Raw genomic sequence first — 144,179 nt, 5'->3', positions numbered from 1 at the left:
TTATCTGATTGTGGAGGTTTTAGGAGGCTTGGATTCCCTGGTAACTCAGATGGTAAAGAATCCGCCTGCAATGCTGGAAACCTATGTTCATTCAACCCCTGGGTCGGAAGATCCCCTGGGTGAGGAAATGGCAACCCACTCCAGTATTCTTGCCAGAATTCCAGAATTCCACGGACAGAGGAGCCTGGCAGGCTGCAGTCCATGGGGTTGAAAAAAGTCGGTACATGACTGAGTGACTATGATTCACTCACTTAGGAGGCTTAGGTGAGGTCATAAAGGTGGGATCCTCATGATGGGATTAGTACCTTTATGTAAATGGGCTGCCGTCTGTGGGGTCGCACAGAGTTGGACATGACTGAAGTGACTTAGCAGCAGCAAGGCCACCAGAAAGCTTGAGCTCTCTCTCCACACCATGTGCAGACACAGCCAGAAGGTGGCAGTCTGCAAGCCAGAAAGAAAGCTCTCACCAGATACTGAACCTGCTGGCATCCCGGATCTTGGACTTCTCAGGCTCCAGAATTGTGAGAAATAACTGTCTGCCATTTAAACTACCCAGTCTATGATATTGGATTATAGAGGCTGGTTTAAGAAAACGAAAAGACTAAATATAGGCTTCGGAGAAAATATTTGCAAAGCATATTTCTGCTAAAGGAGTGGAACAAGAATATGTAAGGAATGCTCAAAACCCAACAATAAAGGAAACAAGCCAATAAGTAAATAGTCAAAAGAATTGAAAATATTTGAAAAGAATTGAAAATATTTCACCAGAAAGAAATATGGGTAGCACATAAGCACATAAAAAGATGCTCAAGTCATTAAAAACTAAACTACACTGAAGTACCTGTACATATCTGTTACAATGAATAAGATTTTTAATAAAATGCAAAAAAACCCTGGTATTACCAAGTACTTGTAAGCATACAGACTAATTAGACCTCTCATACATTGTTGGTAGGAATGCAAAATGGTACGAACAGTATGGCAGACAACTTATTATTTCATATAATGTTGAGCATATGCTTATCACACAACCCAGAAGTTCCATTCTTGGATGTGTACCCAAGAGAAATGAAAACTTAAGTTCATTCAAAAACTTGTATGCAAATGTTACAGAAGCTTTATTCATAATCATCAAAACCTGGAAATAACTCAAATGTTCTTCAACTGTGAATGGATAAATCTACTATAGTATGTTCATACAATGGAAAATGACTCAGCAATACAAGGAGCAAACAGCATGGATGGGTCTCAGGTGAAAAAAATCATATATAAAAAGCTGCCTGCTGTTTGGATCCATTTATATGACACTCTGAAAGAGGCAAAGCTATAGACACAATACAGGGCACTCTTGGCCTGGGGCTGAGGGTGTAAAGAGGTTGAGCACAACGGGACCTGAGGGATGTTGGGGAGTCAAGCAACTGTCCTTTGTCCTAATTGTGGTGGTGGTGGTAACATGGCTATCTGTTTGTCAAAGCTCAGAACTATACACTAAAGTAGATGAATTTTATTTTATGTACATTAAATCTCATTAAGTCTGACTTAAAACAAAAAAGCATAGTGCACTTTGGACTTGAAAAAAGGAAAGTGAAGTGAAGTCGCTCAGTTATGTCCGACTTTTTGTGACCCCGTGGACTGTAGCCTACCAGGCTCCCCTGTCCATTGGATTTTCCAGGCAATAGTACTGGAGTGGATTGCCATTTCCTTCTTCAGGGGATCTTCCCAACCCAGGGCTTGAACCCGAGTCTCCTGCATTGTAGACAGATGCTTTACTGTCTGAGCCACCAGGGAAGTCAGAGAAAGGAAAAGTCAAGATGCAATTTAGCAATGGTAAGAGTCAAGATCTTACAGAGCTTGGGACTTCCCTGGTGGTTAACTCTGCACTTTCAATGCAAGGGGCATGGGTTCAATCCCTGGTCGGGGAACTAAGATCCCAGATGCTGGCGGCTTAGCAAAAAAAAAAAAAAAAAAAAAGACATTTCAGACCTAAACTGCTCTATTAACAATACCTGAAGTTGTCATCCTTGTGGATGGAGTTGTGGAAGTGATGACATCTCCTGGAAAGCTAGCGTTACACTGGAGATAAGGGGAGGCAGTTTCCTGCTCACTGGGCCTTAGAAGATTCAGGGAGCCTGAGCTCTGGTGGGTGATGTTCATGGTTCTTGGTAAGGAGGGTAGCCTACTCCTAAAACACAGTAGGAAGTCTGGGGCTAATAGGAGTGGGTAGATACGGAGATTCAGAAGAAGTCACATTTAGTAGCCAGTTTGAAGTATTGCTTTGTTCTGTGCCCAGTTCTGTCGAACTCTTTGCAACCCCATAGACTATAGCCTGCCTGCCTGGCTTCTCTGTCCATGGAACTGCCCAGGCAAGAATGCTGGAGTGGGTTGTCATTTCCTCCTCCAGGGGGTCTTCCTGACCCAGGGATTGAACAGCTCTTGTTTCCTGCATTGGCAGGCGGATTCTTTACTACTGTGCTACCTGGGAAGCCCAAAGTTTTCCCTTACTACGCTGTAATTTCGTTTTACTATCCTGAAGCCTTCAATAAAGTCTGGTTATACATTACAGCCTTGTCTTAACTTGCCTTGAAGAGTTAGGATGGGCCTGAGTTTACCCTCCTATGAAGGAATAAAGAAAAAAGAAGGGCATCAGGCCAGAGAGCTTTGAGAGAGCATCAAATGTCAAAGCCATTTGATCAAAGTCTTTGATCTCACTGCACTATGTACTCAGAGCTATACTTAACACATAAGTGCCCTATACTTGAATACTTGAACAAAAGCTACTGTCCACATTATCATTTAAGGAAACTAGAAAAAAAATTTTCTCAAAATCTTTATGCTGATTGACATGAAATACAAATGGTTATGAAAGGAAAAAGGCACCGACCTGATGTTTAGGGGTCCTACAAGAGAAATATAAATCAGCCCACATGGATGTTACTTACTCTAATTAGACAATCCGCATACCACAATTCCTTTCTGCAGGACCGCCAGCCCATTGAACAGGGCATACCAATAGTTCCTGCAGCATTAGAACCTGACAGATCTTCTTATCACTGCATCTCTTCTTAGTTTACCTAGATTCTCAGCTGAAGGGTACGGCTCTCAGGCACAGGGGACTCCCATGCCCAGTTCCAGGACTTTCCTGGGAGGGCACACTTCTCCTCCCACCCATCCAGGCAAAAGTATTGAATGCCCACCATGGAGGGTGCTGGAAATCCTCCAGACTGACTATTTTGTCCAATTTCAATACATCGTTATTTTAATGAAATCCTGTTTATTTTCTATACATTTTCTATTTATTTATTATAATTGAGTCAGGTTTTTTACCAGAAGTTTATCTGATCTTCCTCAGTGGCTCAGATGGTAAAGAATCTGCCTGCAATGCAGGAGACCCAGGTTCAATCCATGGGTCGAGAAGATCCCCTGGAGAAGGGCATGGCAACCCACTCCAGTATGCTTGCCTGGAGAATTCCACGGACAGAGGAGCCTGGCAGGCTATGGTCCACAGGGTTGCCAAGAGTCAAACACTACTGAAGCAACTTAGCACACATGCATAGACCAAAGGAATAGAACAGAGAACCAAGATATAAACCCTTGTGTGGGTAACCAGCATTGTCCAGCTGTTAAGCTCCTTCAGATCCTCCCACCCTCAGTGTTTCAACTGAGGTCACCTTCTTGTGGTGGTCCTCAGCCAGTGACTGAGATCACGGTTAGAGGCAGAGGTACAAGGCACTTTTATCCCACACAGAATGTATCTGACAGGCCGTTTTTGCTCCAGAGCCCCCTACTGGGCTAGCAGTCTTGTCAGCTTATTGTTTGATGGCTCCCCTGCTCAATCTTTTTCCCTCACTGTTTCTTAAGAAGCATCAATAAAGCTTCAGCACTGCCAGCTCAATCTCCGTACCCACTTCGTGTGTCTGTGGTCAGGCGGTGGTTTGTCTGGTGACTAGATGATGTAGGGGGCCCTCCCTTACTTGTGATTAGTCGGCTGGGGTTGGGACAAGAGGAGCAGTGAGCCACGTGTCGCTCATCATTCAGAAGGGCAGCCTGGACTTGTTCTCATGGTGAGTGATTCAAGAGCAGCAAAAAGGCAAGTCCCCGTGCACAAGCACTTTTCAAGCTCATTACATTTATTAACGTTTCCTGTGCCAAAGCCAGCCACATGGCTGGCCAACCTGATTTAAGAGTGGAGAAAATAGCCTCGGCTCCTCAATGGGAACGTCTGCCAACTGACACTGTGAGGTGTGGATGCCAAGAGAAGACTGTGGCCATTTTCATAATCTGCCGGAGAGACCTTGGTAGAGTTAGCCAACTCCAGTTTCCTCCTAGGTAAAATGAGAATAATGAGTACCTACGACAGCTGAAAGGGTTATTGAAAGACTTACATAGGACACAGTGAGTAGAGGGTCTGCTACAGTATATGCCTCACAGTGGGGCTTCCCTGGTAGCTCAGGGGTAAAGAATTACCCCTGCCAATGCAGGAAACACGAGTTCAATCCCTGGGTCGGCGAGATCCCCTGGAGAAGGAAATGGCAACTCATGCCAGTATTCTTGCCTGGGAAATCCCGTGGACAGAGGAGCTTGGCGGGCTGCAACCTTCGGGGTTGGAAAGAGTCAGGCATGACTTAGCAACTAAACATCAACAACAAATGCCCCACAGCAGGCACTCTTAGGTAGCTCTGCCTTGTGCTCCTAAGGATACAAGAATGTTTGCGTCCTCATGGCATGTGTAAGTGAATACGTTTTGCGAGAGGTTGTATTGTTATTCCCAAATAGCCACAGATCCCTTCCTTGTAAAATGATTATACACTCCTGTCTACGGCACTGCATCCCCTGGACGGAGTATAGGTGCCTGTCACTAGGCTTAGCCACATCAGTTTCTTTAACAACAACAGCATAACAACAAAACTCCACAAAAACCAAAACCAAACCAAAAGGAGATTACAATGTGCTAGTTCTTAGGAGAACCTTTAAGAACCATTGCTGTTTTCTACTAACTCACTTAATATTTTCCTCTGCCATGAGAATGTCAGGTCTGGATAAAGACTATTCCTTTGGCACCAGTCCTAGAATGAGAAGCAAAATGGATGAGAGCCATAGCCAGCCTGCAGCCCTTCGCATGTAATATGAATGAGAAATACACTTGTTGTAAGCCATTGAGATTTGCAGGGCTGTTTGTTACTGCAGCATGATCTGGCGAAATCAAGTACATATTTCTTGTTGTTCGTTGGAATAAAGGATGTATCCTTGTAGATACTTCAAGTAAGAAAAACTTCTGTTTAATTTCAGAATTTCTCATCTAGTTTCAAACTTGTATCACTCAGACTATTTATAATAATAGTTGAGTTATTTTCCCTTGGGTAACGTGTCATTGCCTGAGATTAACTAAAAATGTGTTTTTCTCCCATTATGAGTAGCAAACTTTCTTGTAGCCTTGAATTTTCCTTCTTCTATACTGTAGGTCAATATCAATATTAAGCCACACAGCTGGTGTTTTGCAAGTTGTTTACTTTTCTAACACATTTCATTTTATTAAATGGGTATCTATTGATTCTTCACAATTGCACCACTGCTGAATGACTAGAGATTATTTCTTTTGAAGTCGTATAATCCCTTTAGTTTGCAGCCAGTTTTGCCCTAAGAGTAGATAGTCTGAGCCTGTGAGAAATTTAGAAGAGGCATAATATTTTTCTACAGTTTTTCTAAAAAAAAAAATCAGTCAGGTATATTCAATATAAAAAATGTATCCATGAAGAAATGTACAAAGGGGAAAACCAAATCCACCAGCCAGAGATGACTATGGTTAGCATTTATGCTGTATATCTCCAGTTCCTCTCCTAAGACACCACTGGAAAATTAATAAGCATCTTATCTATCTATTCTCCTTCCTTCATATAAAACAGGGTAAAATCAATTGGGTCTTGAATATACCCTCTTCTAATAGATCCAACTCTCCTTTTCTCTCTACCCTTCCTCCCTCTCCCCAACTTTAACTACTGCTCAGCCTCAACTGCAGTACTTGAAAACTCATCTTGGGTGGAGGTATCCCGGGGTACAGCCCACTTCTGGAACAATGAGTTTGGCCTAGAACAAGGGCACTTGGCAGAGCTTCTCTTGAGGGCAGAGACTTTCCATTTCCTTTGTGGTCTATCAGTTTAGTTCAGTCACTCAGTTGTGTCCGACTCTTTGTGACCCCATGAATCGCAGCACGCCAGGCCTCCCTGTCCATCACCAACTCCCGGAGTTCACTCAGACTCACGTCCATCCAGTCAGTGATGCCATCCAGCCATTATCCTCTGTCGTCTCCTGCTCCTCCTGCCCCGAATCCCTCCCAGCATCAGTCTTTTCCAGTGAGTCAACTCTTCGTATGAGGTGGCCAAAGTACTGGAGTTTCAGCTTTAGCATCATTCCTTCCAAAGAAATCCAGGGCTGATCTCCTTCAGAATGGATTGGTTGGATCTCCTTGCAGTCCAAGGGACTCTGAAGAGTCTTCTCCAACACCACAGTTCAAAAGCATCAATTTTTCGGCGCTCAGCCTTCTTCACAGTCCAACTCTCACATCCATACATAACCACAGGAAAACCATAGCCTGGACTGGACAGACCTTAGCTGGCAAAGTAATGTCTCTGCTTTTGAATATACTATCTGGGTTGGTCATAACTTTTCTTCCAAGGAGGAAGTGTCTTTTAATTTCATGGCTGCAGTCACCATCTGCAGTGATTTTGGAGCCACCAAAAATAAAGTCTGACATTGTTTCCACTGTTTCCCCATCTATTTCCCATTGAGTGATGGGACCGGATGCCATGATCTTTGTTTTCTGAATGTTGAGTTTTAAGCCAACTTTTTCACTTTCCACTTTCACTTTCATCAAGAGGCTTTTTAGTTCCTCTTCACTTTCTGCCATAAGGGTGGTGTCATCTGCATATCTGAGGTTATTGATATTTCTCCCGGCAGTCTTGATTCCAGCTTGTGTTTCTTCCAGTCCAGCATTTCTCACGATGTACTCTGCATATATGTTAAATAAGCAGGGTAACAATATACAGCCTTGACATACTCCTTTTCCTATTTGGAACCAGTCTGTTGTTCCATGTCCAGTTCTAACTGTTGCTTCCTGATCTGCATACAGGTTTCTGAAGAGGCAGGTCAGGTGGCCTGGTATTCCCATCTCTTTCAGAATTTTCCACAGTTGATTGTGATCCACACAGTCAAAGGCTTTGGCATAGTCAATAAAGCAGAAATAGATGTTTTTCTGGAACTCTCTTGCTTTTTCGATGATCCAGCGGATGTTGGCAATTTGATCTCTGGTTCCTCTGCCTTTTCTAAAACCAGCTTGAACATCAGGGAGTTCACGGTTCATGTATTGCTGAAGCCTGGCTTGGAGAATTTTGAGCATTTCTTTACTAGCATGTGAGATGAGTGCAATTGTGTGGTAGTTTGAGCATTCTTTGGCATTTTCTTTCTTTGGGATTGGAATGAAAACTGACCTTTTCCAGTCCTGTGGCCACTGCTGAGTTTTCCAAATTTGCTGGCATATTGAGTGTAGCACTTTCCCAGCATCATCTTTCAGGATTTGAAATAGCTCAATAGGAATTCCATCACCTCCACTAGCTTTGTTTGTAGTGATGCTTCCTAAAGCCCACTTGACTTCACATTCCAGGATGTCTGGCTCTAGATGAGTGATCACACCATCGTGATTTTCTGGGTCATGAAGATCTTTTTTGTACAGTTCTTCCATGTATTCTTGCCACCTCTTCTTAATATCTTCTGCTTCTGTTAGGTCCATACCATTTCTGTCCTTTATCGCGCCCATCTTTGCATGAAATGTTCCCTTGGTATCTCTAATTTTCTTGAAGAGATCTCTAGTCTTTCCCATTCTGTTGTTTTCCTCTATTTCTTTGCACTGATTGCTGAAGAAGGCTTTCTTATCTCTCCTTGCTATTCTTTGGAACTCTGCATCCAGATGCTTATATCTTTCCTTTTCTCCTTTGCTTTTCGCCTCTCTTCTTTTCACAGCTATTTGTAAGGCCTCCGCAGACAACCATTTTGCTTTTTGCATTTCTTTTCCATGGGGATGATCTTGATCCCTGTCTCCTGTACAATGTCACGAATCTCATTCCATAGTTCGTCAGGCACTCTATTTATCAGATCTAGGCCCTTAAATCTATTTCTCACTTCCACTGTATAATCATAAGGGATTTGATTTAGGTCATACCTGAGTGGTGTAGCAGTTTTCCCTACTTTCTTCAATTTAAGTCTGAATTTGGTAATAAGGAGTTCATGATCTGAGCCACAGTCAGCTCCTGGTCTTGTTTTTGTTGACTGTATAGAGCTTCTCCATTTTTGGCTGCAAAGAATATAATCAATGTCCATGTGTAGCGTCTTCTCTTGTGTTGTTGGAAGAGAGTTTTTGCTATGACCAGTGCCTTTTCTTGGCAAAACTCTATTAGTCTTTGCCCTGCTTCATTCCGCATTCCAAGGCCAAATTTGCCTGTTACTCCAGGTGTTTCTTGACTTCCTACTTTTGCATTCCAGTCCCCTGTAATGAAAAGGACACCTTTTTTGGGTGTTAGTTCTAAAAGGTCTTATAGGTCTTCACAGAACCGTTCAACTTCAGCTTCTTCAGCATTACTGGCTGGGGCATAGACTTGGATTACTGTAATATTGAATGGTTTGCCTTGGAAATGAACAGAGATCATCCTGTCGTTTTTGAGACTGCATCCAAGTACTGCATTTCGGATTCTTTTGTTGACCATGATGGCTACTCCATTTCTTCTGAGGGATTCCTGCCCACAGTAGTAGATATAATGGCCATCTGAGTTAAATTCACCCATTCCAGTCCATTTTAGTTCGCTGATTCCTAGAATGTTGACGTTCACTCTTGCCATCTCCTGTTTGACCACTTCCATTTTGCCTTGATTCATGGACCTGACATTCCAGGTTCCTATGCAATACTGCTCTTTACAGCATTGGACCTTGCTTCTATCACCAGTCACATCCACACCTTATTTCTACTGATGGAGGTGTAATGTGTGTATCACTATTTTTGCTCACCCATTTCCCTTCCTTTTTAAAATTTTTATTTGTTCATTTGGCTGTGTTGAGTCTTCATTGTGGCACAAGGGATCTTGACTTGTGGCACATGAACTCTTAGTTGTGGCATGTGGGAGCTAGTTCCCTGACCAGGGATCAAATCCCGGGCCTCCTGCACTGGGAGCTTGGAGTCTTAGCCACTGGACCACCAGGGAAGTCCCCCATTCCCTTCCATACTACAACTGTGGTAACAGGAAATTCATTCCTACTTTTAACAAGCATATTTCAGGAACTTGCTGTCTGCTAGAGATAGTGCTGGGCCCTGTGGTTAACAAGATGCAGCCTGTCCATCCAGGTTTCAATCGAGAGATAAAACCTTAGAGAGAGCTAGTCTTAAGTATTCTCTTAAGTGAGTGAGTGACTATTTATTAGACTGTACCCTGGGCTAAACCCTAATCAGCGTTTCTCTGCCATCCCTTCCATCTCCTTGTCTTAACTGAAATCTGACTCTTCCTTGGGTCAGCACTTTCCCAGCCAAGGTCACAATGAACCTGGAGGGTGCATTTGGCAGACCTGAACGCCATGCCTTTTGGGCTGATACAGTCCACTGGGTCACAGTTTAGGGAATGTTCTTCTCATGTGTGCCTTTGCCTAGATTAAATGTTGGCTGTTCATGCCCTTAGATTCCACTGGCCTCAGGAATCAGCATTCCCAGTGCTAAAGAATCCACCTGCCAATGCAGGAGACACCAGTTCAATCCCTGAGTTATCCCTGGAGAAGGAAATGGCACCCCACTCCAGTACTCTTACCTGGAGAATCCCATGGACAGAGGAGCCTGGTGGGTTACAGTTCGTGGGGTTGCAAAGAGTTGGACCCACTGAGGGACTAAGTTTCTGTCTGCCTTCTGTTCACTGCCTCTTCCAGACCATTACTCCCTCACTCTCCTGCAAAAAAATTCTCCTTTACTAAGGTTCATGCCTTTTGATCTGCTCTCCCATCTGTCTTCAAGTCCCTGTCGTATGCCCACCTTGGGGTTGTACTCTGTCATTCAGTGAAGACTTCGACGCTCAGCTCACGGCCTTCTGTACCACATGTGCCATCTCCCTCCATGGATGACCCTCCAAGACTCTGGCTTCCTCATTTTCAGTGGCCTTTTCTCCACTTCTGTTACAAGCTCCTATAGCCACACCCCAACTCTTACCATCATTTGAAACTATTTCCAAAGTAACAGATTTACTGATAAATGTGTGCATTCTGTGTCACTTCAGTCATGTCCGACACCAGGCTGCTCTGTCCATGGGATTCTCCAGGCAAGAATACTGGAGTGGGTTGCCATGCCCTTCTCCAGGGGATCTTCCTGACCCAGGGATTGAACTTGGGCTTCCTGCAAATCCTGCATTGCAGGCAGATTCTTTACCACTGAGCCACCAGGGAAGCCCCCTGATGAATGTGTAAGGACCTGTAATTGTGTCCTTCCCTCTTCAACAGCCCAGTCAGGCTCAACACTGGGGAGAAGAAACCTGGGAAAGGGTAGTGTGTGGGCTGAGGTCTGGGGCTTATTATGCTCATGGTTGACAGAGAAGCAAAATGGAAGCTAAATAAGTACAACTCTTAAGCACTTGATTGATGGCTTGGTTCTCTGCCTCGTTTTCATGCGGTTTCCTCTAGCATTGTTTCATTATCTCTTCGTATCTATGTTTTGTGGAAGAGGGTCTGTGTTTGGAGGATGTGATCCAGGGTAGCTGCTCCACCCGCCGTCTTCCAGCTCCGCCCCGTCCTTCCTTCCCGCCGTCTGTTTATCCACTCTCGCTGCAGTTGTTCTTCCTCCTTGGGCCTTCTGGTCCACTGACACCCCTCCCACTTTCTAATCCATCAGGCTTCTCTTCTTGGGTTCCATGGTTTCTTAGTTCCATAACATTCTTAACATTATGCTAAACTCCCTTCACCCACTCGCACTTTCTCATCTCCATGTGACAAAAACCCAGCCCGGAGTGAAACCAACGGTGCGCTGTCTCTGTGGTTGCCCCTGAGCCTCCGTGTCTGCTGGAGAAAATGGCATAATAGGCAGGCTGTTGTCAGTATATAGTCAGCATCACCTCCTTCAGATGGGTTCTTCCTAACACAGCCCAGCTGTCCTGAGGCTTCTCACTTGACTTGCTTTCCTACAGTCCACGATGAAAGCTTCAAAGCCTCTCCAGTCTCTTCAGAGCTCTGACTTTCTCACCTTCTGCCTTTTTTTCCCAGTAGACAGCTGCGACTCCTCTCCCTCAGAAAATCCAAGCTTTTGGATCAAACCTCATTCAGTTTTCTGGTACAAAACCTGCCACCCTGCTACTTCCGTATCCACTCTCAATGCTCCCTCTTGTGGCTTCAGAAGAGGCCCGTCCCTCCACGAGGGTTGTAAGATACCCTCTCCAGAAGTGTGATGTTATTTAATTGTCTTCTCTCCTGTATATTATTTAACCTCTTTCACTCAGTTGAATTGTTCCCATCCAATCTAAATATATTCACATCTTTTCCATCTAAAACCATACAAATATGAACAGAACATAATAGTCTAGATCAGGGTCCTTTTTAACTGCTCTCGTTAAACTGTGTTCCTCATCTTCAAAACACACAGTTTAGTTTCAGCTGTTTATTCATTACTGTGGGTATTTAGCTCATGCCTGCTCGTCCAACAGAGTATAAGCCATATGAGAGGTGATGCTGTGTTAATTTTTTGCTTTCCATTGTTTTCCCAGGTGCCCAGATCCACAGCTGCTTGAACAGAGTTGACATTCAATCAATAGATATTTTGTGTTGAATTCCTTCATCCATTCAACAGTTCATTTTTGACCAGCTGCCAGGCACTGAATTAAGCACCAAAGATAAAAATTTGCCTTGCCTCAAAGAACTCAAGTTCAGTGAGGAAAAAAGATCAAACCCTTGAGTGATTTCAGTATAATGTGATATGTACCATGAAAAGTCATACACAGCACAGCAGCTTCAACTTCAGCCTGGTTGGGAGTGGAGTGTGAGAAAAGGTAGGTAGAGGTAGTTGAGAAAGGGTTCCAAGAAGAGGTACGCACTGTGTTAAGTCCTAAGAGCCGATGAGGTGGCAGTTGCCCAGAGAGTGATGAGGAAGACAGGGAATAGCATGTACACTGGCCTCAGGGACATGACCTTTAATTGCAAAAGACCTCTAACTGTAAGGAGTTCAGTGAGTCTCCAGACTGTGTAAGAATGTGGAAGGAGCTGGGAGATGAAGAGATTTGGAATGCCAAGGAACCACTGATGGTCTTTATACGAGGAAACACAACTGCACCTCTAAAAGCTATTGTGATGCTGTATTTGCTATATTTGGGCTTCCCAGGTGGCTCAGTGGTAAGGAATCTGCCTGCCAAGCAGGAGGCGCAGGTTCAATCCCTGGGTTGGGAAGATCCCCTGGAGAGTGAAATGGCAACCCGCTTCAGTATTCTCGCCTGGGAAATCTCATGGACAGAGGAGCTGGTTGGGCTACAGTCCATGGCGTCAAAAAAGAGTCAGACATGACTTAGCAACTAAACAACAACAACAACATCTGTGTTGATTACTCCTGTATGGAGGATGGACTGAAGAGTGACTGGGAGAATCTGGAGACACCTTTTGGGTTCCTATTCTTCTTTTTAAATGTATTTATGTATGTGACTATGGCCGGTCTTAGCTGGTTGTGACATGAGAACTCAGTTGTGGCCTGTTCGATCTCTTAATCATTCCTTGACCAGGGATGGAATGTGGGTCCCCTGCTTTGGGAGCATGGATCTTTAACTGGCAATATCAGACTAGCTTCTTTCAAGGTCACAATTAAACCTTCAGCTTGCTGTCTTTTAAAATTTATTAAATGAGAGATAAATGATGTTCCAGGTCAAGAGATAAAAAGACCTACATTAAGTTCACCTCCTAATCCAGGTTCCAAAGTAAATCCCTGTACTATCCTGGGTATTTGGGTTATCAGTGTATTATTCGCCCCACCTCTCCAATGTCTATTTATTTTTTGCTCTGTTTTGTTTTTATTTCTTAAGTTAAATTGACCTTTGAATTGAGGGCTACATGACACAGCTCCATGGGAGTATTAACACTACACTTACTCTAGTTCAGTTCAGTTCAGTCGCTCAGTCATGTCCGACTCTCTGCGACCCCATGGACTGCAGCACGCCAGGCCTCCCTGTCCATCACCAACTCCCAGAGTTTACTCAGACTCATGTCCATTGAGTTGGTGATTCCATCCAACCATCTCATCCTCTATCGTCCCCTTCTCCTCCTGCCTTCAATCTTTCCCAACATCAGGGTCTTTTCAAATGAGTCAGTTCTTTACATCAAGTGGCCAAAGTATTGGAGTTTCAGCTTCAGCATCAGTCCTTCCAATGAATATTCAGGACTGATTTCATTTACGATGGACTGGTTGGATCTCCTTGTGGTCCAAGGGACTCTCAAGAGTCTTCTCCAACACCACAGTTCAAAAGCATCAATTCTTTGGCACTCAGCTTTCTTTATAGTCCAATTGTCACATCCATACATGACTACTGGAAAAAACATAGCCTTGACTAGACGGACCTTTGTTGGCAAAGTAATGTCTCTGCTTTTTAATATGCTGTCTAGGTTGGTCATAACTTTTCTTCCAAGGAGTAAGTGCCTTTTAATTTCATGACTGCAGGCACCATCTGCAGTGATTTGGGAGCCCCCCCAAATAAAAGTCTGTCACTGTTTCCATTGATTCCCCATCTATTTGCCATGAAGTGATGGGGCCAGATGCCTTGATCTTAGTTTTCTGAATGTTGAGCTTTAGGCCAACTTTTTCACTCTCCTCTTTCACTCTCATCAAGAGGCTTTTTAGTTCCTGTTCACTTTCTGCCATAAGGGTGGTGTCATCTGCATATCCGAGGTTATTGATATTTCTCCCAGCAATCTTGATTCCAGCTTGTGCTTCATCCAGCCCAGCATTTCTCATGATGTACTCTACATGTAAGTTAAATAAGCAGGGCAACAATATACAGCCTTGATATACTTCTTTCCCTATTTGGAACCAGTCTGTTGTTCCATGTCCAGTTCTAACTGTTGCTTCTTGACCTGCATACAGATTTCTCTGGAGGCAGGTCAGGTGGTCTGGTATTCCCATCTCTTGAACAATTTCCCACAGTTTGTTGTGATTCACACAGTCAAAGGCTTTGGCACAGTCAATAAAGCAGAAATAGATGTTTTTCTGGAACTCTTGCTTTTCCTCTGATCCAGAAGATGTTGGCAATTTGATCTTTGGTTCTTCTGCCTTTTCTAAATCCAGCTTGAACATCTGGAAGTTCGCGGTTCACGTACTGTTGAAGCCTAGCTTGAAGAATTTTGAGCATTACTTTACTAGCGTGTGAGATGAGTGCAATGTGTGGTAGTTTGAGCATTTGGGGGCATTGCCTTTCTTTGGGATTGGAATGAAAACTGGCCTTTTCCAGTCCTGTGGACACTGCTGAGTTTTCCAAATTTGCTGGCATATTGAATACAGCACTTTCACAGTGTCATCTTTGAGGATTTGAAATAGCTCAACTGGAATTCCATCACCTCCACTAGCTTTGTTCATGATGATGCTTCCTAAGGCCCACTTGACTTTGCATTCCAGGATGTCTGGCTCTAGGTGAGTGATCACACCATCATGATTATCTAGGTTGTGAAAATCTGTTTTGTATAGTTCTGGTATTCTTGCCGCCTCTTCTTAATATCATCTGGTTCTGTTAGGTTCATACCATTTCTGTCCTTTATTGAGCCCATCTTTGCATGAAATGTTCCCTTGGTATCTCTAATTTTCTTGAAGAGATCTCTAGTCTTTCCCATTCTATTGTTTTCCTCTTATTTCTTTGCATTGATCACTGAGGAAGTCTTTCTTATCTTTCCTTGCTATTCTTTGGAACTCTGCATTCAAATGGGTATATCTTTCCTTTTCTCCTTTGCCTTTCACTTCTCTTCTTTTCACAGCTATTTGTAAGGCCTCCTCAGATAGCCAGTTTGCTTTTTTTACTTACTCTAAGGATAGTGTACATCTTCCCTGGTGGCTCAGAGGTTAAAGCGTCTGCCTCGAATGTGGGAGACCCGGGTTCGATCCCTGGGAAGGTCCCCTGGAGAAGGAAATGGTAACTCACTTCAGTATTCTTGCCTGGAGAATCCCAGGAGAAGCCTGGTAGGCTACAGTCCACAGGGTCACAAAGAGCCGGACATGACTGAACGATATTGTAAAAAATTCATTTCAGAAACAACAGCTTCACACACACATACACACCAAACTCATAGAAAAATAGATCAGTTTTGTGATTTTCAGAGGTGAGCAGTGGGATAGAGCTGGGGTAGGGGGAATTAGAGGAAGGTGGTTGAAAGCTACAAACTTCCAGTTAATGTTAAATAAGTACTAGGGCTATAATATAAAATATGATGACTATAGTTAACCCTGCTGTATGGTGTATAGGAAAGTCATTAAGAGGGTAGATCTTAAGGGTTCTCATTATAGTGACTGTTTTTTCTTTTTATGGTATCTATATGGGATGATGGATGTTAGCTAGACCTTTTGTGATATCATTTCACAATATATGTAAATCAAACCATCATGCTCTACACCTAAACTTATATAGTGATGTATATCTATTTCTCAGTAGAACTGAAAAACATGTTTTCCATTATGTCCCATGTGACCTTACAGTGATCCCGGTAAGAAACTCTTGCCTGATCTTAATATCAAATGTAAAGACCCTGAGCAATAACCTATTTATGTATCTACAGTCAAATTACATAACTCACTAGTTGCCTACAGAAAGGCTTATGGATCTGGTTTGGGTCCTTTCTTAATAGGGATTATTATTGGCAACATACTTTCAGTGCTATTCCTGGCCTAAATGTTGACCTTTCCCCTCCTCTTTTTACATTTCACTTTAAGGTGAGAGAGTGAGTCAGGCAGCTTATGGGTGAAGAGCATTCTCGTTGGAATGAATGACAACTGTCTAAAGGTCAAGGCAGAAGCATGCCTGATGTGTTTCAGGAAGAGCCTGGAGGCTGGCATGCTTGGAGTGGAAAAAGCAAGGGAGAGTAACAGGAGATTCAGTCTTAGTGGTTAGTAGGTCTGGACCATGGCTTTGCAGGCCATTTCGAAGAAGTCTGGCTTTTACCCCAAGATGTGCCAAGTGGCACGATCTAACTTGTATTTTCACAGGACCACTTGGGCTGCCGGGAGCAAGGGTGGAGCTGGGTTATTAGTTAAGAGGCTGTTGCAGTAATGCAGGTAAGAGATGATGGTGACTTGGACAACAGTGGTATTTCTTTTTTTAATTTTAGTTATTTGTCTGTGCTGGGTCTTTGTTGCCACATTGACTTTTCTCTAGTTGCAGCAAGCGGGGGATACTCTCTAGTTGCGGTGTGCAGACTGCTCATTGTGGTGCTTCTTTTGTGGCAAAGCACAGGCTCTAAAGCATTTGGGCTTCAGTAGTTGTGGCACTATGGACTCAGTAGTTGCTGCCCCCTGGGCTCTAGAGTGTTGGCTCAATAGTTGCGGTGCACGGGCTTAGTTGCCCCATGGCATGTGGAATTTTCCCAGACCCGGGTTCGAACCTGTGTCTCCTGCATTGACATGTAGATTCTTTATCACTTGACACCAGAGAAGCCCAACAGTGGTATTAATGGAAGGACTGAGAAGTGGTGGGATTCTAGAGGTATTTCGAACAGGGAGTCAATAGAATTTGCTGATGGATTGGATATGCAAGAAAATGTGGGATGTGAGTAACTAGAAAAGTATACGTGGCATTAACTTTCAGGAGGAGCAGGCTTGGGAAAGAAACCCAGGAGCTAAGTTGTGGATGCGGCAAATGCTACATAACTCAGTGAACCAGTACTTTTTTTCAAATGATCAATTCATGCCTGTACAAAATCATGCATAGGTAAAGATTCATTCAACAGTCGCAACAGATCAATGGACTTCAAAATTACAGTCTGAGAAATTCACTGACATAGTTTCAGATTCTACGTTGCAGCACATCTTTAAGGAACTATCATCTTTTGAGTTTCAGGGTAGTGTCAAAGACAAATATCCATAATTATCTGAAAATAATAAAAATAACAAAATATTCCCCTCTTTTCCCAATTACATATCTGTACATGTTTTCTTCATACCCTTGAACCAAAACACATGCTGCAGTAGATTGAATGCAGAAATACATATGAGAATCTTACTGTTTAACATCTACTGTTAAGCCAGACATTAAAGAGATTTGCAAAAATGTAAGACATTGCCACTCTTCTCATTAATGCTTTTTATTTTGGAAATAATTATTTTTCATAAAAGCATACTATTTATGTTAACATGTGATAGGTTATTTTAGTTATTTTAAAAGTAAATCTAAATTTTCTCAATTCAGATTAAGATGGTACACACATTGAGAGATAAAACCACACAAACAAAAATTCTTTGGGATCCTCAACAAGTCTCAGGGTGTAAAAGCATTTTGAGACCAGAAAGTTTGAGAACTGCTGGTTTTGTCTGCTTTGCATAGCTAGCCTAGATTCTTATAATGATTGTAAACTTATCTCCTTTGGAATTCTTAGTCCTTATCAGGACCAGAGCCAAAGAGTTAGGGCTCACACCAGCTGGCTGTTACTATTCATAGGCGACAGAGTGGACATTAGAGACTTTGCCTTCGCTTCTGTATCCTTCACTTAGGGTGCAATGGACCGAAGAATACAACAGCGCTTATCATGACCAGGAGCCAAAGGGAAGCCATTCTTCATGTTTATGAGATGGATTTCAAATCTTAAAACCATTTGGAATTGTCTTATGAAGTAATTTTAGATAAAGTTTCCTAAACAGAGAGTTAATTTAAAGGCTCATTTAGAATAGGATATATGTACAATTTTGATATCCTATACTCCATTGAGAATTAAGTAAATCTCTTTTGTCCATTTTTCAACTGAGTTATCTTTTTCTTTTAGTGCATTAATTACCTATAATATTGGTAATTGTCACATAAGTACCTTTATAGTTTGTAATATAAATGTGTTATGTTTCTACAGGTCAATCTACAATAATTAAATTTAAGGTCTGAATGGATTTATTTTCAAATGCTTGCTGATATCAGCTGTACAGGAGACAAATTAATTCATTTATCAAGTTAGATACAACCTCAGAAAAGTAACACAGGAGATGCAACAATTAATTCAGGCATATACTGTCTTGTATAGATTTGTCATAGAAATGATACTTCTGTTTCATTTGATGCGTAAATTCTATGATCAGTTCTTGAGCAATATATAGGATGGCTGCAAACCATTTCTTAACAGTTTTTCACAATGCTTGGATCCCACTCTGAAATACTTTGGTTATAATGCACTTGCCCAAGGTTTTGCAATTCCATGCTGAAAGTGAAAGTTGCTCAGTCATGTCTGACTCTTTAATCCCATGGACTATATAGTCCATGGAATTCTCCAGGCCAGAATGCCTGTGTGGATAGCCTTTCCCTTCTCCAGGGGATCTTTCCAACCCAGAGATCGAACCCAGGTCTCCCTCATTGCAGGCAGATTCTTTACCAGCTGAGCCACAAGGGAAGCCCAAGAATACTGGAGTGGGTAGCCTATCCCTTCCCCAGCGGATCTTCCTGACCCAGGAATTGAACCAGGATCTCCTGCATTGCAGGCAGATTTTTTACCAACTGAGCTATCAGGTCAACATCCCCATGCTGAAATGTCCTACTACTTATCGGAATAAACTTTATAAAATTCTTGCTCAGATAATAAAAAGACAAGAAAATGACAAATTTCCGTTACCAGTTTCATGATAAAATTCATAAACTCAAAACTGATATTTATGTTCAAATCAACAATCTGAAAATTACCCATGCAACCTGGCTAACCTGCTGTGTAGGTTAATTTCATTAATTAAGTCATTGACTTATTCAGTGAACATTTATTGAGTGTCTAAAATATGTAATTGACTGTTAAAGGTCCTTTGTGCAGGCAGGCATGCTCAGTTGCTCAGTTGTGTCCGACTCTTTGCTACCCCATGGACTGTAGCCTGCCAAGTTCCTCTGTCCATGGGATTTCACAAACAAGAATACTGGAGTGGGTAACCATTTGCTTCCCCAGGGAATCTTCCCAACCCAAGGATCGAACCTGCATCTCCTGCTTGGCAAGCAGTTTCTTTACCACTGCACCACTTGAGAAGCCCCGTTAAAGGTCCCAGCGGAATGAAAAAGACAAAATTCTTACACTTATATTCTATATTCTAAGTATAATCATGTAATTCCTAAGTGGGGTATTTGTTTGGAAACTGAAGAACTATAGATGAGAATAATGACAACAGTAATAAGTAATATGTTTTGAGAGCCAGGTACGAGGCACTGTTCTAAATACTATGTATTTCTGACAAGGAAATTCTTCTAACACATCACTGCACTCTCCTAGTTTCAGCCTCTTTCTAAAGTAACACCCTCGTTATATTAGGGTGGGGAATGGAGGAAAGACACCAACTTCTTGCTGCTATTGTTGTTCAGTTGCTAAGCTGTATCTGAGTCCGACCCTGTGGACTTCTTGCTGTGACTTCTACCATTTACCTTGTATGTATATGTAAGTGTGTGTGTGTGTTTGGCAGGGGTTGGAAAGGAGGGAGACTAGATTCCCTGTTTACTTTCTTCTTGGTAATTTTTGGTATTGTATGTTCTTCACCATGAACTCACATTTCTGGTTTTACTAGTCGCCTGGCTCCTTGGGTTTCTCTATTACAGGAAACCCCAAATTAAATTGCTCTTAGTACTGCCTAGGGGAAGGGCAAAGAGCTCTCAAGACAATGGTAGTAGAGTTGTTTGTAACAGGCAGCTCCACTTAATAACTAAACACAGAGAAACGCAGCATTGTTTAATCTTGTAGTATCCTGGTACCATACCAGTCTTCTGTTTCGGGGGAGGAACTAAAATATAATCCATTTTTCAATGGAAACCATCTTAACGGAAATAAATCTGGATTCCAGAACTATTAACTTCATATTTTCTTTATGTTCCTTCACAATTTGGGCTAACATTTGTCGAGCACTTATTCCAGCCACTGTTTCAAGCACTTTTATACAATTTAACTCACTTTGTACGCATGATGACTTTAGGGCTGGTTTTGATGTACATCTATTTCAAAGGCAGAGAAATTGGAATTCCCTGGCAGTCCAGTGGTTACGACTCCATGCTCCCGTGCAGGACTCACAGGTTTAATTCCTGGTCAGGAAACTAGGATTCTACATGCCACATGGGCAGAATAAATGAATAAACAGTAGAGAAACTGAGGCATGAACAGCTGAAGAAATTTCTCATAGAGCAGGCAAACCGTAGAGCCAGGATTTGGGTCCAGGCAGTCTAGCTCTACATCCCATGCTCTTATCCCCCTGATAGATGAACCGTATGATTGTGTTCTTTTCATTATATCACACGTGTGTAATTCATGCATTGACAAAAGGTGCATGTTCAGAAGACAAACTGAAATTATCCCGGAGTCATCACAGTGCGGGCAGACAGAAATGCAGTGGGGAGGCCGGTTCTTCCAGTTCACAAAGTCTTTGCTCTGCTGTTGAGCCTACCACCGAACTTCCTTATTTCAGTTACTGTATTTTTCACTCCTAAAGTTTCCATTTGGTTCCTCCTTTTATCGCCGATGGCTCGCTGAGGGTTTTGATTTTTTCGTCTGCTTCGAGCATGTCTATAGTTGCTCACTGAAGCATTTTTTTTATCATGGCTGCTTTAAAATCTTTGTCAGGTAATCTAATGTTGGTATCAGCTCTGTGTTGGCATGTATTAATTGTCTTTCATTCATTCAGTTTGAGATTGTGTGGTTCTTTCATATGGAAATCTGGACATTTTGTATGATGTTATGAGATTCTGGATTTTATTAAAACCTTCTGTTCAGCTGTTTGTTTTTTTGACACTGCTCTGTCAAGGAAAAGGGGGTGCTGCCTAGATACTGCCAGGTAAAGGGAGGAGACCAAGTTCTCCTCTTGGCCTTCACTGACCCCCAAGGTGGGGAGCTCCTTATTATTGCTGGGTGGGAATGGGAGTCCTGATTTCCACCAGCACCAGAGAGGAGGTGGTTTTCTTACCACTCTACAAGGGTGAAAGTACTGACTCTCTGTCGGGTCTCTTCTGACACCACCCAGGTCGGGAGGGAGGGAAGAACCTCATTACTTTTGGGTTGGGGCAGAAGACCAGGTTCCCCATATGATCTCCACTGAAACTGAGGGGTGAGGGGGCTCAGTGTCAGTGAAAATACGGTTCTCAGTGTTCTTTTCTGACACCACCCTTAGTGGGGTGCTGGAGCGCCTAGTTATAGTTTGCAAGGATGGAATCCTCCCCCCGCCCCCATATTTCTTTATTTAGTTGGCTGTGCCAGGTCTTAGTTGCAGCATGTGGGATCGAACCCAGGCCCCCTGCATTGGGAGCATGGTAGAGTCTTAGCCACTGGATGGCCAGGAAAGTCCCAAGGATGGAACTCTTGAAGCTGTACTCAGACTTTGTTGGCATTGGTGGACAAGGGGCCACGGTTTTTCTTGTGGTGTTTGGCCAGAGCAGAATCTTGTTGTCTGAAAATTTTCTATCTTGTTAGGCTGTACACTGCCTTTTAGTTAGAGAGAACAGACTTTGGTGGGGGTTCTTTTTTTATTTTTGATCTGTACCCAATGGCATTTCTGGCTTGCTAGCTTCTTTAGCACTCATTTGGGATATACAGGACAGAGAAGAAAATTCAGGGGACTCACCGCCATGTTGTTCCTTGGTTCTAGGGATCCATGGCTGGCTTGTCTTCTTCTCTCCTGCTCTCAGAGTCTTGTTTTGATTGTTTTATATATAAGGCCTACAGTTTTTAGTCGAACTAATTGGGAAGAATAGGAAAAGTACTTGCACTCCATATTCCCCACTGTTATTTATTTTGTTGTTCAAATTGTCTCATAACTGGCTACTGGGGGACCCTTCAAACTGGCTTCTGTATATTTCTGATGCATTTCCATCATTCTTTCAATACACCCTAACTTTCTGGGCTAACAAAATATTCCAGGCTCATCATATACTTTCCCTGCTCAATCCTTAAGCAGCCATTTCTTTAAGAAATCCGACTTCCCTCCAGTGGAGAAGGGTAGTTATACATGGGCACTAGATGTGCTTGCTGTTATTGGTGGTTATTGTTGTATTGATGTTGTTATTACTGCTCCCAGGTCTTCTCCGTGAACAGAGCACACATACATATTTATATCTGTGATGGTCAGTCTTATGTGTCAATTTGGCTGGGCAATGGTACCCAGATACTGGGTATTCTAGACACTATTCTAGATGTGTCTATAAGGGTGTTTTTGTATGAGATTTACATGTAACTCAGTGGGTTTTGAGAAAAGCAGACTGTCCTCCATAGTGTGGGTGGGCCTTACCCCACCATCTAAAGGCGTGACTAGAACAAAAGACTCACCACTTCCAAGAAAAAGGAAATTCTCCAACTTGATGGACTTTGGACTTGAACGAAACTCTCTCTTTCATGTGTCTGCTGATGGCCTTTGAACTCGAACGACCACATCAGCTCTTGCTGGGGTTTCCTGCCTGATGACTCACTCTGTAGATTCTGGTCAAATCCAGAATCTACCTCCATTATTGAATGAGCTAGCTCAAACGGTAAAGAACCTGCCTGCAATGCGGGAGACCTGGGTTCTATCCCTGTGTTGGGAAGATCCCCTGAAGAAGGGAAAGGCTACCCACTCCAATATTCTTGCCTAGAGAATTCCATGGACAGAGGAGACTGGTGGGCTACAGTCCATGGGGTCGCAGAGAGTCAGACACGACTGAGTGACTAACACTTTTAATTTACCAAAATGAATCTCTCTCTCTATTCATATCCTATTGGATCTGTTTCTCTGGAGACTCCTAACAGTATATACTCCTAACACAATATTTATACTTATTTATATATCTGTATATCGAAACCCATGAGTTTATGCTAACAATTAACTCCAATTGAGAGAAAACTCTTTCCTTCTGTATTTTAACTTCCTTCTTTGATACAGAAAAACCTGGATCCCACTATTTTTAATATATTAACTATTTGCTTAATTCCTCTTACAAGTCTTTGAGAGACGGTTGTATGTATTTTGTTAATTTTCCAACAGGCAGAAGCGAAGTGTCCTGAGGATGGGGTCACTTTGCTTTCTAATTCCATAGGAGACTATAGACATGGGGTGATGCTGGTTTGATCTCCAGGGAAGATATCCCAGGAGAGGAGCTGGGAGGTTGCCAGGGGCACAGCACACATCCCTGGAGGTTTTAAAAGCCAAGTCATGGAAACTGGCAATACGATTACAGGTTGTACAATATTTGTCTAACATTTTAAAGGAACTTTCACAGATTTGTTTTAGTTTGCTCCTAACTACCTTTACCTTACATATTTTTTTTTTTTACCTTACACGGCAAAAAGTACTTGGCCAGTATGATTAAACTAGGGTTTTAAGATGAGATCATCTTAGACTATGGTTCGTTCTCAATGTACCTGTATCCTTGTAAGAAAAGAGCAGAAGGAGATTTGACACAGATTGAAGAGAAGGAGGCAGAAGTTGAAGTCACATGGCTACAGGCTACGGAGAGCTAGCATCCACTGGAAGCTGGAAAAGGGTTCAGAAAGCCCAGGCAGACTCTCCCAAATACTGAGAATATGACTCAGCTCCATCTGCAGGGAGGCAGTAGCCTGCCAGAGGTTCCCACCCTCGTGCTATCCCTGGAGTCAAGGATTTTCAGTCTCCCTCTAGTGCTCCTTGTTTGAGATTCCTGAATCTCTATGGGTGTAGAATTAAATTTTGGCCTGGAGATGATGGCCTTGGCGAGTACACAGCAAGGGGACCTTCCTTAAGGAACCACCAGAGACTGTCTTTCTTTCCTTCTATGCTCGTCTCCATTTTCTTGGGGGGCAGGATCCTTCCAATTCCATTTCTGAGGCATAAACTTTCCCTGAGTCCTACTGGACTTTGAGTTAAAGTTCAGTCTCTTGCAGTTCAAAGCTCTTGAACTTGCAGTTCAAAACCTGTTCTCTGCTGGTCTGCACTATCATCCTTTTCTTTAGATGATGAATACTTTTAGCTAAATGGTGTAAGTAGTGAAGGATTAAAGAAAATAGGAGGGTATAAATCCCAGCTGTTCTCTCAAATACTCGTCCTGCCACCAAGAATTGGGTTTGAATATTGTGCTGGAACAGCTGAGTAAAAGCTATGACACTGGGCAAGTTACTTATTGTTTATGAGCCTCAATTTTCACTTCTGCAAAATGCAGGATTTGTTGTGAGGATTAATGTGCAAATGTATGTATCGTGCTCTGTTGGCATTGCCATTCCAGGGTGGTCTAGATTGAGTGTTCCTCCTTCTAATTTCTGAGACTTCAAGAGAACTAAGAGAAACCTCGTGTAAACATCCAACTGTCTCATGTTGTGTTACTGATCTTCCTTCATCCCCAGACTTTAGTTCAAGAGATTGTATATATCTGGTTAGTTTTTTTCTCTTGCAGAGGCTGGATGGGTAAAATGGAGTAAGATGAAAACCAGAGAATTCTGGAAATGTCTCATGGCAAAATGAAGGATAGGAGAAAAAAGAAAAGAGAAAGGAAATATATAAAAGAATCTGGCATTAGGGACTTACCTGGTGATCCCATGGTTAAGACTCTGTGCTAACACTGCAGAGGCCATGGGTTCCATCTCTGGTCAGGGAACAACAACAAACGATCTGGCTTTAAAAATTAAGTGTTTAGTGAAAGTGAACTTGCTCAGTCGTGTCCAACTCCTCTTTGGACTGTAGCCTACCAGGCTTCTCCATCCATGGGATTTTCCAGGCAAGAGTACTGGAGTGGGTTAACATTTCCTTCTCCAAGGGATCTTCCTGACCTAGGGATCGAACCTGGGTCTTCCACATTGCAGGCAGACACTAACATCTGAGCCAAGTGTTCAGTTCAGTTCAGTCGCTCAGTCATGTCCGACTCTTTGCGACCCCATGAATCGCAGCACGCCAGGCCTCCCTGTCCATCACCATCTCCTGGAGTTCACTCAGACTCACAGCCATCGAGTCCGTGATGCCATCCAGCCATCTCATCCTGGGTCGTCCCCTTCTCCTCCTGCCCCTAGTCTCTCCCAGCATCAGAGTCTTTTCCAATGAGTCAACTCTTCGCATGAGGTGTCCAAAGTACTGGAGCTTCAGCTTTAGCATCATTCGTTCCAAAGAAATCCCAGGGTTGGTCTCCTTCAGAATGGACTGGTTGGATCTCCTTGCAGTCCAAGGGACCCTCAAGAGTCTTCTCCAACAGCACAGTTCAAAAGCATCAATTCTTCGGCGCTCAGCCTTCTTCACAGTCCAACTCTCATATCCATACATGACCACAGGAAAAACCATATCCTTGACTAGACGGACCTTAGTCGGCAAAGTAATGTCTCTGCTTTTGAATATACTATCTAGGTTGGTCATAACTTTTCTTCCAAGGAGTAAGCTTCTTTTAATTTCATGGCTGCAGTCACCATCTGCAGTGATTTTGGAACCCCCAAAAATAAAGTTTGACACTGTTTCTACTGTTTCCCCATCTATTTCCCATGAAGTGATGGGACCAGATGCCATGATCTTCATTTTCTGAATGTTGAGCTTTAAGCCAACTTTTTCACTCTCCTCTTTCACTTTCATCAAGAGGCTCTTTAGCACCTCTTTACTTTCTGCCATAAGGGTGGTGCCATCTGCATATCTGAGGTTATTGATCTCTCTCCTGGCAATCTTGATTCCAGCTTGTGTTTCTTCCAGTCCAGCATTTCTCATGATATACTTTGCATAGAAGTTAAATAAGCAGGGTGACAATATACAGCCTTGACGTACTCCTTTTCCTATTTGGAACCAGTCTGTTGTTCCATGTCCAGTTCTAACTGTTGCTTCCTGATCTGCATACAGATTTCTCAAGAGGCAGGTTAGGTGGTCTGGTATTCCCCTCTCTTTCAGAATTTTCCACAGTTTATTGTGATCCACACAGTTAAAGGCTTTGGCATAGTCCATAAAGCAGAAATAGATGTTTCTCTGGAAAGATGGCTTTTATTCATCTCAGCCCTCAGAAGGGTTGAGGTAAGCAGATATATTGCAAGTTGTTTCTATGGCACTTTGTAATTCTATTACTTCTATACTTAACATAGAACAGTTTAGCCAAGGCTTTGCTGTGGGCATCAAGATGTGAAGGGTATATAACTTTAATGTTTTTAAAGCACTGTTAAAAAATTAAAGCCACTCTGTCTCTCAGGAAATTTATTTTCCCTTTTTCCCCCTGCATACCATCCTACCATTAATTTCCTAGTAGAAAAAAGAGACAGACAAAGTGGGAGCCTAAACGTTGAGGATTGTAATTCCACTGTACCTGAAGAACAATTGTTTCTTTCCCCTGTTCCTCAAATATTCTTCCTCCTACCTCCCCCAAGTTAAGAAAAAAGCAAACCAAAACCCCTTAGCATCTATTTTACTTAATCATATTCTGCTATCCTTTACTGCCCACTGTGTGCGTGCTAAGTTGCTTCAATTGTGTCCAACTCTTTCCAATGCTATGGACTGTAGCCCAACAGGCTCCTCTGTCCATAGGATTCTCCAGGCAAGAATACTGGAGTGGATTGCCATGCCCTCCTCTAGGGGATCTTCACCACCCAGGGATCAAACCCGTGTCTACTAGTTTCTAAAATCCTTGCAGATAAGGACTGCAAAAGTTTTTGCTGTGCAAAAAGTAGTTTCTTGATAAAGTGATTTCATTTTTTAAGGCTGGTTGTGTGGTGGTGAAGCACTTAGGTAGGAGGCCCACCATCACATTACCTACTTAGTTCTTTAAGGAGGTATCCAGAGGTAGAGAGCTCTGAGCAGAGCCAAGAAGTGCTATGGGAGGAATCTGCCCCCTCCCCCTGCCTTGTGTAGGCTTCCAAAAGAGCTGGACCCCAGGGGACCTACATGTTCTCTTTCTCACTCCTGCTCCTATTGGTTACTTCTGCTGTTGCTGTTCTTGCTTTTGAGCCAGTATTACAGAGGGCATGACAGTGGAGATGTTTCCTTTAATGAATCAACTATGACCGACTTGAAGCTTGTGAAGCAAAGTTAACCCAGTCAGGATCCTAACAGGGCTATAGCATTACATCTTATTTTAGTATGACTTATTCTGGTTTCCCCCTGGTGCCCTTTAAATAACTGGCCTTGGGCTCAGATGGTGGGTGGTACTTGGTAGCTCAACTTCTGTGTCTACTAACAGTTAAAAAGAGCTGGTTTGACAATGTGTGAAGTCGCTTCAGTCGTGTCCAACTCTTTGCGACCCTATGAACTGTAGCCTGCCAGGTATACTTGAACGGGTTGCCCTGCCCTCCTCCAGGGGATCTTCCAGACCCAGGGATAGAACCTGTGTCTCCTGTGACTCCTGCACTGCAGGCGGATTCTTTACTGCTGAGCCACTGGGGAAGCCCCAATAAGTATGCTGTATACATATCTAATGAGATACATGTTCCTAACAGAAACTGGCAGGTCTCAGTGCCGATTTGGGGGACTGATTATCCAGATTTTATTTGATTGGTTAGATTGGGCAGTAGAAAGGAGGAATAAGAGACATCTGAACCACTACTGTTTCCCGTTTCCCTGTTTTTAATTGCAAAGAATATCAATTAGTGCTGAGCCTTGAGGTCAGTCCCCCATGAGTGTCAATGAAACAATAAAGTCCTTAAGACTGTCCCTGCCTTTAAGAACTTAAGAGCTTTGGGGGATGCAAAAAGCTCCTCTCCATTCTCTAAATCGATAGGCTCCTTGACTTGGATTCACTTTTTCTTTACATAGTGCCATTTACATAGTGCCATTCAGTGGATTGGGTCACTACGCATCAGAGCCTGGTTGATGCCTGTCAGCAGTGCCCACTTGCTCTTAGGTTAAGATCTTGCCCACAGAAATTGCTCTGACATATTTCAAAGCTCGCTGCTCAGAGCAGAATAGACATCCAGTCATTTGTCCAGTGGTCAACTCTCTGGTGGGGCACATGCCATCTCAGGTTTTCCATGCACAGTGTGTACATCCGATTCTAAGAAATACAGATGTCCTGACCCCGCTCCATAGATGGGTTCTGGTGAAGGTGTTTTTCACAAAAGTCCCCAGGGACTTCCTGGTGTCCAGTGTTAGGACTTCACCTTCCAATGCATGAGGTGCAGATTCAAGCCCTGGTCAGAAGCTAAGATCTCACATGCCTGGGGCCAAACAACCAAAACATAAAACAGAAGCAATATTGTAACAAATTCAATACAGACTTTTAAAATGATCCACATTAAAAAAAAAAGAAAAGCTTTCCAGGTAATTCTGGTATGCCCTCTGGGTTGATAATGTGGAATGTCACCCCCTGATTCCACTTCTAAAGGATCAAGCTATCCTAAACCACTGCAGCCTCACACAAGCACACATACCTCCTCTCCTTGGTGTGCCCTGAGGGGAAATCAGGATGGCAAAAACCAAAGCATTCTGTGCTCTGGATACTGGCTCTAGATAGTTAAGGGGCTTCCCTGATAGCTCAGTTGGTAAAGAATCCACCTGCAATGCAGGAGAACCACCCCACCCCCACCTCCGCCCCCATCCCCTTCAGTTCCTGGGTTGGGAAGATCCCCTGGAGAAGGGATAGGCTACCCACTCCAGTATTCTTGGGCTTCCCTTGTGGCTCAGTTGGTAAAGAATCTGCCTGCAATGCGGGAGACCTGGGTTTGATCCCTGGGTCCAGAAGATTCCCCTGGAAAAGGGAAAGGCTACCCACTCCAGTATTCTGGCCTGGAAAATTCCATGGACTGTATGTACAGATAGTTAATATGCATTTCTGAGGAATAATTTCAATAAACCGAGATCCTTATATCTTCCTATACCTAGAAAAGCTCTAAAATCATTAATTTGAGATGTCTGTTCTTTAATTAGCAGTGAAGGCAATGGCACCCCACTCCAGTGTTCTTGCCTGGAGAATCCCAGGGACGGGGGAGCCTGGTGGGCTGCCGTCTCTGGGGTTGCACAGAGTTGGACACGACTGAAGCAACTTGGCAGCAGCAGCAGCAGCAGTTATATGTTTAACTACATGTTCTTTTCCCCCAGCAAAATGTCCTGTACATCCTGGCTTCTCTTTACCTTTCGGGAGCAGTTCCTCAGAGCTATCTGAGAAGTTACCTCCTGGCTAGGGTCCTCAGTAACTAGTGTTTGATCATCTTCCCTTTGAGGACAGAATCATTCTGTTGTACGTATTCAGTCAGTTCAGTCGCTCAGTCCTGTTCCACTCTGTAACTCCATGGACTGCAGCACGGCCAGGCTTCCCTGTCCATCACCAACTCCCGGAGTTTACTCAAACTCATGTTCATCCAGTCGGTGATGCCATCCAACCATCTCATCCTTTGTTGTCCCCTTTTCCTCCCGCCTTCGATCTTTCCCAGCATCAGGGTCTTTTCCAGAGTCAGTTCTCTGCATCAGGTGGCCATACTGGACAAAGTATGGGATATTTTGGGAGAAAGTATTGGATACTGGATTTGGGATACTGCTGTATCCCAAAGGCAGTATTTGGCACAAAAACAGGAATGCAAGTTCTTGTTTTCTGAACGAACCCCGTTTTACAGATGAGGCACCTGAGACTCGGAGATGTTAAGATCACACAGGTGGTGGCGTTGATCATCTCCATTACATTTCGCTAGGAAAGCTTCGGGTTTCTGAGCGCCAACCTCAGGTCTGATGTTCAGGCTCCGGTGTCCAGTTACAAAGGTTAAAGTTTGCTCTCTGTCCGCCTACGCGAGCTTGTCAGCAGTAACGCCTGCTGCACTTGCCCACGGCCACCACCGCAGAGTTAATCCGAGGCCCCGCCCCATGGGCGGGGCTAGGGGCGGGGCTCGCGTAGGGAGCCGCCGCGTCTCCGGCCGTCTCGAGGTTCTGCGCCTGCGCGCGGCGCCTAGGGGACTTGATCGGACTGAGAAATGGCGGCCTCCGTGTTCTACAGCCGGCTCTTGGCTGCCGCCACCCTGAGGAGCCACCGGCCCCGGACGGCGCTGCCGGCCGCCGCCCAGGTATTGAGGCCCTGCCCGCGCTCGCTTTGAGGGTTGGCAGGAGAAAGGGCGAGGTGGAGGGCTGGCTCCGGTGGGCGAGGTGTGAGGGGGCCCGGGCTCCGGGTCACTCCGCAGTCGGTGACATTGGGTGACAGGGGGGTGCCCCGCCGGAGTGGCGGGCGGCTTGCCCGGGAGTGCTGCCCGCCAGGCCTGCGAACGGGCTCATGTTTGCGCCTTTTTGCTGCAGCCTGAAGTCAGCGAGGAGCTCTGGCCATCTGGCCAGGGCTGCTCACCTTGCTACTGAGAGGGCGGCGGCGGCGGGGAGCCAGGGTGGGCTCCAAAAGGAGAGGCGGGGGCTGGGCACCTTCTCCTGCTTGCTCCTGCCTCCCGCGCGGTGGGCCGAGGCTTCCGCGGCTCTTTGAGGAGGAGGGCATGCCCTTCAGATACACTTTTGTGTCTCTTGGATGCTTCGCAGAATCAGCACTGCTTGCTGACTGGCCTTTCCTGAGAGGAGGCCGGGAAGCTTCCCGTTTCCCCCAGGTAGTTGTTTAATAGAATGAGATCATGTTCACCATCTTATCAATTGGGAAAATAATCTTTTGGATCACTTTTTTTTTTCCTGCATACACCATAGCATCATAGCCTCAGAGTGTGTGTGTAAGTGTGTGTGTTTGTGTGTGTGTGTGTAAGTAAAAGTAACGGAGCAAGGGCTTGAGTGTCCATGGCATAGAAAGCCAAATTCTGACAGGGGTTGTTTGCAGTAAAATAAAGGTTTATTTGCAGGGCTCCAGGCAAGAGAGTGGGAGACAATTCACAGATCCACTGCAACTTGATGTTTCAGTTAGGAGTTCGGTTTTTTTTGTTTGTTTTTAAGGAGTTTTTTTTAAAGGGGGAGAACAAAAAAGCTGGGATTAATCATTGGCTTGTGTAATTTCTGTGACATTTCTGATTCTAGTGTCAGGGAGTTGAGTTGTCTATGATTTACGATTCTCTGATCAAATGGTCCAAGGCTTGGGGCCTGTTAGCTCATCTTGCCCTGGAGAAGCAGCCTGAGTTTGTTCTTTAATGATGGTATCTGCAGTAGCAGGTTTAGGACATTAATGATGTTATCCACACAGCAGTTTTAGTCATCAGACTCTGGTTGATTAGTGTTCAGATAGCACAGGATTCAGGTAGGAGGGGACAAGAAAGGGAATAAAGTTTTGGTAAAGAGGTTAATCATAAATTCAGTAAGGGAATTTGGTGGTAGGAGGCCTTGGTTTCCTGTGTGTTGGAGCATTTGCTGTATGCCAGGAACTGTGCCAAGCATTGTACATGTAGTCTTGAATTAGGCTTTTGAGCAACACTGTAAGGAAGTCGTTAATCTCCATATCGGTGATGGAGAAACTCTGGCTAAGAGAAGGAGTAATTTGGTCTAGATCACCAAGCAGGTGAGATTAGAACTGAGCCTTCATTCCGGAAGCGTGTAGCTCCAAAGTCTGTGTTTGAATCTGCTCTACAGTCTTTTTCTAGAGCATAAAAATTAGACAATTCTTCCCAATATATGTTGACACTAATAAACTTGTGGAAGGGTATGATTGGCTTCATAAGTCATTTCTAGAGCTTTTGGTTGTGTTCTGAAGTAGCCTCAGACATGCTGTAAATGAATTTAGACATTTTTTTTTTCTTTTTAAAGCTGTTCATTCTTTCAATCTAGTCAATTCTGTGAGTTTGCGTCCTAATAGGAGAAGTGATTTTTTTTTTAAAGCCTTAAACTTCCTTCTTTTGGGTCTTAAAGGGTGCTGTCTGGTTTTTAGAAAATGAGACTTTGGTGAACAAATCTGTTTCCCTTCTAATCATTGTCTTTATACTTTTGGAAATTCCTTTAAAAGTCTTTATTTCTCCTTATAGAGATGCCTAATATATTGTCTTAAACATCTGTTCCACCCTCACATTAAGAAATACAGCTTTGGAATTTGAATTCACCTTAGTCTACCCTTGCTTTTATTTTTAATTTAATTTTTAATTTGTATTGGAGTACAGTTGATCTTTAATGTTGTGTTTCAGGTATAGCTTAGTGATTCAATTATATATATATATATAAAACACTCGATTTTAGTTATATATATCAATTATATATGGATATATATGTGTATGGTATACATATATATATATATTCATTGTTTTTCAGACTCTTTTCCCATCTAGATTATTATAGAATATTGAGTAGAGTTTCTTGTGCTATAGAGTAGGTCCTTATTGATTATTTGTTTTATATATACTAGTGTGTATGTGTTAATCCCAAACTCCTAATTAAGTGTTCCCCAGCCTTTCTGGCACCAAGGACCAGTTTTGTGGAAGACAGTTTTTCCACGGGCTGGGGGTGGGGATGGTTTTGGGATTATTCAAGTGTATTATATTTATTGTATGCTTTATTTCTATTATTATTACATCAGCTCCACCTTGGATTATCAGGCGTTAGATACCGGAGGTTGGGGACCCTTGTCCTAATTTATCCTTCCTCCCCAAGTTTCCCCTTTGATAACACTGTTTTTGAAGTCTCTGAGTCTGTTTCTGTTTTGTAAATAAGTTTGTTTGTATTTTTTCTATTCTGCATGTAAGTGATACCCTGTATTTATCTTTCTCTGACTTAGGATAGTAACCTTGAGACCCATCCATGTTCATGCGATGGCATATCTCATTCTTTTTATGACTGAGTAGTATTCTGCTGTATAGATGAACCACATCTTCTTTGTCCAGTCCTCTGAAAATGGACATTTAACTTGCTTCCATTATCTTGGCTATTGTAAATAATACGGTCAAGAACATTGGGTCTAACCCCTTGCTTTTGTAGATGGGGACATAGAGGTGCAGAGCTTAAGGAAGCTTGTTCAAGGTCACCCGCTGAGTTTAGCAAATTCGCTTAAACATTTTGTTTAGTGCTCTGACCCTCTTCTTGTTTCTCTGTATCTTTTGCCTAGTGTATATTTGATAAAAATAGTTCAAGTTATGAGCATATTAAACAATTTTAGATATCTTCTTGTTCGTTGTGAATCATACTCCCTAGTAACTACGTTTCCCCACATTTGAGTAAGTAAGTATTACTTAAACTCAGTATGGATTGGAGAGGTGGTGGTGTAGGAGTTTGGTCAGGAGTTGGTGGCCTTTTGGCAGCAGGAATCTTCTAAGTGATATATCAGGAAAGAAAAATGCATCAGTGTGGGGAATCTTTGTGATTATGCAGGGATTTATATTACCATCATGATTCCCAGCTGATGATATTTCAAGTTATAGCTTCTAGTGGCACAAGGAAAGGATTATCAAAATATTTCTGACATTTAAAAAAAACCTTAATGTGGTCTGAAAAGCTATCAGCAACACCTTATGAGTACTACTAATTCTTTTAGACATTTGAAAGAAACCATAAAAATAGAGTTTTGTGTCATGGATTTATCATCAAGCTTTTTTGGAAAAATTTCAAACTGATAGGTATGTTTCAACTATACAGTGAATACCCATATTACCCTCACCTTCATTTAACATTCTGCCACATTTTCTTTATCTTTAAAAATTTATGTTATTCAATTTATATACTATAATTTATATAAATTATATCATTTAAAATATATTAATTTATATATAATATATATAATTTATGTACATATGCGTGTATGTATAAATTACATTCATATATTTTTGTTGAAGTATTTGAGAATAAGTTACAGCTATCATGGCACTTCATCCTTAGATATTGCAATGTATGTCTCTTAAGAATGAGAAATACAAATAACCACAATACAGTTATCATACTTTAGAAGTATAAAATTGCCATAGTACTGATATCTAATGTATAGGGCAGATTCGTATTTCCCCTGTTGTCCCCAAAATGTCCTTTTTAGCTGTTAGTGTTGTTTTTTTTTTAAACTGGAATCAAGCCTCTGTAGTATTTTTTTCTGGTCTGTCTAGATAATTACGTACCACCTGGTGATTATGCTTGCTTTTACATTTGTTGCAGCTGTTTATTTACACGTCTGTGAACTCTGTAGTTGGGACCAAGCTGATCTCATTCTTTTAGTGTTCCTAGTACAGTTAGACTATAAAGAAAGCTGAGCACCGAAGAATTGATGCTTTTGAATTGTGGTGCTGGAGAAGACTCTTGAGAGTCCTTTGGACTGCAAGGAGATCCAACCAGTCCATCCTGAAGGAGATCAGTCCTGGGTGTTCATTGGAAGGACTGATGTTGAAGCTGAAACTCCAATACTTTGGCCACCTGATGCGAAGAGCTGACTCATTTGAAAAGACCCTGATGCTGGGAAAGATTGAGGGCAGGAGGAGAAGGGGATGACAGAGGATGAGATGGCTGGATGGCATCACTGACTCAATGGACATGGGTTTGGGTGAACTCTGGCAGTTGGTGATGGACAGGGAGGCCTGGCATGCTGCGGTTCATGGGGTCACAAAGAGTTGGACACGACTGAGCGACTGAACTGACTGAACTGAGTACAGTGTCTGGTATATAGGCATCCAAAAAATGTTTCAGTGTATGGCTATTTTTACCAAGCTTATGCTAGGTACTCCCCCTTGGCCCTCTTATTTTTATTATTTTGAGGTATAATTTCTGTACAGCAAAGTACATAATTTATGTATAACTTCAGTTTTTGCTGTTCAGTTGCTAAGTTGTATCCTACTCTTTGTGATCCCATGTGAGTAGCTAGATTAATTTGTATGTATGGATCCGTCTGTGTAGCTGCCATTCAAATCGTGGTGTGTGTGTATGTATGTGTGTGTGTATATATATATATTATATATATATTATATATATATTATATATATATTATATATATATTATATATATATTATATATATATTATATATATATTATATTATATATATATTATATATATATATATAGCGTTTATCGCCTTCAGAAGGCACTCTGTTTATCAGTACTCACCAACAGAAGGTAACCAACCACTTATTCTGACTTCCATCACTGTATGTTAATTCTGAGTTTGAACTATATTTTAAAAAATCGTATAAGTTTGTATTATTGTGTCTGGCTTCTTTCCCTTAAAATTGTACTTGTGAGATGAATCCATTGTTGTATGAGCAATACATTTTTCCTTTTTTGCTCTGTACCCTTCTATTGATATAGTACATTTTACCCATTCTTCTATTTTTAAAACAATTTAAATTATTTGTTTTTCTATTTTGGCTGTGCTGGGTCTTCATTTTGGTGCTTCGTTGCCCCAAAGCATGTAGGATCTTATTTTTCCTACCAGAGATTAAACCCATGTTCCTTGCATTGAAGGGTGGATTCTTAACCACTGGACCTCCAAGGAAGTTCCTACCCATTCTTGTGCTGATGAGCAGTTGGGTCGTTTCCATTTTTTTGTCTCTTATGAATAAGCCTGCTATATATGCCTTTTGATAGACTAAGCACTCATTTCTCTTGAGGCTTTACCCAAGAGTGGGATTTCACAAGGTAGATGTACACTGAAGTTTGGGAGATTTTTAGTTTTTAATACTGAAGTGAAACTAAATCAGGGAATTGAGCTACCAAGAGAAATTTTATCCAGGGTTTTAGCTTACCAAATGAATCAGAAATAGCTTACTGTTCTATGTGATTGATTTGTTAGACTATTCGTTCTCAAACTGTAGAGTGCTTAAGAATCAACTGAATAACTTTACAAATGCAGATTTTTTGTGGTACAGTCCAGAGATTCTGCTTTTATAATTAAGAGTTGGGCCTTGGGATCTGCATTTTGGAGGCATTCCTAGGGAATCTTGATGCAGGTGGTTCATGAACCCTCTTTAAGAAGCAGACTACTTTCTATGCAGTTCCTTTAAATTCATTTCTTACGATACTCTGTGTTTCATATGAACAATGTTTCAGCATTGTGTGTGGAGATAATGGAAATGTATGGATGGATGACATTTAAATGTGTGATTCCAGTAGCACTTAATTTGTTCTGCATATTGCCATATAAAGTTGATGGAACTGAGGAGTCTGGAAAAAGGTTGAGAAGTGTTTCTGTGTGGTGTTAAGGATGGTTTAAGACTAGGCTCTAACTTAGGGGGAAGTTTTGGGGCCCATAGATGCTTGAGGTCTTTCTGATTGCATCCTTCTTTCAGGGCTTTTCATTGTTGTGGCCCTGCAACCAGACGCTGACAACTCTCACTCCTTTGTCTTTCAGCAGCGACTTAGTGAGCTTGTAGAGGAATATCTTGTTTCTCTTTCCTATTTATTTCTTTTTGAAAAGATAATTCTTAACTCAGCCCCCCCCACCCCCACCCCGAGGGATATTTTAGTGGAGAAAACTCCTGCAACTGTACAAAATAGCACTTCTTATTTTTTAATTTTCTATCTTTTTACTCTTATTGCTGTTTGGCACATTTTCTTTCTTTATTGTTTTTGCCTGCCCCAACCCCCAACATACAAATACATACTAGTCTGTAAGCTTTAGGTGCAAGGGTTTTGTTGGGTTGACCTCTCTATTTCCAGTGTCTAGGTGCTCAGTGAGTTTTTGAGTGAATGAATGTTTTACGTAGATTGAAAAAGGGAAGTTAGTGGGGCATTTCTTTCTTGGAAGCTTTCACAGTTTGTTTGTGAAGCACATACACCTAAAGGGATTTTTAAAGGGAATTGTTTAGAAGGAATGCATTAAAGATAATATTGCAGATTGTAATTTGCTGAGTATTCGTTGGAGAGTTTCATGGAGGAAGTTTATTGAAAAGTGATCTCAGGATCAATACCTGTGGGAGAGTGAAGGAAGGAGGATTGACTGCAACTCCAGTGCAGTGCAGTGGGACCTCGCTCTTCCTATGAGAGGTCTGCAACTAGGAAGGTCCTGAATTGTCCCAAATTGGGGTGAGGTGCCAGGTATTTGGGCTTCCCTGGTGCCTTAGCAGTAAAGAACCCACCTGCTAATGCAGGAGACATAAGAGACATGGATTCAATCCCTAGGTCAGGAAGATCCCCTGAAGAGGGCATGGCAACCCAATTTTTCCAGTATTCTTGCCAGTAGAGTCCCATGGACAGAGGATCCTGGCAGCCTCAGTTCATAGGGTCACAAGGAGTCGGACCCTACTGACTGAGAGACTGGGCATGCACACGCACACCGGGTTTTTACATCCTTACCTTAATTCTCATTGGCCAGTCATTGGCTACAGGCTGACAGTGGGAAAGGAGTATGACTGGGCAGAAAGGCTCCAATGAGGGGACTCAGCTGAGGCCTGTCCGCTGCCAGCCCTCCCAGCAGCTGGGGCTATGAATGCCTTGGTCCTGAGGGGGCATCTGGGCGGCACACCACGATGTGCAGTGCTGATGAAGTCGGGGTTTGAATTTTGAAAGTATGAAAGATTGATCGTACCACATCGTACGGTTACCTCATATCTCGTGTCAGGCAATTTGTTAGGTGCTGGAGGAATGATGGAGAGAAGAAAGATGGGAAGGATTTTTGATTTGGTTTTAGATCTGCAGAATTTGGCTTTGAGGTAGAAATGCTCTGTAGATCATTAGGGATATGGTAGTAAAGCTCAAGTGAAAGTTAAAGACTAGAGATAATGAGGAAAAAGTTGAAACTATAAGGGTCACTTTTGACGTTTAGCTAGTAGATTAGCTGTTAGTTTTGTGTTGTAATTTACTCTGAATATGATATTTTGATGTTTTACTATGACAATTTTGTTATAGTTTTGAAGAATCAAGTATTCTAAAGTATTTTGAAGTGTTTTTAACCAAGAATTCCTGCTAAATCACTCTTTATATAAATATGTCCCCAAATTCTCTAGGTCCTGGGAAGCTTTGGATTGTTTAACAACCATGGAGTCCAAATACAGCATCAACAGCAAAGGAATCTCTCGCTGCATGAATACCTGAGTATGGAATTGTTGCAGGAAGCTGGCGTCTCTATTCCCAAAGGACATGTGGCTAAGTCACCAGATGAAGCTTATGCAATTGCCAAAAAATTAGGTACTGAATTAAGAAATAGGTTCTCAGATAAGATATGAACTTTACTTCTGGCTTAATAACAACTTTTGGCTTTTCTATTTTTTAAAATAAGTTTTATTAATGTAAAGGAGAAGGTGGAACTTACGATTGGTGACATGCTAAAATTATTGAGATTTTCTGAGTTCCCATAGTGCTCGTATCTTAAGAATCAAAGCTTCAAGAAGCTGAAGTCCTGTTTTTAGTTTTTGAGCTGAAGTCCTTTAGGGAAGGAAATTCTGGCTCTGTTGATTCTTCAGGGAATGGTGAGAGATCTTAGCTGTTTATGTATTTGTAAAGAGAAGTCTGGGGCTTCCCAGGTGGCACAGTGGTAAAGAATCTGCCTGCCAGTGCAGGAGACCCAAGAGACTCTGGGTTGAGAAGATCCCCTGGAGTAGGAAATGGCAACCGGCTCCAGTATTCTTGCTTGGAAAATTCCCCAGACAGAGGAGCCTGGCGGGCTGCAGTCCATGTGGTCACAGAGTCAGATATGACTGACTGACTCAGAACACAAAGAGAGGTACAGTGTTTCCCCATCTTTTTTTTTGACATTAAAAATAGAGAATCAGAAGGAGAAAAAAACAAGTTTAGCATTAGAATGTAAGCTCTATGAGAGCAGGGTTTCTTTGACTTTTATTCACTGATAGACCCCAATCTCTTATAAGAGGGCCTGACACTTAGGTAATCAATATCAACAGAAATGTTAATATTTTTAAACGAATTAAATAGTTGCCCATGTTTATTAGATTCTTTTATTGATAATAGAAACCTTAATAGCTTTGATTAATTTGAATTTATGTTAATCTCAATTAAAAAATAAATTTGGAGTTTGGAAAGTGCTTCACTTTTATTTTTAAGGATCTAATAAGAGAACATGTTAATGAGTAATGTACTAGCTATACACTGCATTTTCTTTTTAGTAGTATTTAAAATCACACCAACTTATGTATTAATAATTATCATAATCTCTCTTGTATGTACATTTGATTAATATGCTTTTAAATGTGTTTTGGTGAAGACTTTGCTTTTATTATTTTTTTTAGGAAAGATGTGAAACATTTTAAACTGTTGAAAATTGTAAAAGTTTTCATCTCTATTTGTACTTACTGGTTTCTAGGATGGGTTTTTGTTTCAAAAGTGAAAGCATGTAGAAGATTAGAAGGTTGTCATATATCATATGATATGTTTTTGAATGGGGCACTCTGGATTTTCTTGTCTTGGAAGTACGATTTTTAATTTACAGTTTTGTTTATTCTTAATCAGAAAAACAATTCTTTTTATTCAGATTACAGGAAAACTTCTTTCTGTTCAGTAAAAGTCTGATGTAAATTCATACTAATTTTGGTGAAATTTTTGTTAATTAATGGTAATGTGCAGTTTGAACTTGTCCATGGTAAAAGATGTACCTCATTTTAACCTTTAAAACATCATGTATATTAGGGGCTTTTAAGGGTCACGGCTTAAAGAAAACTCATGATTATAATTCTGTAGTATTTCTTGCAAAGGCACTTTTTAATATCTATCCTCTTGAGATTCAGTCTTAGATATGTGACCTAAATGTTAATTTCTAAAGAAGACCCAGATAACTAGGAAGCAAAAGTTTTTCTTATTCTACCCTTCTGTACTTAAGGATGAATTTCAGACATTTGACTTTGTTCTTTTAATTTTGTTAATTTTTTGAGTGATTCATTTTTTGTTTACTAGTTCTTTCCTTCATAAAGCTGAAGACATAAAGTGTTTTCCATACACTTTATGTGATAAAAGGGCCAGATTTAATGAAGTCAGTTAAAGTTAGTGTTTCTTTTTTCTGCTTCCAAATTATTATAATTGGTTTTCGTAGTTTTCCGTGTATTTTTTCATTTAGTCAAATTTCACTGTGTTGTCCAAAAAAAAAATTTGTGTACAAACTTTTTCATAAAACAAGCAGGATTTATTCAGATGCCAGTCTCTTGATTTATTTACTCACTGTAAAAATCTTGAATGATTTCTAGCTGTGAAAGAAAGGATAGTTAATATGTAGGATATATTATAGCTGTGAAATTTCTGGCAAGTTCTCTGGATCCAGGACTTGGAAGTAGTACGGAGCAGATAAGCAGCTCTGATTTTGAGGCCCTTGGAACAGAAGGCATCATGTTTATCTAGAAAGTGTGCTTTTGTCAAAGAAGGCTGCAAATGATGATTGTCGTAAGGAGCGGGATTAGTGATAAATAGGATGTTTAAATCTAAAGGATCAGAAACTACATTTTAAAAGATGCAGTTCATAACTACTTTAAGAATGTTGAAACAATTTTGTTTTTTGTGGTGAGTCATTAATATCAGAAGATACCAATTACGGGATATAATTGTACAAGTTGTGTTATGAGGTGTGCTAGAAATGCACCTGATTCTTTCCATCTAGCTAGCAATTTTCAGTGCCGATTTTGGCCAATTTTTGCTTCTCAGTTACTCCAAAATTCATAAAATGTTAATTCCCATTTTTTTTTTAAGTCTTACCTTACCAACTGATAAACTAGGGCAAAAATGTGTTACAGATGTGACAGAGTATTGCTTCCCTTCAGTTCTGTGGGTGGCAAGAGAAGTTTGGTTAGCATGAGGCCTGGGGCCACTGAGCCCTGTAGCTGGTAACTGCTTTCAAAAGAGCTCTGACCTCTTTCCCCAGTATTCCCTACAAATTCTGTCATTTTCTGGCATGTCATGATGTGATAAAAGTTTGAAAATACTGCCCTAGGGGCAAGTTTTACCTATTGTGAATAATTGAAGTTAGGGATAGGAGAATGGTTGGAAAGAAATCTAATTTTAAGACTCATAGGAGTCCACACAATGAAGGATGATAAGCTGGAACATAATGCAGGCATTTCTGGAATGGATTATCAAAGGGTTGTTAAACACAGAGAAATGAAATAGTTATAATTTGGGGTCAGTTCTAAGAGCAGGTTCCCATCTCCTTCTTACAGTTACTGCTTTAAGAAAACATGATTTTACTAAGACATTTGGTAGAATTCTTATGATTTCCCTGTTGATTGTAGAAATATAGTTTGGATTCTAGTATAGTTGAGATAGAATTTCTCTCTGGTTAAATAAACATGCAGAGGGTGCCGATTAGTGAATGTCAGCCTGGAGGCAGATTTCTTTTGGCATACAACAGGACTTTGCCTCCTTTTCTTTTTACTGATGTCTATTAGATGACTGTGTATGAGGAGTGCTTAACAACGTTTGTGAATGACTAGATTCCTTCGTGGCTCAGGTAAAGTGTCTGCCTACAATGCGGGAGACCCAGGTTCGATCCCTGGGTCAGGAAGATCCACTGGAGAAGGAAATGGCAACCCACTCCAGTACTCGCCTGGAAAATCCCATGGACAGAGGAGCCTGGTAGGCTACAGTCCATAGCGCTGCAAAGAGTTGGACACGACTGAGCGACTTGTCAATGTCAGTGTCAAAAGCTAGGAGGGATGGTGAATATACTTTAAAAATAATCTTGAGACCCACAAATTTTGCTCTTGTCTGACTAGAGAAAGGGCCAAATCCAGTAAGACTGAGCTCTCTGCTCATTGTTGTATCAAGAACTCTAGCACAGTATCTCATATACTGTTGATTGAATTAATGGAATTGAATAAAATCTTCTTTCAATCATTTGTCCTCAGATTTATCTTCTAATACTCCCTGTTTTGCTAGCTGATGAGATTGTATGTCATTACTTGTGGTTTTTTTTTTTTTTTTGCTCTTCTTTTGTTGTGAAGGACTTTTTTAGAAGGAACTTTTGAAGAATCTTTTGTGCCCTTAAGGAGTTTATTTTCCTAAGAAAAAGAAAATTGATACTTTGGGGGAAGAGCTTTCTGTTTTGTAAAATGTTTTTGAAGAAATAGAACTTCATTACTCTTACTTAAATAGATCAGTATGTTAAGTTCCCAGCTTGATGAATAGGAATGTTTGAATTTAGCCCAGCAAAGCACCAGTTTAACTGTTGTCCATTTTTATATTACATTTATACTGTTTGGATTACAGATATCCTCTTTGGATTTAAATGAATATTTAAGTACTGGAAAACTGACTCGACAGGTAACCAGAAACAGGTAAAATGACTGGTGGCTGCTGCTTTTATCAATAATTTGGGCATGTACTCTAATTTGCCGTAGTCCCTGAGGCTACCTGTTGTTTCCTCAGTAAGGAAATTATTGTCAGTTTTAAGGAAATTTCTAAACTTTCTCTAATCTTTATCTAAAATTAGTTTGGGAATGGTGGGGACTGTGGCAAATTGAAATAATGTCTTGTGTAAACAAAACACTTTTAGTCATTTCTGGTTGTAGGGCCCAAGATTTCCAATTCAGATTTTTCAAGAGCAGTGGAAAATCTGGATTCATAAGAATTCTCTTGGTTTGTAAATGTTCTTTTATTCATCATTCAGAATATATTGTGTACTAGGAACTCTCCCAGGACCTTGTAAATATCACTGAACAAGATTCTGCCCTTCTGGAGTCTACATTCTAGTTGGGGAGCAAAACAAAAATGATAGACATGAGAAAATTATGTTTGAAGGCAATGAATTCTATAAAAAAAAAGAGCAGGGTAAGGCGGACTGGTCACGGTGGGCAGTTGCAGTGTTAAGTAGAGTGATCAGGGTGAACCTCACGGACAATTTAGACTTAAAGAAAAACTGAAAAGGAATGGGTACCTTTCCTAAATGGATACCTGTATGCAGAGTATTCCAGGGAGAGAGGTTGCTGGGAGCCAGATCCTGAAGGAAGACAGGAACATGCCCAGGACTAGAGAGACTAGAGTAGCTGGGGTGTGAACAGTGAGGAGGAGGTGATAAGGGGCAGGGATTCTGGGGGATTATACGGAGCCTTGAGGCCATTGTAGGGACTCTGCCTGTAACTCGTGGGGAAGTGGGCAATCACTGCAAGGTTTTAGGTAGAGGAGTTTCATGCTCACGTTGGCTGCTGCCAAGAATATCCTCTTGGGGATGAGGGTAATCTAGGTGAGATGTCATGGTGGCTGGGATCAGGGCCGAAACTGGAGGTGATGACAAGTTGTCAAGAGACTGGATATATTTTGAAGGTGGAACTAGTATGGTTTCCTGACTGAATGGATAGTGGAGTGTGAGAAAGGACTTTTTTAAAAAACACTGCCTGGACTGACTCACAGAGTTGTCTTCTGACTTGTGTACATTTCCAGTGTGAACAGATTCATATCATTAGTGAAAGTTGCTCAGTCGTGTCTGACTCTTTGCGATCCCACGGACTATACAGACCATGGAATTCTCCAGGCCAGAATACTGGCGTGGGTAGCTGTTCCCTTCTCCAGGGGATCTTCCCAACCTAGGGATCGAACCTAGGTCTCCCACATTGCAGGCGGATTCTTTACCAACTGAGCCACCAGGGAACCCTGAGAATACTGGAGTGAGTAGCCGTTCCCTTCTCTAGGGGAACTTGCTGACCCAGGAATTGAACTGGGGTCTCCCGCATTGCAGGTGGATTCTTTACCAGCTGAGCTACCAGGGAAGTCTAAACATTTTGTAATAATTGTTCCAGTGTAAACTTTTGATCATTTCTTATTTGATCACAATCTGTATTTGTTACCTCCTTGATCAGGTGAGGGTTCCCTCTCATTTGGCTTGGTATATGCATGTTAGAGACTGGCTTTTCCTGGTGGTAGAATTCCCATCTTTAGCCTGTTTAGATACACATTTATGGAGTGGTCTTTACATCCCGGGGACGTCTTTGTGCTGAGGATACAACAAATAAGATGACAATGTCCTTAATCCTGACCTCAAAGGTTAATTGTTTTTCGTAATGTAATAGTGGTGTTACACTGCTGTAACAGTGTAACTGAGCACGCATCTGTGCTCAGTCATGACTGACTTTGAGACCCTATGGACTGTAGCGCACCGGCTTCCTCTGTCCATGGATTTTTCCAGGCGAGAATACTGTAGTGGTTGCCATTTCCTCCTTCAGGGGCTCTTCCCCATCCAGGGATCAAACCCTTGTCTTCTGCACTGGCAAGTGGATTCTGTGGATTCAGGCGGTAACACGACACCACCTGAGTATGGGCAAATACTATGAGAAGCAAAATGAGGAGGCTCTGAAATTCTGCCTGTCTCGGGAGACAGAATGCACCTCTAAAAAGTGTTGCTCTGGATCATGAAGAGTAGTACCTAAGCTAAACAGCTAGTTTGATAATTTTCTTCATCATGTTAGAAAAGAAAGGAAAAGAGATCAGTTTACCTGTTAAAGAAGAAAAATTCAGATTATTTTCTGAAAAAATGTCTTAAAGACTTGGAAGCATAACATTCTGGAATCTTTGGATTAACATGCCTTAATTCCTATCATCCCCCTCACAACAGTACAGCTGGAGAGTGTCAGTGGGATGGTGTGAGCTGTTATCAGTAGTGGAACTTTCCCTCAAAGTCATGGTACATTTCTACTCAAAGCAGCATTTATACCTCAAATTTTCATAGGATAGCAAGTTTACATATCAGTAGACGGAGCAAACTGTTAGGAAGGTATTTGACTCTCAATTTTGTAAATTTAGTACTTTGTAGAGCCATCTATGGGGTCGCACAGAGTCGGGCACGGCTGAAGTGACTTAGCAGCAGCAGCAGCAGCAGCAGCAGCAGAGTAATTAATATTTAAAGTACCAGATAAAGGTAAACTTGTTCTCAGTATGCTTAAGAAATGGTTTAATATGAGTGGCTGATTTTTTTAAATTTGTGAATCTTTCAGTTCAGTTCAGTCGCTCAGTCGTGTCCGACTCTTTGCTACCCCATGAATCGCAGCACACCAGGCCTCCCTGTCCATCACCATCTCCCGGAGTTCACCCAGACTCACGTCCATCGAGTCTGTGATGCCATCCAGCCATCTCATCCTCGGTCGTCCCCTTCTCCTCCTGCCCCCAGTCTCTCCCAGCATCAGAGTCTTTTCCAATGAGTCAACTCTTCGCATGAGGTGTCCAAAGTACTAGAGTTTCAGCTTTAGCATGATTCCTTCCAAAGAAATCCCAGGGTTGATCTCCTTCAGAATGAATTGGTTGGATCTCCTTGCAGTCCAAGGGACCCTCAAGAGTCTTCTCCAACACCACAGTTCAAACGCATCAATTCTTGGGCGCTCAGCCTTCTTCACAGGTCCAACTCTCACATCCATACATGACCACAGGAAAAACCATAGCCTTGACTAGACGGACCTTAGTTGGCAAAGTAATCTTTAGGTGGTGAATATTTTAGTGTCCTAATCTAGAAAATCTATGTATACGGAGTGCCTCGTTTTTCTACATTGTGAGTGAATGGATCTTAAATTTACCATGTTTAGTAATGTTGCTAAATGTGTATGTTTAATAGCAAAGTATTGCGTGTTGTGTGCTGCTCCATGCTTCGTATCTAACAGAAGTGTTTTTCTTCTAGGTTCAAAAGATGTTGTGATAAAGGCGCAAGTTTTGGCTGGTGGCAGAGGAAAAGGAACATTTGAAAGTGGCCTCAAAGGTGGAGTGAAGATAGTTTTCTCGTAAGTTTTTTTTAAAATCATCGCTATTAAAGAAATAATGAATATTATAAAAGATCCCCTATTGAATTGATAAAAATACTGAGATTTAAGTAGTAGGTGAGATAAGGTTTTGGCTGTCATGTGCTTATATTTACCTCACTTGGAAGAGAAAAGAGTTTGAGTTCTTTTTCTTATTTTAGTCCAGAAGAAGCAAAAGCTGTTTCCTCACAAATGATTGGGAAAAAGTTGTTTACCAAGCAAACAGGAGAAAAGGGCAGGATATGCAATCAAGTATTGGTTTGTGAACGAAGATATCCCAGGAGAGAATACTACTTTGCAATCACAATGGAAAGGTCATTTCAAGTGAGTAATTGTAGACATGATGCATTCAGGATGATCTTATTACATTCAGTATCAAAAGTTGATCATTATTTATATTTGTATGGGAAAGATTAAAAAGGTATGGTCCATAATCTATTTGTATATGTCAGGAGAACAATGTTTTTGTTTAAAAAACCAGCATGATTAATGCCATAAAACTTAATAGAATCTTGTGTAATAAAAATTGTAGGTAAAACCATGCTGAAACAAAACCCACAGAATTTCTAAATTGTTAATTTACTAAGAGCAGCTTAAATCATCTCTAATTCACCTTTAGATTCCGTAAACTGAGAAAGGAACTTCTAGCACAGTAAAATGGTCTAACCAAAGAGAAAGTCTCTGTATCCACTAAGAGAATGTGTACCCCTGGCTTCATCTTTGTCTTTTTCAGCTTTTTGGTATTTTTATACTTTGAGGTTTGTTTCATGATGACCTGCTACTGGGTAAGTTCAAGGAAGACATTCAGTAGCAAACAATATGCTTCTACGAAACATAACCTTATTCTGCCTTGCTTTCTTTATGGAACTTAATATACTAGCAATGAATTTAAGGCATCACGGGGTGAGAAATTTCTTTCGTAGACCTGCTTGGAGAGGGTGTTGAGAGTCATTTTATGGTATAATTATCTGGCTTTCTGAGTGCATTGGTTAAATTTTATGAGCTGAATCCGTGTGCTAACTAGCTTGTCTTTTGAAGCAGACTGTGTTCATAGCCCTGGTCAAGATTTGATGTAGAACATCACTAAATTATATAATTGGTAATATGACAAATTTTAAGAGTCATGAAACTCTTTTCTTACATAAAACATCTTTAAAAAAAATAGCTGTTTTCCATTCTGTTTTTTTTTTAACATTTAATTAAGTCTTCTAATAATTTTTGAGTGATATTATAAAATGTCTTTTGTAACTTTTAATTTTTATAGGAAAGTATTTCTTAAGGTATAACACTAGATGGTAGTAAAAACCCACTCAGGATATAAGATAAAAAGCATTGTTTTGTTTGGAAATGATGTCTTTACCTCTAGGTTTCTTCATGTGATAGAATTTACTTTTGTAAGTTGCTTTAGAAATCCCATGACAGTAATCTTGTATATTACAAACATTTATAAAAATCATGTTTTTACAAATTCATTTATGTTTTTCTACTTTTCCTTTTCAGTGATGTTATATATCAACATCTATCATTCTGTTAGTTATTAATGTTTTTATTTTTTGTTATAGCCAGGAACAGGATACATGTGCCTAAACAGTTTGAGATAATGAGTCCTGTTATATTGCATATTCAGAGTAGCTCATTTTGATGGGAATAAATGTAGCAAACTGAATATGTTTTAAAGATACAGCTATAACACTGTGAATATGTTTTATTAAAGATATTTTAAAGCAATAGAGAAAATGATCAAATTTGAATTCATTTTAAGAACTTGAATTTTTAGAGAACTCAGAGTCTTATTAAGGAAAACTGTTTTTATTTCATTTGTACAAGTAATATATAGTTGTAGTAATTCATGCAAAAATTCAGTAGTACTAGTTGAACTATTCAGCCAAAGACATTATAATGTACTTTGATACTATCATGTTAGACCAATGTGGAGTTGGTTGATGTTACTTTTGCGGGTAAAATGAACTATTTTGGGGATCCCTGTGGACAGTTCCTTATTAAGCAACAAAAAATAAGTCAGCCACTTAAATTAAAAAGAGAAGTACATTTTGATTGAATTAAAGTAAAATGATTCTAAGTTAATAGATCTTTAAAAATTGATTTGGTTGCTTATCTGTTTTCAGGAGATGAACCATAAGCTCTGCTGGTCTTCTTTAGTGTGTATCACATAAGGAAGCCTGAGCAGATATGTACCATAGGGTTGATGTGCCCCCCAAAATTGATTTTAAGTTCCTTTTCAGTATTTTGGCACTTTAAAAACAGATTTCTTAACATTTGCCTAGTGCCAGTTGGGTACTTTTGGGCTGAGACAAATCTAATTTAACAAATCATATTTGCTACTTAATTTTTCTAGTAAAACATTGCAGGCTGCTATAAATGAATGGCACATTTAACTATGTCAGTTTTTTCTTTTTCTTTTTTTTTTTTACTTGCTTAGATATAAAATGTGCTGCAAGAATTCCAAATTTCATTTTCCATACTTTTATTTCTTTAAAACGAGATATATAAAGTGGCTTCTTTGTCATATAATTTTATTTTATTTATTTTTTCTTTTATTTATTTTTATTTTACTTTACAATACTATATTGGTTTTGCCATACATCAACATGAATCTGCCACGGGCGTACATGAGTTCCCAATCCTGAACCCCCCTCCCACCTCCCTCATACCATCTCTCTGGGTCATCCCAGTGCACCAGCCCCAAGCATCCTGTATCCTGCATCAAACCTAGACTGGTGATTCGTTTCTTATATGATATTATACATGTTTCAATGCCATTCTCCCAAATCATCCCACCCTCACCCTCTCCCACAGAGTCCAAAAGACTGTTCTATACATCTGTGTCTCTTGCTGCCTTGCACACAGGGTTATCGTTACCATCTTTCTAAATTCCATATATATGTGTTAGTATACTGTATTGGTGTTTTTCTTTCTTTACTCTGTATAATCGGCTCCAGTTTCATCCACCTCATTAGAACTGATTCAAATGTATTCTTTTTAATGGCTGAGTAATACTCCATTGTGTATATGTACCACAGCTTTCTTATCCATTCATCTGCTGATGGACATCTAGGTTGCTTCCATGTCCTGGCTATTATAAACAGTGCTGTGATGAACATTGGGTACATGTGTCTCTTTCAATTCTGGTTTCCTTGGTGTGTATGCCCAGTAGTGGGATTGCTGGGTCATAAGGCAGTTCTATTTCCAGTTTCCACACTGTTCTCCATAGTGGCTGTACTAGTTTGCATTCCCACCAACAGTGTAAGAGGGTTCCCTTTTCTCCACACTCTCTGCAGCATTTATTGCTTGTAGACTTTTGGATCACAGCCATTCTGACTGGCGTGAAATGGTACCTCATTGTGGTTTTGATTTGCATTTCTCTGATAATGAGTGATGTTAAGCATCTTTTCACGTGTTTGTTAGCCATCTGTATGTCTTCTTTGGAGAAATGTCTGTTTAGTTCTTTGGCCCATTTTTTGATTGGGTCATTTATTTTTCTGGAATTGAGCTGCAGGAGTTGCTTGTATATTTTTGAGATTAGTTGTTTGTCAGTTGCTTCATTTGCTATTTTCTCCCATTCTGAAGGCTGTCTTTTCACCTTGCTTATAGTTTCCTTTGTTGTGCAGAAGCTTTTAATTTTAATTAGATCCCATTTGTTTATTTTTACTTTTATTTCCAGTATTCTGGGAGGTGGGTCACAGAGGATCCTGCTGTGATTTATGTTGGAGTGTTTTGCCTATGTTCTCCTCTAGGAGTTTTATAGTTTCTGGTCTTATGTTTAGATCTTCAATCCATTTTGAGTTTATTTTTGTGAATGGTGTTAGAAAGTGATCTAGTTTCATTCTTTTACAAGTGGTTGACCAGTTTTCCCAGCACCACTTGTTAAAGAGATTGTCTTTAATCCATTGTATATTCTTGCCTCCTTTGTCGAAGATAAGGTGTCCACAGGTGTGTGGATTTATCTCTGGGCTTTCTATTTTGTTCCATTGATCTATATTTCTGTCTTTGTGCCAGTACCATACTGTCTTGATGACTGTGGCTTTGTAGTAGAGCCTGAAGTCAGGCAGGTTGATTCCTCCATTCTTCTTTCTCAAGATTGCTTTGGCTATTCGAGGTTTTTTGTATTTCCATACAAATTGTGAAATTATTTGTTCTAGCTCTGTGAAAAAACCGCTGGTAGCTTGATAGGGATTGCATTGAATCTGTAGATTGCTTTGGGTAGTATACTCATTTTCACTATACTGATTCTTCCGATCCATGAACATGGTATATTTCTCCATCTATTAGTGTCCTCTTTGATTTCTTTCACCAGTGTTTTATAGTTTTCTATATATAGGTCTTTAGTTTCTTTAGGTAGATATATTCCTAAGTATTTTATTCTTTTTGTTGCAATGGTGAATGGAATTGTTTCCTTAATTTCTTTTTCTACTTTCTCATTATTAGTGTATAGGCATGCAAGGGATTTCTGTGTGTTGATTTTATATCCTGCAACTTTACTATATTCATTGATTAGCTCTAGTAATTTTCTGGTGGAGTCTTTAGGGTTTTCTATGTAGAGGATCATGTCATCTGCAAACAGTGAGAGTTTTACTTCTTCTTTTCCAATTTGGATTCCTTTTCTTTTTCTGCTCTGGTTGCTGTGGCCAAAACTTCCAGAACTATGTTGAATAGCAGTGGTGAAAGTGGGCACCCTTGTCTTTTTCCTGGCTTTAGGGGAATTGCTTTCAATTTTCCACCATTCAGGATAATGTTTGCTGTGGTTTGTCATATATACTTTTATTATGTTAAGGTATGTTCCTTGTATTCCTGCTTTCTGGAGAGTTTTTATCATAAACGGATGTTGAATTTTGTCAAAGGCTTTCTCTGCATCTATTGAAATAATCATATGGCTTTTATTTTTCAATTTATTAATGTGGTGAATTACATTGATTGATTTGTGGATACTGAGGAATCCTTGCATCCCTGGGATAAAGGCCACTTGGTCATGGTGTATGATCTTTTTAATGTGTTGTTGGATTCTGATTGCTAGAATTTTGTTAAGGATTTTTGCATGTATCTTCATCAGTGATATTGGCCTGTAGTTTTCTTTTTTTGTGGCATCTTTGTCAGGTTTTGGTATTGGGGTAATGTTGGCCTCATAGAATGAGTTTGGAAGTTTACCTTCCTCTGCAATTTTCTGGAAGAGTTTGAGTAGGATAGGTGTTAGCTCTTCTCTAAATTTTTGGTAGAATTCAGCTGTGAAGCCGTCTGGACCTGGGCTTTTGTTTGCTGGAAGATTTCTGATTACAGTTTCAATTTCCATGCTTGTGATGGGTCTGTTAAGACTTTCTGTTTCTTCCTGGTTCAGTTTTGGAAAGTTATACTTTTCTAAGAATTTGTCCATTTTTTCCCACGTTGTCCATTTTATTGGCATATAATTGCTGATAGTAGTCTCTTATGATGCTTTGTATTTCTGTGTTGTCTGTTGTGATCTCTCCATTTTCTAATTTTATTGATTTGATTTTTCTCCGTGTTTCTTGATGAGTCTGGCTAACGGTTTGTCAATTTTATTTATCCTTTCGAAGAACCAGCTTTTGGCTTTGTTGACTTTTGCTATGGTCTCTTTTGTTTCTTTTCCATTTATTTCTGCCCTAATTTTTAAGATTTCTTTCCTTCTACTAACCCTGGGGTTCTCCATTTCTTCCTTTCCTAGTTGCTTTAGGTGTAGAGTTAGGTTATTTATTTGACTTTTTTCTTGTTTCTTGAGGCATGCCTGTATTGCTATGAACTTTCCCCTTAGCACTGCTTTTATTGTGTCCCACAGGTTTTGGGTTTTTGTGTTTTCATTTTCATTCATTTCTATGCATATCTTGATTTCTTTTTTGATTTCTTCTGTGATTTGTTGGTTATTCAGAAGTGTGTTGTTCAACCTCCATATGTTGGAATTTTTAATAGTTTTTCTCCTGTAATTGAGATCTAATCTTACTGCATTGTGGTCAGAAAAGATGCTTGGAATGATTTCAATTTTTTTGAATTTACCAAGGCTAGATTTATGGCACAGGATGTGATCTATCCTGGAGAAGTTTCCATGAGCACTTGAGGAAAAGGTGAAATTCATTGTATTGGGGTGAAATGTCCTATAGATATCAATTAGGTCTAACTGGTCTATTGTATCATTTAAAGTTTGTGTTTTCTTGTTTAATTTTCTGTTTAGTTGATCTATCCATAGGTGTGAGTGGGATATTACTGTCTCCCAATATTATTGTGTTATTGTTAATTTCCCCTTTCATACTTGTTAGCATTTGTGTTATATGTTGCGGTGCTCCTATGTTGGGTGCATATATGTTTGTAATTGTTATATCTTCTTCTTGAATTGATCCTTTGATCATTATGTAGTGGCCTTTGTCTCTTTTCACAGCCTTTGTTTTAAAGTCTATTTTATCTGATATGAGTATTGCTACTCCTGCTTTCTTTTGGTCTCTATTTGCGTGGAATATCTTTTTCCAGCCCTTCACTTTCAGTCTGTACGTGTCCCTTGGTTTGAGGTGGGTCTCTTGTAGACAGCATATATAGGGGTCTTGTTTTTGTGTCCATTCAGCCAGTCTTTGTCTTTTGGTTGGGGCATTCAACCCATTTACGTTTAAGGTAATTATTGATAAGTATGATCCCGTTGCCATTTACTTTATTGTTTTGGGTTCTGGTTTATACACCCTTTTTGTATTTCCTATCCTGAGAATATCCTTTAGCATTTGTTGGAGAGCTGGTTTGGTGGTGCTGAATTCTCTCAGCTTTTGCTTGTCTGTAAAGCTTTTGATTTCTCCTTCATAGTTGAATGAGATCCTTGCTGGGTACAGTAATATGGGCTGTAGGTTATTTTCTTTCATCACTTTAGGTATGTCCTGCCATTCCCTCCTGGCCTGAAGCGTTTCTATTGAAAGATCAGCTGTTATCCTTGTGGGAATCCCCTTGTGTGTTATTTGTTGTTTTTCCCTCGCTGTTCTTTGTGTTTGATCTTTGTTAATTTGATTAATATGTGTCTTGGGGTGTTTTGCCTTGGATTTATCCTATTTGGGACTCTCTGGGTTTCTTGGACTTGGGTGATTATTTCCTTCCCCATTTTAGGGAAGTTTTCAACTATTATCTCCTCAAGGATTTTCTCATGATCTTTCTTTCTGTCTTCTTCTTCTGGGACTCCTATACTTCGAATGTTGGAGCGTTTCATATTGTCCTGGAGGTCTCTGAGATTGTCCTCATTTATTTTACTTCGTTTTTCTTTTTTCCTCTCTGATTCATTTATTTCTACCATTCTATCTTCTACTTCACTAATCCTATCTTCTGCCTCCATTATTCTACTATTTGTTGCCTCCAGCGTGTTTTTGATCTCATTTATTGCATTATTCATTATATATTGACTCTTTTTTATTTCTTCTAGGTCCTTGTTAAACCTTTCTTGCGTCTTCTCAATCCTTGTCTCCAGGCTATTTATCTGTGATTCCATTTTTATTTCAACATTTTGGATCATTTTCACTATCATTATTTGGAATTCTTTATCAGATAGATTCCCTATCTCTTCCTCTTTTGTTTGGTTTGGTGGGCGTTTATCCTGTTCCTTTACCTGCTGGGTATTCCTCTGTCTCTTCATCTTGGTTATATTGCTGGGTTTGGAGTGGCCTTTCTGTATTCTGGCAGTTTGTGGAGTTCTCTTTATTGTGGAGTTTCCTCACTGTGGGTGGGGTTGTATCAGTGGCTTGTCAAGGTTTCTTGGTTAGGGAAGCTTGTGTTGGTGTTCTGGTGGGTGGAGCTGGATTTCTTCTCTCTGGAGTGCAATGAAGTGTCCAGTAATGAGTTATGAGATGTCAGTGGTTTTGGAGTAACTTGAGCTGCCTGTATATTGAAGCTCAGGGGTGTGTTCCTGTGTTGCTGGAGAATTTGCGTGGTATGTCTTGCTCTGGAACTTGTTGGCCCTTGGGTAGTGCTTGGTTTCAGTGTAGGTATGGAGGCATTTGATGATCTCCTGTCGATTAATGTTCCTTGGAGTCAGGAGTTCTCTGATGTTCTCAGGATTTGGACTTAAGCCTCCTGCTTCTGGCTTTCAGTCTTATTTTTACAGTAGTCTCAAGACTTCTCCTTCTATACAGCACTGTTGATAAAACATCTAGGTTAAAGATGAGAAGTTTCTCCACATTGAGGGACATCCAGAGAGGTTCACAGAGTTACATGGAGAAGAGAAGAGGGACGAGGGAGTTAGAGGTGACCTGACTGAGATAAGGTGGAATCAAAAGAGGACAGAGCAAGCTAGCCAGTAATCACTTCCTTATGTGCTCTCCACAGTCTGGACTGCTCAGAGATGTTCACGGAGAACACATACACAAGAAGAGAAGAGGGAGGAAGGAGACAGAGGTGGCCAGGAGGATAAAAGGGGGGAATGAAAAGGAGGGAGCCAGATCCAGCCAGTAATCAGTTCCCTAAGTGTTCTCCACCGTCTGGAACTCACAGAGATTCACAGAGTTGGGTAGAGGAGAGAAAGGGGAGGGAGGAGACAGAGGCGACCTGGTGGAGAAAAAGGAGAGTCCAAAGGAGAAGAGAGCAATCACGCCAGTAATCTCACTCTCAAGTAAAAATGGGTACTGAAGATTGGCTTTTGAAGGTACAAAATTGATAACAAATACCAAAAAGCAAAGATTAAAAATCTAGAGTAGAGGTTGGATTTTCAAAAATACAATATTAAGGAAAAGAAGAAGAAGAAGAAAACAAAGTCACAAGAATTAATATAAAAAATAAATATATATTAAGTTTGCTTTAAAAATAGGGTCTTTTTTTTTGAAAAGAAATAGTAGGTTATAAAAATGAAAATTAAAAAAGAAAAAAGAATGATCATAAAAATAGTAAAGATATATCTAGGACTTTCTCTGGTGTTGTTGTGGGCAGTGTGGGGTCAGTTCATTTTCAGATAGTTCCTTGGTCCGGCTTATATTTCTCAAGATCTATAGGCCCTTCCTATGTAGTTGGTACTAACGACAGGGTTTTAATCTATTGCACCTGTCACTTCCAAGGCGGTTCCCTTTGTTTTAGCTTCTTCTGTTTGCTGGTCTCTTCAGTGTCTGATTTCCGCTCTGACACAAGGGGTGCAGTGGTGGACACTTTTTTTAGGCTCACTTGTTCAGTCATGATGTGGGGAGGGAGGGACGCTGCAAACAAGTAACACTGGCGTGTGCTTGCAGTGTCTCAGCCACATGGGGCCTGCCCGCGCTCACGGCACACACAGCTCAGGCTTTACGTTGCTCTGCCGGGAACTGTCCGAGTCTGGCCCTGGGCTGCATGCACCCACAGATCTAAGCTGCTCAGGCTTAGGCACTCGGGTAGTCCTCAGAGGCTCAGACTCGGTTGGGCCTGCGTTTTGTGCCCTTCCCAGGTCCGAGTAACTCAGGTGTTTGGCGAGCGCAGTCACTGTGACTTATCACCTCTCCTGTCCCTGCTGCTCAGTTTTCTGGGTGTACAACTGGCGCCCCTTCTTAGGCAGAGGGTGACTGTCCAGAACCCCAAGAAGTCTTAGTTAGCAAAGAAGCTTGCTTGCAGTTTGGAAGTTAATGTTTCTTTGGGGCTGCGATTGCCCCCTTCCGGCCCTTCCGGCTCTGGCTGCCTGTCACCGGAGGGGAATGGTCTGCAGCCGGCTAATTCTGTTCTGTCCTTTGTTCTGTGCGCGGTCCTGGTGGTGTCTTATGTTAGAGCTTTTCGCTTGGTAGCTATCCTGCAGTCTGGTTTGCTAGCCCAGGTTAGTTCACTCTGGTTACCCTTGGGGCATTCAGGCTGATCCTTAAAAAGCAATGCAGCCTGCGCCTCCCTGCCCAGCCCCTGCTTGCTAGTGGCAGATGCAGGCGTCTGCGCTGCTTCTCCGCTGGGGATGTTACCATTGGGCTCGTGATCTGTGGGGTTTAATTATTTATTTATTTTTACTCCCTGTTATGTTGCCCTCTGTGCTTCCAAGGCTCACCACAGACTCTGCAGTGAGAGTGTTTCCTGGTATTTGGAAACTTCTCTCTTTTTAAGACTCTCTTCCCGGGACGGAGCTCCCTCCCTACCTCTTTTGTCTCTTTTTTTGTCTTTTATATTTTTTCCTACCTCTTTTTGAAGACAATGAGCTGCTTTTCTGGGTGCCTGATGTCCTCTGCCGGCATTCAGAAGTTGTTTTGTGGAATTTACTCAGCGTTGAAATGTTCTTTTGATGAATTGGTGGGGGAGAAAGTGGTCTCCCTGTCCTATTCCTCCGCCATCTTAGGACCGCCCTCTGTCATATAATTTTAAATCCCGTTCCATTTTAAGGTAAAACCTTTCATAAGATCAACAAAAAAAGAGAAATTTAGGTTAAAAATGTGAAAATAGCATTATTAATTTATTTGAAATTATAATTCTTTGCCAGAACTTACTGTTCTGAAAGTTTATCAGTAAAATTTCAGAGTTGCAATTTGATTATTTGAACTACCAGTTAATTCAACAGGCATGACCATATGCAAAACTACAGCCATTGTTTTAACAGATCTCTTTCTTATTTTCCTATGTAAGCTTTCTTCTGAATAGTTGGCTACAAATTTGAGGGTTTCTTTCTAATTAGGGAATTAGTACAAAGAGCAGTTCATTTTCTGTTTATATATTTGATTTCTTATGTATTTTTTTAGATTTGTCTCTAACTTACAGCCAACTCTTGGAGATCTAATCATTACTTTAGTGAGAATTTAATATTAACTATTTTCCCCCAGTAGCACTGCATTTTATTTGGCTTTTCACTTCTCTTACTGGTAGCTATGAGAAGAAAAGGATGGTACAACTAAAATAAAATGTTCAAATAAACTCTAAAAGTTTATTCATTCTACCTCTTCTTTTGAATAAAATCATATTTGGGAGTTATCTGAACATTAATTCATCTTTATTATACTTCAGTAGCAGGACAGTAGTAAATAGACTCTTAAATCTGAATTTTTTCTTCTCTCTTTAGATCTCTGTAAAAGCTTATAATTATGAATTGCCTTTCTAGGGAGGAAATGAAGAATGCCTTTTCATTTGAAGTTTGTAGAGTGTTGAGGTCCTTTAATGGACCAGAACCTGGTGGTCTGGAGTTGACTGAAAAGAAAGTAGAGAGAAAGAGGCTGATATTCCTTGGTTTATGCAGAAAGCCAATAAAACCCCTGGCGTGGGGCTTGCTCTGTTCATGGAGGCCTCAGGCGCCCTCTCGATGGGGTGAAGGCACAGAGTGCGTTCTCAAGTGGGTCTTAGAAGCCCAGGCAGGAAAGTGAACTCAGAGAGCCTCTGCGCTCCAAAGAAATCACCTGAGAGAGAAAGAGGGAGAGAGAGAGAGGGAGAGAGAAAGCAAGACATGGGTACCAGAGCTCTGATGGAGCAGAGGTGTTTTAATCAACATGGTGTGGGCATATTACTGTAGTTATTCTCAGCAAAGATAAAGATTAAAATTCTAGACTTACAAAACATAGGCGACCCATATTAAAGAGAGAGAGAGTTGTAAATAATCACTTTTACCATATGGTTCCTGTGTATTCCCCCTTTAAAAATTTTTTTATTTGCAACTTTAGTGTGTGATGTGCTCATTTGACTATGCCTTGTACCTGTGGATTATAAGCAATACCTGTAATATGTTTAATAGAAAAAGATTGTAAAAATTGTTTAAAGTGTCTAGAAATATAGGCAGGGCCATTGTCTGTTTTTGTAGAACTAGGAGTTCCCGTGACATCAAAACAAGCTAATTAAGTGAGTTATAACGTGCTGTGTAGCTTCACCACGAAGAGGTGTGGCCCAAATAAAAGCATTCGTGAGGCTTAATACCTTGTGTGATAGCCTGAGGTCTGTTAGGAGACGCCATTTGTTAGATTTCTTTTTTATGACAAAAATAGGAGAGTTCCAAGGAGAACAAGATTCCACAATATGCTTTAATTCTAGTTGTATATCTATAAGTTCCTTAGCTGCCTGTAATTTCTCTTTCGTGAGGAGCCACTGCTCTGTCCAAATAGGCTGGTCATACTTCAGGTTATGCATATATCTGACTTTTTCTTAGCAACTATGAAGTGTCTTGTATATTAGCATTTTATAGATTGGTGAATATATTTATTATATCATATTATAACATATATTATATATAAATATATATATTATACATTATATATTATTAATAGTTTAAAATCTCTTTAGTTTTTCTATAAGAAAAACTTTTTGTAAGAGGAAGTTAATGTTCAGTAATAATGTTTTAAAATCTTATTTTATTTGTAAATGACCTAGTTATTTAATAAACTTTTATTATTTAGTTTAGTACAACTCCAGAAATTTAAGTTATCCCAATCTTAAGAAATTACTTTTGGGGCTCCAAAATCACTGCAGATGGTGATTGCAGTCATGAAATTAAAAGACGCTTACTCCTTGGAAGGAAAGTTATGACCAACCTAGATAGCATATTCAAAAGCAGAGACATTACTTTGCCAACAAAGGTCCATCTAGTCAAGGCTGTGGTTTTTCCAGTAGTCATGTGTGGATGTGAGAGTTGGACTGTGAAGAAAGCTGAGTGCCGAAGAATTGATGCTTTTGAACTGTGGTGTTGGAGAAGACTCTTGAGAGTCCCTTGGACTGCAAGGAGATCCAACCAGTCCATTCTGGAGGAGATCAGCCCTGGGATTTCTTTGGAAGGAATGATGCTAAAGCTGAAATTCCAGTACTTTGGCCACCTCAAGCGAAGAGTTGATTCATTGGAAAAGACTCTGATGCTGGAAGGGATTGGGGGCAGGAGGAGAAGGGGCCGACAGAGGATGAGATGGCTGGATGGCATCACCAACTCGATGGACGTGAGTTTGAGTGAACTCTGGGAGTTGGTGATGGACAGGGAGGCCTGGTGTGCTACAGTTCACGGGGTCACCAAGAGTCGGACACGACTGAGTGAATGAACTGAAGAGATTATTCTAATAATAGATTATAATAATAGATTATTCTAATAATAGATTATAATAATAGATTATTCTATTAAAAATATAATTATTTTAAATATTGTTTATCTAAAAGTTTTCATCTCATTTATATATTTATATATATATAAAGAGTTACCTTTTTGTTGACAAATTTAGTTTACCTTAAACCTAGGCATAATAAAAGTATTATATAATGTTGATGACTTAAGACATGTCTTAATTAGATTAGCAAACAATTATATTTAAATTATATTTATATTTAAATAAACATTATATTTAATATTTTTCAGTTCACTGAGTTTGCATTTAAATAGAGCTCATTAACTTCATATTATCTAAAAACAAAGCTGGTATATGACGGCAGCACTGCCGGATATTGAAGGTTTGAGAGAAAAGATGGAATTTGCCCCAGGTTTTTGTTGAAGGGGACCTGGGGGCCCCCCTGCTTGGAGTTTCCTGGAATAGATTTTCCTTCAGTGTCAAATTTAGACTTACAGTCTTTGGCCCAATGCATTTCTCTACGGCAGCGAGGGCAGATTTTTGGAGGTTTTTTATTTTTATATATATTTTTTTCTTTTTTTTTTTGTAGCTCTCTTAGGGCAGTCCCTTTTTAAATGGTTCTTATTTCCACATGTAAAGCATCCTTCATTTTCCTTTCTTAAGGCAGCAATATTGTTTCAGCTAGCATTTGCATCTTTTGAGCTTCTAATCCCAGATTGCGACCAGCCTTCAAATAATCAATAATAGTCCCTGTCTCACGAATTGGAGCTATAGCTTTTTGACATTCCTGATTTGCATTTTCATAAGCAAGTAATTTCTCTAGTTGCCTTTTGGCTTCTCCAATTACAGTACAGGAAATAGCAGTTTGTAGTCTAGCTAAAAAATCAGCATACGTTTCATTAAGCCCCTGAACTTTAAATAAGTGATGAAGTAAAGTAGAAAAGTGATGGGGCTTTCCAGCTGTTTTACTCATGTCCTAATACTTCGGCCTCAATAGGCCCTGGGGTCACTCCGTCCGAATCTGCATACGTGTACCAAGCTCCTGTTCTGGGCTCCACTTGTTGAGGTCCTTTAATGCACCAGAACCTGGTGGTCTGGAGTCGACTGATAAGAAAGTAAAGGAGAGAGAAAGAGGCTGATATTCCTTGGTTTACACAGAAAGCCAATAAAACCCCTGGCATGGGGCTTGCTCTGTTCACAGAGGCCTCAGGCACCCTCTCGGTGGGGTGAAGGCGCAAAGTGCCTTCTCGAGTGTGTCTTAGAAGCCCGGGCAGGGAAGTGAACTCAGAGAGCCTCTGTGCTCTGAAGAAATAGCTTGAGAGAGAAAGAGGGAGAGAGAGAGAGAGAAAGCAAGACATGGGTACCAGAGCTCTGATGGAGCAGAGGTGTTTTAATCAACATGGTGTGGGCATATATACTGTAGTTATTCTCAGCAAAGATAAAGATTAAAATTCTAGACTTACAAAACATAGGCGATCCATATTAAAGAGAGAGAGAGTTGTAAATAATCACTTTTACCCTATAGTTCGCAAGAAGGAAGAGGGTATTTATCACCATATAGAAAAACTAATGAAGGAAATGCCTGGATTCCTCAGCCCCCCGGAGAGGCTTGCCTCTCCTCTTAATTCCTGAATATTCAGCACACAGGAAGCCTCCTGTTAAATGCTTCCTGACAGTAGAGAAAGTAAAAATTATACTTTTAATTTCAAACATTTCCCTTTACTTGAGCTTGCTTCTGTTTTCTTTGGTTTCAGAAAGGCACCGTGAATTATTTTGTTAAAGAGTGTGTGTGTGTGTGGTGTGTGGTGTGTGTGTGTGTGTGTGTGTGTGTGTTACGGTGAGTTCTGACACCAGGGTACCCAGAGGCGAGCCAGACTTCACAGGTTAAGGGCACATTCCTCTGCATGACTGCCCTCACTTCAGACATCAGTTGCAAGTTTAGCGTCCGCAGGTCACCCTCACTTCTGACTAACTGGCAACAAAATTTAGGGATTCCTAGTATCTTGCCTGGAAAATCCCATGGATGGAGGAGCCTGGTAGGTTGCAGTCCATGCTAAGGGTCGGACATGACTGAGTGACTTCCCTTTCACTTTTCACTTTCATGCATTGGAGAAGGAAATGGCAACCCACTCCAGTGTTCTTGCCTGGAGAATCCCAGGGACGGAGGAGCCTGGTGGGCTGCCGTCTATGGGGTCGCACAGAGTCGGACACGACTGAAGTGACTTGGCAGCAGCAATATCCCTCAGGTTCATAATTTGCTAGAATGACTCACAGACCTTAGGAAAATACTGTATTTGTGATTACAGTTTTATTATAGCCAAAGGATAAAAGCCAGAACCAGCCAAATGGAGATGCACAGGGCATGGTCTTGGAGAATCCCACACATAAAATTTTCATTTGCTTCAGGATTGTGTCACCTTCCTCACATACTGATATATGACAACACACAGAGTATTGTGCAACCTCAGAAGCTCACTGAGCTTGTGGTCTAGAGCTGTCATTTTTTTAAGTTGTGGTCAGAAACATAGAATATGAAATTTACTGTCTTCAACTGCTTTTATGTGTATCATAACTAAGATCATGGCATCTGGTCCCATCACTTCATGGCAAATAAAAGGGGGAAAAATGGAAACAGTGACAGACTTTATTTTCTTGGGCTGCAAAACACTACGGATGGTGACTGCAGCCGTGAAATTAAGACTCTTGTTCCTTGAAAGAAAAGCAATGACAAACCTAGGCAGCGTATTAAAAAGCAGAGACATCGCTTTTCTGACAAAGGTCTGTATAGTCAAAGCTGTGGTTTTTCCAGTATTCATATGGATGTGAGAGTTGGACTATAAAGAAGGCTGAGCACAGAAGAATTGATGCTTTCGAATTGTGGTGTTGGAGAAGACTCTTGCGAGTCCCTTGCACAGAAAGGAGATCAAACCAGTCAATCCTGAAGGAAATCAACCCTGGATATTCATTGGAAGGACTGATGCTGAAGCCGAAGCTCCAGTACTTTGGACACCTTGATGCAATGAACCGACTTATTGGAAAAGACCTTGATGCTGAATAAGATTGAGGGCATGAGGAGAAGGGGATGGCATGGAATGAGATGGTTGGATGGCATCATTGACTCAGTAGACATGAGCTTGAGTAACCTCCTGGAGATAGTGAAAACAGGGAAGCCTGGCATGCTGCAGTCCATGGGGTTGCAAAGAGTCTGACACAACTTAGCCACTGAACAGTAACAACAATATTGAAATCTAGTCATGTAATATTACATTTAAAAGGTACAAAGATGTACAGGGAAGTATAAATCTTCCACCCACCCTTGTTCCTCTACCACACAGTTTTTTTTCCTTTAAGACTGATACTTTTTAAAAATCTTTTTTTGCCTAGGTATAATAACTCTCTTAAAAAAAATAATAAATATTCCCAGCCTCATCTCTTTGGCTGTTGCTGTATTTTGAGGATTTAAAACACTGTATTGTTCTCCAAACAGTAATGAATATTTTGGTTTGGCCAAGAGGTTCATTCAGTTTTTTCCATTAAGACAGCTGTAGTAGTGCTTCAGAGAAGGCAATGGCACTCCACTCCAGTACTCTTGCCTGGAAAATCCCATGGATGGAGGAGCCTGGTAGGCTGCAGTCTATGGGGTCGCTAAGAGTCAGAAACAACTGAGCAACTTCACTTTCACTTTTTATTTTCATGCATTGGAGAAGGAAATGGCAACCCACTCCAGTGTTCTTGCCTCGAGAATCCCAGGGACGGGGGAGCCTGGTGGGCTGCCATCTATGGGACTCCGTCGCACAGAGTCGGAAAAGACTGAAGCGATTTAGCAGCAGCAGCAGCAGTAGTGCTTCAGTTCAGTTCAGTTCAGTTCAGTCGCTCAGTCGTGTCCGACTCTTTGTGACCCCATGAATTGCAGCACTCCAGGCCTCCCTGTCCATCACCATCTCCCGGAGTTCACTCAGACTTACGTCCATCGAGTCTGTGATGCCATCCAGCCATCTCATCCTTGGTCGTCCCCTTCTCCTTCTGCCTCCAATCCCTCCCAGCATCAGAGTCTTTTCCAATGAGTCAACTTTTCGCATGAAGTGTCCCAAAGTACTGGAGTTTCAGCTTCAGCATCATTCCTTCCAAAGAAATCCCAGGGCCGATCTCCTTCAGAATGGACTGGTTGGATATCCTTGCAGTCCAAGGGACTCTCAAGAGTCTTCTCCAACACCACAGTTCAAAAGCATCAATTCTTCGGCGCTCAGCCTTCTTCACAGTCCAACTCTCACATCCATACATGACCACAGGAAAAACCATAACCTTGACTAGATGGACCTTAGGTGGCAAAGTAATGTCTCTGCTTTTGAATATGCTATCTAGGTTGGTCATAACTTTTCTTCCAAGGAGTAAGTGTCTTTTAATTTCATGGCTGCAGTCACCATCTGCAGTGATTTTGGAGCCCCCCAAAATAAAGTCTGATACTGTTTCCACTGTTTGCCCATCTATTTCCCATGAAGTGATGGGACCAGATGCCATGATGTTCATTTTCTGAATGTTGAGCTTTAAGCCAACTTTTCACTCTCCTCTTTCACTTTCATCAAGAGGCTTTTCAGTTCCTCTTCACTTTCTGCCATAAGGGTGGTGTCATCTGCATATCTGAGGTTATTGATCTCTCTCCTGGCAATCTTGATTCCAGCTTGTGTTTCTTCCAGTCCAGCGTTTCTCATGATGTACTCTGCATATAAGTTAAATAAACAGGGTGACAATATACAGCCTTGACATACTCCTTTTCCTATTTGGAACCAGTCTGTTGTTCATGTCCAGTTCTAACTGTTGCTTCCTGACCTGCATACAGATTTCTCAAGAGGCAGGTTAGGTGGTCTGGTATTCCCATCTCTTTCAGAATTTTCCACAGTTGATTGTGATCCACACAGTCAAAGGCTTTGGCATAATCAATAAAGCAGAAATAGATGTTTTTTTTGAACTCTCTTGCTTTTTCCATGATCTAGCGGATGTTGGCAATTTGATCTCTGGTTCCTCTGCCTTTTCTAAAACCAGCTTGAACATCAGGGAGTTCACGGTTCATGTATTGCTGAAGCCTGGCTTGGAGAATTTTGAGCATTACTTTACTAGCATGTGAGATGAGTGCAATTGTGTGGTAGTTTGAGCATTCTTTGGCATTGCCTTTCTTTGGGATTGGAATGAACACTGACCTTTTCCAGTCCTGTGGCCACTGCTGAGTTTTCCAAACTTGCTGGCATATTGAATGCAGCACTTTAACAGCATCATCTTTCAGGATTTGAAACAGCTCAACTGGAATTCCATCACCTCCACTAGCTTTGTTTGTAGTGATGATTTCTAAGGCCCACTTGACTTCACATTTCAAGATGTCTGGCTCTAGATGAGTGATCACATCATCATGATTATCCGGGTCGTGAAGATCTTTTTTGTACAGTTCTTCCGTGTATTCTTGCCACCTGTTCTTAATATCTTCTGCTTCTGTTAGGTCCATACCATTTCTGTCCTTTATCGAGCCCATCTTTGCATGAAATGTTCCCTTGGTATCTCTAATTTTCTTGAAGAGATCTCTAGTCTTTCCCATTCTGTTCTTTTCCTCTATTTTTTTGCATTGATCACTGAAGAAGGCTTTCTTATCTCTTCTTGGTATTCTTTGGAACTCTGCATTCAGATGCTTATATCTTTCCTTTTCTCCTTTACTTTTCGCTTCTTTTCTTTTCACAGCAATTTGTAAGGCCTCCCCAGACAGCCATTTTGCTTTTTTGCATTTCTTTTGCATGGGGATGGTCTTGATCCCTGTCTCCTGTACAATGTCACGAACCTCATTCTGTAGTTCATCAGGCACTCTATCTGTCAGATCTGGACCCTTAAATCTATTTCTCACTTCCACTGTATAATCATAAGGGATTTGATTTAGGTCATACCTGAATGGTGTAGCGGTTTTCCCTACTTTCTTCAATTTAAGTCTGAATTTGGTAATAAGGAGTTCATGATCTGAGCCACAGTCAGCTCCTGGTCTTGTTTTTGTTGACTGTATAGAGCTTCTCCATCTTTGGCTGCATAGAATATAATCAGTCTGATTTTGGTGTTGACCATCTGGTGATGTCCATGTGTAGAGTTTTCTCTTGTGTTGTTGGAAGAGGGTGTTTGCTATGACCAGTGCATTTTCTTGGCAAAACTCTATTAGTCTTTGCCCTGCTTCATTCCGCATTCCAAGGCCAAATTTGCCTGTTACTCCAGGTGTTTCTTGACTTCCTACTTTTGCATTCCAGTTCCCTATAATGAAAAGGACATCTTTTGGGGTGTTCTAAAAGATCTTGTAGGTCTTCATAAAACCATTCACCTTCAGTTTCTTCAGCGTTACTGGTTGGGGCATAGACTTGGATAACTGTGATATTGAATGGTTTGCCTTGGAGACAAACAGAGATCATTCTGTCGTTTTTGAGATTGCATCCAAGTACTGCATTTCGGACTCTTTTGTTGACCATGATGGCTACTCCATTTCTTCTGAGGGATTCCTGCCCGCAGTAGTAGATGTAATGGTCATCTGAGTTAAATTCACCCATTCTAGTTCATTTTAGTTCGCTGATTCCTAGAATGTCGACGTTTACTCTTGCCATCTCTTGTTTGACCACTTCCAATTTGCCTTGATTCATGGACCTGACATTCCAGGTTCCTATGCTATATTGCTCTTTACAGCATCGGACCTTGCTTCTATCACCAGTCACATGTACAACTGGGTGTTGTTTTTGCTTTGGCTCCATCCCTTCATTCTTTCTGGAGTTATTTCTCCACTGATCTCCAGTAGCATACTGGGCACATAATGACCTGGGGAGTTCCTCCTTTGGTATCCTATCTTTTTGCCTTTTCATGCTCTTCATGGGGTTCTCACGGCAAGAATACTGAAGTGGCTTGCCATCCCCTTCTCCAGTGGCTTAGTTGTTTTTAATTTCATTTGAAACACTTTTGTTAGATGTGTTGTGACAGCTGTCAGATCAGTGAGCTTTTAATAAAATCACAATTGGTGAATTTTTGTATAGCCATTTTAATATTGAAGATGGAAGAAAAAAAGCAATGTTTTTGGCATATTATGGTTTATTGTTTCAAGAAAATAAAAATGCAACTGAAATACACAAAAAAGATTTGTGCAGTGTATGCATAAGGTGCTGTGATGGGGTGAGTTAGTCAAAAATGGTTTGTGAAGTTTTGTGCTGGATATTTTTCACTGGACAGTGCTGCTTGGTCGAGTAGACCAGTTGAAGTTGATAGAGATCAAATGTGCCTTTTATTTTTACTTTAAAAACCGGACAAAGATTTTGGCCAACCCACTAATATTATTTCTTTACTTTATATCTTGAAATGAATTTGTTACTGAGACATTTAGATGCTGGGGTAGAAAAGTGAAATTAGTCTTCAGGTTTATTTTTTTCTTTCCTGAATGAAGAATCGTGTATTCACTGTAGAAATTTTCTTTTTTTGAAAATGTTGTTGTTCAGTCACCAAATAGTGACACAAATAACAAAATAAAATAATAGAAGTCTTACTTAATGTTTTATTTTTTATCTTTTTGTGTGTCTGTGAATGGTGGGAGGGTGCACATTTAAACACACTTTATGTTAAAAAAAAAATTGAGTATAGAATCTAGGGTTTTGTACCTTTTTTCCCCCAGATTATACTACTGAATCATTTTCCTTTCCAGAAGCATTATGTAATCTTCAGTATGTTTTTACCATTTCCTATTTTTGCATATTAAGATTATTTCCAGTTTTGTCCATAGATTGGTAAATCTATTAGATAATTTTGCTTCAAGGTTTTTTCCTTAACTGATCTTAGGAGACTTAAAAGTTAATCGGTTAGTCTTTATGTCTTATTATATTCTTCATGATAATAGCTGGAGCTCTTCTTTGAAGGTAGATAGCTTTCTTTTTCGGAAAAGGCAGTGGGAACCCACTCCAGTACTCTTGTCTGGAAAATCCCACGGATGGAGGAACCTGGTGGGCTGCAGTCCATGGGGTCGCGAAGAATCGGACATGACTGAGCGACTTCATTTTCAGTTTTCACTTTCATGCATTGGAGAAGGAAATGGCAACCCACTCCAGTGTTCTTGGCCTGGAGAATCCCAGGGACGGGGGAGCCTGGTGGGCTGCTGTCTCTGGGTTCGCACAGAGTCGGACATGACTGAAGCAACTTAGTAGCAGTAGCAGCAGCTTTCTTTTTCACTGACCTCCAATAGCCTAGAGATTATAAATCGGAACGTTTGTTCATTAGATTTTCCTTTTTAAGTATCAGTAAACTGTTTCTATTATTTTTTAAATGTTCTTTAAACAATACTTTAATGTCCTTGCAATTCTTGTGAGATATGTAGAGGTTATATTTCACATATACGTGTATATTTATATTGTTTGGTATACATTGTATACATTTTTAATCCTTTTCCCCTCACAGGTAAGACAGTGTCTTCCTCCGCCTTTCCATTATTTCAATTGAATGTTTAGAAGAACACTGTAGGAGATGCAAGGATAAATTCTCAAGGGGGTTTAAAAATAGTGGGAAGTGACAGATGTATAAGTTTGATAGTATGCATAAATAGATTTTAAGATTTTATTGATGGGCCCAAAATAAAATCTAGATGTTTTTTCTGTTTCTCTTCCTGCTAGGGTCCTGTATTAATAGGAAGTTCTCACGGTGGTGTCAACATTGAAGATGTTGCTGCTGAGACTCCTGAGGCCATAGTTAAAGAGCCTATCGATATCGTAGAAGGCATCAAAAAGGAACAAGCTGTCCGGGTATGTTGTGTTTTGAAACATTTCTAGCTTTTAATTGGATAATTGCAACACTTAAAGAGAATTAACTTTACGTAAGTGAAGTGCTTGATAAAACTTCTGAAACATTTTAAAGATAAGGATTCTTTTAAAAGAGCCACTATACGTACCATAGCCATACCTAGTAAACTCAGTATTGTCACTTACCCAGTCATTCCAGTTCCCTAGTTGTCTCGTGTTTTTTTTTTTTTTTTTTTCCTTTTAGAATCTGAGTTGGGATCCACATAAGTTCCTTCATTGCAGTTGGTTAATAGGTGTCATAGGTCTTCTTCTGTTAATAGCTTATAGGTTTCCTTTTCTTCACTTTCTTCATCCATTTTCTTTCATTTGTTGAAGAACCTGGAGTGATACTCCGGATTTTACATCTGCATGGTGGCATTTAATATGCTCCTGTCCCTCCTTTATTTCCTATACACTATATGGAATGGTAGGGACACTGTCTCATATATCCCTGTGATAGATCAGTGATTTTATTTTGGGGGTTTTATGGGTGCTTTTAAGAATCTGATTAAAACTGTGGGCTTTCTCTCAGTGTATTCACATGCACAATAAATTTTGCCTGCAATTTACACTAGTTTTCTATACCATCCTTGTGTGCCTCTGCCTCTCATTACATTCCCCCCTCAAAAAGAGCTCTCCAAGACAAAAACTTAGTATGAAGTTAATTATGGTGTGTGAGAGTTGCTTGGTAATGTTTGTAATATTGCTATTAAATTGTTTATATATAAGAAATAAGTGACCCATCTTAAAAAGAAGTTTGAGTATTAAAGTTTGAATGAAATTAACATCTCTTATCAGGAAACTGTCAAACGAAGCTAATGGTATTGAAGTACAGTAGAGCAGGAATTTTGACTGATACAGAGACCTCCCCGATAAAGCGTGAAGCAAATCATTTAGGCCAAGTGAGTGGTATAAATGTTTAAAGGGGACAGAGATTTGACTCATTAGATAGTTATATGAGAGTGGTAACTAGAGTCTTGAATTTAGATGAGAGAGTAAACATTTGATTTACAACAATATTTGAAGGAATAGTGTACTAAGTTTGTAGCTTTTTGAGTGATGGGTGAACGGAAATTTTACTCAGTATAATGTGAGACAAACTGATGTCATACTAGGCTGATCAGAATTCTTTTGCAGTTTTCAGATGTTTAAATTTAAAACAGTAGATTGTGACCTCTGAAATCTTTCTAAATGAAATGGTACTTTTAATTGTTCTTACTGTTTTTTTTTGAAATGTCTTAACCCCAAATGGCATTTCTCAATTAGAGCATCCACTTTATTTTATTTGTATTTAATTGTTTGCATTTGACTTCTTGCAGAATCACATTCACTTTCAAAGAATTTAATATTTTCTATTATTAAAAGTTAAATGTATTGTAGTTTTAGATAACAATTGGAAAACAGGAGAAAACTCCAGAGGGTTTCTGAGCAGCTGTGGCATTTAGGGTTAAAAAAAGAGGCATGTAACTTCCATACATGTAGCTTCTTCTGTAGGGTCAAAATTGCTTATAAAACTTTAAAAAATTATAGATACTTGATCGCCTGTAGAACTTGTGAACCACAGCCTCTGGGTTGAGACCTTGGTGTATGTATTTTTTAAAAAGCTCTTCAGGTATATTTAGCAAGAAACCTTTGCTCAAGACTGTGAACTCTTCTACTAGATTAGAAACTTGAAGTGAAAGTCGCTCAGTCATGTCTGACTCTTTGTGACCGCATGGACTATATATAGTCCATGAAATTCTCCAGGCCATAATACTGGAGTGGGTAATCTTTCCCTTCTCCAGGGGATCTTCCCAATTCAGGGATCGAACCCAGGTCTCCCTTATTGCAGGCAGATTCTTTACTAGCCGAGGCACCAGGGAAGTTTAGGTTTAAGATATCTTTTGAATCTAGCATTTATTAGGTACTCAGTACTCTTGCCTGGAAAGTCCCATGGATGGAGGAGCCTGGTGGGCTGCAGTCCATGGGGTTGCAAAGAGTCGAACACGACTGAGCGACTTCACTTTCACTTTTCACTTTCATGCATTGGAGAAGGAAATGGCAGCCCACTCCAGTGTTCTTGCCTGGAGAATCCCAGGGACGGGGGAGCCTGGTGGGCTGCTGTCTATGGGGTCGCACAGAGTTGGAAATGACTGAAGTCATTTAGCAGCAGCAGCAGCAGACACTCTTCATAAATTACCTAAAAGGTAAAATAGGGTTAGTATTTTGGCCATTGTTTTTAGACCAGTGAGATTAGTAGTCTACCTTTTATATGTAGTTTTAATAAAATATAAGCCTCTTTTTTCAGTTTAGGTTCGCTGTAAGGCTCAGTAGCAGTATGGAGGCTATGGGATAAACATGAGAACAGGAATTGAGTTGAATGGCAAGTCACTTGACCTCTCAGAATCTCTTTCTTTGTAAAATGGGCATACTACCTGCTTTGTGAGGATTTTGCATAGTTTTGTTTAACCATTTATTGATAATAGTGATTAATATTTGATCATAAATGATTCATGCTTATTTAAATAATAAACTACAAGGTTATTTATTTGTAACAGTTTAATGTTGATTGGATGTTATGCAGCATTCCTATAATAAAGAGACATATTGCTTTCAGCTTGCAGAGAAGATGGGATTTCCAGCCAGTATTGTGGATTCTGCAGCAGAAAACATGATCAAGCTTTATGACCTTTTTCTGAAATACGATGCAACCATGGTAGAAATAAATCCAATGGTAGAGGATTCAGATGGAGCTGGTAAAGTATCTTCTTTCATCAAACATTGATTATCTGTTTAGCCCCTATCATATGCTTCACTGAGGAATTGAACTCATAAGGAAGTGAACTCATTCCTATGTAGAAACTTGTTTTATAATGAAAAGAGTGAATGTGAACGTTTGAAAAGAGTGAACGTGAACAAAGAGACACATTAAACAAACACTTTATATATTTACACACAGAGGGATTAAAGCTGTAGTGTATGCCAGCTAACAGTCACATGTGGCAGTGCCATCCAGCCATCTCATCCTCTGTCGTCCCCTTCTCCTCCTGCCCGCCATCCCTCCCAGCATCAGAGTCTTTTCCAATGAGTCAACTCTTTGCATGAGGTGGCCAAAGTACTGGAGTTTCAGCTTTAGCATCATTCCTCCCAAAGAAATCCCAGGATCCAATCCTTCAGAATGGACTGGTTGGATCTCCTTGCAGTCCAAGGGACTCTCAAGAGTCTTCTCCAACACCACAGTTCAAAAGCATCAATTCTTTGGCGCTCCGCCTTCTTCACAGTCCAACTCTCACATCCATACATGACCACAGGAAAAACCATAGCCTTGACTAGATGGACCTTAGTCGGCAAAGTAATGTCTCTGCTTTTGAATATGCTATCTAGGTTGGTCATAACTTTTCTTCCAAGGAGTAAGTGTCTTTTAATTTCATGACTGCAGTCACCATCTGCAGTGATTTTGGAGCCCCCCAAAAATAAAGTCTGATACTGTTTCCACTGTTTCCCCATCTATTTCCCATGAAGTGGATAGTTACAGTTTGGGGTAATTAGCCATTTTAATCTCCCCAGGTTTCAGACTTTAGAGACATGATTCTTTTTGTACAAAGAGTATATATTGATACTGGAATCCTTTTAATATTAGGGAAAAAAGATTAGCTTACCACTTTGACAGCTTTCCTTTTATATGTGTTTAAAAGGCAAGTCAGATTTTGAATTATCATCCCTTCCCTGTATAGATATTCTAAAAATATAAGCTGCTTTATTGTAGCCTAAGTTTTTCTTGATATTTCATGTTAATTGCTTCTCTTGCTGTGATTTGTTAGATTTTATTTCACATTTCTTTGGATATTTCTAATCCCCTTAAGCATTTGTATAACTCTTTCACTTTTGTACTTCTAATGAGTTCTGTTTATTATTGTAGAAATCAATTTTTAGGTGGTCATTTATAAGGTTATATAAAGACAAAGGAGTAAATTCTCTTTTGATTATAGAGGTAGTTTATAAAACTAAAATAGTTAAACTTTTTAAAGAGTGAGGGCTGATACACATTTTAAAAATGAAATTGTAATAATTTGTGTAGGAGAATCTGTATAAAACTTTTTTTTCCCTTTTTTTTTAGGGAGACAGTTCATAACCTATTCTTTTAGATTGGGATTACTTAACCCATTGTGGGTCAAGGACCAATTTTAAGAAATGCAGTGAAATTGTATGAAAGCGAGTAACACTCACCAAGGAATCGAATCCGTGTTCCCATGGGTGCGTGTGCATATGCACTGTAGAAGTCTAAACTTTCATGTGGTTTAGAGCTTCTCAGATTCCTTAAAGCCTTTAGTCCTGCATTTGGTACTTGGATGTCAGATTACTAATTCCTATTGCTAGGCAACCTTTAGAATCTTTTCTTCATGTTTCAAAACCAATCATGCTGGAATTTTATTGGAATTGTATCATCCCTATAAATTCTTGGGGGAAATTGACATCTTTCTAGAAGTCAGGTTTTCCAACTAGAAATACAGTTTTTTTCCATTTATATTTTTTAAAATAAGGCATCTTTTGGAAGGTATTTCTTTTTAGATTTATTTGTAGAAATATATTTTTTGTTGCTATTTTGAATAGGATTTTTTTCTGCCATTGTATTTTCTTACTGTTTATTGCTGCTATACAGAGGCTTTTGATTTTGTTCTTCATTTGTTGATTTTAATTCTGTCATTTTATTTGTTTTCCTTAGTCTGTGAAAAATATCTGTACTGTGTTTCAGCTTGTCTCCCATGTTTTGGTTTGTTTCCAATTTCTTCTTTCATAGTATATAGTTTTGAATTTTGACTGTACAAAAGAGACATTTTAAGTATAATTTAGTTTCCTACAGTAAAGTTTTTTCTTTTTTTAAAAATATTTTCCCTCTATAAACAAAAACATAGAAATACTTTGTGCCAGGCACTATTGTAAGAGCTTTTCAAATATAGACCCTGTAGTTCATTAGATGTTTATAACAGTTCTGGCAAGGTAGGTACTATTACTATTCTTACTTTATAGGGCAGGAAACTGAGTTATCAAGAGGTTTAAGTGACTTACCCAGGGACACATGGCTAATGGTAGAGCTGGACTGCCAGGGGCCAGCCCCGGTGGATCCAGGGAATTCGAAGCGGGGACGGCGTTGGTGAGGAAAGACTTATTTATTTATTAATATAAGATTAGATTAGGAAGAAATAGTATAGTAGGAAAATTAAGTGGAGAAAAGAGGCTGATTAACTTGGTTTACGTGGAAAACCAATAAAGTTCCAGATGAGGAACTTGCACCATCTATGTTAGGCCGCCGGCGCCCGTTTGAATATCGGAGAGTGCCCTGCCTTGGGCTCTCTTATGGGGGACAAGTAAGTCGACATGGTGAGCCTCCCCGCCCCAGATGGGAATTCAGCCTGAAATTAGAGTAAAGAGGAGACACAGGGGAAACCAGTCCTTCCAATGACTGGCCCCCCCCTCTATTTTCCTTCAAGGCCTTTTATACTTTTGATTATACATAGAGATCAATGGGTAATACAAAATTATGTAGCCTTAGCAGCCCAGACTCTTTCTGTATATCTTTTTGTATACAAAAGGTCTCAGGTGATTTACATTATCTTCTGGCCGAGAGGCTTGCTAACACTTTTTGGCTCTCTTCCTTAATGAATGTTAATTTTGTTTCCCCTGAAGTGTTTTTCTTTAATCTGCATCTCCTTAAAGCACTAAAGTTATGGCTCTGTAGAACAAAGGCGCAGTGGGTTATAACAAAGAAGGTACTTAACTCAAAGATCTAATGTTGCTACTTGTTTTTTCTATATACCAACTATTATCAACAAGTAAAAGATATGAAAATTTGGCAGCAAGTATTGGCTCAACAAATGAAACCTTTAATCAGTCCTATTCTAATGACTTTGACTCCTCGGAAGCCCCTACATTCCTAGGATGTTTTAAGCTTTCCGTGGCTCCTGCAGTCAGGAGGCCTCAAACAATCACACGCGCAGCTGTAGGAGTCCTGCAGGCAGGCTAGAAAGCCGTCAGAGGGGTTTTTGGATTGAAACACCCTTTCAAATGCAGAAGACTAAAGCCTTGAGATGACTTTTTCCAGGCAGGCATATTCTTATTTTTGGGGGTACACGCTCAGGAAATACCAGGGGGAAAACCTGAGATCTGACTTGACCTTGCCCATCAGATCTCTGCCGCATGACCTTGTCACAGGTGGGATTCCTCACGTTGGCTCCTGGCACTGGACTGTGAATCCAAATAGTCCACTGCAGAATTTGTACTCTTAGATATGACAGTTGTATGACAGGGATATTTTGGGTAGAAAGTAGTCTATCAGCAGTATTGGAGTAGTAAGGGATTAGCTGTTGGGGTAATCTTTTAGGCTGGGACTTCCCTGGTGGCTCAGTGGTAAAGAATCTGCCTACCAATGCGGGAGAATATGTGTGCTGTGTGCTCAGTCCAATTCTTTGTGACCCCATGGACTGTAGACCCCCACCAGGCTCTCCTGTCCATGATTTCCCAGGCAAGAATACTGGAGTGGGTTGCCATTTCCTTCTCCAGGGGATCTTCTTGACCAAGGGATTGAACCTGCATCTCCTGAGTCTCCTGCATTGGCAGGCAGATTTTTTACCACTGAGTCGGGAGTCCAGGTTCCATTCCTGGGTGAGAAAGATCCCCTGCAGAAGGAAATGGCAATACACTCCAGTATTCCTGCCTGGGAAATTACATGGACAGAGGGGCCTGACAGGCTAAAATCCATGGGGTTGCACGACCTATCGACTAAACAACAGCAGTCTTTTAGGCTGAGAAGCTTAGTAGTAGTCCAAACAGAAGGTAACAGAGGCAGTGGGAGTGGAGAGAAGGGTTTATTTTACGGACGAGTTCAAGCTCAGGCTCTGTTAACACATCTACATTTCTCACAGTACTTTCTTTTATGTATTTTGAATGGAGGCTTCAGATCAGTGTACTCTGGGTCGTTTTTAAACATCTACAGATTGATATGTTTTATTTATGAGGTACATACTGAGTTTTGAAAGTAATATTTAAAAAAATAGGAAATAAAGATATTTATCTCCTTTTGTACTAAGCTACCATATGACAAGATAGTATATACATTTGGGGAAATTATCATAGTATTCCCTAAAATAGTTGTTTAAGGACATTTTGAATGACTAAATTTGGAATTATTTCCTTGTGCACAGTTCTTTTGGAACATATCTGCTGCATGGAATTGAAGTATACCTGTTAATTTGTACTGGTTTAATTGTTTGAATAATTTTAAGATGCAAGCTTGTAGACTGTAGACTTACTTTCCTAGTAATGCTCTGAAAACATAGGGTAATATAAAAATATACATATGTATTTGAATAGAATTGCTTAAATAGCTTGACATACCATTGCTGTCATTGGGGTTTCTGAGAGATCTTCCAGTGACTACCCATCTTCCCTGCCTGAGTTCTAATTAAAATGGATCTGACAGCTAAATTACAATTAGACAGACTTAATAAATCTATTTACATATGAGGCTTTAACAGGGCAGTCCTTTCAGGGATAGGCTATGCCTTGGAAATAGCAGTTGGAAATGCTTGTTCCCTGTGGGAAGCTTACTCCCAAAAGGAAGAAAGATTGAGCTAAATTATGCATGTCTGGTTTTATAATATCTAGATTAACTAGACAGTTAATTTACTTCCCTTCCCCTGGGAAGAAGTAAGTAAAGAGGCGACAAGACAGATGTCACACTAAGTGAGCCCTTTGGGTGTGAAAGGAAACATCCAGAGCGGGGGATTTGCTCACCTGCTCCCAGACATTCCACAGTATTTTCTTTACCCACTGAGCTCAGCCATCAAGACTGTGATCTATCAGCGTGGATGTGGAAATTTTGAGGGAGAGAGATTAGCTGTCTGTTTGCAGTCTTGTTCTGATTTTGAGGCTGTCATTCCTGTCCCAGACGTTGTTCCTTTGGATGTTATGGGTTCCCCTATAGGTAGTTTGAATTTTTACCCCCAGAAATTTCCAAAATGGGTCAAAAACAGTATACCAGTGTCAGCCGTTTAAGAAGGTGTTAGGCTTAATTCTGGAAATTTACTCTTTTCTGTTTCTGATTCCAGATTATGTCCAGTCATCTATTGGAGTATCAGAAGTTCATGGGTGAGATTAGATTATATAGCATTAAAATTCCCTGAAATACTTTAATAGTAAACTGCATAAAGACACACCTGAGACATAAAGACACAAATGTGATAAAGTCCAGAGGACCTAGAGAACTGAAGTCCCAAGTCAGATCCTTTTATCTGAGTTAGAAATTCAAAGAAATTAATGTTCTTGCTAATTTCTTGACTATTTCATTGAACAAGAGGCTGTGAATTCTAGATACAGTTTAAATTCTTTCAGCCAGGGCAGTTTGGATTTTTTTTTTTTTTTCCCATAGGAATAGGTCGAGTTTCTCTGTAGTCTCAGAAGTTGCATTATTTGAATTTCAGATCTCTTATGGACCTCAATTCTAATGGTGTACAAAAGGTTAATAATACATATAAATTTATCACAGCTTTGACCCTCTGTTACCAAATTTGGAAAAAAAAAAACACCAAACCCAGGCCATTCCCACTGCCAGGAACAGTGATCTCAGGCACAGTTATTTCTCAGAACCATGTACTTCGCTTTATGAAGGGTCATGGCAGAAACTCAGGCTTCCCTGGTGGCTCAGACAGTAAAGAATCTGCCTGTTAATGTGGAGAGACCTGGGTTCAATCCCTGGGTTGGGAAGATTCCCTGAAGGAGGGCATGGCAACCCACTCTGGTATTCATGCCTGGAAAATCCACATGGACCAAGGAACCTGGTGGGCTAGTCCATGGGGTTGTAAAGAGTGGACATGACTAAGTGACTAAGCACAGCACAGCACGTGGCAGGGACTCAGCGAAAGCTGAATAAAGGAGAGTGGATTGATTTTAGTCTTACCAGGATGCCGGGTGATTATTTTACTTGTGGACTTTAAATCAGTTGAGAGAAATCTTTAAGCAGGAAATTAATTTTGGCCTAGTGATTTTGGCAATTAATTTGGTATTTGTGATTTATAGGGGTGAAAAACCGTATGTACATCTCTTAAAAGCTTTCCCTCTTTTGAACACTATGAATTGAGCGTGGGCTCTGTTTGCTGCTATTACACATACCCTTGCTTAGTTAGCAGAGTTGTCAGTGGCTGGTTCTACTGACTGTTACAGAGCTCAGGCCTAGGAAATGTGCTTCCTAGGTATTTCACCCCAGGTTGTGTTTATTGGAGAATCACCCTCAACTTAGTGAACCTGTCTTGATCTTCTTGAGTTTGTATGCCTTGGAGGCCTACTAAGGATTCGTTCCTTAGTAATGTAATCCATGTAATCCTCATTAAAAAAAAATAGATACACAGTTGATCATTGAAAAACATGCGTTTGAACTGTGAGGGTCCACTTATATACAGATTTTTTTTTCCCCAGTAACTATGTACAACAGTACTGCACAGTCTGTAGTTGGCTGCATCTGTGGATGCAAAGCTACAGATATGGAGGGCTGTCTATAAAGTTATATGCAGATTTTTGGGGGGACGTACCTCGAGCACTTTTTGTGTTTACTGAAATATTCTAAAACATTTACTTTAATGTTTGTAATCGTGTCGTATATAGATATGCCACAATGTATAAATTTGTGATTATGAAAATACAAGGGATCTGAAGCATATAAGAAACATATATAGATATGCCACAATTTATAAATTTGTAAGTGATTATGAAAATACAAGGGATCTGAAGCATATGAGAAACATATATATTATCATTCACCAGTGATTTCACATCTTGTACTTTTCAGTTTAGATTTCCAATATGGTTTGTTTCATAGTTTTATTTTCTGATGATATTTCTAATCTAGTGCTTTATTATGAACATATTTTCCTTTAAGTCATTTTAAACATGTTTAAAAAAGCCGTTTCACAGTTCTCTGATAATTTAAAATTTGAGTCATCTTGGGTTTTATTTCTTTTGACTGCTTTTCCTTTTTGCCATTGGTTACCTTTTCCTGTTTCTTAAGAGATGTAGTAATTTTTATACTGGACATTTTGGGAGGCTGAATTCTGTCTTCTTCCTCTGAAAGAATGGTTGGCTTTTGTTGTTGTTAGTTAACTTGGCTGACTCCAAACTTTGTCTCTTGTTTTGGGCAGCAGCTGAAACTGCTTGGTTCTTTTCATCTCTGTCCATTCAGGAGTAAGGACAATGTTGTAGTTAGATTGGTGCAAGGAAGGGATAAAATACTGAAAGATGAAGTCAGAGAATTAGCCCTCGTAAGGACCATTTTGGTAGAGCGCTGCAGGTAAAAGCTTGATTAGAGTGAATTTAAGAGAGAATGGCAGGAGGAAAACTTGGTGCAGTGAGTTAAGCACAGGTATTGGCAGATAATAAGTATTTCAGGCTTTGTGGGCCGTGTATAGTCTCAGTTGCTGCTGTTTTTCTCCTTCCTTTACCCTTTGTTTTTTCTTCTTGATAACTTTATTCATAAAAGTGTAAAATCCTTTGTTAGCTCACAGGCCATTAAAAAACCAGCACAGGCTGATTCTGGCCCATGGGCCATAGTTTGCTGACCCCAGATTTAAGCAGCTAACCTTTTCTGTGAATAATGCTGTATAGGAAGAGGAGAGTAAGCAGGGAGGTAGTGGGTAAAAGAGCTTCTTCTTTCTTTTTATTAGGTGGGGGAAAGGATAGCCTTTTTTGCAAGCCAGTTTAATTTAGCCCATGGAAAAGTGGAGTGAAATTTATGGTACTGGAAAAGCAGAATTGCTGTGACAGTGCCCTTGAGTTGGGACCCAGAACCCAAGCAATGGAATTAGCTGAGAGCATGGACTGTTATTTCTTGGTGATTAAAAAGAACATTAAATGCTTCTGAGGTTTTTCTTTCTTCCTTATCTGTTGCTTAGGACAGATGTAGAAGCAGTAACTTTGATGGGACAGTTTTAAATTCTCATATATTCTTATTCAAGAGATAGTTTGAATCAGTTGTGAACATGAGTTGAAAAACTTTCAGTAAGTAACAAAATGTGTTTTTCCCCTAAAGTGAAAAAACATTTGATTATTGTATAGTTTTTTTTTCTATCTTGAAATTAAAATCACTTTCTTTTTTTCCTTTAAAGTGCTGTGTATGGATGCAAAGATCAATTTTGATGCTAATTCAGCTTACCGACAGAAGAAAATCTTTGACCTGCAGGACTGGACCCAGGAAGATGAAAGGGACAAAGATGCAGCTAAGGCAGATCTCAACTACATTGGCCTTGACGGAAATATAGGCTGTCTCGGTACCACGTGTTCTTATGTTAGAGGTGGATTGGTTAATCTTTTCTTTATGTTTGTCGCTTACACAAATCATTTTCCTCTCTTGATAGTGAACGGTGCTGGTTTGGCTATGGCTACAATGGATATAATAAAACTCCATGGAGGGACTCCAGCTAACTTTCTTGATGTTGGTGGTGGTGCCACAGTCCATCAAGTAACAGAAGCGTTTAAACTTATTACTTCAGATAAAAAGGTAAGGGCAGAACCTGTGTTTTAGATTTGAATGGTAAGAAGTAACTTGATTAATTAGTAGAGTACATAGTTTTACTTGTTGAGCATTCATAGGTCATTAATAAATATTTGTTATTGATGGTGCTGTGTATTTTTTCTTGGTGTTAGATTCTAGAATTGTTTAATAAAATTTTTCATTTTATTGCTCTTTCCCTTTGAGTCTATGGACTCATTTGCCATATTCAACTTTACAAAGAGTATTAAACTAAAATGAGATACAAAATGTGCTTTGTTTCTTTTGTTTTATAATTATTCTTTTTAAAATAAATTTTATTGGAACTATATTCCTATAGCTTCCTTTGGCAAAAACTCTAAAAGCAGAGCATTATTTAATTACCTAACTGTTGACTACTTGTCTGAGCCACCAGGGAATCCCAATAATGTGAACTAGAGTTCTTATTATATTTCTAAGCATGGGTTTTTAGGCCTGTGTACAAGAATGGAGAGAAGCACATGAAGAGTTCCTGTGCTGGGGCATTGGAGTTGGAAGCAGGCCCGGAGCCCAGGTTGACAACGTGGATAGCATGGAAGTAGCTGTATACATATGTCCCTTTGTATTGGACACTGGGCTTGGATTTAGGAACACATGGTTTTTTCCTTCAAGGCCTTCTATAGTGTGTTGAGGCTGATGAATTGAATGTAGTGCTATAGAAGAACAGAAGACAGAGCTGATAAACTGGGAGAATCAGCATGGCCTGACTATGTGATCATGAAAGAATGCTGACCCAAATGAGCCCTGAGGTTTGAATGTGGCCTGTATTCAAGAGTGGCCACATTGTTGACTGCTTTGGGGGATGTGGTGTTTGTGGAAAGTTGGTAGAGTTGATGGGGAAGAATGAAGAGAAATCGTGAGGACTAAGCTGGAGATCTTGCACATAACGTTGTCTTACCACGTGGCCTGGACTAATGGCTTTGCTTAATAGGAAGCAAGTAAACGGAATCGGGAGGTCTTCTTAATATGGAACTGCTGCTGCTGCTGCTAAGTTGCTTCAGTCGTGTCTGACTCTGTGCGACCCCATAGACCAGGCTCCCCCGTCCCTGGGATTCTTTAGGCAAGAACACTGGAGTGCATTGCCATTTCCTTCTCCAATGCATGAAAGTGAAAAGTGAAAGTGAAGTCGCTCAGTCGTGTCCCATTCTTAGCGACCCCATGGACTGCAGCCCACCAGGCTCCTCTGTCCATGGGATTTTCCAGGCAAGAGTACTGGAGTGGGTTGCCATTGCCTTCTCCATAATATGGAACAGGAGAGAAGAAACTGTGAACTAGGTGTTGAAATTACCCAAGGAGGGGAAGGAAATTTTGGTGGGTGGTGGACTGCCAGACTTCAGTGAGGAGAGCTGCACGCCGACAGTATGGCTTGTTCGGTCTGAAAATGTTTCTGTGGGGTTAACTTCTGTAAGGCGCAGATAGGGCTTTCCCAGTGGCTCAGCGGTAAAGAATCTGCCTGTGATGCAGAAGACACAGGAGATGCAGGTTCAGTCTCTGGGTGGGGAAGATGCCCTGGAGGAGGGCACGGCAGCCCACTCCAGTATTCTTGTCTGGAGAATCCCATGGACAGAGGAGCTGGTGGGCTGTAGGCCTAGAGTCGCAGAGAGTCAGACATGACCGAAGTGACTGAGCACACACACAAGGCCCAGATATGAGTGTGTTCCTGAGAAGGAAGGAAAAAGCGTCATTCCTTTAAAATTTTAACCTCCCAAAACGTTTTATTGACAGGTACTGTCTATTTTGGTCAACATTTTTGGAGGAATCATGCGGTGTGACGTTATTGCACAGGGTATAGTCATGGCAGTAAAGGATTTGGAAATTAAAATACCGATCGTGGTACGGTTACAAGGTGAGTGTAAAAGGTATCTCGTAGTTGTTTTACTAACTCTGAAAGTTCATAATTAAACTTTTATTTAAACTTTTAAAAGTTCATTATTAAAAGTTCGTAATTCCAGGGAGTTTAGTTCATTTAAATTTAGTTTTAAATGGCTGTATTTTTACAGTATACTAACACATATATATGGAATTTAGAAAGATGGTAATGATGACCCTGTATGCGAGACAGCAAAAGAGACACAGATGTGTAGAGTGGACTTTTGGACTCTGAGGGAGAGGGAGAGGGTGGGATGATTTGGGAGAATGGCACTGAAACAGGTACACTATCATGTAAGAAACAAATCGCCAGGCTATGTTCGATGCAGGATACAGGATGCTTGGGGCTGGTGCACGGGGATGATCCAGAGAGATGATATGGGGTGGGAGGTGGGAGGGGGGTTCATGTTTGGGAACTCATGTACACCCATGGTGGATTCATGTCAATGTATGGCAAAACCAATACAGTATTGTAAAGTAAAATAAAGTAAAAAAAAAAAAAAAAAGTCAGCCCTACAGTTGAGGCTATTAAAAATAAATAAATAAATAAATAGCTGTATTTTTAAAATAAGAGTGTATAATAGAGACTTTTTAAAATGTGAGTTAAAAAAAATCTAACATTGGGACAAAATTGTTGATAGTTTTGTTTGGTATAAGTTGATACATTATTTGCTATGCTTTGTCTTGAGTTCTGACTTGTCTGAATTACCATTAACGTGATAAGGCAAAGTATTTTACAAGATGGCTCCAGGCTTTTACAGTATTTTCTTTGGTTTAGAAGCATTTGTATTAAATGACAGAAGTTGGTTGAAATTTTATATTTGTAGTATATTGTGAAAAACATTTTAAATGATTTTGTGTATGTATTTAAAGCATCTTTATATTTGCATAAATCATTTCCAGGTACACGAGTTGATGATGCTAAGGCACTGATAGCAGACAGTGGACTTAAAATTCTTGCTTGTGATGATTTGGACGAAGCTGCTAAAATGGTAAACGGGTTATGTTGATCTAAGGAAAAATTTGCAGTGTCTGAAAGGTTTACAGGCACTTCGATTCTCAAGTGAACAGCTAATACTGGTAATAATTAGTGTTTCACTTAAATACTAGGAATATTGAATCCCATAAACCTTTCATATCCCAAGATCCTAAACAGTTACCAACTCATGCCCAACCTTGTCTCATCTAATTTTTACCTACTTCCTTCCATTGCCCATGATTATTTTGAAGCAAATCCCAGACACTATATCATTTCATACATACCATCATGTACCTATAAAAGATAAAAGTATTGATGATATAAAGGAATTATTGTTATTTCAGGTGGGATAGTGGTATTATGTTTATATTTTATAAAAAAGAATCAAGTCAGTGTTGAAACGTCTCTGATTTTCTTAAATATATTTTGCCTACGATCTTTGTTAGATTTAGGATCAAAATAAATCTATGCTTGCAGTTGGTTAATATATCACTAAATTTCTCCTTATAGATTCCCCCTTGCCCACCCCTACCCCCCTTTTTAAGTTTATTTGTTGAAAACAAAACAGGCTGATGGGCTAGTAGTGTCTCCTGTAGTCTGGATTTTAATGATTGTATCTATGGGATGTCATTTAACAATTTATTGACCAGAGTTGTATTAATACATTGTTACCTGAACACTATTCACTGGAATGTTTCAGTATTAACTTACATAATATATTGCTGGCCACAGGCGTTCAGTTCAGTTGTTCAGTCGTGTCCGACTCTTTGTGACCCCACGAATCACATCACTCTAGGCCTCCCTGTCCATCACCAACTCCTGGAATTCACTCAAACTCATGTCCATCAAGTCGGTGATACCATCCAGCCATCTCATCCTCTGTCATCCCCTTCTCCTGCCCCCAATCCCTCCCAGCATCAGAGTCTTTTCCAGTGAGTCAACTCTGCACGATGTGGCCAAAGTACTGGAGTTTCAGCTTTAGCATCATTCCTTCCAAAGAAATCCCAGGGCTGATCTCCTTCAGAATGGACTGGTTGGATCTCCTTGCAGTCCAAGGGACTCTCAAGAGTCTTCTCCAATACCACAGTTCAAAAGCATCAATTCTTTGGCGTTCAGCTTTCTTCACAGTCCAACTCTCACATCCATACATGACCACTGGCGAACCCATAGCCTTGACTAGATGGACCTTGGTTGGCAAAGTAATATCTCTGCTTTTGAATATGCTATCTAGGTTGGTCATAACTTTCCTTCCAAGGAGTAAGCGTCTTTTAATTTCATGGCTGCAATCACCATCTGCAGAGATTTTGAAGCCCCAAAAAATAAAGTCTGACACAGGTGTTAGTTTCTGCAAAAAATCCCCTGGTCAGTAATGCTTTAACATGTTCCTTTGCTCCTATACTTCCTGTAAACTGGTAGTTCAATCTGTAGGCTTGATCGTATATGTATTTGATTTTGGGGAGCGGGAAGCAAGAATATTTTATTGTTGATTTTGTGTAATTACATAAAGAGGTATATAAATGTCAAGTAACTTCTCAGATAATACTAGCAGTCCTTGACACTTATAACTTAGATGCAACATTTTATGCAAAAGTGGTGATTTTTCTAATTCTGTAATTATTTATTATATGGAATACATATAAAAAGTGAAACTTTTCTTGTATCAATTATTTTATTGTCATGGTGCCCATTTTGCCTAGAAGAGGCAGGATACTTACTTGATTCTTTGCTTTTATTGATAAGTAAATTTTAAATGATTTTGTGTAGATATTTAAAGCATCTTTAAATTTGCATAAATCATTTCAGGTACATGAGTTGATGATGCTAAGGCGCTGATGGTATCAGTGCCTCCAGTATGGCCTATGACAGTAACACAGGCTTTTTTGTTTCTTAGTTTTTGTTTTTAGGTGTGTGTTGTGTGTTACATGGCATGCATGTATGCACATCCTATTTTGAACTCACGGATTTCAATACATTTGATGTGGTTCAGTCCATTTTAGTTATTTTTACTGATTCTTAGATTATCCCATCTGTGGTCAGTGAGAACCTCTTCACGTTGACTCCTCACACGTCCTATGATATGCTTTCTGGTGTAATGAGGTGTTTCAGGCTCGTTTTTACATTTCTTGCTGCTGACCTGAAATCAGCCAAATGGTGTTTATATATCACAATTTAAACCTTAAGGGTGCTTATAACTTTTGGGTTGTTCATGGTTTCTAGATTTTAAGTTACAAGTCTAGGAAAATACATATTTTTTAAAGAGAGAAATACATGAGCACGTACTGATATTTCCAAATCCAGGAGTACAGTTTTGTTTTTTTTCTTATCTGATGTGTTTCTCTTTTTTTTCCCATTCCATGCTAACATAAATATTCATTGCTTTGTCCCTCAATACAAACAGAGCAGTTTTAGAATAATGATACCAACAATATGTCTACTGAAAGTAGAGTAGTAGATTTGTATCCACAGTTCTTTTTGTCCTTTGAAGTATTTCCCCAAATTTGCTGGATTCTAAAATTCCTGTGAAATAGTTCTTGTTTTATCCCACTTTGATGCAGTTTCATTTCTTTATTTTAAAGTAATTGCTTAATTTTTTTTGTTGCAAATATTTGCATGGTTCCAAAGTCAAACTATAAAACAAGATATATTCAGAGAAGCTAGCCTTTATACCTATTACTGTTTCTTCCTTCCCCATAGGTAATCAGTTTTTTTTTAATTAGAATTTCTTAGTTTATCTTTTCACTTTCTTTAAAAACACAAATACGGTATGTATGTATGTGTATACATATATCTCTCCACTTTCCCACATTACATCATGGTAACATGTATTTTACCTCATTTCTTTTATTTAATACTATATCTTGGTGAATACTCTGTAGTGGAAACAGAGGTGTTTCTAAATGCGAACTTTTGACTTTTATCTGAAGTTCATAGACAGTTCATTGTGAACTTACACACAATCCTGAGTTTAAGATTTTGAGTAAGAGTATGGTAGGGAGAAAGTGTTTCAGAAAGCCTGCTTTGACACTGAGATGTGGGATCAGTTGCTGAAGGAAAGAGTGAGGGATAGTAGGAGTCTGACTAGTTCAGTAATTAGATGTGAGGTGAGGTGAAGGGAATGAATAGGTTAGAACTTTTCTCTGAAAATCTGCTTGTTTGCAGTGAGAGCCTGAATTAGGAAAAGCTTTTTGGACATGGAGAGAAAGGGTAAGAATCAGTAGGAGCTTGATCAAATAGACCATGGAAGATAAAAGTGAACAGTTGATTTAAGTTGTGTCTGTAGTGTTTTTCTAGTGAGTAGGAGGTTATGGAAGTCATGACAGTGTTAATAATATGATGATAATATTAGCAATTGCTGCCATTTATAATTTATTATGCATGCAGTGCTAAGCCTTTTTTTCCCCTTCCACTATTACCTGACTGAATGTAAGTTTGCTGATATAATATCCACTTTTATAGATGAAGAAACAAAAGCTCGATACATTAATCTTATTCAGGATCACATGTTGTAGACATCAGAGTGGGATCTGAACTCAAGGTGTCTAAAACCTTCTCTTAACTATTCTGCTGGAGAGGAGAGAAGCTAAACTTGTTGTTTGGTTTTAGATATGTTTAATTTGTATATTTTGTATGGTACCAGCTGAATATTCTCAGATAGATTTATAGAGAGAACATTGGAATTCAGGTTGATGATTGTTAACTTACTGACAGGAAGTAAAATAGTAACTTCTAGATTCAAGCTCCTGTCCCAACATTCTAGGATTATATACATACTTTTAAAATCAGCTTTTATTTATTTATTTATTTATTTATGTCCATGCTGTGTGGCTTGCAGGATCTTAGTTCTCTGACCAGGAATTGAACTTGGGCCCTGGAAGTGAAAGCTCTAAGTCCTAACCACTGGACCACCAGGGAATTCCCCAAACTTTTATTTAGATGTGCTTTGCATTGTGTAGTATCCAGCTAAGACAATTACTATTTCTATCGTCAAAGATAGTTAAGGGCTGCTGCTGCTACTGCTCCTAAGTTGCTTCAGTTGTGTCCGATTCTGTGTGACCCCAGAGACGGCAGCCCATCAGGTTCCCCCGTCCCTGGGATTCTCCAGGCAAGAACACAGGAGTGGGTTGCCATTTCCTTCTCCAATGCATAAAAGTGAAAACTGAAAGTGAAGTCGCTCAGTCGTGTCCGACTCTTTGCGACCCCATGGACTGCAGCCTACCAGGCTCCTCCATCCCTGGGATTTTCCAGGCAAGAGTACTGGAGTGGGGTGCCATCGCCTTCTCTGATAGTTAAGAGCAGCAGATGTAAATAGACATTTCTCCAAAGAAGACATTCAGATTGATGGCTAACATGCACATGAAAAAATGCTCAACACTGCTAATTATTAGAGAAATGCAAAACCATCACTAAAAAGTCTATAAATAAATGCTGAAGAAGGTGTGGAGAGAAGGGAAATGTCCTACAGTCTTTTGGTGGGAATGTAAATTGGTGAAATCACTATGGGAAAACAGTATGGAGGTTCCTCAAAAAACTAAAAATAGAACTACCATATGATTCAGCAATCCTATTCTTGGATATATCTGCGGAAAACTGTAATTGGAAAAGATAAATGCACCTCAGTTTTCATAGCAGCAAATTTACAGTAGCCAAGAGATAGAAGCAACCTAAATGTCCATCAACACATGAATGGATAAAGACGATGCAGTGTATATACATACACATATATTCAATTGAGTACTACTCAGCCATAAAAAAGAATGAAATAATGCCACTTCTAGCAACATGGATGGCCCTAGAGGTCATCATACTAAGTGAAGGAAGTCAGAAAGAGAAAGGCAAATACTGTATGATACCATGTACATGTGGTGTTTAAAATATGTCACAAATGAACTTACAAAAGAGAAACAGACACATATATAGAAAGCAAGCGTAGGGTTACCAAAGGTGAAAGGGAGGGGGAGAGGAATAAATTGGGATTAACATATATCCACTATTATATATAAAATAGATAATCAGCAAGGACCTACTGTATAGCACAGGGAACTATATTCAGTATCTATAAGGGAAAAGAATCTGGAAAAGAATCTATATGTGAGTAACTGAATCACTTTGCTGTATACCTGAAACTAACACAACATTGTAAATCAACTAAACTTCAATTTAAAAAGAGGAAAAAAATATATAAATAGGGCAATGAAAAAGTGGTATATACATATATAAGATATGTGTCTATTTAATACCTTCTGATTTTATCTATGTGAATAGAATCTAGTGTGGGTTATAATATGCAGGTTATGAAGTGTTAGATTTGACTGTTGTCCTAGGAGTGGCAAGGGCTTCCCGTGTGGCACTAGTGGTAAAGAACCCTCCTTTCTTTCAGGAGAGGTAAGAGACACGGGATTGATCCCTGGGTTGGGAAGATCCCCTGGAGGAGGGCACAGCAACCCACTCCAGTATTCTTGCATGGAGAATCCCGCAGATGGGGGAGCCTGGCAGACTGCAGTCCATAGGGTCGCAAACTGCTGGACACGACTGAAGCAGCCTAGCATGGATGCATGCCAGAGTGGCAGATGCTTCTGAGACTACGAAGTAGTTTATAACAATATCAGAGTAGCCCAGATGTTTTAAATGAAAAGGATTGAAGATGCAGTTAATTTCGCCTTGACCAATTGTTCTGATTCCGGGTTCTTGTGAAAATAGAGACAAAGATTGTTTTCTTTTCCTTTCAGGTTGTGAAGCTCTCTGAGATAGTGACCTTAGCCAAGCAAGCCCAGGTGGATGTGAAATTTCAGTTGCCAATCTGATCTGAGAATCCAGTGGTCGACTGAGGATGTTAAATGTGTTATAATTGTTAAAAATACTGTGTTCTGTATCACTGTTGTTCCTTTTCTCTTAAGCGTGTGCAGCTTTGTAATTACCACCTAGGCATAAAAACTAAAAGCGTTTGGTCCGTGTTTATTTCTATTCGAAAGGGGCTGTTTGTGTAAACAATGTGTAAGGCAGTTATCTAGTTTGTTCTGTTGCAGCTTTCTTTTTCACTTTTACAGAATATGCCAGTTTATTATTGCAGTATGCCAGTTTATTATTGTTGGGTACAGCATTCTTCATTGATAAGAGTCTTATGAATAAAGTAAATATGAAGATAAAGCTTTATTCTTTAGTGTTAGAAATGTATTATATCTAATAAACTAGTTTCATCAGTAGAGCAATGTATTAAAACAATGTTTTATATAAGAAGTGTTTATCTTCAGCACCAAATACTTAACTAAGTATATCAGTCACTATTTATAAGCAGATCTTTCAAACACTCCCCAGAATATTCTTTTAAGTATTTCGGTGAAGTAACTTATGAATTGTTTGAACATTATTTTAATCATTACAAAACTCTTGATAACTGCTAGTCCTCATGATGATCCTGTGTTATTGAGAACCTGGAAGTTTGTATCAAATAAGGGTCTATTTACTAAGGACTTGGCAGACAAAATTAGCAATATCAATTTAAATTAATAAAGATCTCCCAATGTGATTTGGATTTTTTTTTTTCCTTTTTAAGTAAACACAGTAAAAAGTGATGTGTTTATCATTGCACTAAATACCTCTGAGGAACTGATTCATAGATTGTGTACTAGGAATGATATTTACATATAATAAAGCAATCTAAAGATATTTCACTTGAATTCCACTGTTTATATGTTTGCCATCTGGTACTCTGCTCCAGAAAAGCCTACACTGTCCTTTGTGTCCCAATTCGTATATGTGTGTATATAGATGTCCATCTTCATTGCATAAAACAGTTGATAATTTAACTATTAACAGGTTAAGTACCATGGGAGGAAATATCAGCTAAGGAGTAGACCATGTATGTAAACATACTGGTGAATTTGAGAACTTCTACCTATTTCTTGAAATGTGATCACACGCGCGCACACACACCCACACACACACACCCACACACACACCCCCACACACACACACCCACACACACGAGAGGCAGCATAGCACAATGATCATGAGCACAGAATTTGAAAGTAGATGATCTGGTTTGAATCTTGGTTCCACTACTTACTAGCAGTATAAGCTGGTTAGTATAAGTTTCTAAATTTCAGTGTACCTCAGTTTCCTTAGCCCCCTTCTCATCCTCGGTAGAATTACTTAGTGGGGAGAGGGAGATAAGAGGCAAAGAGGGGGAAGGCAATTATATAGGGAGAACACATGAAATATACATGCATTCAAACCACCTATATCATATGATCTGTCTTCCCAGCCTGTACATTGAAAGACTAAATCAGAGCCATTGAACCGTTTAGAATTGTGATAAAGTTATAATTAAAAGTCCAAAGCCTTTAGCTTTTAATTAAATCATTCCAAAAAATGCCAGCCAGTGACTAGCTCAGAAAATACTGGCATTTGTTTTGGTTGGGTCTAGTCAGGAATTAAAGACAGCTTGGTATTTCAGAGAGGATGTAATACAGGCTCCTGGTAATACTAGTTTTTTCTATTCTTGCATAATGGATTATCCCCAAACTAGTGATTTTCAAATAACAAAATTTTAACCTCACAGTTTGTATGTGTCAGAAATTTGGAAGTAGTTTATCTGGGCGGTGGTCCTGGTGATACACTGACTTGCAGGTTTGAGGACTGCTTCCACGATGGCCCCCACTCACGGCTGTTGGCCTCTGTTTCTCCCCGTGTCGGCCTGTCCTCAGGGCTGCTTGAGTGTCCTTGTGACAGGGCAGCTGGCTGCCTCCAGAGCATGTGATCCAAGGGAACAAGAAGGAAGTCACCCTGCCTTTTGTGTTCTAACCTCAGATATTTGTGTTCTCATCTCATTGTCCCTTCTGTGACACACTACTAGAAACGAATCAGTAAGTCCAGAGATTTCCCTGGTGGTCCAGTGGCTACGACTCCGAGCTTCCAACGCAGGGGTCTCCGGGTTCCATCTGTGGTCAGGGACCTAGATCCCCCGTGTCACAACCAAGTTCTCATGCTGCATGCAACTAAAGATCTCGCATGTTGCAACAAAGATTAAAAGATTCCGGGTGCTGCAACTAAGACCCAGCACAGCTAAATAAATAAATACATATTTTTAAAAAGACCTTAAGAAAAAAAGAACCACTAAGTTCAGTCTACAAGAAGGGAATTCATCTCCATTCTTGAAGAGGGAAATATCAAGGAGTTGGTTGACATATTTTAAATCACAATGTGTGCTGGGGACTGAAAGCAAACTGTGTGTGCTGAGTTCAGAGATCCATAGCTGTTCCGACAGATGTAATGAGCATCTAGGGTCTTTTTTTTTTTGATAGGTAAGAAGTGGATTTATTCAGAGAGAAACATTCCACAGTGTGGGCCATCACAGAAGGTGAGTGCGGCCAGCATCTAGGATCTTGGAAGAGTTCTGAGGCTTGGACCACTGAGAGGAGAGTGTCTTGGCTGCTAATGTTCAAACCCTGCTTGAATGGTGGACCCTGATAGTATCAGTTACAGCTGAGAAGTCAGGTAAAGAAAGTGAAGTCTCTCAGTCGTGTCCAATTCTTTGCGACCCCATGGACTGTAGCCTATCAGGCTCCTCCATCCATGGGATTTTCCAGGCAAGAGTGCTGGAGTGGATTGCCATTTCCTGCTCCAGGGGATCTTCCCGACCCAGGAATCGAACCCGGGTCTCCCGCATTGCAGGCAGACGCTTTACCGTCTGAGCCACCAGGGAAGCCCAACAGGACAAAAACTAGTGGAATTGAAGCAGCAGGCTATAACTAATCTTGATAAGGATGATTATAATGTAATGGTGGGGGAAGAAGTCAGTTCTGTGGACAAGAGAAGAGTGGAGATAACTGGTGTCTACTTACACACCCTCCTTCCTCATCCCCCAAGCACACATACAGGCACACCTTGGAGATAGTGTGGCTTTGGTTCTAGAATACTGCAATAAAGCCAATATCCAATAAAGGGAGTCATACCAATTTTTTGTTTTCCCAAGATATTTTTATACTGTGGTCTGGTACATGTGCAATAACATTATGTCTAAAAACCAATGTACATACCTTCATTTAAAAAACTTTTATTGCAGGGACTTCCCTGGAGGTCCAGCGGTTAAGACTTCACCTCCCATTTCAGGGGGTGTAGGTTTGATCTGAAACTCCAATACTTTGGCCACCTGATGTGAAGAGCTGACTCATTTGAAAAGACCCTGATGCTGGGAAAGATTGAGGGCAGGAGGAGGCGACGACAGAGGATGAGATGGTTGGATGGCATCGCTAACTCAATGGACATGGGTTTGGGTGGACTCTGGGAGTTGGTGATGGACAGGGAGGCCTGGCGTGCTGTGATTCATGGAGTCGCAGAGTTGGACATGACTAAGCGACTGAACTGGGGATGCCTCGTGGCCAAAGAACCAAAACATAAAACAAAAGCAATATTGTAACATATTCAATAAAGACTTTAAAAAGGGTCCACATCAAAAAATTAATGAAAATAAATTTTTATTGCTAAAAAATACAGACCATTATCTGAGCCCTCCTTGAGTCATATTAGTGACTTCAAAGATCACTGATCACAGATCATTAAGACAGATATAATAAAAATGGAAGAGTTTGACATATTGCAAGAATTCCATAATGTGACGCAGAGACGCTAAGGGAGCAAATGCTGTTGGAAAAGGCATGGGTGCCACAAACCTGAAACTTGTAAAAATCATGGAATCTGCGAAACACAATGAAGTCAAGTATAGTTAAGTGCAGTGTGCCTGTGATACTCATGAATGTTCTCAGTCTTGAGGCTTCCTTCCTTACAGCCCTACTTGCTTCATGTGGAAAGAAAACCTACCTTAATATTTGAATTCTCTAAGTTACAATTATATGGATCTACCATATAAACTTCCCCAGTTTCTCCATAGAATATAGCCAATTTTGACTATTATATCAACTTTACAGCTACAGAACCTAGGGCAGTAAGCTTGATAGATACTGGTGCTTTGTAGCAGGTGGGATTTTAAAAACCCACACATGTTAAGGGAGAAAGCAAGCAAAAACCAAAAAGAAGTGACACTCACAACTCCAGCAGGACATTGAAGTTATTCACATTTTAGTGAGCTGTTTAGTGAGTCCTTTGCCTGGCTGAGAATTCTATTTAAAGAAAAGTTAAAAATCATGGGCGTAAATGTTAGCAGGCTGTGGATCAGGTGTGCAGGGCTGTAATTAGAATCATGCTCTTTGGTCATGTTGAAACGTAAAGGGTGAGAAAAGACCTTTGGAAAAATCAATTTTCAGATGTATGTAGTTTATCGTGTGGTGATAACCTGAAATGAGATTTAGAGGTTTGCAATATAAAATGAGGGAAGATGAAAGGTTGGGAAATCAATTTTTGTTTCACGTTTGATTTAAAACGAAGTGGTGAACGTGAAGGGATGAAATAACAATGATGTAAACGTTGGCGTCTAAGTGACAGCCTGGAGAGGAGAGAACTGGGCAATGAAGGCTTGTCTGCAGTGATGCAGGAGAGACGGGATAAAGCCGAGTGTCCTTGAGCACCAGGATTTGACCTACTGTCTGAATGTTCTCGGAATTGAGGTTGTGGCGTTCTTTGTTCTCCTTTTCAAACAGCCAGCTCTGACAGCATCTTTTTCTGCTCTGAAGAATTTGAAGGGCTTTCTTACTCACAACTTTGCCTCATAAGGGGGTAAGATCATGGACAACTCTTTGTTTCTTCACACATAACCAGCTTCTTTCCATTTTTCACTTGTTTCAATCGTGTGTGTACATTGCTGTATTCCTGCGTCTTGCCTCCCCTTCAGGTAGTCAAGGGGAGCCACCCCCATTTGCCTTCCTTCACTTGACGATTCCACTGATGGTGCAGCGGCAGCAAAGTGCTCAGTAAGCAGCCATCTTGGAGACACAAGACAGTTAGGGTCCACCTTGTCAGGATCCGGTCAGGCAGCTTCCTGGAGGAGTTTGATGTGTCCTCCACAGTCACCTGCACTGTTTGTCGTTCCTTCGTTATAGTCTATTCCTGTCATTTTAGCCTTTTGGTTCTCTGCTTGAAGACCAAATATGTGAGTTCTCCTGGACTTCACCTTGCCCTGTCTGCAGTCAGCAGAATAATAGCCCCTCGCAGACGTCCACATCCTAATCCCTCTAACCTGTGCCTATGTTACATTACAAAAGGACTTTGCAGATGAGATTAAGGCTGTGGCTTTCAAAAGAGGAAGATTATCCAGGATTATCCCTGTGGGCCTCTTTTAGTCCATTTAGGCTTCTATAGTAAAATGCCATGGGCTAGGTGGCTTATAAACAACAGAAAAGTGTTTCTCACAGCTCTAGAGGCTGGGAAGTCTAAGATCAAGGCACCAGTAGATTCAGTGTCTGGTGAAAGCCTGTTTCCTTGTTCATAGTTGATACCTTCTCCCCATGTTGGATGGGGTGAGGGAGCTCCATGGGGTTCCTTTTATCAGAGCTCTAATCCTTTAGTTCCTGGCGGCTCTCCACTGATGACCTAAAGACTTCCTAAAGACCTACTTCCTAAGACTATCACATTGGGCATTAAATTTCAGTATATGAATTTTGGGGGGCACAGATACTCGGTCCACAGCAAGGCCCAAGCCCTTAAAAGCAGAGAACGGCCTCCAACTGGAAGCAAGAGAGATGCATTCAAAGGGGAAGCTGAGAATTCCAGACATGAGAAGAATTCAGAGCACAAGGACTGGAGAGGAGCCTTTAACTGAAGATGGCCTTTAGCTGACAGTCAGTGAGGAAAGGGCTCAGTCCACAGCGAAAGGAATTGGATTTTGCTAACAGTTGGATGCATTCCTAATGAAAGTGTATGTAGCTGGCTGACACCGTAATTTTAGTTTTGTGAGGCTGAGCTGAGAAACTAGAAAAGTCCACTGGGACTTTTGACCCATAGAACTGGGAGATAATAAATTTGTGTTGTTTTAAGCTGCTAACATTGGTGGTCATTTGTTATGGCAGCAATGGAAAACTTAATATGCTAATATATTCAGACTGCTGGAAATGAGTTTCACCCCTTAAACTGAGGTGAAGGAGCTTTCTTTAAAAATTAGAAATTTATACCTTTTTAATCTATCATGGACTGATTCTTTTATAACACACTATTGATAATAAAAACTATTACTGAAGAAATAAAATTTTAAAAAGCATGCAAAATATAAGCCCGGATTCTTTTACTTATTTTTGATTCAACAGCATAAAATTGCTCTTTCAAATTGCTATAAAGGTTTCCAAATGCTTACCCTAAAATATCTGCTTCTGCCTTTGAGGTTTGTGAACTGTCCATGGATCAGCATTAGTCCACACAGATCACATTTTCAGTAGGACTGAGAGAAGCTCCATCACATCCAGTTTGTAAGAATGTAAACACACGAATTGGAAGTGGGATGTAAACAAACATCTAGGGTTGAGAGGCTTCACTGAATAGTTTCTAGTGAACATTATGATACTCACAGCTTTGTAAATCTCTGAAACAATTGCAATTCATCAAAAAAGCCACGTGACTTCTTTATGCCCTAGAATCTAGTTGACTTTTATGTAGAAATTGATCTGTTAAGCGAATTAGAGGGGAATGCAATGAAAGAGCCAGGAGTATCCTGAGTTTCATGATGCTAACTGAGCCTGACATTATCAACATCTTTAGGAGGAGTTACCTGACCACCAGTTGAGATCGTGCGTGTTCAGGCAACATGCTCCAGGTTGATGGGGTGGACATTTCATAAGAAGGAAACTGGAGACAAACCTTGAATACTGCATGATTATTTCTCTGATGAACTCCAAAAGCAGAAAGCAACCTTTCATTCTGTTTTTGATATTATATGCTTGATGAAAGTAGCATGTTCTTACAAAAAGAGACCTTTGGTTAAGTGAAAATGATACACACTCATTGTAAAAACAAAAACCCCCAACAATACAGAAAGTACAAGACAAGTAAAAGATTAATGCCAAAGCCAGATCCCAGAGATGACTTGTTAACAGTTTGCTAAACATACCTCTGGTCTTCTCTACATATGAACATTTGTGCACACACACACACACACACACATACTTTTACATGCTGCTAAGTCGCTTCAGTCGTGTCTGACTCTGTGCGACCCCAGAGACGGCAGCCCACGAGGCTCCCCAGTCCCTGGGATTCTCCAGGCAAGAACACTGGAGTGGGTTGCCATTTCCTTCTCCAATGCATGAAAGTGAAAAGTGAAAGTGAATTCACTCAGTTGTATACGACTCTTAGAGACCTCATGGACTGCAGTGTACCAGGCTCCTCTGTCCCTGGGATTTTCCAGGCAAGAGTACTGGAGTGGGGTGCCATTGCCTTCTCTGATACTTTTACATAAATGGGATCAAATTATATATAATGTTCTACAATTTGCTTTTCTTCAGTAAAACACTTGGGCCGCTTTCCCTGGTGTCCGATACAGGTCTGCATCACTTTCAATGGCTACACACACGAAAGAATACACATACTATCATTTTACATAACCTAGTCTTGTATTATTGACATTTACTTTCTACATTTAAAAAATAAATTTATTTATTTATTTATGGCCCTGCTGGGTCTTCATTGCTGCACAAGCTTTTCTCTAGGTGGTACGTGGGCTTCTCTTTGCAGTATCTTCTCTTGTTTCAGAGTATGGACCCTAGGGTGCTCGGGCTTTCAGTAGTTGTGGTTCCCAGGCTCTAGAGTTCTGGCTCAGGAGTTGTGACACACGAGCTTAGTTGCTCCACAGCACATGGGATCTTCCCATAGCAGGAATGGAACCTATGTTTCCTGCATTGGCAGGTGGATTCTTTACCACTGAGCCACCAGGGAAGTCCAGTTTTTGCATTTTTAACATTATAAATAACAGAGGTGAATGCTCTGGTGCATATGCTCATCACATGATTAATTCAGATGAAAGCCTGTAGGTGGAATAGATGTATAAAATCATAACTGGTGGTGGTTTAGTCTCTCAGTCATGTCCAACTCTTGCCACACTTTGGACTGTAGCCCACCAGGCCCCTCTGTCCATGGGACTCTCCAGGCAAGAATACTGGAGTGGGTTGCCATTCCCTTCTCTAGGGATCTTCCCAACCCAGGGATCATACCCGGGTCTACTGCATTGGAGACAGGTTCTTTACTGACTGAGCCACCGAGGAAGCCCCAAAGCATAACTATATGCAATATTTTCATGGCGGTTACTGAGCTGCTTTGCAGAAAATCTGTACTGGTTACTCACCCATTTGCAGTGCATATGGTTTTTCCAAGGTTTTGACAACATGCATCCCTAATTCCAAACGGGCAAAAACCAGATTCTTCCTGTTTCGTATGGACTGGGCTTTCATCTGTTTACTAGTCCTTTGTGGAGAAGCTTGTGTATGTGACTTCCACTTCATGCTCCTTGACTACTTTTCCAATGATTGTTCATTCTTACTGATATTTAAGAACTTTTTACATATTTGAGATTAGCCACATTTGTTATATACTGCATATGTTTCATCACATGTAGTTTTTAAAAATTGTGGTGAGAGCACAATAGGAAATCTACCCTCTCATCAAGATTTTAAGTACATAGATAGGATTCTTAACTATAGGTACCCTGTTGTTCAGCACATCTCTAGAACTTGTTCATCTTGTATAACTGAAACTTGACACCTGTTGAAAAGCAGCTCATTTCCCCTACCCCAACCCCTGGAAAACCACAATTCTACTCTGTTCCTGTGAGTCTATTTTAGATACCTCATATAAGTGGAATCATACAGTATTTTTCTCATATGTACTTTTTAATATACTCAAATGTACATTCTTTGTGGTTTCTGATTTTCATGACATATTTTGAAAGACTTAATTTATAATATAATTTCATTTATTTGCTATAAGGTCTGAACTTGAGTTATGAATGCAGATATTTATTCCCCCTAAATTGTTGGCCAACTTTGCAAACACAGTTTGTTTATTATTTCATCCATTTCACCAAGTTTGGAATGTTACCTTTATTACATACCAACTTCCTATGTGTTCTTGTGTGTATATGAAGTGAGTGAAAGTCGCTCAGTCGTGTCCAACTCTTTGCAACCCCATGGACTGTATAGTCATTGGAATTCTCCAGTCCAGAACACTGGAGTGGCTAGCCTTTCCCTTCTCCAGGGGATCTTCCCAACCCAGGGACTGAACCCAGGTCTCCCGCGTTGCAGGTGGATTCTTTACTGGCTGAGCCACAAAGGGGAAGCCCAAGAATACTGGAGTGGGTAGCCTATCCCTTCTCCAGTGAATCTTCCCAACCCAAGAATCGAACTGGGATCTCCTACACTGCAGGCTGATTCTTTACCAACTGAGCTATAATGGCCTCAGTATATATGTATATGTATATATGTGTATATATGTATGTATACATTATATACATGTATGCACATATGTATATATATGCATACATACATATATGTATGTATGAAACTAGCATTTAAAGACATGCTCTTTATTTAATTTTTATTTAGGGTAGGAAACCATGGCACAGGATGTCACAGGCAAAGGAGTTTCCCTTCAGTCATTTACTGTCAAAGTCATCACTGTTTATTTGTAAAAATTTTAACTTTCCTCTTTCTGATGATTCAGATTCTACTAGAGGAAAAAAACTGTAATATTTAACACCAAATGTATGAGACTGTGTGGGCTGACAAGAAGAAATGGAAATACTGGTTTGAGTGATGAGTTACTTTGTGTTTGGTGGGCCAAGACTCTTGTGAAGTGGGAAAACATAGATCTGAATCTTTTTAATATAGTGCTTTTCTTCCAAGAAGACCACATAAGGAGCCATATCTGACTCTTTCCTCTGACCCAGCATTCCTGACATTCGATGCCTGTTATAGTTCCTTTCCCTCTTCCTTGGTGGCTCAGTGGTAAAGAATCCACCTGCCAATGCAGGAGAGGCAGGTTCAATCCCTGGGTTGGGAAGATCCCCTGGAGAAGGAAATGGCAACCCACTCCAGTATTCTTGCCTGGGAAATCTCATGAACAGAGAACCTGGCAGGCTACAATCCATGGGGTCAAGAGGAGAAGAGGGCGGCAGAGGATATGATGGTCAGATGGGATCACTGACTCAATGGACATGAACTTGGGCAAACTCCAGGAGATAGTGAGGGGCAGGGAGGCCTGGTGTGCTGCAGTCCATGGGGTCACAAAGAGTCAGACACTACTTAGCGACTGAACACCAACAAACCCTTGATATTACTATTGCATCTTTGCACGGTCTTCAAATTCCATGTTTTTCCAAACTATATTTCCACACACTTCCTCTATATGTTGCTGGTTTTAAAGTGAAGGTGATGTTAGGCTGTAGAATATTCTGCCATTTGATAGTAGTTGCTAGAAGAAGTCAATTCGGATTCCCTTTCTGAATAGGAGAATTCTTACAGGGGCCGTTCCTGGTAGGATTCCTCTGCCCCTCACCAGCCTTGTGCTGTTCCAGTTCTTCATTTTCCCCTCCTCCCTTCTGCTTGCCCATCTTTCCTCTCTGTTCTTTTCTTTTTGCTCTTCCCTTCTGCTGATGCCCAGGCTTCAATCTCTCAGACTGGAGTGGTTGAGGTTGTTGCTCTTCTTGAGTCGCTCAGTCATATTCAGCTCTTTGTGACCCCATGGACTATAGCCGGCCAGGCTAGATTCCTCTGTCCGTGGGGTTTCCCAGGCAAGAATACTGGAGTGGATTGCTGTTTGCTCCTCCAGGGCATCTTCCCGACCCAGGGCTCAAACTCAAGTCTCCTGCATTGGCGCGCACCAGAGAAATTCTTGAAAGGTAGATGACCTCACAACTATAGCATTCTATCATTGGCAGGAGCAGGGGTCAGACTCTAAGAACCCCTGAACCTGCACACTCTGGGGTGCAAAGATAAACATACTGCATAATTCATCGAACTGAAATGTATCATTTTTTGGACTAGATTTTATGCCCTAAGTTAGGACACTGAGAAACACTCACCCAAAGGAAAATAGGCTACTTGGTAAACTATAGCAAAGGTAGAGTGGGCATTAGTTAAGAACACAGATAGCAAATGTATAAGGGGGTGGTGCCTTTATAATCACGTTCCAAAAAAGCTGTCAATGCTGTATAGGAATAGAACACCAGACCTCGTGAAAAGGAGTGAGATATGAACTCCTCAGAGGTGACAAAATCAAATGAACATTTCACTCCTTAATTTTCAAGGATAAGAAATCTCTTCTTTGTCCGACTAAAAACAACTCAAATAGCTTGGGCTTTCCAGGTGGCTCAGTGGTAGAGAATCTGCCTTCCAATGCAGGAGACACAGGAGATGAGGATTCAATCCCTGGGTTGGGAAGATCTCATAGAGAAGGAAATGCTACCCACTCCAGTATTCTTGCCTGGAGAATCCCATGGACAGAGAGCCTGGCAGACTACAGGCCATGGGGTTGCAAAGAGTTGGACGTGACTTAGTGACTAAACAACAGCAACAACACAACTCAAGTGGCTCATTACTGCCGTAATGAAACAAAGAACACAAGTTTGGGCAATATATAACTTACAGGGAATGTGGTTTGTTCCTTACATTGAATTTAATGTTCCTACAAGCTGTCACCTTAGGTCAACACAGCTCAATATATTACTTTTCCCATTTCTAGGCAAGACAGTGCTATAATTAAGCAGTGAATAATTAGCTGCTTTTTCTCACATGAAAATCCCAGTCACCCTGAAAGATGGCACTAGAGGTTTATTTTCCACAAGTCAAACCAGCCAGTTCATTATCAGATAAAGCCCCTGCCTTTTTTTCACTACTGTGACACCTGTGATTTACAAAAGGGAATTTCTAAGGAGGCCTGTTCCTTTTCCTGAGAAGTAGAGCTACTTCTTTCTACCCACAAAATTTCACATTTCCTATTTATTCATCCTCTTCATTCCACAAAAGGACTTGGGTGACTTATAACAAAAGACATGCAATTCAGTTGAGTTGAACAAACGTTTGTCAAATGCTAGACTCTTCAGCAGGCAGAGGGAATACAAATTTGACTAAGGTGACTGTGTTTCTTGATGGGTCTCTGGGCTTCCTGGCAACTTGTAAAGTCCAGGGTTCAGAGGATGTTTATTAATGCCTCTCTTTTTAAATTGAAGTGTAGTTGATTTAAGATATTATATTAGTTTCAAGTGTACAGCATAGTGATTCAATATTCTTATACTCCATTTAAGTTATTACAAAATATTGGCTATATTCCCTGTTGCTATACAATATTTCTTTGTTGCTTATCTATTTTATACATTAGTAGTTTGTACCTCTTAATCCCACACCCCTGTCTGCTCCTCTTCCCTTCCCTCTCCCCACTGGTAACCACTTGGACTCATAAATACAAATATAGAAAGTGAACTAGTGGATATGAACAGTTCTTGAATGCCAGCACAATGAAAAGTCCCTTCTACTTTTCACCTATGAAGGCTAACTTATTTAAATTTTTTTTTTTAATACTGCCTTTTATTTATTTATCTGGCCACTCTGGGTTTTCATTGTGTCATGCAGAATCTACTTCCCTGACCAGGGATTGAACTCAGGCCCTCTGCATTAGGAGCACAGAGTCTTAGCCACTGGACCAGCCAGGTAAGTTCCTTAAAAAATGTTTGTAACTTAATGTCTCTTGGAAATTGCTTCAGTTCATAGGGAGATTCCTCTTTCTTCTTTACATGGTACTCCCTTGGTTGTACGTACCATAACGTATGCAACCAATTCCCTTGTTTCGGACATTTAGGAAGTTTCCAATATTTTGCAGGTACAAGTAATGCTGTCATGAATAATCATGTGCATGTATATGTTGGTATTATTGTAGGTGTATCTTTAGGATAAATTCCCACAAATGGGATTACTGGTTTGATGTCATTTTTTAAAGATATTTCCAAATTTCCCTCCTTGGGGACTATTTCACTTTGCTTTTCCTTCAGCAATGTGTGGGAGTGCCCGTTTCCCCCACAGTCTTGTCCAGTGAGGGCACTGCAACATTTTTATTTTATTATTTTTTTCAAACTGATAGGTGATAAATGCTATCTCAGTAAAGTTTTAAAGTTTTGCCTTTCACTTATTGTAAGTGAACATCTTTTCATTTATTCAAAGTCTATTTTAAAATCCTTTTATGAATTGTCTGTTCATGCCTTTTACTTATTTTTGGACATTTCCCCTCAACTTAAAAATTTAAAAAGATAAATTGGGGATATTAGCTTTGATGTATATTATAGATATTTATTCCCAATCTGTCATTTGCCTTTTGACTGCTTACAGTATTTTTGACCACGCAAAAGTTTTTATTCTTTTCTTTATGTAGTCAAATTTATCAATCTTTTCTTTTATTGCCTCTGAATTTTGAGTCATGATTAGAAAATCTTTCTCTGCTCTGAAGTTAGAGAGGATTCACTCATGTTTTTTTTCCCATACTTGTGTAGTTTCACTTTTTTGGGTCTCTGATCCTTTTGAAATTTATTCTTTTCTCTAGTATAAGCATTGAATCTAATTTTTTTCCAAATGGCCATCCAATTGTCCCAATCTCATTTATTAAAAGTGACTATCTTTGCTTTAGTGATTTGAGATCCCGTCTTTATCATATGCTTGATTTTTATATGTAGTTGAATCTGTTTGGGAGCTTTTCATTCCATTTCTTGGATTTGTTTTCTATTTGTGTGCCAATACTACACTGATTTAACTATAGAGGCTTTGTAGTTTGTTTTAATATCTGATCAGGCTAATCCTCCCCAGAACTCTTCCTTGTTAGTGTTTTCTTAGCCTTTATTTTCCCATGTGCCTTTTAGGATCATCTTTTATGAGACATTTAATTCTTGATTTTGTTTATTCCTGAGGTGTTCTGGGACTCTTTTTGAAACTATCTATCCTAGGAATATCCCTCTCTCTGCCCTAAAGTAACTGCAGTCATGAGAATCTTTTACTGATGGCTTACATCACAGCTTGCAGGTAAGTTAAAGCAGTAGCACAATAATTTTTAACCTTGGTTCACATTAGAATCACCCAAAAAGCTTTTAAGAATTACTGGTGTCAGGGCCTTCCATTAAATTAGAATCTCTGAGGTTGAAGCCTTGGTACTTGAATTATAAGAAAGCTTCCCCGGTGATTCTAATGTGCATGTAGGCCTGAAATCCATCGCTTCAGAGATGTAACTGGGAATATCTTGGTTTAACACTTAAGGTACACAAGAGAACAGAAATAGTATGTAATAAGCTGTGATACAGGCATACAACCAGAAGACTAGTCCCATAGCAGGCAGGAGGTGATTTTGAACTAGTGGAAAGTGATCAAATGGTGATATTTGGGAGAGAAAATAATGGGAAAAAGAAGAGTGGTCCAAGAACTCTCAGAGTGGATATAGACCATACGCTTCGTGCTTAATACCTATGTCAAATAGTGTGCTTTATAATTACACTTATTGAAATCAGTCAGGTACAAATGTTCTTCTTAAGCTTCAAATAATCCGTGGAGGCTAAAAAAAGTGGTTTTGGGTACCTGTGGGGAGAGGGAGTTCACATGAAGTTATACTGAACAGAAGCACCTCTGATAATGTAAGAAACTTATCTTTATTTCTGAAGGGTGTGGCTGTGGTTAGAGCACTTACCTCATGGTTCTCTTCTGGAACATTTTCATAGCATACTTGGTTATCATGCCTTAACTCAGACTGCTATGACAAAAATAACATAGACTGGCAACTTAAATAACAAACATTTCTTTCTCACAGTTGGAGGCTGGGAAGCCCAGGATCAAGATGCTGGCAGATTCATTGTCTGGTGAGGACCTTGGTAAGTGTATCTTGTTCTTGGTTCTTTGTGTCTTCCCAAGGACACAGAGCAAACTCTCCAGGGTGTCTAATCCCATTCATGGTGGCTCCACCCTCATGACCTAAGCACTGCCCAAAGGCCCCACCTCCAAATGCCATCATTTTGAGGGTTAGGATTTCAACATACGAATTTTGAGAGGACACAGACATCCAGTCAGGGCTTCACAGGTGACTCAGGGGTAAAGAATCCGCCTGCCAACACAGGAGAGGCAGAAGACTCGGGTTCTACCCCTGAGATGGGAAGATCCTCTGGAGGAGAAAATGGCAATCCACTCCAGTATTCTTGCCTGGAAAATTCCATGAACAGAGGAGCCTAGCAGGCTATATAGTCCATAGGGTCCCAAAGAGTCAGACACTACTGAGTACACACAGAACATCCAGTCAACATCATCGTCAGAAAGTACATAGCTTCTGACCCTTGCTTAACAATAATCATTCTCATTTTAATGCCACGTGCTCATGTTTTGTAAGCTACCCTTCTTTTAAGAGTAATTGTCCTGCTTCAACGTACAGTTTTAACAACTATAGTTGAGATATATTCAAAGAAAGAGAAAAGAGAAATGAGGATGTTTTAAATTAAAAAAAAAAAATTGGAGCCCTCTTCCCAGGAACATGCTTCTCACTATAAATCTTTTGCAGGATTATTGTCAGGCACATTGTCCACTAGTTGACTTAAAAAACCCATCTATCTAACTGCATCTTCCCCTGGAGCAAATCCTCTGGGGTAGCCAGTGATTGAGCTGTCCCTCTGAAATCAGGGGGTTGGCATCAAAAATGGTTTGTTGCTTTTCCTTCTCTTTTATTTTATCCAGTCTTTGCACAGAGTGTCACTTAATTAAAGTGAGTGTAATTTTATATGACTTTCCTGCTTTTCATGGCTTGTTATTTTTCCTCCAGTCTAGGAAGTTGCTGTACACATCATTTCTCATTCTTTCTCTGTCTCATAGAAAACGACCAATTTGAAAGACAGTTTTAGTTTACTTCTATGCAAGACATCTAGTGACCTTTCTGCTTGCCAACAAAAGAACCATTTCCTGTCCAGCATTAGCAATTAACTTCTTACAATTGATTCTGTTTAAGGTCAAAACAGAGACATCACTTTGCCAACAAAAGTCTGTATAGTTCAAGCTATGGTTTTTCCAGCAGTCATGTATGTATATGATGTACTCTGTACAGCATGAGAATGAAAAAGTTGTCTTGAAGCTCAACATTTGGAAAACTAAGATCATGGCATCTGGTCCCGTCACTTCATGGCAAATAGATGGAGAAACAGTGGAAAGAGTGGCTGGCTTTATTTTGGGGGGCTCCAAAATCACTGCAGATGGTGATTGCAGCCATGAAATTAAAAGACGCTTACTTCTTGGAAGGAAAGATATGACCAACCTAGACAGCATATTAAAAAGCAGAGACATTACTTTGCCAACAATGATCCATCTAGTCAAGGCTATGGTTTTTCCAGTGGCCATGTATGGATGTGAGAGATGGACTATAAAGAAAGCTGAGTGCCGAAGAATTGATGCTTTTGAACTGTGGTGTTGGAGAAGACTCTTGAGAGTCCCTTGGACTGCAAGGAGGTCCAACCAGTCCATCCTAAAGGAGATCAGTCCTGGGTGTTCATTGGAAGGACTGATATTGAAAATGAAACTCTAATTCTTTGGCCCACCTGATGTGAAGAGCTGACTCATTTGAAAATACCCTGATGCTGGGAAAGATTGAGGGCAGGGAGAGAAGGTAGTGACAGAGAACGAGATGGTTGGATGGCATTACTGACTCAATGGACATGAGTTTGAGCAAACTCTGGGGGACAGTGAAGGATGGAAGCTGTTGTACTGCAGCCCATAGGGTTGCAAAGAGTTAGTTTAGTTACACATGACTTAGCAACTAAACAACAACAAGGTCAGTGCTAGCCCATAATATAACATTTCAGTAAATGTAGCTTTACAGAAAATGGAGAGCATGTGTGAGACTGTAAGTGAAATCTCACATCTCAAAGTAAGGCAGTTCATTTTCTGACATTTTTAAAGTAGTTGCCGATGGTGTGGTATGATCTCCAAAAAAAGCTCACACCACCTTGGAAGCCACTGGCCACATCCCATGACCACAAAGTTCTTCTGTATCTTGTTCTGGGTTATTCAGTTCGGTTCCTAATGTGAAGAGTCAAGAGAGATGCTCACAGGACTTCCCTGGTGATCCAGTGTTTAAGACTCTACACTCCCAATGCAGGGGGCATGGGTTTGATCCCTGACCAGGGGACCAAGACCCCATATGCCAACTCATCAAAAAAAAAAAAGAGAGAGAGAGAGAGAGAGATGCTGACAAAATAGAAGATGTTCCAGATATTCATGGGGCTGGAAAAAAATCTCTGAGTACTGCAAAAGTTTAGCTGGGTATAGAAAAGATAGGGTGGACATGATGACAACTGTCATGTCTTTGAAAGGGTATTTTGTTATGAGAGGTAGTCATTTTTTTAAAAATTGAAGACCAGTTCCCAGGAATATGCTTTTCTCTATAAATCTTTTGCAGGATTATATCAGCCACATTATCTGTAAGTTGATTACAAAACCAGTCTCTGTAACTGTGTCTTTCCTTGAAACAAATCGTCTGGGTAAGCTGGTAACTGAACTATATTTCTCTTTTAAATCCAAGGGTTAGCATCAGAAATGGTTCTTTTGACTTCAGAAGCATAATAAGTGTCAAGGGGGTATAAGTATAAATATGGCAAACAATCGTAAGGATACCTGTAAATTAGTGAGTAGCTCCCTGTCATTTCAAAGCATTAAGTGAGAAGCTAGATAACCATTTGCAGGATTTTTGTAAAGGGTTTTCCTGTACTGGGTGGGTCTCCGTGATTCTCATGTGAACACACTGTTTTTCATGATGATAACGAATAAATATTGGGCTTCCCTTGTGGCTCAGCAGTAAAGAATCTGTCTTCCAATGCAGGAGATAAAGCCCATGCAGGAGATGCAGGTTTGATCCCTGGATCAGGAGGAACCCCTGGAGAAGAAAATGTCAACCCGCTCTTGTATTCTTGCCTGGAAAATCCCGTGGACATAGGAGCCTGGCGAGCTACAGTCCTTAGGGTCACAAAGAGTTGGACATGACTTAGCAACAAACAACAACAAAAAAGGAAATTCTCGCCTTTTCAGTTTAAAATGGTTAACTTAGAGAAGACTTAAGTCCTTTCACATCATAAAATATGGGCTAGAGTTTTAGGTTGTGGATACATTCCTCATTTGCTCAAGGGAAAACTATTCAATAAAAAATGTTAATATGTGTGGGTTGTATATAAGCTTTTATAAAGGAAATGCTACTCTAAATGGAAACATCACAGATGCACGTGTACCAGTTTCCAGCAAACTCTATAGATGGAGTGGCCTCGGATGGCCTCAGATGACACTCAGTTCAGTCAGTTCAGTCACTCAGTCGTGTCTGACTCTTTGTGACCCCCATGGACTGCAGCATGCCAGGCTTCCCTGTCCATTGCCAATTCCTGGAGTTTACTCAAACTCATGCCCATTGAGTCAGTGATGCCATCCAACCATCTCATCCTCTGACATCCCCTTCTCCTCCTGCCCCCAATCTCTCCTAGCATCAGGGTCTTTTCCAATGAGTCAGCTCTTCACATCAGATGGCCAAAGTATTGGAGTTTCAGCTTCAACATCAGTCCTTCCAATGAACACCCAGGACTGATCTCCTTTAGGATGGATTGGTTGGATCTGCTTGCAGCCCAAAGGACTCACAAGAGTCTTCTCCAGCACCACAGTTCAAAAGCATCAATTCTTCGGTGCTCAGCTTTCTTTATAGTCCAACTCTTACATCCATACATGGCCACTGGAAAAACCATCGCCTTGACTAGACGCAACTTAGTCGACAAAGTAATGTCTCTGCTTTTGAATATGCTGTCTAGGTTGGTCATAACTTTCCTTCCAAGGAGAAAGCATCCTTTAATTTCATGGCTGCAATCACCATCTGCAGTGATTTTGGAACCCCCCAAAATAAAGTCTGTCACTGTTTCCACTGTTTTCCCATCTACTTGCCAGCAAGTGATGGGACCAGATACCATAATCTTACTTTTCTGAATGTTGAGCTTTAAGCCAACTTTTCCCCTCCCCTCTTTCACTTTCATCAAGAGGCTCTTTAGTTCTTCCTCACTTTCTGCCATAAGGGTGGTGTCATCTGCATCTCTGAGGTGATTGATATTTCTCCCAGCAATCTTGATTCCAGCTTGTGCTTCATCCTGTCTAGTGTTTTGCATGATGTACTCTGCATAGAAGTTAAATAAGCAGGGTGACAATATACAGCCTTGACGTACTCCTTTTCCTATTTGGACCCAGCCTGTTGTTCCATGTCCAGTTCTAACTGTTGCTTCCTGACCTGCATACAGATTTCTCAAAAGTCAGGTCAGGTGGTCTGGTATCCCCATCTCTTTAAGAACTTTTCAGAGTTTGTTGTGGCTCTGGCATTGTCAATAAAGCAGAAGTAGATGTTTTTCTGGAACTCTTTTGCTTTTTTGATGATCCAACAGATGTTGGCAAGTTGATCTCTGGTTCCTCTGCCTTTTTCTAACTCAGTGAACATGAGTTTGAGCAAGCTCTGGGAGATGGTGAAGGACAGGGAAGCTGGCATGCTGCAGTGCATGGGGTTGCAAAGAGTCAGACACAACTGAGCAACTGAACAACTGTAGATGGAATGATTTCTCTGACCTTAGAGAATGGGGATTATTGCAGATCCTGATGTGAGCAAGAAGTTGGTTATTGACTGTGCTGGGAATTCTAAGCCATGATATGTCAAACTGATAAACTTTAATAAACTGGCCTTTTCTCTTAACAAGACACTTTCTCAAAGCCCTGACATGTGTTCAATATCAATTATTTGCTGTCTTTGTTTTCTAAAAATACCACCTTGATATTGATAACATGAAGCCAATGCGTTCAAGGTGTTAAATCAGCCCTAGAAGGAAATTGTTCAGGACTTCTAAAGTAAGAAATGGTTCCCTTTGCTCTATGAAAAGAGAGAAAAAGAAAGGAATATTTCCCACCTGCCTCTCCTGACAACCAGAAAGTCTCTACATAGTCTGATAAGCTTTTTGGTCTCTTCAGAACTTTCTTACTTATAGCTTATCACTGATAACTGTCCACACTTATCATTCAACAAATCCAAACAGCCTAAGGATGAAGTTTGCTGCTATCTGCTTTGTAGGGAGGGGTTAGCTTGGGTACCTGCAGCACGTTACACTCTTAGCCTCTTACTTCTTTGCAATAAGCACTGAAGTATCCTACATGTTATTTTTTTGAAAACAAACTTTTGAGAGCATGAGATGCCCCAGTGAAATGCCATTAATTTAGCAGGCTGCATAGCACACGAAAACCTCTACTTCAGCAAAACAACTCAGTGTATGCAAGGTACTCAGTCCTCTTTGATGGCCTTGATTTCAGAATAAGGTTAGACCTATTCTGCTCTTAAGTGTGTTAGGTGGTGTACTAAGTACTTTACATATTGCTTCTTGCTTCATCTTCTCATGTCCCACTCTTTGTGGCCCCATGGACTATAAACTGCCAGGCTCCTCTGTCCATGGGATTTCCCAGGCAAGAATACTGGCATGGGTTGTCATTTCCCTCTCCAGGGGATCTTCCTGACCCAGGGATTGAACCCAGGTCTCCTGTGTCTCCTGCACTGGCAGGCAGATTCTTTAACACTATGCCACCTGGGAAGCCCCAGTACACGAGGTAGGTATTATTATCCACACTTTGCAGATGAGCGAACCGGTTGTGGGAAACTAGAATCACTAGGTTATGCGATTAACTTCTGTTTCGCTTCAGTAGATTCATACAGTTTCCCTGAGGCTCTTTAAAACCTTGGGCTCTCATGTTTGGGAACACATGTAAGAATTAAAGATTTTAAAATTAAAAAAATAAAAAACTTTATACTAAAAAAAAAAAAGAAAAAGAAAAAAAAAAATAAAACCTTGGGCTCTGAGTCTTGGCCTCCTTGAGCTTGAGAACTCTCAACTTCCTCATGATACATCCCAGCCCAGAGCTTGGGGAGGGATGAGGAAGGGAAGTAACTAGGAGTTAAACGGTGGATTAACTGGAAGGTCTGTGGGAATGTGCAGGGGTTCAGAAGGGGTTCAGAACTTGCAGAAGCAACTCAGCCTCAAAGGTCAGGCAGGGTGGGGACTTCCCTGGTAGCTCAGCAGTTAAGGCTCTGTGCTCCCAATGCAGGAGGCCTGGATTCAATCCCTTGTGGGGAAGCTAGATCCCACATGCTGCAGATCCTGAATGCTGCCACAAAAATCCCATTTGCTGTGACTAAGACCAGTACAGCCAAATAAAAAAATAAAATAAAAGGGATAAGCATCAGAGGCTCTTCCCTAAAGAAAGAAAGAATAAGAAAAGCTACCAGGCAGGGTAAAGCAGGGGCCCCTCACTCTGTGAGAAAACCAAGGTCCAGAGAAGGGATGTACCCCATCCAGGCCAGGCCAGGAAGGAGCTCCAGTGGACTTAATTCCATTCTCAGTGTGGGAGGGGATGATGGAGCTTGATATGATTCTGGGTGAACAGACAGGGGAAGTACCTAGTTTCAGCAGTAAATCCTGCAAGAGAGGATTCCTACCTGTTATTTCGTTAGCAATTTGATTTCTTTCAGATCCAACCACCACCTTTGCATTTATACAAATTCCAGACCCTATTTCTGATTCTCTAAGAGGTTTGTCCACAGGGCCTCTCCTGCCCGCTTGCTACTGCCCAGGTTCAGGCAAATGAAGACTTCATGCCTGAGGCTACAGCCCAGTGATGGATGGGTGGCTACCTTGGTTTGGCCTGGGGTTGCTGAGTGCCTGAGACTGCTCATCTGGCTGAAGGTCCTGGCCTGAACTGTGGGGCGAGGCTACGTTCTAGAAGTACAGACCAGGTCTTGGAAGTGACTGTCAGTTTCCCTTGAGAAATGAGAGAGTTCCCCAGAAGGACTGCAGCTGTCTTTCTCTGCTAGGAAAGGATATAAATAAAGACAGAGAGTGTCAAGAGGAACATTTAGAAAAAAATCTTTATTCTATGCTCTTCTGCTAGGACCAAGCTCCTAGAATTGACCTTAGATGTTTGTCACTGCAAAGCAAGAGATGAGAGGTCACCTTCTTGAGATCTTGGAGCCGAGGTTCCTACTGGGTGTGACTTTCAGGGGCATGTGTGGGACTCTGATGTTTAGGATGTTGAGATAGAATGTTTAGCCTCTGTGATTTCATCTTAACATTCTTGACGGCTGAAAATTTTGTAATAATAGAATGGCTTCTGAAGATGCTCATCTCTGGCAGAACATTAATTATAAGAATAAAACAAATCCCAGGTCTTTCTTTCCTTATTGCCATTTTCTAGTCCCCTTTGTCTCCGTTTCATCATATTTTTATCTAAAGAAAGAGGTCTGATGTGAAATTTCTTTCTTCATCACATTCTGGGCATATCTGAGAAAATGATCTAAGGGATTTCGGAACGATTCTTTCCTAGTCAGTGAATTCCCGCCTTAGTGAAGTAAGCCATTCTGATGATAAACACTGGGAAGCTGTCATAGGTGTCTACTCTTCCTGAATTGTCTTCTCACTTTGAGATGGAGAATCGCTCATGGGGAGCAGCCCCAGCTTCCCCTTTGTCCAGATGGCTATTCCGAGTTTATGCATGTCTACACGTTCCTCCTTTTTGTACTTGTGGCTTATCAGCACGTCTGGGAGAAACTGGGGTAGTCCTGAGCGTGGAGAATCCATCAGTTGTTTGCGACTCTGGTCACACATGAAGGAGGGAGGGATTTGAGTGTTTTGGCTAGTGTTAGATTTCTAAAAAATTATCATTTAAAAAATTTTATTGAAATATCATTGATCTACAATGTTGTATTAGTTTCAGGTGTACAGCCAAGTGATTCAGTTAAGTATGTGTATATATGTCTACACGTGTGTGTGTGTTCAGTTGCTCAGTCATGTCTGACTCTTTGCAATCCCCTGGTCTGTAGCCTGCCAGGCTCCTCTGCCCATGGCATTCTCTGGGCAAGAATACTGGAGTGGATTGCCATTTCCTTCTCCAGGGGATCTTCCTGCATCTCCTGCATTGCAGGCAGATTCTTTACTGCTGAGCTACTGGGGAAGCCCTATATATGTATTCTTTTTCGGATTCCTTTTCCATTATAGGTTATTACAAGATATTGAGTATAGGTCCCTGTGCTACACAGTAGCTCCTTTTGGTTATCTATTTATATATACTAGTGTGTATATTTAAATAGACAATGGTGTGTATATTTTGATCCCAATCTCCTAATTATTCCCTCCCCCTTTCCTCTTTAGTCAACAGGTTAGTCTTCTATGTCTGAAAGTCTATTTCTGTTTTGTAAATAAACTCATCTGTGTCATATTTTAGATTCCACATAGAAGTGACATCATATTTGTCTTTGTTTGACCCATAGGTCCATCCATGTTGCCGCCTGGTGGTAGATTTCTGATGGACCTGTCCTTCGTCCCTCCCTGCCCGATCCCCTCCAATGGACCTTGGAGGATTAGATGTGCTGCAGCGCCTCTCACTGTGACTGGTATTCAGTCCACGCTTGTTGTCTTGAGCTGCATCTCATTAGTCATGACACAGAGCCCCAGGTGAACTGGCTGAATGTCAGAAGAACCAGAAGCTGTTTGGCTTGAGGCAGTTCTCTTCTTGGATGATTTAAAGTTTTTAGCGACTGTTCTGTTACCATATGTATTCGTTTGCTAGGGCTGCCAGAACGAAATACACAAACTGGTGGCTTACGCAAGAGGGATTTTCTGTCTCATGTCTGGAGGCCGGAAGTCCAAGATCAAGGTGTTGGCGGGTGTGGTTTCTCCTGAGGCCCCTCCCTGGCTTGCAGATGGCTGCCTTCCTCCCATGTCCTTGCATGGCCTTTTCTCTGTGCATCCCTGGTGTCTCTCTGTGTGTTCAAATTTCCTTTTATAAGAACACCCATCAGACTGGATTAGGGACCATCCATGTGGCTCATCTAACCTTAATTACCTTTTTAAAGCTCTATCTCTAAACACAGTCACATCTGAGGTACCAGGAGTTATCAGTTTAACATATGTATTGGGAGATGATGCGATTTAGTCCATGGCACCATATATTTCTATACCTGTGATGGATACTAAATCTGAGAGTCAGAGCCTATTAGGATTGGAATGGACTTTATATTTTTAGTATTTCTTTAAAATTTATTTTTACTTGGAGAAAAATGTTGTATGGACTGGCATTTAAACACCCAGTTTACAGATGCGGAGCCTGAATTCCAGAAGGGAAACTGGAAAAATCTGGATTGAAAAAATATGGGAATCCCAACTTCTTTTCCCCACAATCCCAGCTACATTTGGCTCCAGTCCAGGCTGGAGTTACAGGCCCTACATGCCTCCACGAGGATGGAGGCCGGTCAGTCAGAAACCTCCTCAGAGTGACACCGTGTCCCACGGACAGGAGGGCAATGACATCCGGCTCCTTTCTTATAACACAGAGTTCCTCTCGACTCCAGGCGAGGCCTCCCCAACCCTCAGCCGTCGCTCACTGCTGGGGTGCTCCCCCTAACAACGAGCCACTCCTCCCAGCCTCCTCTAAGGCTTTTTCCAGCCTCTTTTTCGGCTTCTCCCAGGGGAAACACACAGGGCAAGTTGAGTTTGTCTTTAGCTACCCACCCACAGCCTTGGCATTCATTTTCCCTCCTTCAGCACCTACAGATCGCATCCTAGCTCCCTCCTGCCCAGCTCCCCTTTCCTGTGACGTCCCCTCCAGGCCGCTTGAGGGCCCTTTCCTCCTGCTAGTCCCTGCCCCGTCACAGGTGGGCTGTACCTAATTGAAATATGGGGCTCTTCAGGGGTGGCCACACCCGCTGCTCCCAGGGCGCTGTGCTCACCCCTGCCCTGCAGCATTTCTCATCCTGCAGCTTACAGGAAGTCCCCTACATTTGAACTTTCAAGTCACAAATTTTCAAAGATGTGAATAGGTGTGCCTGCCCCCTGTAAGCCGGCTATTGTGCTGTACTGCAGTACTTTTCAAGGTACTGTACTGAAAGATTAAAAATGTTTTCCATGTTTTTTGTGTTTAAGTAAATATTATTGTGTGAAAGTATTATCAACCCATTATAGTACAGTACTATATAGCTAATTGTCTTAGTTAGATACTTAGGCTAACTTTGTTGGACTTACAAACAAGTCAGACTAACAAACGAGCTCTCAGAACAGAACTCATTCTTATGTAAGGGATTTACATAATTGTAGGCTCCCATTCCGGTCTCTGCTCCTAGATTATCAGCATCCAGTGCTCAGGGGCATTCCATTTCCTTTGTGCTGTTAGGATTGAGCACAGTATCTGGAACAGACTAGGCTTTCAGTAGGTGCTTCTGAGTGAAATCCCTAATTACCCACCATTCAGCAAGGTCACAGCTCGACTTGACCTAATGATCTGCTTGCTGTGGTCTGAGTGTTGAAGGTGAGGCCACCAATGGTTGGCACGCAGACCTATGAGGCAAGGGCTCCAGACCTTCCTTCCTTCAGTCATTCAACATTTCAGACATATTTTAAGCGCCTCCTGTTGTCGGGGATTGAACAGTGAACAAAATATGTTCTGTTGTCAAGTTCAACATAGAACATGGCATAGCTGGAAATTTTTCCTGTTTCCATTTGACACCATAGATGTGGTAGGATAAAGACTTGAAGTTACTTTGCTGGGTATCTACCAGGTTCTTAAAGGTGTGTTGATAAGTTATTTCAGTGTGTGTATTTCCAATATGTTGGATGAAAGCTATAGTATCATGGTGCAAAGTGTCAGGGAAGAAACAGAGGCTGACTAGCTCATTCCTTCATGGTTCATTTAATGCTGCTGGAAACCCATTTTGGTTGTCCGCACTCTCCTGGCCAGTCACAGCTTCAACATCCTCCATTGTTCTCTATTTTAGAAAAAAAAGAGAAAAAAAAGACTGAAAGTCTTTTTTGTGACACTTCTGCAATTATTGCTCACCTTCTCAAATTAATATGCTAAGCATCCAAAATGTAATTTGCATTGTGATTTGGGGGAGTGATGAATCTTGTGCCAAGGACCTTTCTTTGGATGAGAGGTAGCTAGAGTTGTGAAATTCTCGAGGTGTGTGACAGGAAGCTGGGGTTGGGCTGTGAAGAGAGGAGAGAGGGGAGAGTTTGTACTTTGCTCCTGCAGGGAACAGTAGCGATGGATGAATTTATTTACATTGATGAATATATTTACACACAGATGTAGCTTTGGGTTCTTAGGATTTTTTTCTCAATAATTTGCCATTTCTAAGATACAGTGGAACTATACTTTTTCATCGTTGAAAGCATCTCCTGTAAATGTATAAAAGTTAATTCCTTGATTTTAAAAATGTGCTTTAAATAGGTAATGCATGCCTATGATATGAAGGTACGGAAGAATATGCAATAAAAATTGTGTCGTGGGTACTTGCAATTCTTTTTATTATTCTGGTAAAAATACATATTTATCATTTTAACCATTTGTAAGTATATAGTTCAGTGGTTAAGTACATTCATAAGGTTGTATAATCAAAACCACTGTCAATGTGTGCATGGATGCATACTAAGGTGCTTCAGTCGTGTCCAACTCTTTGCGACCCCATGGACTGTAAGCCTGTCCATGGGGATTCTCCAGGCATGATTACTGGAGTGGGTTGCCATGCCCTCCTCCAGAGGATCTTCCCAACCCAGGGATCAAACTGATGTCTCTTATGTCTCCTGCGTTGGCAGGTGGGTTCTTTACCACTAGCACCCCCTGGGAAGCCCCACCACAATCAATATCCACAACTTTTCCATTATATCCCCAATAAAATCTCTGTACCCATTAAACAATAATTTCCCCTTCCTCCCTGCAGTCCTCGGTAACCACTCTTCTACTTTCTGTGTTCAAGAATTTGACTCCTCATAGAAGTGGAGCCATACACTATTTGTCTTTCTGTGACTGACTTGTTTCACTGTGCATGCCTTAAAGGTTCATCCATGTTCTAACATGTATCAAAATTTCATTGCTTCTTAAGGCTAAATAACATTCCGTGGTATGTACATACCACATTTTGTTTACCCATTCTCCTGTTGATGGACATTTGCATTGTCTCAACCTTTTGGCTAGTGTGGTGCTGCTGCCGTGAACACTGGTGTAAATATCTGTTTGAGCTCCTGCTTTTGATTCTTCAGCTATATACCTGTAAGTGTAACTGCTGGGTTGCGATTTGTTTGCTTAGATTCTTAGTCACTCAGCTCTGCTGGAGGAGTCTTCTTTTTGAGGCAAAGCCTGCTTCTCACACAAAAGGTAGAATTGATTTAGGGAACTATTCCTGACTTTTTAGTCCCCTATGCTTGATCCGGAAAGTATCTAAGCCTTCTGATATCCTTCTGAAAGACTCCGTTCCGACTTAAATCAGCCAGAGTTGTTTTTGTTGCTTGAAGTGCAAACAATGACAGACACAGTTTCCAAGTTCCTGTTTCCAGCACAGTAGTTCCATTCTTCTAGGCACCCATTGTCACCAGTTTCCTGTGCCTCCCTCCAGATAATACTTTAGTATTTTTAAATGTAAAAGAGAGTATATTATTGCCTTTTTCACTAGCCCACACCTAACACGAAGGCCTTGAGAGTGTAAACTATGTACTGCTAAGTGTTTTTTGTTTGTTTTTAAAATGTTTATTTGGCTGTGTCATGCCAGTTCGTACTTGAGGCATGCAGGCTGTTGCCCTGCATCATGTGGGATCTTAGTTCCCTGACCCGGGATTGAACCTGTGTCCCCCGCATGGGAAGGCAGATTCTTAACCACTGGAATACCAAGGAAGACCGTATTAAGTGTTAACTTAGCAATCTTCGAATATCTGTGCTTGGGGCAGTCTGGTGTTGATACTGCTATGAGCTTGGACAGCCTTCTGATGAATTAACATGTATGGCAGAGAAAGAAAGTGTTAGTCACGCAGTCATATCTGACTCTTTACAACCCCACGGACTATAGCCTGCCAGGCTCCTCTGTCTGTGGGATTTCCCAGGCAAGAATACTGGAATGGGTTTCCGTTTCCTTCTTAGGAGATCTTCCTGACCCAGAGATCAAACCCAGGTCTCCTGCCTTACAGGCAGATTCTTTACCATCTGAGCCACCAGGGAATATGGCAAAGTGTTAGCCACTCAGTCGTGTCTGACTCTTTGAGATCTCATGGGCTGTAGCCCACCAGGCTCCGCAGTCCATGAGATTCTCCATGGCAAGAATATTGGAATGGATAGCTATTCCCTTCTCCAGGGGATCTTCCCAACCCAGGGATTGAACCCAGTCTCCCACACTGCATATTCTTTACCTTCTGAGCCACCAGGGAAGCCTCTAAAACCAAGTGCCTACATTCTAAGTCATGTCCGACTCTTTGCGACCCTATGGACTGTAGCCTGCCAGGCTCCTCTGTCCATCGGATTTTTCAAGCAAGAATACAAGAGTGGGTTGCTATTTCCTTCTTCAGAGGATCTTCCCAACCCAGGGATCAAACCCATATCCCCTGTGTCTCCTGCATTGGCAGGCAGATTCTTTACCACTGAGCCACCTGGGAAGCCCATATATGGCAAGGCTGTTGGCAAAGGGCTCAGTGGGAAGGGCCAGGAGGGGAACACAGAAGAACACAAGATGGGGACCTATGGATGACATCAGAACCTAGAGGCTGAGAAGCCGATGTTGAACACTTTGCTTAGGCTGGGTTCTTCAGTCTCTTGTCCCACTAGAGTGTGTCAGCAGATTCCATAACTATGGGAATTCTTGATTTTAATCCCCAGTCCCAGGGGTTAAAGAGCTGAGTGGAGCTTGTTTGGGTCCTGTGTAACTGTATTACCATAGGTTGCCTCCTCAGAGTCTCATTTTCAGCAGCTTCTTAGATCTCAAGCTGGGATGCCTGCTTTGATATGTCCCACCTAGCCGCTTTGCTCCTGAACTGTGCAGGAGAGAAAGGTAAAGAAAAAGGGAAAGAATGAAGAGATTTGTCTTTTGCAAAGGGCACCCGTGCTATAATGTGGAAGGACAACTGAAGGGAGCCCAGAGTCCATGGGGTGAGGGGATCCTGTTAGGAGGTGGCCGCTGTCATCAGGTCAGAGATGGTGGCAGCTTGGACAAGGGTGAGGTGGTGGAGGTAGACAGCTGGGGATGCATTCAGGAGAATTCTGAGAGAGGAGGCTAGCAGGACTTGGTGAAGGACTCTCAAGGTGGGTGTCAGAGGGGAGGGGTTAAGGAGACGCCCAGGTTTCTGGCTTGTGCCCGTGGAGCTTGGTGGGCTATTCACAGAGACAGGGAACCCGGAAGAGGATCAGGCTTCATGAGGGAATGATGACCTGTCAAGAGAGCTCCTGGAGAAAGAATAAGACAGCAGAGTGAATGCATTAGAATTCTTTATCCATTCATTCATTAGTTATTATTGATAACCTAGAGACTGAATCTTTCTGAAAATGGGCCTAACTGCAGTCTACTCCATGGTGGTGAGGTCGTGGTGAGGGGTGATGAACTATTTGGAGATGGCTGTAGCTTCCTTGCCTGTAAAAATGAAGCAACCAAATAGATAACTCTAGTTATTGTACTATGAGAAATGAAGGCCTTTTCTTCTCTCTGCTGCTGGCCTAACAATCTCTGGACTGTAAGCTAGAGGAGGTCAGAGCACTATCTGTTTTTGTTCACCAGTCTTTTATATGTTAACTTCTCCTGGAGCGAAGACTGGAGTATTTACCTGTCTCCTTTACCTACCTGCCTCCAAGAGGAATGAACATCATTGCTGAACATTCATTCCAAACCCCCAACATCTTGATTGTTTTGCATTCTGACATTAAATAGGAGAACCTTTTCTGTGGCCTACTCCAAGTCCCAGTCACTTGAATGTATTTTTATCTGTAGCCATTTCCAGCAGTAAACTTGTTTCAGATGCAAGAGAGCAAAAAGTAAAAAGCGAGTTTGTATTATCCTGTCTTTGCCATTTAATAATCAGGAGAACTAGATCCAATTTAACTATTCTAAGCTCCTTACCAAAATTTCCCCTGGGGAAAGCATCTTGTGAAGCAGTCAAAACAAGTCAGGGTGGAAAGAAAGACATTCAGGTGCAGAACCCACTGTGTGGAACGAACAGCAAAATTGAAATCCAACCCTCAAATCTGCCCCAGACGACAAACCACCTCCAAACAAACAAAAACAGGTGCCTTCCAACCCCAACACACACACACGCACACACACACACGCACACACGCACGCACACACAAATATACACACTTTTCTCATTTGGGGCATATGCTGTGTTGGGGGACTGATGTAGCCCAGAGCCAGGGAGGGACTGGAACACCTCCCATGTCAAATTCTCTCCTGCTTGTCAGAATCATCTCCTCGCTGTTCTGCTGTCAGTGATTCTGAAGACTATCTAGCGGTGGATGTAACAGTTAGCAGTTCAGATGCTTTTGTTGGCCCCTCCCGTCTTCTGCATGTCATCATCTCTTGCCGTCATGGGCTCTGAGTCACCACAGCTGTCACCATGGTGACATGAATATCTAGATCTTTGTTTAACAGTCCCTAGAAGCAACACTTTCTTCTCTAAGACAGTTGGACTCTTCCTCTATGTTTCTGAGCTGGTGGAAGGAGAAGAAAGAAGAAAAACTAAGTGGATATTGCTATAGGTGGTAGTTCAAGGGAACTGATTATGTTTCCAGGGTCCTCCAGCAATGAAGCAAAGTCTTGTGCAGCTCCATTTGAGGTTCCTAGGGCATGTTTATTTATTTTTATTTATTTACTTGACTATGTTGGGTCTTAGTTGCATCACATGGGATCTTTTGTTGCAGCTCTTGGGTTTAGTTTCTCCACAGCATGTGGGATCTTAGTTCCCTGACCAGGGATCAAACCCAAGTCCCCCATGTTGCAAGGTGGATTCTCAACTACTGGACCACAAGGGAAGTCCTGCTTGTTGTTGTTGGTTAGTCACTAAGTCGTGTCTGGCTCTTTGGACCCCATGAACTGTAGCCTGTCAGGGTCCTCTATCCATGGAATTTCCCAGGCAAGAATACTGGAGTGGGTTGCCATTTTCTTCTCCAGGGGATCTCCCCGACTGCAGGATCAAACTTACACAGCTCCTGCATTGATGGGCAGGTTCTTTACCAATGAGCCCCCAGGAAAGTTCAAAATCCTGCTAGAGCATCTTTAAAAGTAAAGACTTGCCAAGATAGAATCTTAAAAGTTGTGGTAGAATTCACACATTTACATTTAATAATAAAATACTTTAACACATGTAAGTATAGTTGTTCTAGTCCTAAGATAATACTTATTATAAACTTAGTAAAACATTATAGTTTTTTATAATTTGGTTCTAATCAGTAGAGATAGATGATGCAATGAATAGTATGTTGAGATACACCATTACACCATAAGTCAGTTCACAGTGGAGCAAATATTTAAACCTGACCATTAAAGGTACTCAGAAAAACTACAGAAGAATTGAAAAAATTTTACTAGTGGGAAAGACTTTAAAATGTAACAAAAAACCCAGAAGCAGAAAAGATATTGTTGATAAATTTAAATATATAAAAGCATAAAATTTCTGCAAGGCAAAGTCCTGTATAATCAAAATCAAAGACAATCAAATGAAAATAACTCATATCATAGACTGAGCACTGATTTCCCTAACATATTCAAAGTCCCTATAATTTAACGAGAGAGCAACAAGCCCATAATAAAATGGTCAAAGGATATAAATTGACAGTTTAAGGCAATAGAAATGGTTCAAACATATGCACAAATGCCCAATGCTTTTTTACTCCTAATAAGAAAATGCAAGGTGAATTCTAGGACATCATTTTTCCCCTATTAATTAGAAAATATAAAACTGTTTTGATAATGTCTGTTAAAGAGGGTGTGGGAAATAAACATTTTTACAGATTGATGGTGGGAGTACAAACTCCTTGGATACCAATTTGCTAACATGGATATACATTACAAATGTATGTGCCTTCCGGCCTGCATATGCCACTTCTAGAACTTCATCCTACAGTTACTCTCATGCAAGTATAAAGCGACAGATGTAGGCAATCCTTCATTGCAGCATGGTAGAGAATATTTAAATCATTTAAATATCTTTCAAGAGGGGATAGAGTAAAGCAAATATTACCAATGTGTAATCTTCAGGAAAGAATACTGGAGTGGGTAGCCTTTCCCTTCTCCAGAAGATCTTCCCAACCCAGGGATTGAGCCCAGGTCTCCCATATTGCAGGCAGATTCTTTACCTTCTGGGCCACCAGGGAGGCCTCAGAGAATACTTAGACCATTTAAATGTCTATCAAGAAGGGATGGATTAAAACAAATATTACAAATGTGCACAATGGTATATTATGCAGCCATTAAAAATGAAGCATATCCTTATATGCAGAATCTAAAAAGAAATTATGCAAGTGAACTTGTTTACAAAACAGAAACAGACTCACAGAGAATGAACTTATGGTTGCCAAGGGGGAAGGGTATAGGGAAGTGATAATCAAGGAGTTTGGGATGGACAGGTACACACGGCTGTATTTAAAATGGATAACCAACAAGGTCCTACAGTATAGCACGGGAAACTCTGCACAATGTTATGTGGCAGCCTGGATGGGAGAGAAATTTGGGGGAGAATAGATACATGTATATGTATGGCTGAGTCCCTTTGCTGTCCACATGAAACTGTTAATTGGCTATACTCCAATACAATAAAGAGTTTTTAAAAAGAAAAAATGAAGTATATCTTTATATATTGGTATGGAATTAATTCCAAAATATTTTGTTAAGGAAAAATAAAAATCATTCCGCAATGCATGTAAGTCAAATCATTATGCTGCATACCTCAAACTTATACAGTGCTGTATGTCAGATATATCTCAGTAAAACAGGAAGAAAAATACCAATGTGAAGAACAGTCTGTATAGTACGTTTCCACTCTAAGGGTATATTCCTCAACACACACACATTTGCCTGCGGATGTATAAAATATCCCCGCAGTTTACAAACTCTCTTGGGAAAGCAGTGGGATTACTAGGAGACAGAAATGAGAAGGAGACCTATTGTTTATGACTGCACTTTGTTGTTGTTTAATTGCTCAGTTGCGTCCAGCTCTGTGAACCCATGGACTGCAGCCTTCCAGGCTCCTCTGTCCCTGGGATTCTCCAGGCAAGAATATTGAAGTACGTTGCCATTTTCTTCCCCAGGGGATCTTACCAACCCAGGGATTGAACCCACGTCACCTGCGAGTCTCCTGCATTGCAGGTGGATTCTTTACTGCTTAGCCACTGGGGAGCCTTTACTAGAGCTTTCTAGTAAGCTTCACTAGAGCTTTCTAAATTTTGATATTAGGAGTGTGGATTACAAATTTAATAAATACGTTAACATTTAAAAATATTCCCAGAAGTGTGGTTCTATAATGGAACACAAGCCTAGACTTTTAAATTGACACCTCTCCCTTCCCCACCACACACACACACACACACACACACACACACACACACACGTGCACACACACACACACCCCTGGCTAGACGCTGTTTGGGTTCTGGAGTCACCGTTGCCCTTTCTCCTTATCCCACTGCTCACTCCTGGGTGATACCCGAGGGTCACTCTGTGATTATAACACATGGTACCTTTAAATTGAATAGCTTCCAGATTCAGAAGATGCTGCCTTTTTGACAGAGAGGTACCAGGACCCAGGAGAGAGCTTTTCTGGCTTAAAGGCAAGCTTTTCTTTCTCTTAAGAACCTCTTTGTGCAAGTAAAGGAGATTGCTTTAGTGGTGGCAGGAATAAAAGGAGCTGAACCTTATGACTGATATATATTTTTTTTTTTGAAAAAAGGCTGCTGTTATTCATGCATTATAAATGACTATTTTGACTTTGACTGTCCCGCTTTCCCTCCCTCCCTCTTTCTCTCCCTCCCTTTTCTCCTTTCCTTCCTTCCATTATTCCTTCTCTCTTTGTTCTTCCCATTTTAGATATAGGTAGTGTTGGAAGTTCCGTTTGTGATTTTGCAATCACAGGCCTCATTTGGTAACACAGAGATTCCCTAAAAAAAGACTTTGCAGGTTCAAACTTTAACTGTGTCAGTGCTTTTGTTTGCTAATTCCTTTTTTAAACAATAGAACTCTGTTAATGATCAGGAAAAACAGCACATCAACTGAGAGAGTAACTGAATGTCAATAAAACCTAGACTTCAAATACTGAAGACTGTCAATATTTTATATATATGTATGTATGTATGTATGTATGTATGTATACATTGCTTCTGGAGCTTTATCATAGCCAGAAAACCAAATGTAGCCCCATCACACTTGGGGCACCACCAGCCTAAGGGATGTATGGGAAGAAAAAAATGAAGAATTGGATAACTATAGTTCTCCAATTCTCAGGCTTCAACCAGTCAAAACCATCTCAGGGTTCCCTTGGCTTCATCACATTGATCAACCCTGAGCCTTTGAGTCACTCCCGTAAGACTGGCAGGCTCAGGTGGGTGCATCCGATTAGCTGAGCGGTTGGGGCCAGGTTTCTGAAAGAGTGAATGTCCCTCTATCTTTGAGGAGGATGCAGATCTGTCTTCCATTTGTGTATTGTCCCCCATCCCCATATTAGAAAGGGTCTTGAGAAGCCCAGAAGTGCAAGTGTCCATATAAATTGTTTGGATTTTCTCCTTCAAATATCATCCCTTGTATACTATGTTGATGAGTTAAAAAAAAAAAACAAACTATAATAAAGAGTTTTGAATGACTGAAGGACTTAAATCACTAAAAGTTACTCATGGATAACTTAAGATAGATCTCAAATTTGGAGGGCTATTCTCAACCAAGATTTAGAAGCTCCTGGGTTGGGAAGATCTGCTGGAGAAAGGATAGGCTATCCACTCCAGTATTCTTGAGCTTCCTTTGTGGCTCAGCTGGTAAAGAATCTGCCTGCAATGCGGGAGACCTGAGTTCAATCCCTGGGTTGGGAAGATCCCCTGGAGAAGGGAAAGGCTACCCACTCCAGTATTCTGGCCTGGAGAATTCCATGGACCATGGGGTCTCAAAGAGTCAGATACGACTGAGTGACTTTCACTTTCACTTTCAATATTGAAGGTTAATTTAGAATTCTAGCTTCAGACTGCTTGGTTGCTTAAGTAGTAGTGCTATGGGGGACCAGACTGCCTTAGGCCTTTTGGGTGATGTTATTTCTTCATGCCAGGCTAAAATCTGACATGCTGCTTTGAAGTGAAAAGAACCAATTACAAGAATTCTTGACCAAAAGCAACATAATTTCAAGTTGTAAAAATCACTTGATCTCTTCACTGTTCATCACTTTGCACCAAATAACAAGGACTTATTAATTTACTTCCTTTCTTATTTAATGACCATGTTTGTGGATATCATTAGTTAAAATATTACCTGTGGCTACTTTCATGAAAAGGGGTTTTTCAATAGCCTTCTGAATAATTCTTCTTTTATGTGACTTTAAGGAAGAGATATTTGTGGACTGCGCAACTGAAATTAACATTAGTCAGATTAGTGCGCTCCATAAATGACAGTAAAAATCGTGTAAAGCAATTTCATACAAGGAGAGGCTTACCCCAGGTCTCAAATGCTGAGCATGGGCCCATTTTCACTGTTATTGTTGTTGATTTACAGTGTCTGTCAATCTTCTCTTCAAAGCAGGTCACTTCAGTTCAGTTCAGTCACTCAGTCGTTTCCGACACTTTGCGACCCCATGAATCGCAGCACGCCAGGCCTCCCTGTCCATCACCAACTCCCGGAGTTCACTCAGACTCACGTCCATCCAGTCAGTGATGCCATTCAGCCATCTCATTCCTCTGTCGTCCCCTTCTCCTCCTGCCCTCAATCCCTCCCAGCATCAGAGTCTTTTCCAATGAGTCAACTCTTTACATGAGGTGGCCAAAGTACTGGAGTTTCAGCTTTAGCATCATTCCTTCCAAAGAAATCCCAGGGCTGATCTCCTTCAGAATGGACTGGTTGGATCTCCTTGCAGTCCAAGGGACTCTCAAGAGTCTTCTCCGACACCACAGTTCAAAAGCATCAATTCTTCGGTGCTCAGCCTTCTTCACAGTCCAACTCTCACATCCATACATGACCACAGGAAAAACCATAGCCTTGACTAGACGGACCTTAGTCGGCAAAATAATGTCTCTGCTTTTGAATGTGCCATCTAGGTTGGTCATAACTTTTCTTCCAAGGAGTAAGCGTCTTTGAATTTCATGGCTGCAGTCACCATCCGAAGTGATTTTGGAGCCCCTTAAAATAAAATCTGACACTGTTTCCACTGTTTCCCCATCTATTTCCCATGAAGTGATGGGACTAGATGCCGTGATCTTCGTTTTCTGAATGTTGAGCTTTAAGCCAACTTTTTCACTCTCCTCTTTCACTTTCATCAAGAGGCTTTTTAGTTCCTCTTCACTTTCTGCCATAAGGATGGTGTCATCTGCATATCTGAGGTTATTGATCTTTCCCCTGGCAATCTTGATTCCAGCTTGTGCTTCTTCCAGCCCAGCGTTTCTCATGATGTACTCTGCATAGAAGTTAAAAAAGCAGGGTGACAATATACAGCCTTGACGTACTCCTTTTCCTATTTGGAACCAGTCTGTTGTTCCATGTCCAGTTCTAACTGTTGCTTCCTGACCTGCATATAGGTTACTCAAGGGGCACGTCAGGTGGTCTGGTATTCCCATCTCTCTTAGAATTTTCCACAGTTTATTGTGATCCACACAGTCAAAGGCTTTGGCATAGTCAATAAAGCAGAAATAGGTGTTTTTTTTGAACTCTCTTGCTTTTTCCATGATCCAGTAGATGTCAGCAATTTGATCTCTGGTTCTTCTGCCTTTTCTAAAACCAGCTTGAACATCAGGAAGTTCACAGTCCACGTATTGCTGAAGCCTGGCTTGGAGAATTTTGAGCATTACTTTTCTAGCATGTGAGATGAGTGCAATTGTGCGGTAGTTTGAGTCTTCTTTGGCATTGCCTTTCTTTGGGATTGGAATGAAAACTGACCTTTTCCAGTCCTGTGGCCACTGCTGAGTTTTCCAAATTTGCTGGCATATTGAGTGCAGCACTTTCCCAGCATCATCTTTCAGGATTTGAAATAGCTCAACTGGAATTCCATCACCTCCACTAGCTTTGTTCATAGTGATGCTTTCTAAGGCCCCCTTGACTTTACATTCCAAGATGTCTGTCTCTAGGTGAGTGATCCCACCATTGTGATTATCCAGGTTGTGAAGATCTTTTTTGTACAGTTCTTCTGTGTATTCTTGCCACCTCTTCTTAATATCTTCTGCTTCTGTTAGGTCCAGACCATTTCTGTCCTTTATCGAGCCCATCTTTGCATGAAATGTTCCCTTGGTATCTCTAATTTTCTTGAAGAGATCTCTAGTCTTTCCCATTCTGTTCTTTTCCTCTATTTCTTTGCATTGATCACTGAGGAAGGCTTTCTTATCTCTTCTTGGTATTCTTTGGAACTCTGCATTCAGATGCTTATATCTTTCCTTTTCTCCTTTACTTTTCGCTTCTTTTCTTTTCACAGCTATTTGTAAGGCCTCCCCAGACAGCCATTTTTCTTTTTTGCATTTCTTTTCCATGGGGATGGTCTTGATCCCTGTCTCCTGTACAATGTCACAAACCTCATTCCATAGTTCATCAGGCACTCTATCTATCAGATCTAGGCTCTAAAAAAATCCCCAGGCTCAGGACTTACTTGGTGGTACAGTGGAAAAGAATCCATCTGCCAAAGAAGGTGGCATGGGTTCCATCCCTGGTCTAGGAAAATCCTATATGCCATGAAGCAAATAAGCCTGTGGGCCACAACTACTGAGCCTTTGCTCTAGAAGTTGTGCTCCACAACAAGAGAAGCCACTAGAGAAAGCCTGTGCAAAGCCACAAAGACCCAGCACAGCCAAAAATAAAACATAAATTATATATATTTTAAAAATATCCCTAGGCCCTACCTCCCACTCCTTAAATCAGAATCTTTGGGGGCAAGACCCAAGAGTCAGTATCTTTCAAAGCTTCTCAAATGGTTCTAATGTGCAGGTAAAGTTGAGAACCACCGGATCATCAGACTGACTGTCAGATGGCTGAAGAGCAGATCAGAAACTCATATCCTGATTTCTTCTAGAAACTTTAGCTCCCAAATCTACAGCTTCAACTCTGGGCTCCCTCCTCCTGAGGCAGGGTTCCATATTTTTCACAACGAAGATCACGATCTAGCTTTCACCTGAAAATCCTCTTGCCCTCCTTTGTTTCTATATTAGTTAAAGTTGTGTAAGTCCAAGTGCTGGTCAAGGGACGTCTCTGATAGCTTTTTGTTGAAATGTAGATTCTGACTCAACAGGTCTGGGATGCTTCCACCTTCCAGGAACTGCACTCATTTAGAAAGGATTGAATGTCCCTTGTCCCAGTTATTTTTATTTTCTATCATAATCTCTCATAGTATCTTACTTAGTTTCTTCATCTTATTTAGTTTCTTCATATTATTCTTCAGAGTTATTTTGCTTATTTATTTATTCATTATCTGTCCTCCCACCGCATGAAAGCAATCCTGTTTGTCTTATATCTCAGTTCAGTTCAGTTGCTCAGTCGTGTCCGACTCTTTGTGGCCCCATGAATTGCAGCACGCCAGGCCTCCCTGTCCATCACCAACTCCCAGAGTTCACTCAGACTCACATCCATCGAGTCAGTGATGCCATCCAGCCATCTCATCCTCAGTCGTCCCCTTCTCCTCCTGCCCCCACTCCCTCCCAGCATCAGAGTCTTTTCCAATGAGTCAACTCTTTACATGAGGTGGCCAAAGTACTGGAGTTTCAGCTTTAGCATTATTTCCTCCAAAGAAATCCCAGGGCTGATCTCCTTCAGAATGGACTGGTTGGATCTCCTTGCAGTCCAAGGGACTCTCAAGAGTCTTCTCCAACACCACAGTTCAAAAGCATCAATTCTTCAGTGCTCAGCCTTCTTCACAGTCCAACTCTCACATCCATACATGACCACAGGAAAAACCATAGCCTTGACTAGACAGACCTTAGCAAAGTAATGTCTCTGCTTTTGAATATGCTATCTAGGTTGGTCATAACTTTTCTTCCAAGGAGTAAGCGTCTTTGAATTTCATGGCTGCAGTCACCATCTGCAGTGATTTTGGAGCCCCCCAAAATAAAGTCTGACACTGTTTCCACTGTTTCCCCATCTATTTCTCGTGAAGTGATGGGACCAGATGCCATGATCTTCATTTTCTGAATGTTGAGCTTTAAGCCAACTTTTTCACTCTCCTCTTTCTTTCATCAAGAGGCTTTTTAGTTCCTCTTCACTGTCTGCCATAAGGGTGGTGTCATCTGCATATCTGACGTTATTATCTACTGTATGCCTATTGCACTGCCTGGCATTTAATCATTACTACTTAACTATTGAATGAATATATGAACGAGTGATTATGCTGAAGAGACTTGTGGGAGTTGGGTCAAGCTGGAAGGGCTCTTTTCTAGTAGATTCTTGATGCGGATACTGAACTGTTAAGATCAACTGAGGTGAAAGGTGAAGAGAAATTAAGGGAATGAATGAAGGATGAGCAGAAGTTGGGTAACTGAACAGGTCGAGAGGACATGTTAGGGTTTAAGTGGAGAGTGGATCACAGCAGGTTTTAGGGACCTAATGTTAAAAATTCTCCATCACTGTTGTCCCACACGGGGTTACAATTGCTTGTCATCTATGCCCCAGTGCTGCTCAGTCACTGGATATGGTCTGCCTGGGGGAGGACATGGTCTCGGGGGTGGGGATGGGGTTGTGGGTGGTGACTCTGCAGCTAAAGCAGGTCTGGAGGAACAAACAGCTGGGGTCTCTGTGCTGACAGCACTTCCCTCCTTTCCTCGAAGGAGAGTCTGGGTGACCCATGTCCATGTCTCCCGCAAGGATGGACCCCACTGCATCTCCTCATTCTCTTTCTTTTGGACTCATGTTGTCATAAGGCCTTGCCAGAAGATCTGGAAAATGTTGCCCATCAGTCTGAGTCCCATCCAACGTCCCTTACAGTGCCACGTGCAGCCGAGAGTACAGGATCCATGGTTCTTTTGTGCCGGGATGTGGAGAAACAGTGACTATCACAGGTCCTGGCACAGAGCAGATGTCACAGAGGAGCCCCAGTCTCCTAGCAAATGGCAAGGAGCAAACCTCCTGCCACTCTCTGGGTGCTGAAAGTGGACAAGACTTCAGGGATCAGTGCAATATGGTTTATTACTTATAGTGGGGCAGCAGCAGGGGCATTACCTAGATGGGACCAGTTACCCAGGGCTCTTGTGCCATGTGATGAGGAGGAAGGGTGCTACACACTGCACGTGGGGCCAAAGACCCATCATCTTCTTGAGCAAGCAGTGAATAGTGAAGCAAGAAACAAGCTACTTCCCTTCCCTGGGGGAACAGGTTAGTTACACTTGGTTTACCCCTTCATCATCTTCAGTGTCAGGAGAGGGAAGAGACTTGTGGTCTGGCAAACTCAGCAAGAAAACACAGAATGCTTGGGACTAGGGGTGGATAGCCTTTCCCACAGGAATTATTCGTAAGTGTTCATAGAATGAATAAACAAGGAGAATTATAATGCACTCTGCCTAGTGTAGGAGGCCTCTGTCCCATTTCACTGGGTAACTTGGAGTGGAAAACATGTTCCTGTCATACTGTATAAGTTTAACTATACAGTTTTAACTGTAACTTGTTCTCACTCTACCCGGGACCTTGAGAAGCACTAGAAAGAAATATGGGTGTGTAGGAGGGTAGGATATTGACAGATGATACGCAAATTTTGCTGGGAAAAGAAAGGCATTTGGGGGAGCAGGTTGATGAGCCTTAAAACTATTTGCATAAGTGCTGGAAATTCCCACACAGTGTCTTGCTGTGATTGGTTATTAAGTTGCAGCTGCAACTGTAGAACAAGTTGCTATCCAAGTTTTAAATAATCCTCTGAAATGTGTAATTCTGCCTGGGATGGTAGATTGAAATTCATGCTGTCTGTTTTCTGTACTTCAGGGTATTTTCCTTAAAAAAAAAAATCACTTTTGGGGAGAGTAAAAGAGACTGAAGAGAGTTTGGAAGATAATCAAGATAATCCCAGCCTGAAAGGGGCTGGCCGGGAGAGCTTTTCATCTGCAGCGTTAGGAATTAATGTCATCCTGTTAAGATGCTAAGAACTGCTCCAACTACTTTGAGAGATTATATTGGATCCGGTATCAGGGACCAGGACTAGACTGAGTTATCCACTGATTAAAACCGCAGTTTAGAGACTGCCCTGGTGGTCCGGTGGCTAATGCTCTGCCCTCCCCGTGCAGGGGGCTTTGGTTTGATCTCTGTTCAGGGAACTAGATCCCGTGTGCCTCAGCTAAGGAAAGATCCCACTATACTTGCGTATTGCAACTAAAGATCCCACACGAGGGTAAAGATCCTGTGTGCAGCAACGAGGACCTGTTGCAGTAAAAAAAAAAAAAAGGTTTAAAACCATTTCAAGTGTCTCTAATCAACCCTTACAGCTAAAAATGAGCGATTTGCCTTGTTATGAAAATAAAGCAAGTTTTCCAAGATCCAGGAGAAAACATACGGCAGGGGTTCAATAGCATGTGTACTTTCTGAGTCTCCCTTGCTTTGGGGCCCTTTTCTCTGATTCATTTCCCAAGTCTAACTTAGATCCTAAGTTGTATTCTCTGACCACTTCTGCCCTCACCTTCTTGGAGGGTCGGAGCTCTTTTTATTTATATCAGTGTTTTTCAAACTTTACTGGGAATCAGAATTACCCAGGAAGCTTGCAAAATCAGAATTCTGAGCCCTAACACTCTGAGTACGGAGGAGATCTGGGGTGCTGCTGGTGATTTTGCATTCTAAATTCCAAAAGCTATGCTATTGTTACTGTGCCTAGTACCACAATTTGAGAAACTTCAATCTCAGTACCTTGTACTTTTGTATTTTGTAAATATCTCAAAATTGGAGACTTCTCTTGCTGTACTGCTGTTGAAATGTTCACATGTATATGTCTTGTCTGACACATGTATCTTATTTATTTAATAAATGTTAGTTCCGTTCACCATTCCCCACATTCTTATTTGAGTTATGAATTCTTTGAAGAGTTTTTGATTTATGCAACTGTGTACTTAGGAAGTACTCAATAAATATGTGCTACATAAAATGGATGGATGGAAGTTTCTTGATTTCAATCAAGATTTTCTCCTAAGACTTCTAGATTCTTATTTTGTTTTGTTATAAATACCTTCAGTTTTCCTCCAGTACAGTCCTAGTAATATAGAAATATCTTTTATAGGTTGAGTGTTATGGAAAGGACTGACAAATGAAAATGTCTCACTTCAATGTAGTTGCCAGTTGGCCGATGAAAGATTTTTTTCCATCTTAAGGTCTTTCACACTGCTGAGTTAAACGACAAGGTCATGACTTTTCTGGCTTATGTCTCTGAAGTCTCTTGGAGCTGAGCTCTCACCAGGCTTACATTGAACTGTTGGAGATACAATCTAATGGTCTTTGTCTAAAAGACACTTTTTAACCTCCACCTTGACAGTGGCAGAGCCTCTTCCCTGGTGGCTCAGACGGTAAAGAATCTACCTGCAATGCGGGAGACCCAGGTTTTATCCCTAGGTTGGGAAGGTCCCCTGGAAAAGGGCATGGCAACTCACTCCAGTATTCTTGCCTGGAGAATCTCATGGATGGAGGAGCCTGGTGGCTACAGTCCACAGGGTCCCAAAGAGTCAGACACAACTCAGCACCTAACACTTTTTTCACTTTCACTTTGGCAATGGGGCTGAGGGTGCCTAACATTTGCCTTTTTTTTTTTCTTTGTCCACATTGGGACTTGATTATTGCAACAGTTTCTAGTTTAGGAGGAGAGCTTGGGAAGGAGATCACAGGATGCTTGTTTCCCTCCTGCTGTTACCAAGTGCAGGAGCAGAGTTTCTATTGACCAGGAAGCCAGCAGAGTAGAAGTAAGTCACTGTTTATTTCAGACACACCAGCAGAAAGCAATCCTTTAAAACAATATCACCAAGAGTCAAAGAATTTGAGAAATAGAAAAATTCTCTCTTAACTGGTCCCCTAAAAAATGAATTGCAGGAATTCCCTGGTGGTCCAGTGGTTAAGAATCTGCCTGCAGGGAAGATTGCAGGGGACATTGGTTTGATCCCTGGTCCAGGAAGATTCCACTTATTGCAGGGCAACTAAGCCCTTGCACCCCAACTACTGAGCCCTCGAGCCCTAGGGCCTGTGCTCTGCAACAAGAGATGCCACCACAATGAGAAGCCCATGCACCGAAACTAGAGAGTACCCTCCTCACCATAACTAGAGAAAAGCCTGTGCACAGCAATGAAGACCTGGAGCAGCCAAAAATAAATAAACAAAATAAAAGAAATGAATTTCATACCTAGCTTTTTTTTTTTTTTTTTTTTTCTGTTATGGATAAGCTTGTCCTCTATCTTGACACCTGAGGGAGAGAGTGGGGTCTCATTATCTGTAATTATTTTAGGGTAACCACTTGTTTCTGCCTATGAACAGCAGCTCCTGTGAAAGGGGTGGGAAAAAACATAGACTTGAGGCTATACAGAGCTCAGCTTTTGGCATTTCCCCTGCTTTAGTTCTGCTCTGTTGAGAAGCTGAAGCCAGAACTGGATAGCTGTACGGAGATTTAACGGGGGAGGGAGCAGGGGCCATGGAGTAGAGCAGACCTCATATAGCATGCAAGCTGGACACCTGAGACAGAGAACAGGAAGGAGGGCGGTGTGGGAAGTCTGCAGAGTAAATACAAAGGTTTGGTCAGGTTTCTGGGGAACCTCAAGCCCAGGCGTCCGTTGGAGGAGTGCCACGTCTCGCAGGAAGGAGCCCGAGTTAGTCCTCAACTAGCAGCCCCGCTGCGCTCAGTTGTTGGCTGGGAGAAGTGGTGAAACCTATGGCCTTGTCATAGATCGGGTAGCTCGCACCCTGCAGCTCGCAGCCCGTTACCAGGCAAGGGTTATCGCGAGACTAGGGGCGCACGCTGTTTAGAGCGCGGCTAGTAGTTGTGCTCAGCCACTGGTCGGCGCCGCAGTGAGCCCCTCCCCCAAGACACCAACTGTCAAGGAGGGACCGTTAGTGGGCTTTTCAGTGAACTGTTGGGGAGTGGTGGTCGTCAGGAGCAGAGTGAGGTAAGAGGCGGATCCTGGCCTTCTCCCTGGAGCCAGCCTTCGGCCAGGAGGTGAGTTGGGGACCTTGGGAACAGGCTGGAGGCTGTGACCTGCAGGGCTCCAGCCCTGTCCAAGTCCCTCCACTGGCGAGCCTGGGCCTTGAAGCGGCTGTGACCCTCTCCTCATCCCCACCTCTGTGACCTAATGATAGCGGTCCTCTGCAGGGACACAGTCTGCGCTGGTCCCTGCTGTAGCATGGCCTGAGGAGCCTCAGTGCCATCGGGTCTTGGATGCCTGCCTCCCTCAGCAGTGACAGCTGGGCTGGATCTGGGGCCTTGGCTCTGAAGGAGCCGGCAGCTGAGATCTGCCTCTTCAGCCAGGCCTGTGCACTGCTGGGAAGACCCAGACTGGGTGTTGGGTGAAAGCTTGGGGTCAGGTAACCCACCCCTGCAGGCACCCTCCGTTCCTCCTTCTCAACCAGGCCTGGAACTTGGAGGGTGACAGTTGTGCCTTGGGACCTTGCCCTCTCTTGTCAGAACAGAGAATAACATCTGTTTGGTAAAGATTTATAGGAATATTGTGACCTGATCATGAGCTGATCCCAAGAACATAGGATGACCTCAAGAAGTTTGCAACAACTACCAACGCCCCTCTTTCACCTTTACTAGAAAACGGCTTTGCTGAAAGCTTTCGAGGAGTTCAGAGTTTTTCAGGCAGGAGCCAGCCCTCTCTTTGCGGGGCCGTCAATAAACCGTTCTCTGCTCCAAACTCCAATGTTTTGGTATCCTTTGGCCTTACTGCTTGTCAGGCACATGGACTTAGATTTTGGTTACAGCTTTGGGGGAAAATGATGGTAGGTCCAGAGTGCATCAGCTGGGTGGCTAGATGTCCTTATAGCAGGGCATCTGAGAGCATTATTTCCATGGCAACCACAGACTCTGAGAATACATTCTGTTTTCAAACTGAGTTCCCCTCCCTGAAACTGATTTCCTCTCTTGAGTTTGTGAGTAACTCTGTCTGTCAAAATGTTCTTCCCTTTCTTGTCCAGTGTCTGTTTCCCTCAAGACTGAGGAGTATTGGCTCTTCCCTGATGGTCCAGTGGATAAGACTTCACCTTCCAATGCAGGGGGTGCAGGTTTGAACCCTGGTTGGGGAGCTAAGATCCTACATGCCTCAGAGCCAAAACTCCAAAACATAAAGTAGAAACAATATTGTAACAAATTCAATAAAGACTTTAAAAATGGTCCACATCATTATGCCAAGGAGCAAATAAAAATAAGCCCATGGGCCACAGCTGTTGAGCCTGAGCTCTAGTGCCCATGAGCTGCAACTACTGAACCTGCATGCAGAAACTACTGGAGCCTGAGAGCCTAGAATCTGTGCACCACCACAAGAGAAGTCACTGCTGTGAGGAGCCCACATGCTGCAATGAAAAGTAACCCTTGCAACCAGAGAAAACCTGAGTAGCAATGAAGACCCAGTGCAGCCATAAATACATAAATAATTTTTAAAAGGGTCCAAATCAAAACAAACTTAAAAAAAAGATTGAGTAGTATCAAAGAAAAGGGAGTGCTGTAAGCAAGTAGGACACTAGAGGACCTTCCTGGGAGAGACCCCAGTGTCCTACCTGCCTCTTGCTTGTAGCAGAGCTTGAGTTTCCCAGGCGGTCACTGAGTCTCAAAATTCTGGCTCAAGAGTTAAGCCTTGGGAAATGTAAAGATGTGGAAACAAAGAATACTTGTTGGGCTGGGAAACTGGTAACAATTTTAAACTATAAACTAGCCACCCAGCCCAGTCACCAAACTCTCAGTTCCCTGAAAGATACAGGTGAAAGTCCGACACACATTCCTAAGTTGTTGTTAAGGGACATTCCACAAAAACATCCATTTCTGCTTTATTGACTATGCCAAAGCCTTTGACTGTGTGGATCACAGTAAACTGTGGAAAATTCTGAAAGAGATGGGAATATCAGACCACCTAATCTGCCTCTTGAGAAATCTGTATGCAGGTCAGGAAGCAACAGTTAGAATGGACATGGAACAACAGACTGGTTCCAAATAGGAGAAGGAGTATGTCAAGGCTGTATATTGTCACCCTGCTTATTTAACTTCTATGCAGAGTACATCATGAGAAATGCTGGACTGGAAGAAACATAAGCTGGAATCAAGATTGCCGGGAGAAAGATCAATAACCTCAGATATGCAGATGACACCACCCTTATGGCAGACAGTGAAGAGGAACTCAAAAGCCTCTTGATGAAAGTGAAAGAGAAGAGTGAAAAAGTTGGCTTAAAGCTCAACATTCAGAAAACGAAGATCATGGCATCTGGTCCCATCACTTCATGAGAAATAGATGGGGAAACAGTGGAAACAGTGTCAGACTTTATTTTTTGGGGCTCCAAAATCACTGCAGATGGTGACTGCAGCCATGAAATTCAAAGACGCTTACTCCTTGGAAGAAAAGTTATGACCAACCTAGATAGCATATTCAAAAGCAGGGACATTACTTTGCTGACTAAGATGCGTCTAGTCAAGGCTATGGTTTTTCCTGTGGTCATGTATGGATGTGAGAGTTGGACTGTGAAGAAAGCTGAGCACCGAAGAATTGATGCTTTTGAACTGTGGTGTTGGAGAAGACTCTTGAGAGTCCCTTGGACTGCAAGGAGATCCAACCAGTCCATTCTAAAGGAGATCAGCCCTGGGATTTCTTTGGAAGGAATGATGCTGAAGCTGAAACTCCAGTACTTTGGCCACCTCGTGGGAAGAGTTGACTCATTGGAAAAGACTCTGATGCTGGGAGGGATTGGGGGCAGTAGGAGAAGGGGACGACAGAGGATGAGATGGCTGGATGGCATCACGGACTCGATGGACATGAGTCTGAGTGAACCCTGGGAGAGATGAACAGGGAGGCCTGGCGTGCTGCGATTCATGGGGTCGCAAAGAGTCGGACACGACTGAGCGACTGAACTGAACTGAACTGAACACTCAGATGAAAACTGCTGACTGCAAGCACATAGACCCCAGGCTAGTTGAAACCAGAAGGTTAGTGATGCTCACAACTTCACCTTGTTGCCAACCAATCCGAGAGGTGTGCACAAACTGCTCATGCAGTCTGCAGCCTGTGCCTCACTCTGCCTTTAAAATCTTTGTCTCCTAACTGGCAACTTGGAGGTAGTCCTAGGACATTAGTCTGCCATCTTCCCAGATTGCCGTCTTCCTGAATAAAGCAACTTTTCCTTTTTCAGCAACCCTTGTCTCTCCAGGGTTGGCCTTTTGGGTGTCAAGCAGCCAAACTTGGGTTCGGTACCAGCCTTGTGCTGTTACATTTTACTGCCTCATGGGTACAGAATTATGGGAAAAACATTGAAAGAGAGACTACCTTTCATACCTAGGAATGACTGTGAATGAGGTCTGCCTAGAATTTTTATCTTGGGTAAAATGACCAAGAGATTAAAAACCACAGAGGTGAATTCATCTCAGCAGCTACTGCCTTTCCCCCTGCCATGTCTTCACTGAAATTTCTGAATCTGGTTCCCAAATTTTCCCTTCAAATCTTAATTTACTTCCCATTTTCTGTTTCAGTTGAAAATATTATTTTTATTGCTTTATAAACCAAAGAAGACTAACTTGCCCATGAACATTGATTTTGTGTGTTTTTCTAATCTTTTTGCTTTACTTAATTAAATGTGGGTGTTGCAAAAGTTAAATAAGAGAATATTTGAAACATTTGGTATATGTAAGTTCAGTTCAGTTCAGTCACTCAGTCATGTCCGACTCTTTGTGACCGCATGAACCACAGCACGCCAGGCCTCCTTGTCCATCACCAACGCCTGGAGTTTACTCAAACCCATGTCCATTGAGTCGGTGATGCCGTCCAACCATCTCATCCTCTGTTCTCCCCTTCTCCTCCTGCCCCCAATCTTTCCCAGCATCAGGGTCTTTTCAAATGAGTCAGTTCTTCGCCATCAGGTGGCCAAAGTATTGGAGTTTCAGCTTCAACATCAGTCCTTCCAGTGAACACCCAGGACTGATCTCCTTTAGGATGGACTGGTTGGGAGCAGTGGCTGCCTGGCAGCTGTTGGGAGGAGTGGCCGAGAGGAGGTACTCCATGTCCAAGGTCAGGGGCAGTGGCTGAGAGGAGCCACCCCATGTCCAAGGTAAGGAGCAGCAGCTGTGCCTTGCTGGAACAGCCGTGAAAAGATACCCCATGTCCAAGGTAAGAGAAACCCAAGTAAGATGGTAGGCGCTGAGAAAAGGCATTGGAGGGCAAACAGACTGAAACCACCATCACAACTAGCCAATCTGATCACACGGACCACAGCCTTGTCTAACTCAGTGAAACTAAGCTATGCTGTGTGGGGCCACCCAAGACAGACTGATCATGGTGGAGAGGTCTGATAGAATGTGGTCCACTGGAGAAGGGAATGGCAAACCACTTCATTATTCTTGCCTTGAGAACCCCATGAACAGTATGAAAAGGTATATGTAAGGCACCCAACAGTTTTTCCCCCTTCAAAATTTAATATTTTAACAACGTATATCTCTGAGATTTGAGTTTGTACAAAATCGTATTAGGTGGTAAATGTTTATTTTTTACAAACATCACACTGTTTATTGAACATCAGCTGTGTGAAGTAAAATTCTACAAAAGATACTTCAAGATATGGTTCCCAGTCTCAGAGGGAAACAACCACTTTGTCAAAAATCTTAATTCCCTATTGTCTAAGATAAAATTCAAAATACTTCTTTTTTTTTTGTCATTTAAGTCCACTCAGCATCTCACCCTGTCTTTTCTTCCTAGCCTTATTTCAAACCCCATCACATTCCCAAATTTACCCAGTCAGATAGAACCTGCATTTCCCTTCTTGAGCCAGGGGTCTTATTAAGATGTTCCAGTTACCCCTTTGCTTTTACCCGCTCGTCCTGCACCCCTGCCTTCTGCTTTTAGGCTCCTACCTGTCCTCATGCTGACCTCAAATGTCCTTGACATGAAGCCTTCTACAGTCTGAACTGGCCCCAATATTTCTGATCTCCTTTTCTGTCCTTTGCACATAGTAGCTTTTGTCTCCAGGATAGTTATGTTCGCCCACACTTGAACCTTCCCCACTGGACTGGGCTTGCATCTCACTGCTCTTTATTTCCCCGAGAGTACTCAGCACAGTCTCTGTGACATAAATGCACCCCAAGTGATAACCAGAAGCACGTGGCAGGAGGACAGATGGGAGCAATACTGTGTGATGGTAGGAAGCAGGTGACATTCCTTTGTGCTCTGCATTCCTTTGTCCTCAGAAGTATAGATAAAACTCTTTTTAAATTTTACCTTCAATTTCCAAACTTAGAGAAATGTAACTACAGTATAAAGAACTCCTGCACACCTTTCACCCCGATTTACTGATTGCTAATATTTTGCCACACTTTTTTTCTCATTCTTCGTGTCTATGTATAATTACTTTTTTGAACAATTTGAGAATAAGTTGCCGAAGTCCCGTCACTTTCCCCTTAATATATCAGTGGGTATTTACTAAGAGGATATTCTCTCAGCTAACCACAGTACAATAATGAAAATTAAGAAATTTGTCATCAATTCAGAATTAGTCTATACCCTGGTTAAATTTCTTCAATTGTCCCTAAATATATCAAAAAAAATTTTTTTTTCTGGTTTAGGACCCAACTTAGGATCACATGTTAAATTTGGTTTGCATGGCAGATAAGATTTTATGGGGAAAAAAATGGCATGGGGTGGGGGTTCAGTTTCTACTCAAATTCCAGATGCCTGTTGTTTCTCGTACTGGCAAATTCTGATAGCAAAAAAGAGATTCTGGGTTTCCTGTTGCTTTTTATTTGTGGCCCTATCAGAAGCCCTGCCAGCATTGAGACCTAAGGGTTCTCCTCAACCCCCACCTTGGTGGTGAGAAAAGCTTTCTGGGGGACGAGGTGATGGTTGCTTGCAACTGCTTTTCTTTCTTAGAGATTGGCAAGGAAGTGTACTCCTGTGAGACCCAACTCAGCAGGGAGCACTCATTCAGAAGTGGTTTTGTGAAGCAGTATTACTGGGGTTGATTATTAATCATATTTATTTTAAGATTCTAAATTAACACAATTATCCATATCTGATGATTACAGCAACACAAAATATTAGCCTTTCACTTACAAATGTGTAAATACTAATTTTAGCCTTTAATGAATTGAAAAGCAAATTACACTAACATTCCTGACTGGAGATGCTGAGGGAGAAGAGAGACCATCTCTTTGATCCCTGGTGCTCCTGAAACTTTTTTTTTTTCTTTTTTTTTTTTTACCATTTCCTGGCTGGAGGTTCTTTCTTATTTTAAAGCAGTTCAAGAAGGGAACTCATCTTGCTTGGCCCCCATCTCCCAACCCTTTGCAAAGAGAGAGGAGATCTTCCACCATGATGGATTTCTTACATGCCAGCTGTCCTTCCTGGGTAGTCCATTTCCCCTTTTCTCTTTCACAGTTAAGATGTAATTCAGTGTCCACCTCCTCCATGAAGGCCACTGACCCTTCAGTCACTATTTGTCCTTTCCTCCATGCACCTCAGCATTTGCTCAGTGTTGGAGAAGGAAATGGCTATCCACTCCAGTGTTCTTGCATGGAAAATCCCAGGCAAGACAGAGGAGCCTGGTGGGCTACAGTCCTAGGTAGGGGTTGCAAAGAGTTGGACACAACGACTAAGCATCCAGCATACCAAGTAATATGCTGTATTTTACAAACCCTATTTCCCTTCTTGGGAATCATAATGAATTCTGGAAATGAATTCATCCTGGAGATGAATTTCATCTTTGTCTCCTCCATACTCGACATGATTTTTGGCACATGGATGGTGCCCAAGGCATGAATGAATTTCTGTCATGATCTCACATTGACCTTCTAAGAATCTTTGAATACTCATCACTTTATTTTGGAGGCTTCAAGTTCTAATACTCTGTGCTTTCTGTCTATCTCTCTGATACTCATTGTACTTTACTTTTCACTTGGGTAGAAATGGATACTGCAGCTTTATTGCAGTTGAGAAGGCTTTCAGATTACAGAGCAGATATGATGTTTTGGGGGATAATTCCATTTGAAGACTATTGGAAAGCAGACACCTGGAGGGGCCTGCGAATTTGCCTTGTCACTTCTACTTCTTTTTGACTGATGGGCATTTTTATCATTCTCAAAGACGTCTAGGGACAGCAATTGTGTATAGCCCTGGATAGAAAACTTCACAGTGGCAGAGCTCTGAAGCATGTGTGACAGTTTAGAGTTTATAAAAATGGATTTTCTCAGCTGCCCCTACACAGAACACAGCTTCTCAAGTCTGGAAAGAAGTCTATTCACCTCAGAATGATAACAGTGCAAATTTATCTGGTCTCACAGATAAGCTTCCTGGTCACATTGTCTGTTCCTTCCACCTCATCAATTCAACGGGTCTGGCCTCGTCCAGGCCATTGGCCCTTTTTGTACTCAGCCAGTTTTACTCTTAAGCCAGCTTTCATCCTGTACCGCCTCTTGCTCCACTTCAACTCTATCTCCTAGGCCTTGGAATTCTATCTGTATCTAACCTCAGCCTCCAGCACGAGCACCTCTATATTAGTGCCTCAATGCCTAGCATGTAAGGTAAGGCTCAGAAGAGCCAGGGTTACCCATTTGCCTTTAGAGTGAAGTCTTGGCACCTTATATAATGATGCGTCCTATATTCTAACAAGTAAATTCGATCATGCGTCGCCTATCCATTTTAAAAGCTGATAAAAGAAACGAGTGTGTAGTTTTTATCACAGTAGTGGGAGTTGTAAGATTTAAAAAGAAAAAAAAAAAAAAAGGCCTGATGCCTTTGGCTTTGTTTCTCAGTAACCACTAACACCTTCACTCTATATTTGCATCTCAGTGATGCTCTCTTTTGCTGCTAGGCCAGGTCTATTGTTAGCACAGCACTTGTGGGCTGCACTGGCAATTTGTGTCCTAGGAGGTTTCAGTTTACAAGAATAGACAAAAATTGACTTTCACAGCCACTGCCTCTGTAATTAAAATGGCTTATTTCTTAAGTTAGTAAGGGATGAGTTCATGGTAAGGGGAATAAGAGTATTTCCAAAAAGCCTGAATTTATATTCTTGGACCACTGCCATAAATACTAACAGGTTTGCTATTGCTTGAAAGTCAGTTTGAATGCTGGATATAGCTAGATAGTGCAAATTGGATAAATCATGCTCTACATTCTTTTCTTTTGGAGAACATATTGACTTTTTTGGGGGGGTTGATCTTGGGCAAGTGGAGTAAATGAAAGCATTATGGCAGAAGTTTCTTTTTTCAAGAAAGTGTAGTTAGGAATATACATATCTTCCTATGGGGGGGAAAATCTCTATTTTTTTCAACTTTGTTTTTGATCTCAGATACTATAGGTTTAAAGCGTATATACTTTGGCTTCTTGGGCTTGATGCTTACTCTTTTTAAAATTTTCTAGCTGTGCCTTGGAGCATGCAGGGTCTTAGCTCCCCAACCAGGGATTAAACCTGTTCGCCCTGCTTTGGGAGCGCAGAATGTTAACCACTGGACTGCCAGGGAAGTCCCTTGATACTTGTTTTGTTGTAAATCCTAAGCGGGTTCCTGATTCTATTGTTGAGACCGTGTGGTTCTCTCACCCCTTGTGGTTCTCTCACCCCTCTCACCCCTTGTCACAGGGGACAACTGTCTGTATGAAGTTAATGAAGGCATTAGTGCTCGTTAACTTACTGCTCCTCTGGGATTCGTTTAGGCTGGGGTAGCACCTCACATGGAGAAGGCAATGGCACCCCATTCCAGCACTCTCGCCTGGAAAACCCTGTGAACAGAGGAGCCTGGTGGGCGGCAGTCCATGGGGTCGCCAAGAGTCGGATATGACTGAGCAATTTCACTTTCACTTTTCACTTTCGTGCACTGAAGAAGGAAATGTGCTGGGAGCCAGCGTGAGGAATCCCACCCGTGACAAGGTCATGCGGAAGGAAGCCTGACAAAACGCAAGGATGTGATCAGCTTCAGGGATTCCCCCTGGAAATTCCTGAGCATCCACTCCCCAAGACCAGAATCTGCCTGCTTTACTGTGTTATGCTTTCCACCTACTCTTCTGTCGTTAACAGGGGACTGTCCGCCCCCCACCCCCAACCCCACCTTTTTCTGGAAAAAATTAGAGCTTTTAGATAATAAATCTCCTGGGCATAATACGAGTGTTTCGATCCAAAAACCCCTCTGACGGCTTTCTAGCCTGCCTGCAGGACTCGTACAGCTGCGCGTGTGATTGTTTGAGGCCTCCTGACCGCAGGAGGCACGGGAAGCTTAAAACATCCGAGGAATGTCGAGGCTTCTGAGGAGTCAAAATCATTAGGATAGGACTGAGTAAAGGCTTCATTTGTTGAGCCAATACTTGCTGCCAAATTTTCATATCCTTTATTTTTAGAGATAGTTGGTATATAGAAAAACAGGTAGTAGCCCTGGTATTGGCAACATTAGATCTTTGAGTTCAGTACTTTCTTTGTTATAACCCACTGCACCTTTGCTCTACAGGAATGTAACTTTATTTGGTACTTTGAGGGTGATGCAGAGTAAAGAAAAAACACTTCTAGGGAAAAGGAGTTTTTTGGTTGTTAGACAATTATCTAGGAAGAGAGCCATAAAAATGTTAACAGGCCTCTTGGCCAGAAGATAATGTAAACCACCTGAGACCTTCGGTATACTGGAGGGTATGCAAAAAGAAAGCCTTGTCTCAATGAGGGTCAGGACTGCTGCCCCTGCATAACTCTGCATATTCCATTATGTACAACTTGGGGTATATAAGCTGATTTTGAAAAATAGTTTTTGGAGTCTTGCACCGATGCTGGGCTTCCCCATGTCATTCTTTTCCCCCTTTTTCAGCTGAATTCCCTTGGAACGTGGAGGCTCACCATGTCTACTTACTTGTCCCAGCTTCTAAGATCCGTAAGAAAGACAGCCCAAGGCGGGGCACTCTCCGATATTCAAACAGGCACCGGTGGCCCAAGGTAGATGGTGCAAGTTCCGTTATTGGCTTTCCACGTAACCAAGTTATTCAGCCTCCTTTTCTCCGCCTAAATTTCCTACTATACTATTTCTTCCTGATCTAATCTTCTATTAATAAATAAATAAGTCTTTCCTCGCCAACGCCGTCCCCCGCTTCGAATTCCCTGGATCCACTGGGGCTGGACCCCGGCAGAAATGGCAACCCACTCTAGTGTTCTTGCCTGGAGAATCCCAGGGATGGGGGAGCCTGGTGGGCTGCCATCTATGGGGTCGCACAGAGTTGGCCACGACTGAAGCGACTTAGCAGCAGCAGCAGCAGCAGCAGCACCTCACACCTTCAGTAGAAGGATGTGTGACAGATTGCAGCTGTGTATTGCTCAGAGCCATGGGAGAAATTCGAAATTGACAGAGTGGAAAACTCTTTAGGAGAACGTTGGCTGGGGAAAGAAAAGAAAGAAAGTCTAGTGGGGAAAGAAAAAAATATCATCATAGGCAAAAATTCCTGCATCTTTTGAAGTCATTGAAATGAAAAGCCTTTTTGCTTGAGTTATTCAGCTAACTGCCTTAATTTTCCACCTGGTATGTCAGTTGAGAGCTTTTATGTGAGTAAATACCCGGATTTAATGATGATTGAAGTAACTAAAGTTCAGGAAATCATGAGAGTAATATCCATTTCTTTGGAGTTTATTTACTTAGCCAACAATTGTGGTCTACTCTACTTCGAGCTTTGCACTAGGAAGTGGCCAAACTTGTGTCCTCAGAAAGGAGCAGTTAGGGATTGTGAAATGTGAATATGCCTGTAAGCCTTTCCAGGGCAAAACTGGGTGGTGGTTTTCTTCATGTCTGCAGATTCTTTGATAGTATTCTGTGAAAAAGCTGAAGTCTAATCTCCCCCCTGTGAATGTGATTGTGAGCTGAATTGGTGACTTATTTCTCATTAATAGAATGTGATGGATGTGATGGCCTAGGATAGGTCATTAAAAAAGATACATCTGAGAAATGGAATTCAGCTTTGTTGGGATAAAGTTCTGAATCTCTAACCCAAATTTTATTTTCACTGAACAGGTAAATCTTTTAATCTAATTGAATTTTGTGTGACTGAGGTGAGTCATGCTAGACTATAAAAACTGGTCAGTCCACATTTGGGAACTGGTGAGAATGATTGTTTAGATGAGGCTTGTCTGAGCTTCTTTAGCTAGCAAGTAGTGCAAAGGATACACAAGACTAGGGATGTGTGCTGGTGTAAGTGGATGTGGCTTCTCAGGACCTCCTTTGTCTCACATAGACATGTTCTACCCAAGGTCAGAGGCCTCAGCAATCTTCAGTGAGGGATGAATGTGTCAAGTCAGAGGAGCACACAGATTCATAATTCTTGGCTGAACTACAATGAAATAGCTTAATTCTATAATACATCTTAGCCTGGGTTCTCTAAAGTGGATCCAGAAGCAAAGGCTTATATGCTCTTATGTTATCAAGGAGTATATTTTATACTACAAAGTACAAGTGAGGGACCAGGGAAGAAGGCAGGAATGAGAGAGCTGTTTGAGGTATCATGTGGTAACTGTTTGATCTCCATGGAACCATCTTCTAGAAGGTAGTATAATTGACTACTTCTTGGGATTGTCCACTTGGCGGGGGAGGATGATAAAGAATTTGTCAGTCATTTCCATTTTTTCTGAATCAATGTTTTGCTTTTCAATTTCCCAAGTACTTATGGGTGACATTTATGTGGGTGCCAGTGGGTCCCACAATACCTCATGTCTCTGGGTCAACCATGAAGCCCTGGGGGAGGGAAGAATGGGAGACACAGGCATGGAGATGAAGTCCTGATGAATCGTAAACCCATGAAGCTGGCCAGAGTCCATGCAGAGCAGGTCACCAATTGCTAGGACAAGGGTATTGGTGACAGATGAGGCCTGAGAGGATCTGAAGGGTTGTAGGAGGTGTTGGAAGAGATGTCTGTTACACAGTGCTTAAAATTACACAACCTACCAAATTGCCCATTGTATTCCTTGCCTGGTCATCAAGACTGGTGAGGTTTCAGAGTAGGGGTCAAGTCATAGACTTTGTTGTTTTAAAAGAGCTCTTTGTGAATGACTTGTGTCAGAAACATATAAAAGAAGAGGACACCTGTTAAAAATATAGATATCTAGGTCCCACTGAGACCTACTGATTCAAAATCTCTGAGTGATAGTCTGGACTGTTTGCAGCCCCGTGGATTGTAGCCTACCAGGCTTTTCCATCCATGGGATTTTCCAGGCAAGAATACTGTAGTGGGTTGCCATTTCCTTCTCCAGGAGATCTTCCCAACCCAGGGATTGAACCCGGGTCTCCCGCATTGTAGGCAGATGCTTTACCATCTGAGGCTGGCAACTAAAATGGGCATGTTGAATAAGTAGCTTAGGCAGTCCTGAAGTGTACTAAACCTGAAGAATCACTAAGAAAACATGGGATATCAGTCAATTAAAGTCAACTTTATTGAATATTG

General features: G+C 41.1%; 1 protein-coding gene across 2 annotated transcripts; it reads left to right on the top strand.

Moving 5' to 3' along the window:
* Positions 1-29,993: 29,993 nt before the first annotated feature.
* Positions 29,994-88,397, top strand: SUCLA2 (succinate-CoA ligase ADP-forming subunit beta). Of its 2 annotated transcripts, none has more exons than XM_052649992.1 (11): positions 29,994-30,105; positions 37,855-38,035; positions 45,453-45,543; positions 45,723-45,885; positions 67,160-67,288; positions 69,921-70,059; positions 78,454-78,615; positions 78,703-78,845; positions 80,601-80,721; positions 81,648-81,736; positions 87,450-88,397. In XM_052649992.1, the coding sequence occupies exons 1-11, from the start codon at positions 30,016-30,018 to the stop codon at positions 87,522-87,524; spliced, it is 1,383 nt and encodes a 460-aa protein (XP_052505952.1). In that variant the 5' UTR covers positions 29,994-30,015; the 3' UTR covers positions 87,525-88,397. The 2 variants fall into 2 exon arrangements, with proteins under 2 accessions (XP_052505952.1, XP_052505951.1); XM_052649991.1 differs by having other exon boundaries at positions 45,444-45,543.
* Positions 88,398-144,179: the final 55,782 nt, after the last annotated feature.

This window comes from Budorcas taxicolor, chromosome 12, assembly GCF_023091745.1.
Source record: "Budorcas taxicolor isolate Tak-1 chromosome 12, Takin1.1, whole genome shotgun sequence".
In the NCBI taxonomy this organism is placed as follows: domain Eukaryota; kingdom Metazoa; phylum Chordata; class Mammalia; order Artiodactyla; family Bovidae; genus Budorcas; species Budorcas taxicolor.
The sequence above is the reverse complement of the archived record's forward strand: the minus strand, read 5'-3'. Positions and strand labels throughout refer to the sequence as shown.

Excerpts from the sequence above, each read along its gene's own strand:
- SUCLA2 (XM_052649991.1), top strand. The coding sequence starts at position 30,016 with ATGGCGGCCTCCGTGTTCTACAGCCGGCTCTTGGCTGCCGCCACCCTG. Across the intron at positions 45,544-45,722 it reads GGAGTGAAGATAGTTTTCTC|TCCAGAAGAAGCAAAAGCTG; the intron begins GTAAGTTTTTTT and ends TTCTTATTTTAG. Across the intron at positions 45,886-67,159 it reads CAATGGAAAGGTCATTTCAA|GGTCCTGTATTAATAGGAAG; the intron begins GTGAGTAATTGT and ends TCTTCCTGCTAG.